Source organism: Panthera onca, chromosome A1 (assembly GCF_046562875.1).
Source record: "Panthera onca isolate mPanOnc1 chromosome A1, mPanOnc1 haplotype 2, whole genome shotgun sequence".
NCBI classification, from domain to species: domain Eukaryota; kingdom Metazoa; phylum Chordata; class Mammalia; order Carnivora; family Felidae; genus Panthera; species Panthera onca.
The window spans coordinates 50689003-50833181 of NC_138339.1; the positions used below are offsets into that span (position 1 = coordinate 50689003).

General features: G+C 43.3%; 1 protein-coding gene and 2 long non-coding RNA genes across 11 annotated transcripts; 2 read left to right on the plus strand and 1 right to left on the minus strand.

Annotated features, from left to right (window-relative positions):
* Positions 1-4389: 4389 nt before the first annotated feature.
* On the minus strand, positions 4390-21285 carry IL12B (interleukin 12B). 5 transcript variants are annotated; one of them, XM_060634872.3, is made up of 9 exons: positions 21081-21157; positions 20005-20512; positions 15338-15425; positions 11672-11947; positions 11048-11165; positions 9365-9582; positions 7536-7693; positions 6038-6169; positions 4390-5518 (listed from the first exon to the last, which is right to left on the minus strand). In XM_060634872.3, the coding sequence occupies exons 3-8, from the start codon at positions 15423-15425 to the stop codon at positions 6038-6040; spliced, it is 990 nt and encodes a 329-aa protein (XP_060490855.1). In that variant the 5' UTR covers positions 20005-20512; positions 21081-21157; the 3' UTR covers positions 4390-5518. The 5 variants fall into 5 exon arrangements, with proteins under 5 accessions (XP_060490855.1, XP_060490852.1, XP_060490856.1 ...); XM_060634869.3 differs by lacking the exon at positions 20005-20512 and having other exon boundaries at positions 21081-21285; XM_060634873.3 differs by lacking the exon at positions 21081-21157 and having other exon boundaries at positions 20347-21064.
* LOC144616234 (uncharacterized) lies at positions 21172-91200 on the plus strand. 4 transcript variants are annotated; one of them, XR_013555375.2, is made up of 8 exons: positions 21172-21553; positions 23946-24133; positions 73768-74339; positions 77117-77310; positions 80269-80760; positions 81186-81281; positions 81841-82230; positions 85639-91200. It is a non-coding gene; the product is annotated as an uncharacterized LOC144616234 (long non-coding RNA). The 4 variants fall into 4 exon arrangements; XR_013555377.2 differs by having other exon boundaries at positions 80269-80469; positions 80655-80760; positions 81186-82230; XR_013555374.2 differs by having other exon boundaries at positions 81186-82230.
* Position 91201: 1 nt separating this feature from the next.
* LOC144616248 (uncharacterized) lies at positions 91202-108364 on the plus strand. Of its 2 annotated transcripts, XR_013555379.2 has the most exons (6): positions 91202-95114; positions 96492-96589; positions 99171-99302; positions 101856-102135; positions 102341-102557; positions 106498-108364. It is a non-coding gene; the product is annotated as an uncharacterized LOC144616248 (long non-coding RNA). The 2 variants fall into 2 exon arrangements; XR_013555378.2 differs by having other exon boundaries at positions 96492-99302.
* Positions 108365-144179: the final 35815 nt, after the last annotated feature.

Consider the following 144179-nt stretch of genomic DNA (forward strand, 5'->3'; position numbering starts at 1 on the left):
TTCGTAAGGCAGAGCAGAAACCCATGCAGTAGTTGCTGGCATGGAGTACCGCTCTGTATGCTGTGATCCGGGGGAGATGTCACTGCTGTGTGCTGGCAGGAGAGGGCTGGTGGGTGGGAGGACACAGATTTCTGAGTCAGGACTGAAAGCTTATGTACATGTCCCAGACTGGCCCTCATCTACATGGGGAGGGAAGAAAAGGAGGAATTAGGACTGCTTCCCCTTTTGGGCTTGACTTTACGAAAACAGAAACTGCAACTGGCCTTGGAAGTATACTTGCTAGGTGCTGGGTGCCGTGGAACTGGTTTCCTTAAATTCTCACAACATCCCCAGGAGGTGATGGCACGGCCAGTGTACTTGTTTTAGAGGTGAGGAAACTGAGGCACAGAGAGATTAAGGAATTGTCCCAGAGCACAAAGCTGGTAAGTGGGGAGCAGGGATTTGAACCCAGGTCTTCTTGTTTCAGAGCCAGGTGCACACACACTCTGTGCCTTGGATCCTTCCAGGCAGTGGGGCCCCCACTCCACCAGTGTTTGGTGTGCGCCTGTTGGATGATGGTGTGGGAAGGAAGAAGCCCACTGGACACTATGATTTGTCCCCTAACTTTCCCTCTCCTCCAAACCCCAGGGTCACTGACACAACACTCAGCTCTCTGGAACCCCCCATGCTGGGGTTAGCAATGGTCCTTTTGCAAAGAGCCAGGGAAGACCCCTGGTCAGCTGGGGCGATGGGCAGGGGAGAGGCGGTTTGTGTTCCTTTCGAAAGGAGGCAGGGGAGATTAGCGAGCATCTGCAGAGCCCTGAAGCGGGTCACACACCGGCCTGCACTAGGCGGAGGGGCTGCGCACGACCGCGGAGGCCGGCTGCCAGGACGCCCCGCGCCTCGGAACCCAGGCCTGCGTGAAGGTAAATGCAAATCCGCTCCGCCAAGCGCGCTTCCTGCAGGAGGAGGGTGTTCAGTATGCGCGCCTGGTTTCCTCTGCCCTCAGCTAGAATGCTGATTTTATTTTTGCATTTTATGAGCTTGAGAGAGGGAATTCATTTCCTTGGTTATAATATGGCCCTCTGGAGAAAGTCTTGTCCAAATACAGTCTGCTCGCAAATGCTGTGTTAGAAGAGGGGCCATACTGAAATGAAAAGGAAAGAGATGATTAAAATCGGATTTATGGGTAAGGTGAATTGGCAGGTTTATGCCAAATTATTGCATCCAGGAAGGTTAAAGGGAATGAAAAGGATCTTCCCCGGAGCTGAAAACCTTTGTAAAAAGAAATATTTAGGGTTCGCATACCCTTAACCCAGCCTGGCTATATTTTAATATATGTACTCCCCATGTTTGCCCCTTTCAGACTATCCAATCCCTAGAGGCAGGAATTGGGTTCGGTGCATCTTGGTACCCCCCAGATGGGGATGTTCTTACAATTGTATTTATAAGAAAGGGTTTCTGCCCTGAGGAGCTTGACTGATCTCTTCATTGGCTCATTAATGCATCCTTCATCCTGACCCACTTCTAAGAAACATCACTACCTCCTAACAACAATCTCTCCATTTCCCTACGCCCACAAAGACATAGGGGCCCGAATTATTCTTTTTTTAGGGTATAGGTAATATAATAAGAATATTAACAATCAGCTTTTATTGAGTACTTATTATGGATCTGGTATTTTTATAAGCACTTTCTAAGTATTATTCCATTAATCCTAACAACCACCCTGTCAAGTGGGTACTCTTATTATCCCATTCTACAGATGAGAAAAGTGAGGCTTGAGGAGGTGAAGTAACTTGCCCAAGATCACAGAGCTATTGGGTAGAAATAGCTACCATTTATTGAGTGCTTACTGTGGGCCAGGTACTGTGCTAACCCCATTAAACTGATCATCTCATTTTATAGAGCTCTTAACCCTCAAGAGGGAGGTGACCTTCGGTGATTAGAATTTCAAGCATTTCATCCTTTGGAGACTGGAAACAGTGAGAGAGCAAGGTCTTGTTTAGCCTTGTATCCAGAAAGTTGACGATGGTGCCAGGGACAGAGCAGTAACTGTTGAGTGAATGAAGGAACAGCAGAGGTGTCTCTCCCATGGAAGCTGCTTGCCAACCCCTCCCCCGCCCCCCCCCCCCCCCCCCCCCCCGCCCGGTTCATCCTGCTCAGGCTCCGGCTGCCCTTGGAACAAGCTTCCTGACCCTGGTTATTTCTCTTCAGGCAGACAGGGCATCACCAGGACCCCACTTGACATCATTGGATGTGGCTCCAGGGTGTCCCTAGGGTCATGCCAGCTGTGAGGGGCAGACCTGGTGTTCTGACCCATTTCCTCCCAGTAGTTGATGCCAGTGAATTGGACACCAAAAGATGGTTATAATGGTACATTTTATCTTATGTGTATTTTACCATGGTTAAAAAATACACACACATATGGGTCTATGTTTCTAACACAAGAAGTCTGGGGTAAGTGGTTAGAGGGGTTGGTTCAGCTTTTTGATTTTGCTAGAGTCCCAAAGTCTATGTAGCTTTACAGTCCCATCATGGTGGCTTCCATTCTGGTTGCAGGGTTTTCTCTGAGACTTCTTTAAAAAAAATTTTTTTTTAAATGTTGATTTACATTTGAGAGAGACAGAGAGAGACAGAGTGCGAGTGGGGGAGGGACAGAGAGACGAGACAGAATCTGAAGCAGGCTCCAGGCTCTGAGCTGTCAGCACAGAGCCCGACGTGGGCCTGAACTCACGAGCCATGAGATCATGATCCGAGCCAAAGTCAGATGCTCAACTGAGCCACCCAGGTGCCCCATTCTCTGAAACTTCTTAAATGTCATCTGCTCAAGAGAGGAAGGAGGGCAAGAGTGATTGGCTATGGTTCTCTTTTCTCAGGAGAACACAGGCAGAATTTTCTCATATCTCATGAGCTGGAACAAGGTCTCATGGCTTTGCTGGGCAGCCAGGGTGACTAGAAAAGTGATTACTTAGCTTCCCAATCTTAGAGCTCAGGAAGGTCACTGGGAGGGAAAGAAGTTGAGAGTGACTACTAATGGGACAAGCAGCAGGTTGTGTCCAGTGTTCTGCTGAAGGTCACATGGTCATGTAGCAGGGCTGACCAGGCCCAGGGCCCAGTCTCCTGGTTCCCGGTCCTGAGCTCTTTAGGTAGAACATTTGATATGTTTGTAGTGGCTAGATTCCCCATAAAAAAGGATTGTCCTGGAGAATGTCCTTCAAAGATAAAAACTCTTCATTGAAATTCAACTTAATTGGATGCTAAGAGGTCATGTCAGGAAAGCACTGTGCATGCTGGGAGAGGGAACATCTGAGCTCTGCCCCAGGCTGGCCGGAAGTTTTGGGAAAGGCCTCCTGGTGTCTGTACTTGTAAGTATGATTAATTATTTTTTCTTGGTTAGTGTTGTTCATTAAATGCCCATTAAGTGTTTTGGTATCTCTAGATGAAAGACCCTGTAGGAGGACAAATAGTTATTAACCAACCACGTGCTATCCAGTATGGGCTCATAATTCAAGATGATAGGTTTCAAATGTTGGATGAGAATGATAGAATCTTTCCACCATTCCTCCAGGTCAGAAGCAGAGTAGAATAAGGGCTCCAGGAGACACTTAAAATAAGGACACTTAAAGCATCCCTATTATAATTACCTTGCCATTGCAAGGAAGCCCAGATATGTACATTTGGCTATTGAAGATAGTAGAGACTGTACTCCTTCTCTCTGATCCCACCACTTGCTCTTTCCATGGGAGGCACCAAAGAGAAACTGGTAGGCTCTGCCCTTTCTTTGACTTCCCCTTCTCTATTGAGCCTTCCTGGGTGACTCTAGGTTACACTGATTCTTCTCCTTTGTTCTTACCCCAGGGCACCATATATACTGAACATTTTAGCATTTAGTGCTATTGAAGTTAACTTTTCATCGCTGCCTTCTAAGCTGTGCCAGGAATGGGCACTGTTTGGGGAAGGCAACCCAAGGTTGTCTGGATCTCCTCAACCCAAGGTTTTAGCACACATCCAGACATGTGACAAATCCTCTGCAAACATCAGGTCTGGACCTATGGGCTGGGATGCTCATGACTCTACCAGGTTGGTGCTTTATTTCATGACAGTTTGGGAGCAAGTAGAGTTGATTCCAGGATAGAAGGCGAAAGAAGCAAGAACATCCAACCCCTAAAGAGGGCATAATGCAGTTCAGTGCCCTTGCAGAGTTCCCCATGGTCAGACCGCAGGGACATTCCCTGAGCTCAGCAAGACACTGACTTTGGGAGTCCTATAAAGGGAAAGGGCAACTCTGCAAAACTGGAAGTGAAATTGCTTCAAAGAAGGGCAATTCTTAAATGGCAGGGGAAAAGTAATGCAATCCTGGTAAATGCGGGAACAGGATACTTGAGTCAGCTGAGAAAGCCCAAAATATTATTGCAAAGAAGAATTATATTTTTATTAGTTCACTGTCAGAAATAAGTAAACAGAAAACAAATGAAATCACTTTACAGAAAGCACATTCATTACTTAAAAGTAGCACCTTAGTGATTGGCACTGTCCGGTCATATCCACCAGTCAGGTTCACTCATGCTGATGAGTAAGCAATTCTTGATTGTTTTCTTTGCAACTCTGTGTTTTCTTGCATGGCTATTAAAAAGCAGCTGGCAATTTTGACAATTTTGTTTGCTTGGCCGTACTATACTTGTTCTCCCTCTTGGATCCTAAGACCTTTTTACTTTCCAGATACTTACAATGTCTCTGGGTCACTCTCCGATGTCTTACAGGTAGATGGAGGTGGGGACTGCCAGGGTAGCTGAAGCTGAATTTCAATTTCAGTTATTTTTTTAGTCCTTTCTAAATTCAGGCATCCAACCGCCTCCCCCCCCAAAAAACCCACCACCAACAACAAAAATAAAACAACTGAACTTGCTTAGAAGTGCAGGTGGTCCTGAATTGCTTTAGCAACACCACCTCAAGGAAATCTTCATGGACACAGGAACTAACATCTCGGTCACCAGAACCTTTTCAAATGGATTCATGTCTCCGTGCTTCTGTTTAACTGTTTCTGTGTTCCCATCCATCACAAACATATTATTGGTGCTGGCATCAGAACACTGTGTTCTCACTGGTTGTCATAAAACTGATGCATTTGTAGTCTTGTTTGAAAAGTTGTCAGTATAAATAACACATAAATTCACATTTTGCATCATAGGGCCTATTCCTTACAGATCAGGTCCTGAGAGTATGAAACATACAATACATCTTGACACAGAAGTGTTCAATAACAATAAATTAATAAATACATAAATTACTTAAATATTTAAATAGCATTAAGGTCAGTGGCAACCTGCTAGCTAGAAAATCTATAAATAAAGTAGCTAATTGCTTCAGTGGGCATTTGGCATTTCAATGTAAAACTACTACAAAGACATTATAATGAACCTTTGCAAAAAGCAAATTAGGTAGAAAATAACTTTTGGGGCTTATTCCATTGTCTCTTTAAAAACTTCTGCATAATATCTTCCACTTTTCCTCCAAGGTTTCATCCTGGGATTGGAACCTGAAAAAGAATACCAACAGTCTATGTGAATTAGAAATGTGGCAGCAAACCCTTCTTACCTCGCACAACATATTATTGGGGCAATGGGGTTTTAGGGATTCCATGTTAGAAGGGCCCAGCCTGCCCTTATGTGGTCTAGGATATGGCTGCTTTCAGTGTCCCCCCAGGGTGCCTAGGAGAAGGTTCTAAGTCCTGAAAAGAGCTTGCAAGCCCCCAGGGTGCCTAGGAGAAGGTTCTAAGTCCTGAAAACAGCTTGCAAGCCATTTTTGCTGACCCTTAGAGCAACAGGACCTATGTATGTTTTCTTTACTGCAGTATCTCTGTACCCAGCACAGTGCCTGGAACAATATGGGCATCAAATAAATATCTGTTAATGAACAAATATATGTTTCTGACTCTAGTGACTATGTGCCGGGCACCCTGTCTCCCCTTTCTTCTCCTGCACTGCCCCCCACCAAAGCCCTGCACCTGGGTCCACTGAGTGTTCAGGTATGGGCTGGGCTTTGTGGGCCTGCTCACCTAACTGCAGGACACGGATGCCCAGTTGCTCCAGGATGAGCTATAGTAGCGGTCTCTGGCTTGCACGCGGATCTTGGCATCCTTGTGGCACACGACCTTGGCTGAGGTCTTGTCCACGGAGAGTCTATCTTTCTGCAAAGGAGAGGGATGTCTTTGGCAATGCAGTCACAAGATGGGCTGGGCCTATTTTTGCAACGCTTGGTCTCTCAAAACAAGTACACCTGGGTTTAAGGGCTTCACAGTTGCAATAAACAGTGGAGTTGTATAGAACTTGCGCCACCTACTGATAGAAGCTCTAAACACATTTTCTACCTCAGCCCAGAGGGAGGAATGGTTCCGTCCAGCTCACATCTTTTTAGCACAGCTACCTTGCCTGAAGGCCCAATGCACACTCAGTCTGTACTGGGCGATGGTGGGACTAGGGCAGATTTGCTATAGCTGCCCCCTGGATATTCCTAAATACTATATCCTGATCCTTTTATCAGAAAACGTGCTGAAATCCAGGCATTGTTTACTTTTATTTGTGTAATCACAGGAAAATGCTTTAGGCTCTGTGTCTGAGTTTCGTCATTTATAAAAGAGGGATAATAATCATTCCTACCTCAAGATGTGTAAAAGTTAAAGGTAATCATCATGTAAAACTCTTAGTGAAGACTTTCATCAGGTAGAAAGTATTCAGTAGATATTATCTATTAATGATATAAATCTTATGTAGGGAAGATACATATGAAGTTTTTAAATAATATTTAGGTAAATTCACCCAGAATAGCCCTTCCCTCCTACAAAACATAATGCTCAGGGAGTGACTAAATGACTGAATTCCTTCTAAATGCTAAATACTATCCTGAATAAGGCCTTTATCCAGTGATTTCTAAAACTGGGGTTGAAGCAGTGTTGGGCTTTATAAAAGTGAATCTTGGACCTGGGAATTATGATGCCAAGGCAAGAAGTTTGAAAGCCATTGTCATAGCCTGTGTGAACGCTAACATTCTGTTCAATAAGATAATTTCACCATATGTGGAACAGCTGGGAATTATCCATTTTGGGTGAGACATAGCATGAATGTTCTATCATTCATTACACTTGCTAAATTCAAGCAATAATTTTAGGCGCCTGGAGCCCAGATTTCCTATATGGGGATCAATTCTGAGTGCAAGAATTAATGACGAACCATATTGGAGGCAATAGTAGCGTGGTTCGGTGCAGGCCATTTGCGTCCCCTAGACTGAATTCCGTGGTTCTGATCCTTCCTCTTTCCTAGCTGAGTAACTTTGAGCAAGTCATTTAACCTCTCTGAGCTTCCATGACTCCACGAGTGAAGTGGTGATAATACTGCCTGGCTTTGCGGGGTTACCTTAAGGATTCAGTGAGATATGCATGTGAAACCCTCAGCGCAGTCTCAGGCACTTAGAAAGTGCTAGATAAATGTTAGTTACTGGTATCCTCATCCCCTGGATGTGCATAAAACTGAATACACGGAGCCTGGATCACATCTTACCTTTTCTCTGTTGTTCTTGCCCTGGACCTGTACGCCAAATGTTAAGGAGAAGTAGGAATGTGGGGTGCTCCAGGTGTCAGGGTATTCCCAGCTCACTTCCACATGCCGAGAATTTTTTAATGGCTTCAGTTGCAGGTTCTTGGGCGGGTCCGGTTTGACTGTGGAAGAATCCAAAGAAACACCCTTTATTTTCCTAATGGGGCTTTTTGGTGTATGGTGTATGGTGTTTGGCTTCTGAACCGACTTTCACCTTTGACCAGTTGTGAGTCCATAGGTAGTTACTTCACTTCTCTGGGCACCTGTTGGCAAACATGAGGCACCCCTGCTGCTGGTGCCTGTGGAAGGTGGCCACAGCCTCTGTGGCTGACCCCTAGAGAGGCTCAGAATCCTTCTCACCACTGCACAATCAGATGAGCCATAGCAGTGGAACCACCTCTGCATAGTGCTCAGAAGAAATTTTGTAGAGACAAGACTCATATCTGGGCTACGTGGTGAAGGACCACCCTCTCTGTGGTCAATATGCCTCTTTGCACTGAACTTGGAGCTGAGTGGAGCCCCTTGCTGGGGATAAGATGAGAGAATTTCCACTTAGTGCTCTTTCCGTTGTCTTTTCATGGCAGCTGGCACTGACTCGTCTTGCAGCAGTTATCAAATTGTCTCTATGCTCATTCATTCATTCAATAAATGATGACTGAGCACCCGTCACATGCCAGTCACTAACTACACTGTGCACAGAGGATACAGTAGCGAGTATCATGGAAGACTCTAGACCCTTGTCTAGACAAGGGCAGAGGAGACATTCTATGGGATGTCCAAATCCCAAAGACCATGGTTCCTGGTAGATGCTTTTCAAATATTCTTCTATTATTAACATAACTGACATTTTTCTTTTTTCCTTTAGAACTCAGCTAAATGTCACCTCCAAGAGACCTTCCCTGGCCATCCTATGTAAATGCAAACCTTTCCCTACCCACCAAGGGCAGTCTCTCCACAAATGCTAGAGTGAGTTCTGTGGTTTTATACATTTTACTTCATGATGAAAATTCAGTGGATAAATGGCAAAGGAAATGACAAATGGCAAAATCTCCATCTGCAAATTAAAAAAAATCGATGTTCATTTCGGAGGGTCTTATATTCCAATAAAGAAGACTCTTTTCCAGTGCTGGAGAAAGATTGGTTGGGAATAACCACAATTAGTATGGAAGCCTGGTATGGTATGGTATGCTTGAGGGGCTCCTCCTAGGTTCCCTGTGGAAGCTTCCTGGACAGCAGAATAGCAGAATACAAGTATAGCCAAGAGTCTACTTATTCTTTCCTTTTTTTATGTGTATTTATTTATTTAGTGTGTGTGTGTGTGTGAGAGAGAGAGAGAGAGAGAGAGAGAGAGAGAGAGGAGAGAGAGAGAGGAGAGAGAGAGAGGAGAGAGAAAGGAGAGAGAGAATCCCAAGCAGGCTCCACACTGTCAGCAGGGAGCCAGATGCAGGGCTCGAACTCATGAACTGTGAGATCATGACCTGAGCCGAAATCAATAGTCGGTTGCTTAACTGACTGAGCCACCCAGGTGCCCCAAGAGCCTACTTTTTTCTAGTGGGGCAGGACTGGGTCTGAATTGTTATCTGTGAGATCTGAGGCAACTTATTTAACCTGTGTAAGACTCAATTTTCTCTTCCTTAAAATGCAGACAATAGTATCTACATTGTACACTTTGGGGGGGGTTAGAATAAAAGAGATAATGCATGTAAACCCTTACCTCAGTGCATGGGGCATTGCGCACATGTGACAAATGGCATTTATATCCTTAGTAAGTACGTATAATCAAGCAAACTCACTGATGTCCCTGATGAAGAAGCTGCTGGTGTAGTTTTCGTACTTGAGCTTGTGAATAGCGTCCACCACGACTTCAATGGGTAGGCTCTCCTCGGCAGCCGGGCAGGCACTGCCTTCCTGACACTCCACTGTGTACTTCTTATAATCCCTGTTGTCCACTCTGACCTTCTCTGCTGAGAGTGTCGCTGCTCCACAAGTCACCCCTTGGGGGTCAGAGGAGCTGAAGTCAAAGACAGACATTACCCTGTGTCACACAATTGTGGGTGAGTTTCTAGGGGCTGGAGCCAGGCAGCTGTTTGAGGACACAATTTCTCCAACTGGTTTGATTTCTCCTAAGGGGGTAAGAATCTGCCCTCCCCATGAGAACAAGCTTTGCTTCAAGAGGTGGTACAAATATTTAGAGACAGCTCTGCATTTACATGCCTCTGGCCTAAATGAATCCAGAAATTTCTAGATCCAGAGCCCTGGGTTAAATCTCCTTATTAGAATTTTAAATTCGTTTTTCTCATTCTAATTACACAATCAACACATGCTAATGATAAAAAATTAAAAAGATAAAAATGTGTATAAATGAAACGTGTGTGCCTCTTTCAACCATAATCTCACTCCCCAAATAGAAATACTATTCATAGCTTGTGTCCCTCCAGACCTTAGTCTATGAATATTCAGACCAATCATATATCCATATGTATATATGCATTCACACATATTTTGTCTGTATACACAGACAATGCTTTTATTTTCCATTAAATAGGATCCTACTATACATATATATATGGTTTGTAACCATCTCTTCCCCCTCTGAACATATGGGGAGCGCTCCATGACAGACCACACAGATTGGGTTATCCATTTTGATGAATGCACGTTAAGCTGGGGGATAATGTACCACGCTTTATTTAGCTTTTCCCCTGCTGATTACCAAAAACATTACAATGAACACTGGCTTCCATGTCTCTGTGCCCTTGTATAAGCATCCTTTTAGTATGGATTTTCATCTTAAAGATGGAAAAGGAAGACTCCAGAGGTTAATTTGCTCAGTTAATCACCTGGGGTTTGCTCTGTTACCCTGCCTTGTTCAGGAACCTAGATGGTGAGTGAGGGAAGTCACACAGACCGGCTAACATAGGTTCGGTATCCATGGAAACTGGTTTCTTAGGGGAAGTCCAAGTGTATTGGACAAACAATGAACTTCAGATTAGTGACGTCAGCAGAGGGAAAAGGAGTTGAAATGGCCCTGAGAAAATTTCTGGAGGCCTCAGAGTTTTGGAGTCGGCTTCAGGGCTTTCAAGATCTGTGTCCGAGAGCTTTTGTTTCTCTTTTCATCTCAGGGTGCAATTTTGGCAAGTCATTTGTAGCTTCGATTTCCCCTTTTATGCCTCCCCATGGTGCCATGAGCCTTAATGAAGCATTGCCAGGCAATCTGGATGAGTGGGTTCAAACACAGCAGAGGCTATTCTCAGGCCCCAATAATGTCCTGTTCTAACCTACACATTTGTTCAGGTGATTAGCTTAAATCTCCATGTTCTTTTCCCAATTTAGGCAAGAGGGGGTGTTGAAAAAAATACAGGTTTGACTGTGTTTTCTCACTTATCATTAACTGATAGGCCATTGCTAGGTTGCCCTTATTTTCTTAATGCAATAGTTGTCACAAAATGCTAAGAGATCAGAGTGGTTTCACTTACCCTCTGCTGCTTTTGACAGTGAATTTCAAATCGGTACTGATTGCCGTCAGCCACCAGCAGGTGAAACGTCCAGAATAATTCTTTGCCTCACATCTTAGAAAGATCTTATTTTTGGATTCTGGATTTGAAAACAACAAAAATTCAATATTTAGAAGTTTTCTTTCAGGTAGATCTTAATTGTGATGAACCACAGGCCACCAAGCGGTACAAGAGTGAAGATCTTCCATTTATTTCCTTGGAAAATGATGCTGCTTCCCTGACAGGCAGTTTAGCGAGGACCGGGAATGTGTCAGTAGGATGCTGATTCTGCAGAGTATACGTTGCACCTGATATATCAGAGGGAGGGATTAAATTTGGCAAGGCTGCCATCCCAGAGCTGAGTTATGAACTATACACATTGGTTAATTTCCATTAACCATTTAAAAAGAACTTCAGGAAAACCAACCAGATTCACCACGAAAATCTCTGAACATGAGATTTGGATGGTTGATCACTCAAAGTGTCTAAGAAAGCAAAGAAAAACACAGGTGCTGGGTGGTTTCAGCAAGGGATTTACATTAAAATTTTTTTTTTTAATTTTTTATGGGGCAAAAGAGAAAGCACCATCTGAGGGAATGGGATTACCTTTCTGTTCCCTTAAGATATCAGTGGACCAAATTCCATCTTCCTTTTTGTGTATCAGGAGGAACAAATGGCTCAGAACCTCGCCTCCTTTATGACAGGTATACTGGCCAGCATCTGCAAATTCTTTGACTTGGATGGTCAGAGTTTTACCAGAGCCTAGGACTTCACTGCTCTGGTCAGAGGTCCAGGTGATGTCATCTTCTTCAGGAGTATTGCAGGTGAGGACCACCATTTCTCCGGGGGCATCAGGGTGCCAGTCCAACTCTACAACATAAACTGGAGAGCACAGGGAGTGGAGAACAGGACTGTGAGCAACGTGAACTTGGGACTGGGTTTTATGAACCACCTGAGCATTTGCACTGCAGAAAAGCACAGCCTTGCTTGTAACAGCAAATACTTGCTGAGATGATCTCAGGTCACTGGGCCCTACTTGGGCTCAAGGTCGTGAAGAGACAACAAAGAGTAGTTTAATTTTTATTTATTTTGACAGAGAGAGAGAGAGAGAGAGAGAGGATGAATGGGGGAGGGGCAGAGAGAGACAGAGAGAGACAGAGATTGAATCCCAAGCCTGCCAGTGCAGAGCCCAACGCGGGGCTCAAACTCACCAACTGTGAGATCATGACCTGAGCTGAAATCATGAGTCGGACCCTTAAACAACTGAGCCACCCAGGCGCCCTAAGACAAGCAAAGAGTTTTACAGCTGCCATCCTACTGACGGGCTGTCTTCAATAATTAACTTCTGATTAGCTGGCAGATGGGGAAGGCCTTGATACACCAAAAATGCAAAGAGCACAAAACTCTTTACCAAAGACCTGGTGGAGATAAGAACCTTCCAGCACAACTTTGGTTTCATAGGGAATAAGGCAGGGCACAGAAATGTCAAGAAAGACTGACCAGCACTGAAATCCTGTCCCCACGAATTGGCTAAGGGATTTGGAATGAGGTACTTAATCACCATGAGCCTCAGTTTCCTCAACTGTGAAATGACAATAATAACATCTATGTCGTAGGTTTGGCTATGAGGATTAAATAAAAAACAAACATATAAAGCACTTAGCGCTGTGCCTACCACAGTAAACTCAGTGTTGGTTATTGTTATTCAGAGACCAAAGGGTCAGATGAGTGCACAGAGAAACTGTCCTACAATTTTCCAAGGGCATTTAAGGATTTAGTCCCTACTGTGCAAAACTCACCAACAGAGATTTTCATTCCACTTTTTAAAACAATTTTACACCCTTATGAAGCAGTTCAGTAGATCCTGGTCTTCCCATTTCATGCCGAAACCAAGAGACCAAGCAAGGTTACATCAAGTTAGAAACACAAGAGCTGTAGCTCAGGCCTTCTATCTCGTTGACTTTGCACTGGATCTCAAATATGAGTATCCAAACTGGCACCTGAGGAATGGCTTAGTAGAGTATTTCAATGAGTGTGCCACATCACAGCTTCATTCATTCACTCATGCATCACTTATTCATTAACTAGAATCATTCAATGCACTGGTTCCCCAAACCTGATCATTCAGCCACCATTATCAGCAGCAGCACCGAGGAAACTGATAGATATCCAAATTCAGAGTTACCAAACCAGCCACTTTGGGATGGGCCTGGTGGTCTGTTATGCTCTCCAGATGATTTTGATGCCCTCTCTAATTGGAGAGCCACACAGGTGAAGAGCCTGGATTTTGGAGTCACATAGGTCTGAGTTTAGATTCAGCTCTGTATCTTATACTTGCCTGTGGCCTCAGGCGAGACATTCAATTACTCTAAGCTTGGGTGTCATCGTTTTTAAAATGAGCAAAATATTAGTGCTTGCTTCGGCAGGTTGAGACATGGATTATATAAGCCAATTCATACAACAGCTTAACGTAGTGCCCTTAAATGCTCTATAAATGGTGACTTTTATGGTTGGCGTCCAAATGTAAAGTATTGTGGGATATAAAGTTCTCATTTTAGATCCGAGGGATTTTTAACTACTGAATCGGTAACAAAACAAGAGGTAAAAAGTATTTGGGACCCAACTCTTTGGAAATGATTACCTATGCTGAAATAAAACCGTGTCTCACCTTTGGCTTTCTCTAGTTTTTCTTTGTTCTGCTGGAAATTGAACCACAGCAAGGCTATTTTTCTGTCACAGCTAAAACTCAGAAGGCCTAGAAGACCCTTACCTAAGAACAGGGGAAAACAACCACAAAGGGGAGCCTAATGAAGAGCATCTGGAACCTTGTGCCTGGCTTTATCATCTCATCTGGTCTCCAAAGTCCTATGCCCTCTGTTTCTCACATGGACTTCCTGGAATTTCTGTGGTTTACCAAATTAGAAGTAACTTAAGGGTTTACTATGCGAGGGCCAAGTTTCCTGAGCTCACTAGCTATACGAGGATTGATAGGAATCTGACATACTCATCTAGCTCAGGCTTTTGCCTTTCCTCAAGGCAGGGTCTAAAACTCAAACCCTCCTCAGGCGGAGAGGAGATGACTGAATTCTTGTCTTCCCGAAAAGATTAAGAATAGAAGAATAGTCCCACATTCCTTTCGGGTACCCATTTTCCAGTGTGGTACTTTCCTGACTATCGAAAGATTATTTCTGGTCATCAGTGGAAATGTCTTCACTTGTAACTTACGCCTATTTCCTCCTGTTCTCCAAGCACATAGGAAACCATTGCTCTATGTCCTTCTTGTAAGACCTTCTTCAAATATTTAAATGCACAGGCTTTGAAGTGAGACAGAATTGGAATCAAGTCCCTGTACTATCCTTACCAAGTATGTGAAATTGGGGAAGTTGCTTAATCTCTGTAGCCTCTATTTTCAACATCTCTAAAATGGGGTACAGACAGTCCCTATTTTATATGGATGTTGTGGGAATTAAACGAGAAACATTTGAGGTCTTTCAGGAACAACTAACAATCAGTTAATACATTACTTTGTGTGAGATAATAAAAGGATATAGTGAATTTCACTAAAACCTATTCTATTATTCTAGTAATTTTTATTGGTCATTGGGATTATAAACAGGTTCTTTTGAATCATCAGTGCCATCACTTTAAACAACCAAAACAATAGCAGCTAACATTGACTGTCACTGGACATTTGTTGTGCTGTCCCCTGAATTCACTGACATATTTAATCATCTGCATAATAGGCAACTCTTTGTGATCCCCAGGTCACAGTCGAGGAAACTCAGGCTTGGAGGTGACCCAGCTCAAGGTCACCTACCTGATAAGTGGCAGAATCAGCCTTTGAGCCCAAGTCAATGTGAGTCTAGTTAAGTGCATAGTCAGAGGTTAGTACTCTTGGTGCCAGCAGAGGGGGTGATATTGTGTGATGGAGCGGGGATGAGAGAACAGAGTTCTTATACTTTTCAAATCCTTCACTTTGGAATTTTAATTGAACGATACAGCCAGTTTTTAGTGATACTGGCAAAATCCATATATCTTTTCCCATCAGAGTCCACATAAAGCTCCTACTGTGGCATTTAATGTGAAGGCCAAACAACACAGACACCCTCAAAGGTGAAGGAAGGACAGACGGACCCACACTTTCCCAGGGATGGCACTCACTAGGAGGCCCCAAGGCTTGGTTGCCCCTTCTAGTCTGAGGTCCCCACACCACCTGCCTGACAGTCCTGGCTTGGAATTCAGGGCCTCCCCAGAGAAGGAGAGGCTGGTTACCGTTTTTCTCCAGTTCCCATATGGCCATGAGGAGAGGTGCCAGCAAAACCAGGGAAAACCAGGAGATGACCAGCTGCTGAGGATGCATCTGCAGGAGGCGGAGAAACAGAGGAGAAGAAGGAGAAAGAGAGAGAAGAGGAGGGAAAAGAGAAGAGACAATGTCAGCAGTTACTCAGTCATTTTGGAAACCATATTCATTCAATGTACCTTGGTTTTAATCTTGATTTTTCTCATCAGATTCATACCACGCGAATTGCAGGAACCCTGTGCCAGTCTCTGAGTAAGAACATCTCCAAAGAGAGAACCACAGACTATCTGGAGCTGAAGGAGAACTGAGGCCAGCCATCTGATAGAATACTCTTTTTTTTTTTTTAATATTTATTATTTGAGAGAGAGAGAGAGAGAGAGAGAGAGAGAGGAAGAAGGGGAGGGGCAGAGAGAGGGGGAGACACAGAATTGGAGGCTCTGAGCTGCCAGCACAGAGCCCAATGCGGGGCTCAAACCCACAGACCACGAGATCGTGACCTGAGCTGAAGTCAGCTGCCCAACCAACTGAGCCACCCAGGCATCCCAGAATCCTCTCATTTTTAAGCTGAGAAACCTAAGGTGCAGAGAAGGAACATGACTTGTCTGGATCAACATTCAACCGTTATTTACTTACTATGTACTTTCTATGTAAAGGGCATAGAGCTAGAGTGGTTAGGAGAGAAAAAAAAAAGGATTTTGGGCCTGGGTCCTGTCTTCTAGGAGCAAATACTTTCATTCAACAAATATTTATGATCCAAGTTATGGCAACCACCTGGCGGCCAGGTTTAGTTTCTCTCCTCGTTTAGATTGTAACTGCTCCAAACTCAAAGGTTACTTCCTCTCACATAACAAAACAAGTGATTCTCAAACTTGAGCACACATCAGAGTAACCTGGAAGCCTTGCTAAAACACAGATGGCTGAGTTCCACCTACAGAGTGTCTGATTCAGCAGGTAGGGGTCAAGGGGGATGGAAGGAGGAGAGGGACCTCAGAATCTGCATTTCTTAAAAGTTTCCTGGTGAAGCTGATGTTGCTGGTCCAGGGATCACACTTTGAGAACTACTGGGTTAACCCATGTTTAGCGTCCACAGCTCTGAAAAGCAAGATGTTCTTTGGAAGAAGGCCATGAAATATTGATATATCCACTCTGAAAAGTGAAATGTATAATTTTGTGCTAAATATCAGCTACCATCTTAGAGTAAAACTCAATCTAGATTGGGATCCAGGGTTTATGCAAATCTTCAGGACGTGAAGATTGTACCCTACTTCTGAATTAGGTAGAGATGGTGATTATTGAATTTCATTCTGAAACACCTCCATCCATCTCAGAGAGCACCAATGTTCTGCAGGAACATGTTTTCAGAAACCACTGAATAAATCCTACAAATAATAAGACCCAAAATTTTTGGTCAGGGGGCACCTGGGTGGCTCAGTCGGTTAAGCGTCCGACTTCGGCTCAGGTCATGATCTCATGGTTCATGGGTTCCAGCCTTTTATCAGGCTCTGTGCTGCCAGCTCAGAGCCTGGAGCCTGCTTCAGATTCTGTGTCTCCCTCTCTCTGCCCTTCCCCTGCTTGTGCTCTCTCTCTCTCTCTCTCTCTCAAAAATAAATAAAACATTAAAAAATTTTCAGCCAGATACTTTAAAAATGAACATCTTTTGGCTGGGGTTACTGAATATTGACAAATCACGGCTTTGTTAGAATTGCTGCTAATCCTAGGAGAACCTTGCCATGTGCTTTATTCAATCAGATTACAAAGGTTGAGAGTGGCAGATATGGGACTAGAAGTCAGGCCTTCCTGTACTGTCAGCACTTTGTCACTGCAGCATGGAGCTTTCACAGACATGCCCATTAATCATGTCCAAGTTATGACTGTAACAATGTACTAGTTGCCACAGGGTATCAGTTAGTACATTCACAGGCTTGGAGTCCAGCAGACGGGCTTGAATTCTGCTTCCTCCACTTATAGTTGTGTGATGTTGCCCAAATTATCTCTGAGCCTCAGTCTCCTCGTCTATAAAATGGACATTATACCCATTTCAGAGGGTTGTTGACAGAATGCAATGAGATGACATATCATATTATAGAAGGCAACCAATAACATGTTAGCTTGTACTTAGGTGAAGAGATAAAGGAAAAATGCGATATGTCTGTTTTGTATACAACAGCGGACAAAACCTTCCTGCTGGTTGTAGGGAAATGCCCTAGAGGTATTGTAATTACATAGGCCTGTAAAGCCCAGATGCCGGCACTCTGGGCAGGGAAATAACAGAGATTCCTGGCATCTCCTGGTGATTCTTTTGCACTATCTTAATGCTGGGATTTTCCCTTTGGCTATATTCCTGGCACTTCCTCTTGGGGCCTTAGATGTGTTTGAGAATTTCAGGTGAACTGCACTTCATGATCAAGGGAGCCTTGGTGATGATTCTAAGAAACAACTTGCATTTTAGTATCACCTACATTTTAAACCATGGAACACTGGCTGGATGGGGTGGGGCGGGGGGAAGTGGTGGTGGGTCACTCTCTTAATCCAACCCAGGGAAATCCAAAAAGGGGGCAGCATGTATTTGCCCTGTTGTTCTCCAGTTCAGCTGATATCAGAGAGCTATATTCCACAGCCCACATTTCCTTGGCATGTTACATTTGAGAGTCTTGAGGATTAAACATTTTTTTCCATGTAATTTTGTAGGTTTTCTAAATTCTTGAAATCTTTGTATAAGGAACACAGGGACCCCAGGTCCTGTGGTATGGTTATGCTCCCTAAAGCTAGTGCCAACATGGGCATGCCCAGGACACTTGGGTGGGCATCTCGTTTGCAAGCTTTATTTTGTTACTTTTTAATTTAGAAAGAATTATTATTGGGTGCCTGGGTGGCTCAGTCGGTTAAGCGTCTGACTTTGGCTTAGGTCATGATCTCACGGTTTGTGAGTTCGAGCCCCGTGTCAGGCTCTGTGCTGACAGCTCAGAGCCTGGAGCCTGCTTGGGACTCTGTGTGTCTCTCTCTCTGCCCCTCTGCTGCTAGCGTTCTGCCGTGCTCTCTCTCTCTCTCTCAAAAATAAACATTGAAAAAAATAAAAAATAAATAAATAATAAAAAGAATTATTATTTAAAAAATAAAAAGGCAAAATCACACAAAGCATGGGTAGCACCCCCAATTCTAGAGCCAGGCAGACCTGCATTGGCATCCCAGCCCTGCCACTTATTAGTTGTGTGACTCTAGGAAAGTCACTTGACTTATTTAAGTCTCACATTCAACCTGTAAAATGGGCATCCTACTGTGGTGAGGAGTTAATGAAATAATTCATGAAGGTATCCAGCAGGGTGCCCAAGGAAGTCAGGACTCCTGGCTGTTTGCTCTCCCTGAATCCCACTCATAGCACTTTTTCCTGTGATTGTGGTAATATAGTTCTCTATGTTTGTCTTCTCTGCCACACTGAGCTCTCTGAGGGCAGGGATCATGTCTTTCTGACTCCACACTGTACCTCCAGAGTCTAGCATAAACACTCTGGCCTCGAGGGATCTTATGAATTATTAGAGGAAAATGAATAAATGTACAGAAATCATCAGTTTTCAGATCCCAGTAAAATGAACCCCAAGAGGTTGTCCAAATTCTTTCCAATATCTTGAAGTTCCTTATCTGACGGAGTGGGCCATCAGCGGGGGTTTGGTAATCTCTTGGTTAAAATGATATTTTAACCTGATCGTTATTTTTTTTAACCTGAAAAACTGTTGCACACGATTTACCTGGGCAACCATAAGACACTAATAGAGTATAATCTTTTGTTTTCCTCCTCACAGATTTTAAAACCCTTCGGCAAATACTTTTAAACAATGCGGCTGCTTTTCATTTTTAAAGTAGCTCCGAAGTTAATCCAAAAAAATCTGGATAACCCGGCCTCCAGTCTGCTTGACTGTTCCAACTATCTATTAAGCCCAACACAAAGTTTGCTCTGCAACTTTCAATTATGAGGTGTAAGTATGAATTCAATTGTTTATTGAATTCATTATGGCTTAATGAACGAACAGCTTTAAAAAAGTTTACAGTCCTAACAGAGGCACACCTCACTTGATACAATTTAACTGGTGGGCATTAAAATTGAGGAACACTCTTTTATGTACACACTACTCTCAGACAAGACAAAACAAGCCCTTCTATCAAATGTGCATTCATTTGCAGACTGTCGTGTACAATTATTATTAGTTGACTTTTTTTTTTTTTTTCTTTTTAATTTATTTTTGGGACAGAGAGAGACAGAGCATGAACGGGGGAGGGGCAGAGAGAGGGAGACACAGAATCGGAAACAGGCTCCAGGCTCCAGGCTCCGAGCCATCAGCCCAGAGCCTGACGCGGGGCTCGAACTCACAGACCGCGAGATCGTGACCTGGCTGAAGTCGGACGCTTAACCGACTGCGCCACCCAGGCGCCCCTAGTTGACTTTTAAAATTAAGACCTGATACATCAGTCCCCAAAATACTGACTTTCCACTATTTTCCCGGCAGGTAAGTCTCCAGGAATGCCTCCAGGAATCCACACACTCCTTCCTGGTAGCTTGCCAGGGGTAGGGGTACCACTCAAACGGTGCTACCCCGGACAGCCTGCGGGCCTGTGGAAAGCTAGAAGGGGCCAAGGAAGTGCTTACCTTGCTTCTGGGCAGGCTGCAGAGTTTTCTGGGTCTGAAACTTGTCTCTTCTTCTTCTTCTGCTGCTGCTGCTGTTGCTGCTGTTGTTGCTACTGGGGCTTATATACCCTACTCCTACCAAGCTTTCTGATGGAAACTTAAACTAGAAACTGACTTGTTCAAGTTGCAACACTGAAAACAACTCTCAAAACCTTCTGGGGGAATTTCAAGAAGTTCCTTTTTTTTTTTTTTTCCCCATGTGTATCAATAATGCTGAGGGAACACAAGCATCAAAATCCCAGGTAATGAACTAAGAGGAAGTGACTTTTGGGTGGGGAAAAAGGAAGGAGATGGGATGCTCACTTCTTTCTGTTGACATCAGGGTCAATGGGCTTAAAGCCTGCCTGCAGCAGGCAGCCTCCACAGACAGGAGAAGGAAGGCCAAGGAGAGTTCACACAGGAGGCCAGGTTCAGGTCAGAATCAAGCAATCGTAAGCCAGAGGGTCCAAAAACAAACTCTATGGTTCTTCTGAAGTCAATGAAAATGAGATGAAGGGCAAAGGACTTAGTATATTTGAGGTTCCCCTCTTCCACATTATTCCTTCAACATCTGGATTTCAGAAACATCCCATTACCACCCATTGTGGCTTCATGCACCACACACACACCTGTACATTTATACAGGCACAGCCATGGGAAGATGATAAAAATGTGTATTACTAGTAAGACTCAAAAATGGAGGGATACAGCTCATGCTCATAGGTAATTGCTCACAGACAGGTGGGGACAGAAAGTGAAATATCCACAGTCAGGGATATAGACAACCTATGCCACACTCAAGGCACACACCGGACTATAACCTCACACTCCTATGCACACAAAACCATAGAGCCTTAGGAGCTCTATACCGATGCACAGAATTAGCAGAATTAGCTAGAAATTCCTAGAGGAATTTAACATTGTTAAGAGGAGTGAAAGGTGAACACGGTGTTAGACACCCACAACCATTCTGCACAAGAGCAGCAACAGAAACACTAGCTGGAACACCAACACCAAGTAGAAGCCCACAGATGCACGCCGATAGATACAGGCCGTACCCAGGGCCGCCGAGAGAGGGCGCTGCTGCGAGGCCGTGCCAGACCCGCGCCGGCGACCCGAGAGTTCACTCTCACCCGCGAGGTCTCCATTTCTGAGCACCGTCTCCAGTCCCCGCCGCCTGGGAAGTTCCTGGGCCCCGGCAGGGTTTCAGGTGGACGCAGCTTCCCATACTAACTTTCCTTGCAGTTTCTGCGCGGGGAAAACTGGAGACCGGGCAAGAGCAGCGGAGCTTCCCAACCGCACACTTCCTCCCTCCGTTTGACCCATCCGGGGAGGGCGGGGGCTGCTGAGCTGGCAGTCCCACTGTTTATCCGACCTGGTGCTCTGGCTTGGGCGGAGACAGTACCTCGAGCTCCGAGTGCCTTCTCCCACCTCCTCTGCCCTCTAGGCTTCAAGGGAAACAGAAGTTCTTCTCAAGTTAAACAACAAAGTGAAACGTCCTGTATCCAAGTCATATGTAGATATGAACAAAGTAAGTTGCATTGTATTGGGTTGTATGATACCGTGTGTGTGTGTGTGTGTGTGTGTGTGTGTGCTCACGCGTGAGCTCTCCTGCTTGTTACCATGGGCATCTCTGACGAATATAGCTGGACGGTGATGCGGAAGGGACCTTTCCAGTTTGATTTTTGTTGTTATATGAGGCACCTGTACACTCACACACACATACATACGTTAAAATATGTACCAATGGGGGGGTTTCTTTCTGTAAAAATGTGTTTACTACTCCCAACAAGTCATCAACGATTACTTAACAGAAAACTTAATATAAAGTTGGCAGAAATAGTTTCACCAGCTTGTTTACAGTGGCTGCATCACCATAGGGGAGCCCTTCTGTGGCCTTCCTTAAGTACATACATACATAAAATAAGACAAGTAAGACAAAGCCATTTTACCAATGTGTTCATAAAAGCAGCCTCAGAGTTAAAAAAAAGCTGATTTGAATATAAAATCTAAGTCAAAATAGTGTGCTAGTTTTGCAAAAGCAGGTTCAAGGTAAGCCTTGCTCCCCCCACCCCTGCCCCGGCTCAGATTGCAGCCCCAGGACCAGTCCTGTGTGAAAGGTGTGTGGGACCACCTGCACCAAGGACAAGTAGACCTGAATTCCGGCACCTGCTGTGCACATTACTTAACTTCTCTAAGCCTCAGTTCTCACATCTGTAAAATGGGGTTAATAATAGTACCCGATCTTAGGTATGTTGTGAGATTAAATGAGGTGAGATGCAATGCACTTAGCACAGCATCCTGGCTAAATGCTTAATAACTGGCTGATTTATCTGTCTATCTATATCTATCTATCTATCTATCTATCTATCTATCATCTATCTGTCTATCTATCTATCTATCCTGCCGTCCCAGGAAGACTTTTGGTAGCTTGCTAGGGGACATTGAAGCTAGAAGATGAGTGACAGAATTAATGGGAGGAGCCTGAGATAGAGCTCCTAATAGCCCTCATGCCATGAAACCCTGTGGCTGCAGCTAGCCACTCATTTGGCCCTGAGCATCCAGATAACCAGGATGAGAAGGAAGAACCTTTACTTGCCCCATCTCTGCCACAGGCCCGACTATTTTGACAAGTCCAGTTTGCCTATGAAGAAAGTACTTCTCACACTTTATCTGCAGATAATAAAGAATTCAGGTTCTCAGGCGCTGCCTTCAGAGATTGTTAATCAGTAGATCTGAGGTGGGGCTCAGGAATCTGCATTTTAATGAGCTTGCAGGTGACTCTGCTTGTGGGGATCTTGGCCTGCACTTTGAGACACTCTGAATAACCCCAGTGCGCCACTGTCCAGAGATAACATCTTTTGCCTTCCTTATCTCTGGACACTCACAAGGCCAGACGGCACTCTGGTAATGTCAGCCAAATGCCCATCATCCTGATTTCACAGAAGACGTTTATCACCTTGCCCCACATCACAGTCCAGACTCTGGCCCAAGTAAACTGAACCACAGCCTGTGATCTCCCTCAGGTTCTTCCTGTGGAAAAGTAAGGTCTGCGGGCAAACAGCAGGCAGGCTGAGCTGCAAGAAGGAGAGGATCCCCCTAGAAACTGAAAATAACTTGAAGAGTTTTCTGACCACAAAACTTTTTTTAAAAAATATTTACTTATGTTTGTTTATTTTTGAGAGAGAGAGAGAGAGAGAGAGAGACAGATCATGAGCAGGGGAGGGGCAGAGAGAAAGGGAGACACAGAATCTGAAGCAGGCTCCAGGCTCTGAGCTGTCAGCACAGAGCCTGATGCGGGGCTTGAACCCATGAACCATGAGATCATGACCTGAACCGAAGTCGGAAGTTCAATTGACTGAGCCACCCAGGCGCCCCAAAACTTTTTTTTAAAAGATGAATGCTCTGAGCTTTCTAATACAAATTTCAAATAAAGGGGAAGCCTTGCATACTCCTTAAAATTAAAATGCTAAAAAAATTACACAAGCAATACATGCAGGCATGCAACTGTAAAAACTTCAAACACTACAAATTCATGCAGAATAAAAAGTTGAAGCCCTGATTCACATGGTGGTTAGAGGTCACCATTGCCAACATTTTCATGTATATTCCTCCAGAGTCTACTCCTGACTTTTTTCTATGCGTTTATATCTATCTGGCTATATAAATAGGGTCATACTATACATATTCTTCTGTAAATTGCTGTTTTCTCACAATAGTCTGTTTTGTGTCTAGTGGTTACTTGTATCTTGCTGGAGGTCACCTAGAATATTCTGTCTGGATCAGTTAGGGCGCTTTGAGCTTTAATCTCCAGCTAGCTTCTCTCAGCCTCCCAAAATAGCTCTCTGGTTCTAGGCATTCATCCACACAGGACAGCATCTAGGATAATAAAGGACTGTTTTTTCCTTGTGTGTCTCTCTTAGGAGCAAAGAATTTGTCCTGGAAGTCCTCGTATTCTTCTCCTCATCTTCCTGGTCACCTATAAACTGATCATTGAGAAAGAGAATGGGCTCACAATGAAAGTCAGGTTTTACACTAGTCTGTTTTGCCCTGAGCTGTGGAGAGGATCAAGATCCCAGAGGAATGGATACTCCAACTGGGTGGGAACCAGGTAGGTGACTGAGAGTCAAATATAAGTGGTTAGGGCTGTCAGTGAAGTAAAGAAATATGACAATTAATTTCACACAAGACCAAGTGTTATTCCCTCATATGATTAGCTGCTTTTGAGGGGACACTTCTAGTTTAGGGGCATGGGAAGTAGCTCCCACTTGCATGGGGGATGTGTGCCTTTTTTCCGTCTTTATTATTATTTTTTTAAATTTATTTTTAAAATGTACATCCAAGTTAGTTAGCATATAGTGCAACAATAACTTCAGGAGTAGATTCCTTAGTGCCCCTTACCCATTTAGCCCATCCCCCCCCCACACCCCCTCCAGTAACGCTTTGTTTGTTCTCCATATTTAAGAGTCTCTTCTGTTTTGTCCCCCTCCCTGTTTTTATATTATTTTTGCTTCCCTTCCCTTATGTTCATCTGTTTTGTATCTTAAAGTCCTCATATGAATGAAGTCATATGATATTTGTCTGTCTCCGACTGACTAATTTCACTTAGCATAATACCATCTAGTTCCATCCACGTAGTTGCAAATGGAAAGATTTCATTCTTTTTGATTGCCGAGTAATGTTCCATTGTATATATATACCACATCTTCTTTACCCATTCATCTGTTGATAGACATTTGGGCCCTTTCCATACTTTGGCTATTATTGATAGTGCTGCTATAAATATTGAGGTGCATGTACCCGTTTGAAACAGCATACCTGTGGGATGTGTGCTTTTAAGAAAAAAGACTGGAGGTTCTATGGCCAAAAACTTAACAGTGAATAATCTGAGTGGTATGATTATAGATGATTTTTGTCTTCTTCTTTTTGATTTCCTTAATTTTCCAAAATGCCTATAATGAACATGTATTACTTCTCTAGTCAGAAAAAATGTCATTGAAAAAAGACGTGAATGAAGCACGCAAAAAAGGCAGAATACGTCGTGGTTAGGAATTTGCTTTCTAGAACCGGACAGTGCTAGGTTAGATCATGGTCCATATTTATGTCATGTAATTGAATGTGCTCTTGGGATGAGAATTGCTGTGTCACTGCTGAAGCGCTGGACTTTATGGGTGGCAGTGGAGACCCAGTGTCATGGGTGTGGTGTTTCCTGGAAGCAGAAGGCAGTCCAAAGTGATCTCATTCAAGTTTTCAAGTGTCATTCAGATATGTTTTTTGTTTTAATGCTTTATAAGAGATCCCTAAAGTCAGCTTCTTTTTTAAAGGGGCTGAGATGTCTTCACCTACCTCCTTCCCTTCAACAGTGAGTCCTGTCACATTTCTACAGTCATCCTTCCATCTGGGTCTGCTCTGAAGGCAGTGGGTGTCGGATGCCGTCACTGCAGAAGTCCGTTGCCCAAGTGGGCATCTCTGCCTGCTAGACTGGACGGACTGCACAGTAATACAAGTGTTCCACTTTGTCATTGATATCTTCATTTGCATATGGAAATCTTTTTCTCTTCCTTTCTAAGTGCAATTTTATGTTAATCCCAGTGAAAGGAATGGGTGTGCAGGCCGGAAGTGGGTGTGTCCTGGGCTGTAGGGTTGCAGAGGTATCTAAATGCTTATGTTAGAAAGCTGCAGGAACAGTTGGTCTGGTATTACTGTCACCTGAGACAGGTAGAACCAAGCAAGGTGGGACCAAGGTGGAGAGGGCACATTTCTGGGGTGAAGTGCTACCATCTACTGCGTCTTTCCACGTCAACTCAAACCAAAAGACAATTATTGCATATCAACTGGCCACCCCTGCATTTGTAGGGTAAATTGTTAAATCATCGTTCAATAAAGCATATTCCTACTGCTAGAATTTCTGGGAGCGTAGAATTCTCTAGACACGAAGTAGCTTGGACCAAAAATCAGGGCCTGAGATTTGGAGCATCTTCCACTGTGACTGTTGGTCTAGGACTCATATTTGAGCCTACGTTAATTTCTCTCTTTACTAGGCGTTTATATTCATCTGGGCTTTTTTTATTATATCTTGCTCTGGAAACCTGCCCTGGAAGGCAGCTATTGACCCTGGTCTCCTGCCCTGTCATTTTCTCTCCAATTTTTGGCTTTAAAAAATCCTTTCTATTTATCGATCTATCTTTATTTATTTTTGATGGTACTTTAAAAAAATAACTCATGCCCCTGGTTAAAAAAAAAAATCAAATAGTACAAAGGTTGTTAGATATGTCTGTCTTCTGTAGGTGCCTCCTGGATTCCCCAGTGTGAAAACTGTTTATACCACAGATCCAAGGCAGGCTGTTCAAACTTACCTGTCACATTTGGTAAAGACCTTCCAGTCATTTTATGTGAATATGTAACAACCTTTAGACCATGGGAGATAGAATGGTTTGATGTGGGCACTGCCGCCTACAGGATTTGCTCATGTTGGGGAGACCCGATGAGGCGTGAAAGTTAAATAATGCCAAGACAAATATGTGGCTTGGTACCAGGCGGTTAGTCACCAAACTGATTTACACCTAGGGCACTACCGTGTATGTGGCGTAAGCACCAATGATGATGAAATGCCACTCTGGAGTATTTGAGAGGCCAGAGAAATTTAGCAAAAGGGAAAAGCAGCATCCTCACTTCTATCAAAAAGCAGCGCAGCAAACAGACCCTGGAGTTGATCGGTGTTGAGTTTTGGTCTCTGCTCAGTTCTGCCACATGGATGACCTTGGACAAATCACTTCAACTTTCTGAGCCTCAGTGTCCTCATCTGAGGAAGATGGGACCTCTGATAGTGTACAGCTCTGAGAGTAGATACAAAAATCAAATTACATTCTATGTACAAGGTGGATCAACGGGGGCATCTGGGTGGCTCAGTCGGTTAAGCGTCAGATAATTAAGCGTCAGTCAGTTCAGGTCATGATCTTATCGTTTGTGGGTTTGAGCCCTGCGTTAGGCTCTGTGCTGACATTTCAGAGCCTGGAGCCTGCTTCGGATTCTGTGTCTCTCTCTCTCCTTCTCTCTCTCTGCCCCTCCCCTGCTCACACTCTTGTCTCTCTCTGTCTCTCAAAAATTAATAAATGTTTAAAAAAATTAAAAAAAGAAAAAAAGATGGGTCAATAGATGGTAACTCTTACTAAAATTAAATAATATAAAAAAGGAATGTGGTTCGTTGCCAGATGAGTTTCTGGTCTTATGATGGAGCAATTATTAGGTCATGTAATAGCAAAATTTTAATAATTATTTTGTCTTTAGTAGTTTGTTTCTTTAATTACTTTTCATTGGACTGCATGTTACTGAGCACTTACTTTATGCCAGATGCTATGGCAGTGTAGTAGAAATGCTGTCCCTGCAGTGATGCTCTCATGCATCCTAGGGGGCAACCAAAGAGCCAAGAGGCAATGACACTGGGGTGTGATACATCTTACGATGATGATCAGGGTAGGGTGCTTTACAAACATACTCGTCATTGGGGTGGTGGTCACAGAAGGCTTCCCAGGAGAGGTGATGTCTAAGCTGAGACTTGAAGAATGAGGAGTTGAGTTTGTATGAGAAACAATAAAAGCTAACATTTTTGAGTATGCTTCTGTCTGCCAGGTACCATGCTATGTTTCCTGGGTGTTTTCCCATCCAGGACTCAACAAAACTATGAGGCAGGTACTATCTTGCCCACTTTACAGACGAGAGAACTGAGGCTCATAGATGTGAAGTTAACTTGCCATAGAAAATGTAACTAGTAAGTCAAGAGGCTGAAATTGAAACATCACGTGTTCAAGTCCATCAGTACCATCTGTCACGCAAGGCCACCCTATGTTTATGAAGTGAGGGCAACTCAGGTTAGCAGGAAAGGCATTATCCTCAGCCAAGCCATATATAGGAGACCAAAGGAAGAATTGTTTTTCAGATATGTGGGCTATAGGAGGGGAGGAGAAGGATGTGATTCCAGTGGTTTTTGAAAATGATGCATCCAGATATGATTAGGTGAGGTGAGGAGAGACTGTGGGCAGAAGGCTCAGGAAAGAGAATGCAGCAGCAATCCGGCATGAATGGATGAAGACGGCACTCATGTGTCCTCCCTCTGCAAGGAGGGGAGCCACACGGCCGTATGATTAGAAGCTCCCAGGTACCACTGGACAGAAGCCTAGAAGATGGTTTAAAGGAAGCAAGCAGAGGGTTGAGAGGATCAAGCAAATACACTCAGTGTTTGGAGCCCTAGGGCAGGCCACATCTTGACAAATTAGCTGTAATTCAGTGAACACTCTCCATTTCTGGCATCCAACTGGATAGTCAGAATTCCATACAGATTATTTTTGGTTCCAATCATGAGTTGTGCAAGGGGAACCGACGGATCTGGGTATTAACTGCCCATGTATCACTGTTTGCAGTGATCCATGTAGTTTAAAATGAGCAAGAGTCATTTGGACCCATCAGTTTCTGAGGCAGAAACTTCCCCTAAGAATGATATGTGGGCATCAGTGGGGAGTCCTTGAATGCTGTCCTCATAATGGCAGCTGACTTTTATTTAGAGCATTTGTTTCTTGCCAGGCACCAGTGACCGCACCAATGACAGGTTGTTAATTCTCATAACAACCCTGTTATAGGCAAAGACCCTGGAGGTAGAGACAGAATGAATGTCAACCAGCAAGGAGGTGGCAGACCTGGGATTCATGATCTCAGATACCACCCTGGACCAGAGACCTCTGCCTGGGCTACTGATACAATTGGCCCATGTTTCTATGTGAAGGGCTGTTTTCCAGAAAAGCCTTTTGAATTCTTTGGGCTTGACAGGGCCAGAGTCAAAATGCGGGCATTGGTCTGCCTCACAGTTATTTATTGAATGACAATTATATCCTAGACACTGTGCTAAGTTTTTCAGACACAGCAGTGAGCAAATAGAGACTCTGCCCCCATGGAGGTAATTACGTGTATGCAGAGGGACAAAATACCATGAAGGAAATGAAAGGTGGAAGAGATGGAATAACAGAGACCTGGCTGCAATAGGTCGGGGGAGGCCTTCCTGACGAGGTAGCATTTAAGATGAAAGTGAACAGGATAAAAGCAAGTAAGAAGACCCCATAATGAGAGCGCTAGGTGTGTCTGAGGAGCGGAAAGAAGGCCAGTGTGAGTAGAGCAGAGGGCTGTGGGAAATGCCCCGCAAGGCTGGGCAGGCCCTGGGCTGCGTGCACTAGTTAGGATGGCCTGTGTCGTGGGTACCTTTGGCACTGAAAGGTGACAAAGTCACTGAGCTGAAGCAGCCACAATACCCAAACCAACACCTAAATATGCTTTGTAATCAGATCGGTACAAATGAGGTCCCTGGGAGCTGGAAAACATTACTGACCAGAGCAGAGGTTTCTAAACCTTCTCAGTTTACAGAACCCTGAGTGCCTCAGTGACTTTTTTCATGGCACCCTTAGGCCAAAAGAGACACCTAATGGTTTCATTTATGAAGTAGGTAGGTCCAGACAACTTGATAAGTCTTTATGTTCTGACAACTTTTTAGTAGTCATTTGAAAACAACAATACGCATAGATTGAAAGAAGAAAATAATATTTTTATTGCTTCTTAAGTCATGCAGTTACTAATGGGCTGTGTGTGGAGTCAGATTGGACACGGCCACCTTCATTTCCTGTTCCACATGGATTTCCTTATGGTACAGCATGGTAACTGCTGAAAACATAGCTTTGCAAAGATATGGTGTCATTGAAAGGAATGTGGCATGCTCTAGTATTGACACACTGAGCAGTCCTGAGTCAGTGAAGTGCTCAATAGATGTTGCGTATCCCGTGTTTCCTTTGGGGACTTTCAAATACCTCACGGCACTTCTGTGTATTTACATGGTACCCTGGGGGGATTTGGTATACAGGTTGGGGACCACAGAACTAGATATTTCAGATTATAGAACCAATATCATCCTTTGCTGCTAAATCCAAAGCCGTATTTGAGTACATAGTAGTATTTTCTGTGAAAATTCCAGGAAGCAAACTTGCTACTCTTTCTGAAATCTGTATCCTATTTGTCCTTAAACCTCTAGCGATACCCCAGAGTGCTAACACAGTCTGACTACTTTTGATAGGGGAGAGGAGGAAAAGCAGGAGAAACACGTATGGATCTTCAGCAATAGCATGAAAGCATGTGCTGGTGAAGAAAGAGGAAATGAGTATGTGATATGCAATAGCGATTTTGGAGCCCTTGATGAAGAAATGAATGCTCAGATTCTGAAGGGTTGGTGGTTGTCAGAACCTGCAGTTAAGATAGCTAAGCCTTGGGGCCTTGCGCTTTGTAATCAGGAACATCCTGCCAGAAGGCAGTTATAGAACATGCCAAGAAGAAATTTAACCCCCGGCTCCACCAGCACATTTCTTTGGTTGCTCTCATCTATTTCCTTAGCTGGATGCCATTCTTGGTGAGTGAGAGAAAGTGTGAGGATTAGTGAGCAGATGAGCAGACCTGTCTTTGGAATGCCCCAGAACCTTGCTGCAATATAAATACCATGTTGTCTCAAAGAATAGTAGTCAGTAGAACCAGTTGACTTTAAGGCAATTTAACTTTCTCTTTCTGCATGACACCACATATGTAAATTTTCCAGGTTGGTTGGGATACTGATGAAACCAGTTCCCATGGGAACTGAGAGATATCCTTACATCATTTTTGTGATGTAAGGATAATCAGCCAGAGAACACACAGTATCACTCAGAGATAAGATGTGTTCTCATTGGTCAACACATTAGGCATGAAAAAATACACTCTGAATGAAGAAGGGCTCCTAGGTTGACTTTAGGCTATCTCGTTCTATCTGGCAGTTGACCAGAGAGTCACTTCCTGGTGGGGAAATCCTAGCCTTGGAAATGTTGCATTTGTATCATCACCTTGAATGATCTGAGTTCTCTCTGCATGGTGTAGCCATGTGAGTTTCCTCCTGGATCCACTGACTTTCGTCATGGTATGCCACATGGAGAATGGGGCCAGTGGTTAAATTTATGCAGAAGAAGCATGACTTTATTGGGGGTTGAGATGGGAAGCAGTAATACATCCTTTTAAACTTGGATGACCTGAACTAGAGCCACCTTTTCTCTCTACATATTTCATTTAAAGTAAACTCATCCTACCTTTTGAGGTGGAGTATAAGACATAGTTAAATGTAACAGTCTCTAAGAGCCCAGATGCTTAAACACAGATTTATTTTCTATATGGCATTGGGAAAGGTACTCAATTTTTCTGCGCTGTACTTTTCTCATGTTAAAATGTGGATACCTTTCCTAGTGCTTACCACAAAGGGCTGTTGTGAAGATTGAGGTACATACTGTATATGGAGGACTCACAGGCTTTATGAACAGAACCTAGCTCACAGCAGGCACTCAGTACCTGGTAAGTTATTTTTATTATTTTAAGACTGTTATCCTCCAGGGCTATATACATAGATTATAAGGTTCTTCGTGTCAAGATGCCTCTTTCCCTTCTAAATCTTACAGTATTTAGAATACTATCAGGCAAAAATTGGTGCGGTTGATGAATAAATTATAAAAATATTTCCCAGTGGATACTCAGGCACTTCTGAAGGCAACAAGAACTCTCAACGTCCTTGGTCATAAAACTAACACAGTCAAACGGTCCTCAATTACAGTTCCAGATGCTCATACCTCATTTTCTTCTATATCCACTCAGAATTATTGCATTTGAAATGAACATATCTTTATTCAGATTCTCTCATTGTTCTATTGGAAAGTTTTAGAGCCAAGGCTTGAAGTAAAGGCCCCTTATTATGCTACACTTGTGGGATGATAAACTCTGGGGCTTTTAGGAGCCAGGTACGAAAAGTAAACAAAGGAAGGGTACCACGTGTGGATGGCATTGGAGACCTCAAAATACTAGGGTGGTCGTGTACCATCTAAATGAGTTCAAATTCCATTTTTAAAGGTTAAGACCTGGGGCACCTGGGTGGCTCAGTCGGTTGAGCATCTGACTTTGGCTCAGGTCTTGACCTCACAGCTCTCGAGTTCGAGCCCCACATCCAGCTTGCTGCTGTCAGCATGGAGCCTATTTCAGATCCCCTGTCCCCCTCCCCCCCCCCCCGTTTGCCCCTCCCTCACTTGCACTCTCTCAAAAATAAACATTAAAAAATATAAGACCTTTATTTTTTAGAGCAGTTTAAGGTTCACAGCAATATGGAGGGGAAGGTGCAAAGAATTCCCATATACCATCTGCCCCACCTTCACAGGTACAGCCTCACCATTATCAACATCCCCACCAGAGTGGTAAGTTTGTTTCAGTTGATGAACTTACACTGACATGACATTATCACCTAAAGTCCATAGTTTACATTATGATTCACTTTTCATGTTGTACATTCTGTGGGTTTGGACAAACGTATGATGACATACATCCATTATGATATATAGACTATTTTCACTGCCTTAAAAATCCTCTGCACCCACTTATTCATCCTTCTTCTCTCCATTCCTGGTAACCTCTGATCTTTTATTGTCTTCACAATTTTTCCTTTTCCAGAATGTCCTATGGTTGAAATTGTACAGTGTATAATCTTTTCAGATTGGCCTGTTTCACTTAGTAATGTTCTTTCGTGCCTTCTCGTGACTTAATACTCATTTCTTTTCAGTGCTAAATAATATTCCACTGCCTGGATGTACTGTAGTTTATTTATTAATTCACCTACTGTAAGACATCTTTGTTTCTTCCAAGTTTTTCCAGTTACACATAAACCTGCTATAAACATCCATATGCAGACTTCTGTGTGCACATAAGTTTTAAATTCCTTTGGGTAAATACCAAGGACAGTGATTGCTGGATTGGATGGTAAAAGTATGTTTAGTCTTGTAAAAGCTGTCAAGCTGTCTTTCAAAGTGACTATACCTCAAACTCAGTTCAAAAAACAATATTGTAATCACTACAACAAACATGTCTGTGGGTTGGATTTGACTGCACTGACTGATGGCAACTTCTGGAAAGGGTGTGTGTAAAACTTGCCAAGGTATAATAAAGCTCAGATTTCTGCACTAAGAATCAGAGCGAATATGAATTCTCTTGATATCTCCTTGGTCTAGGTGAAAAGTGATGAAATAACAGTTATCTTCTCTTCAAAGTGCTCAGGACAAAAGTGCTTTTAGTACAATGCAGGCACCAACACATCTAGGAAGACAGAGCCTCTCCAAGGAAGCATTGAAACAAGTGCATTCATTCTTTCATGCTTTCATCCATTCACTCATCCATTAAACTTATTGAATGCGTAGTGTCTCATTTAGTTGAGAGGGAATCCCTTTTCATGAGGAGTTTACAGTTTAGCAGGGGAAATAAGCCAAGTGCTCAGATGGCTGTTAAACAGGACAGGATGAGAGAAGTGCTCCAAGACCACTCGAAGTGCCAGGGGAACTTAAGAGGCAGAGAGAGCATGCCCACCCGGGAGGATGAAGGCAGATTACGTGAAACAGGAGACAGTCACAATAGATTTGAAGGAAGGGGCTACATTGTGATCAGGAGAAAAGGGATGGGGGAGGGGACAATGAGGTAAGAATATGCAGGGGCGAGTGTCCAAGAGATGCCAAATAGTTCCCTTGAGTTTAGTGTCCGCTGAAGAAAAAGTGGGCAAGGAAGCTGGAAAGATGACAGCAGGCAGATACACAAATAATTGACAAGAACGGTTGAGCACTGTGAGTAAAGCCCAGTTAATATCAGAGAGAAGAAAAATCCTGGCTCTTCACTGAATGTGGGCTGTTTACTCCAAACTCTCTGTGCTTTGGTTTCCTCTTCTGTAAAATGAGGATAATACTAATACATTAGTATTTACTTATTGTAAACTTCTTAGAAGAAATAGTACTACTTACTGAGCAAAAACTATGTGTCGGGTTCTATGCCACATGCTGTATATGCATTAACTTATTTTATTCTTACAATAACCTTATGAAGAAGGTATTTTATAAACCCCAGTGATGTCTAAGGAAAATGAAGCACAGAGAGAAAAAGTAATTCAACTAATGTCATAGAGTTAGAAAATGGCAGGGCAGAGATAATGAGATCCTATGTAATGTATGATTTGCCCGAGGTCATGCTTGTGAGCTCTTAGCTTAGTGCCTGCCTATAACAATCACTCAGTAAATGCTAGATATTATTATTAATTCTATTACCATTGTCATTTGACTGGAGGAATCACCTTAGTTTCATGGAGGAGGAGATATTTGCAATCAGCCTTGAGGGTGGGTAGGCTTTGGACAGGTAGGGATGGGGCGGAAGGACTTTCTAGGCCAGGGGCACAGCAGTAGCTGCCTAGCTTTGCACTGGAGACGAGGAAGGAGACTCCAACACTGGATCCATGGCTCCAAGGGAAGCAGGGGAAAAGGATTCAGCTGACAAGGCAGTAAAATGGCCTGGCTGTCTGGCAGTAGACAGTGTGTCAGCATTGGAGGTTTTAAATATAGGAAGTGTGGAGTTCAGAACTGTGCTTAACTTTCTGTTTAGCGAGCTAAACTGTCTCTTCTTGGGGCCATGCTGTCTGTCCTCCAGGGCAGCTCTTCAAACTTGAGTCCAGGCTGGCAGGTGCCCAGTACTGATGGTGATGCTCCAGGTTGGGAAAGGAAACAATGTCTTGGAGATAGGAATCTCCATTCAGTAGTCTAGCTTTCATTTTAGACTCCTCTCTCAATCGGCACAGGCTGTCTTTGGGTGCTTGTGAGTGCTTAGAGGTGAGGGGAGAAAGAGAAACCCAGTAGCAGAAGCGCTCCTGAAAATCATGTGGCTTTCTGCACCATCTCTCCCATTTCTCTCTTCCCTGGTGATACTTCCTTTTAAGATCCAAAAGAGCAAAAGCTGACTTAAGCCATCTCTAGGGCCAAACATTCCTGGGTGAAAATGTGGGGCTTCTCAAGAGGAAATGAAAGGACACAGAGATGTGGTGGCTTTAAGATTTTCTGCTGTGATCCACTGGACATATTCATGTTGAAATAGAAAGATAGGTCTGAGAGTGTGATGTAAACGCAGGTGTTTGGGGTTTCTCCTGGAGACACACAGAGGGAAAGAACTCTCCAGAGTCATCTTGGTGGAGTCTTTGGCTGGAAAGCAGACTGTTGGAGTAGAAAGGGCACAGAAATAGAAACCAGACCACCTGGGATCTTCTGGTTCAGTGTTTTCCAAAGGTCAAGTACCCTGTGAGGTGATTCTAGACTGCAAGAGAACAACTCACTATATAGTTACAAATCCCAAATGAGCACTTTGTTCCCCCATTGCAAATTTAATTTTCCATCCCTTAGATGCCATCAATGAGGAAGATTCAGTTTTGGGCTAGTGTGTCTTTAAGACCTTTCCATCACTTGTTGATGTCTCTTTTGATCAAGGAGCAAGCCTCAGACACATAGGCTGTAGCCCGCAATACCATCCATTCCAGAGGGTCTCATCCTTGGCTCACATTGCTATTTCCTGGGGAGAACTTTAGAAAACTACTTAGGGCTGGCATCCTTCATCCCCTAAAGAGTTCTAGTTTAATAGGTCTGGGATAAAGCCTGGGCGTTGGGACTTTTCAAAGCTCTTGAGGCAACAGTTTCTAATTAAAATCACTTTATATTGTATCTATTAGTCTATTCATGGCAAATTATATTGCTTTTATATTTAAGATAATGAAGTAAAATTTCCTTTCAATATCAGTTGACTTAAGTAAAAATAGTAAGTGCTCGTTAAGAAAAAACAAAACAAAACAAAACAAAATGGAATGGAATAGTTCAGGTGGTATTTAGATGTGGCAAAAACAAAATATGCATTGAGTGAACTTTGTCAAACTCTCTTTGGATCTTTACTTAGCTCTACAAATTCTGACTTCCTGTGGGTCCAGTCTTCTCAACAATAAAATGGGAACAGTTATCCCATGGCACCTTTTACTCAGTGGGTTTGCCTTGGGAATCAAATGATTGAACTTCAAGTTTGACCTGCTAGACAAATGTGATGAAGGAGATGAACCATGCTACAGGGAGGGGCTCATTGGCAGATTTATAGTGACCTGGATCTGGGGCATCTTGGATGAAAATATTTGAAACTACCGACTTCCAGGTAACATCTTCTCTCTCTCCCTGCCAAGATGATCCAGTGGTTCCCATGAAAGGTATCATAATTTCCATTGATGATTGATTTACTCCAGTGGTGGTAAACTAAAGAACAACTCAAAGTCCTACCAAGATCTCAAAGGGTTGCATATTTGAATGGAAGCCAGACGTTGAACGGAAGCAGAAAGAAGAAATAAAAAAGAGTTGAGTGGAAATAAATGAAATACAGACTAGAGAGACAATAGAAAAGATCAATGAATGTTTTTTTTTTTTTACAAGATAAACAAAATAGACAAACCATTAGCTAGTTTACTAGGAAAAACAGCGAGAGGACTCAAAATTAGAAATGAAAGAGGAGGCATTACAACTGATACCATAAGGAAAATATGATGAATGAACAATTATCTCCTCTTCAAAGTCTCACTTTATCTTCATTTCCTGAGACAGTAATATGATATTTATTTTTATCCTTTTAATGTCATAATTAACAGGTATAGATTTCTAAATGTTAACTCAGTCTTAAATTCCTATAATATACTACTTGGTTATAATATATTGTCCTTTATATATTGCTGGCTTTACTGCATCAGTGTTCATGTGTGATATTAGCCTGTAATTTTCCTTCCTCAGAATATTCTTGTCAATTTTTGATATCATGGTTATGGTGGCCCCCAAATCAGTTAGTGTTCCATTTTATTTATTGTAGAACCTGACATAATTTCTTCTTTAAATACTTGGTAAAACTCATCTGTAATGCTATCTGGGCCTGTGGTTTTCTTTGGGGAAATATTTTAAATTATGTATTCAATTTATTTAATGTTTACAGTATTGTTTCAATTTTCTATTTCTTCTTATGTCAGTTCTGGTAAGTTACATTGTTGTAGGAATTTGTCTATTTCCTCTAAAATTTGAAGTTTAGAAGTAGTTTTTAATATTATCCCTTATGATATTTTCAGTGTTTAAAATATCTATAACAATGCCCCTCTCCATTTCTGCTCTTGGTTATTTGTTCCTTCCTTTTGAACTTGATTTGTCTCAGTAAGGATTAATTTTTTATTTAATTACTTTCTGCTCTTACTGTTTTCTTTCTTCCACTTTATTTAGGTTTAGTTTATTTCATGCCTAACTTCTTGAGATAGAAGCATAAATCATTGTTTTTTTTCAGACTGTCCTCTTTTTTAATATGTGAGTTTTAAGATTGTAGGTTTTTCTATACACATGATCTTAGCTTGAGCTCCCAAATTAATTATCATTGGTTACCCATTGTTACATCACTAGCTCCTATCAGAGTGCTCAGTCTCTCCTATGCTCAAAGTGTTCTAAAGCCTTCTTATTTCATTTAGGATAAAGCCCAAATCCTTACATTGGTACACTTGTCCCTCCACGATCTGCCCCAACTCCCTCATTGGTTTCATCTGCTGCTGCTCACTCCCATATCCAGCTTACTCCAGCCACATTTGCTCCCTTGCTGTTCCTTAGAAGCATCAGACAGACTCCTGTCTCTGGAAAGTTTATACTTTAGATAAACACATGACTTGCTCCCTCCCTTCGTTCAGGTCTCTGTGACATGTACCTTTTCATAAAAGCCTTCTATGACTACCCTACATAAAATAGCACTCTTAGCACACTCTATCCCCTTTGTCTTGATTTATTTTTCTTTATTATGTCTCTTTGCCAAATGACACAAAATAAATTTAAATTTGTTGGTTCCTCCCTTCTTCCTTATCTAGAATGTAAACTCCACGAGAGCAAGATTTTTTAAATTAATTAATTAATTCTAGAACAGTGTCTGGCATATAGTAAATAATCTACAAATATTCACTGAATGAATGGACCCTGTGCTTGGAGTTAGGAGATCTAGAGTAAATATTTCTGAACCTATCATTGATCAGCTATGTGACCTTAGGCAATTTTAACTTTCTAATACCCAATTCCTTTATTTGTATAATAGGAATAAGAATTGTTGCCCATCAGATAATGAATAAAAAGTTCTTTATGAAGTATAAAAAATTATGAGACATTTTTCATATTATGGTAAGAAAATGTCTGACCATCTCATGTCCCAAATTTCTTTCTCTTTGGACTTCCATGGTGTTAACACTCCTTTGGGATAAGATGCTTTGTTGTATTTGGCTCTAGTTAAAACATAGGTTTGTTTCCTGGAAAGAATAACATTTTCACACTTCTGTAGCCACTCGCAAGTCAGCATGAATTGATATAGAATTCGTTGTCACTGAAGGCATAGGATATAGGAGAGGTGTGTTTTGATGAAGAAAGCAGGAAGTAAAGATCTAGAGCACAGGGAAGAGGAAGTTCTGGAAGGGTAGTTTCAAGGGCACTGGGGAAAAAATTAAGAAATTCTTTATTACTCAGGGTAGGCTGTGTTATACTACAATAGAAAACTACCTCATATTTTCAGTAGCATAATCCAGGAAAGGTTAGTTTCTTACCCTTTTAGAATCTGCTGTGGGTCCGGGTCGGGGACGGGGGTAGTTGTGTTTTTATACATGTTTGTGTGTGGGATTTTGTAGGAAGTCTTAATTAAAAAATAGTAGCTTTAATAAAGTTTTATGGAAGTATTGCAGTCCTATGTGTTGACAGAAGATTTAACAGAGTTTATGTAGGAATATGCTTGAATATACTGTTGTGACTGTAGCCCTTTCTACATAGAATTTAGATATAATTGTTGCACTCTGCAACTGAAAGTTGTATCATGTGGTTTTATGAATACATGTGTTTATGGGGGAATGGGACATATTATTTGATTTAGAACTTTAACAAAATGCTACCATTTATTGAGTATTTCCTGTGTAACAGCTGTAAGGCTAAGGGCTTTAGACATCTTATTTAATCCTTGAAATAGCTCCCCAAAGTAGGTGCTACCCACTTTATAGTGAGGAAACTAATATTCATAGGTATGAAGAAATTTGACTTCAATCATATAACTAGGTAGCAGAACTTAGACCAAATTCAGGTCTGCTCAACTCCAGAGTTTGTGGTCTTATCAATGCAATGCTGCCCACCCTTCCCCATCTCCAAGTAATACATCCTAAATGCATAATTTCTGTAAGTCTATCAACAGACCAGAACTGATGACGATGATGATGAGGGGTCACATTTGATTTCATAGCACTTGGACTCTGGTTTGGGCTGCCAGAGATGTCCTGCTGTACAGGTTTAACATTCCCAACCTAGCTATCACTCCTTTGGGCTAAGACCTTGGTGGTGGTAGACCCTAGTTAAAATGCAAATATGTTTCTTGGGAGCAGTAATAAATTAACACCAATCATTATGACCACATCAGCTGATTTCTATCATCAGGGAACAATCAAGGGGAGGAGACAAAATTTAAAATAGTTTTTTAGGAAGCAATTTAATGTAGTATATACTCAAATGAGGAATTAAATATAATTGAGTGGGAGGTATGTTTCACATAAACATAATGGGTAGCTTAGTGAGGGAAGGGTTTCATAATTGGCAACAATTATGAGTAAAGGCTTCCTGGAGTAGGTAAAACTTGATAAGGGTCTTGAAGTCTTGATTGATTTGAAGAACATTTATTTGCCTAATAATCCAGATTTCCTAAAATCTTCTATAGTAATTATCTAGTGTTTTTTTCTGCCATAACTGTTACCTTTCTGCATCTTCTCTTTTTTTGGGAAATGCTTCTTTCTCTACTCCATGTGACTTGAGCGGGAGCTGCCATCTTTTTAAAGACCTCTCTCCCAGGTTGTATTAATTGCCATGAAATAGGCACTTGATCTGATCTGAGCCATTGAAAATAGCCAAATTTATGACCACAGTTGATGAGTTCAGTGATTGGTACCTGACCAAAGATTAGTTAAGCAGTTCCATTTGTTGGATTTTTGAGTTTGGTACTAGAGAAAACGAATCTTGGTTCCTCTGTGGGTTTGTGCTTTGTGAATTCTGAGATCCTGGAGCTATGGTGGTCATCTTCTTGGCTGGTCTTATTTTTTTATTTTATTTTATCTTATTTTATTTTATTTTATTTTATTTTATTTTATTTTATTTATATTTATTTTTGAGAGAGAGTGAGAGAGAGCGCACATGTGCACACAAGTGGGGGAGGGGCAGAGAGAGAGACACAGAATGGGAAGCAGGCTCCAGGTTCTGACCTGTCAGCGCAGAGCCCGATGTGGGGCTTGAACTCAGGAACTATGAGATCATGACCTGTGCTGAAGTCAGACGCTTAACTGCCTGACCCACCCAGGCACCCCCTGGCTGGTCTATTTAAAAAAAAGAATAAAGTAGACCTGTAAAATGAAACAGAAATGAGGGGTGCAAAGAGGGTCTTGGTGGCACTTAATTATCTGATTCCAGGGGTCTTTGACATCCATCTTTATGCACTGCTTTGGTTATTCAATCTTCATATGAATAACTTCTAATAATCTGCTGCCACCACTAGCTATCTTTTGCCCTTAGCTAGTTTGAGTTGAATTTTTGTCAAATGCAGCAAAGAGTCCTGATGAATATTTCATTGTGACTTCATGTTGAAATAGATAGAATAGGGATTATCTTTATTTTACAGAGAACAAAATGAGGCTCAGAAAAAAAAAATAATGTAACCAAGATTCTAAAAAAGATGAAGAGTTGACCTAAAATATACAGTCTTCTCTCCCTGGAGAAAACATTAGGAGGTTCAAAGAGATGTGGGCAGGAAAAGTCTGCTGTCTTGGGAGATTCATTATACTAACTATGAAGAGAATGGCTTCCCATTGCTGTGGTATTCTGAATGTTCTGACACCAAATTTTGGTATCATTTTAGCTTGGGGTTTTTTCTTTCCTTTGTCAGCAAACCTTGGCTTTTGAGGAAACAAAGGAAGCCCAATTCCACCACAGCACCCACTTTCCATTTTACTTTAGGTCTGTGGGGTTACCCAGGTCTGAAATCAGTCATAACTATCTGTTTGTGTCGTAATGATGTAACACTGAAAAGAATGGCTTTTGACAAGGACTGATTCCAAAATGATATGAAATAATTGATTGTCTCACGCTTATCAAAGCACACTGAAATTCCTATTAACCTAGGGACTCAGAAAGATGCAGAAAGAACAAACCCTTGAGTTTAAGGACAAATTTTGCTTATGCTATCTTCAAAAAAAGGAAGACAAGAAGAGAAACTTAGTACATTTAAAAATTTATAACTTCCATTACTTAAAAAGAAAAACGATTTAAGATGGCTTCAAAGGATATAAAAATATGGGAAGAGAGTAAGTTAAAAGTAGAAGAGATTAAAAATGACGATCAGGTAGAGCCATTATATAGAATTAGGAGTGAGGCCAGTAAAAAACAAATAGGTCACAATCCTATAGGTATTTGACAACTGGTTCTCAAGTTGAGCTTTAAGCTTTCTTGTTGTCAGTGCAAGCCAGAAAACCCAATCAACTACACAGTTTGCAATTCCATGAGATAAAACAAACCAAATCCGTAGGATAAGTACAATTGCATCTGATCCTATGACCAGAAATAATGTGACTTGGGTTCTTACAAAGAGAGCACTGTGTTGTATAATGTAAAGCCCTCAAGGGCCCCTGCCAAGAGACCCCAGGATGAGATTCACAGCCCTGGTTCTCATAGCTGAGAGTATTATTTCTCAAATTTTAATCATTTTTATGATTTCTACCATATCTACTTAATTACATTAAAAATTTATTAACCTAATATATTTTTGATGTAGTTTTTACTTGGACCCAATTTTAAACTTAATTTCATTTTAGCAAGGTAGATGGGCTAGTTCTATTTTTCTAATACCCTTTAAATTAAGTTTATAAGTATTGAAATTAAAAAGTCTATTATAGCCCAAAATTTTCTTATGTACCCCTAGTGATATGTGGGCTACACTTTGGGAAACAGTGGCTCAGGGAAAAAGAAGAACCCCGACATTTGAATAACCGTGACCTTATTGCATCTATCTCTCATGAAGTATTACCATCATCAGAGATGAGAAAACCAAGGTTAGGACTTGTGCAAGGTCCCGCAAAAGCCAAGCTGGGATGAAACTCGAGTTTTCTGATGAAAGTCAAGGTCTAGCTTCTAGCTGAATATGTGGAGGGCCTTTTCCCAAGCTGAAGTTCAAGCTCTTTATGACAGTTGGCCTTTTTGCTTCCTGCCAGAATGCCTCACCTACTGCTTGTGATGCCTACCTGTGGTTACTGGAACCCAGTCTGCTGGACCAAAGAAAGGAAGTCTGACAGGCAGATGTGGAATCCTAAAAAGGAACTTCATCCACTGCTATGGACAGCTCTACCTCTTCCTGCCCCCATGGATTTTTGGGGAAGTACTTTGGTGGCTTGCCAGTCTCTCATTAGGCAGGGCCACTTGTCCTGGGTTGACCTAATCCACTGGTGGAAAGTACAGCTGGGAGATTTAGAATGGTTGCAGTTTGACATTGATTCTTCGCAGCTCACTGTCGCCGTGAGCTTTTTTGGTAAGATGTTGAACTAAAGTTTGTTGTAGAGGATCATAGGATTCCTCCTAATACTGGGGGACATTTGGAGTCATAACTGACACTGGGTTTCTGATGACAACTTGTGCAAGCTCAGAGGAGAAGCCATCTCTCTCTCACAGGAATATGACTTTGGGTAAATCACCTTGAACGCTGGACCCATAGGTGTGGTCTGTACTCCCACTGAGCCCTGATTTGTAGCATAAGCCTTTTTTCTCTTCCTCCTCCTCCTTCTACTACTTCTTTTATGAATAGAAGTAATGTTTCATGCTTCATCTTTCTCTTAAAGAGATTTTTAAAATCTCATAGTTAAAAATATTATTTAAAACCTTTTTATTTTGAGGTAAGTATAGATTCACATGCATTTGGATAAAATGCTACGGGAAAATCCTGTGTAACTTTTACCCAGTTTTCCCTAATGGTAATTTTCTTAAAGAAATTTTAGAATTACTGAAATACAATTTGTCCATAATAAAACTCGTTCTTTTAAAGTATACAATTTGATGAGCTTTGACTAATATGTACAACTGAGTAACTCCCATCGCAATCAAAATACAGAACATCTCCATCATCCCCAAAAGTTCCTTCATGCCCCTTTGCAGTTAATCATTCTCCCCATTCCTGGCCCCTAGAAACTGCTAATCTGTTCTCTGTCCCTATATTTTTGTCTTTCCTAGACTGTCTTTTAAATGGAATCATATGGTATGTAGTCTTTTGTGTCTTTTTTTTTCACTTAGTGTAATGCTTTTGAGATTCATCCATGTTTCTGAATGTATCACTAGTTTGTCTTTTTTAAATTGCTGAGTAGTTTTCTTTATATACCACAATTCATTTATACACTCACCAAGTGATGGAAATTTGCACCATTTACAGTTTTTGGCTACTAGGAATAAATATACTATAAACTTTCTTATATAAATCTTTGGGAGGACATTTCTCTTGGGTAAATTCTTAGAGTAGGATTTCTAGGTTGTATGGTAAAAGTATGTTTAACTTTATACGAAACTACCAAATTATTTTCCAAAGTGATTGTACAATTTTGCATTTCCAATAGCAATATATAAAAATTTCAGTTCCTGCATATCCTGCTCCACACTTGGTATTGTCAGTTATTTTGAAAATTTTAGTCATTCTAGTGGTATCTTACTTATGTACTTTTTTTTCCTTTTTCTTCTTTCTTTCTTTCTTTCTTTCTTTTCTCTTTCTTTCTTTCTTTCTTTCTCTTTCTTTCTTTCTTTCTTTTTCTTTCTTTCTGTTTTTTCTTTCTTTCTTTCATTTTCTTTCTTTCTTTCTTTCTTTCTTTCTTTCTTTCTTTCTGCCATTTGAATATCTCCTTTGGTAGATGTCTGTTTGAATATTTTGCCTATTTTTTGATTGAGTCATTTGTCCTCAAATTAATGAATTGAAAGCAGTTTTCATATTTTCTAGCTATAAGTCTTACACTAGATATGTGATTTAAAAATATTTTCTCCCAGAGCACCTGGGTGGCTCAGTTGCTTAAGCATCTGACTTCAGTTTAGGTGATGATTTCACAGTTTATGAGTTTGAGGTCTGCTTCAGGTAAGCCCTGCTTCTCTCTCTCTCTTCCTCTCTCTCTCTGCCCTTCACTCACTTGTGCCCTCTCTCTCTCTCTCAAAAAAAAAAAAAAAAAATGTTTTCTCCCAGTCTGTAATCTGTCTTTTCATTAAAAAAACAACCACAGTGTATTTCAAAGACAATATATTTTTCATTTTATGAAGTCCAATTTTTCAGTTTTTAAATTTTGTGGTTTGTGTTTTTATGTCCTAACACATTTTCTGCTTAATGCAGTCACAAAGATTTTCCTCATGTTTTCTTTTAGAAGTTTTTTAAAAAAATTATTAAATGTTTATTTTTGAGAGAGAGAGAGTGCTAGCAGGGGAGGGGCAGAGAGAGAGGGAGACACGGAATCTGAAACAGGCTCCAGGATCTGAGCTGTCAGCACAGAGCCTGATGTGGGACTCAAACTCATGGACTGTAAGATCATGACCTGAGCTGACGTCAGACGCTTAACCAACTGAACTACCCAGGTACCCCTAGAAGTTTTAATTTTAGTTATTATTTTTATATCTGGAATCCATTTTGAATTAATTTTTGTATATGGTGTGAGATAAGAACTGTGGTTTGTAATTTTTGCATTTGAGTACCCAATTATAATACTGCCATTTGGTGAAGAGACTATTTCTTCCCATTAAATTATTTTGGCACTCTTGTCTAAAATCAATTGATACAACATACATATGGATCTATTTTTGAACTCTATTCTGATATGGTTTTTTTATCTTCCAATTTTGTTCAAATTCAAGTTAATTAACATAAAGTGTAGTACTGGTTTCAGGAGTAGAATTTAGTGATACATCACTTACATATACATATACATATACATATAACATCCAGTGGTCATCACAAGTGCCCTCCTTAATGCCCATCACCCATCGCCTCCCCTCTATCAGCCCCTCAGTTTGTTCTGTATAGCTAAGACTGTCTTATGGTTTGCCTCTCTCTGTTTTTATCTCATTTTATTTTTCCTTCCCTTTCCTTATTATTCATTTGTTTTGTTTCTTAAATTCCACTCATATGATATTTGTCTTTCTCTGACTGACTTATTTCGCTTAGCATAATACACCCTAGTTCCACTGTGTGTGTGTGTGTGTGTGTGTGTGTGTGTATGTGCGCAGGCACATGCGTGCATGTGGTTTGGGTTGGTGTATCTATATATCTCTATCTCTATCTCTCTCATCTTCTTTATCCATTCATCAGTGGATGGATATTTGGCCTCTTTCCTTAATTTGACTATTGTTAATAGTACTGCTATAAACATTGGGGTGCATGTGCCCCTTCAAATCAGTATTTTTGTATCCTTTGGGTGAATACCTAGTAGTGCAATTGCTGGGTCATAGGGTAGTTCTATTTTTAACTTTTGAGGAACCTCCATACTGTTTTCCAGAGTGGCTGCACCAGTTTGCATTTCTACAAGCAGTGTAAGAAGGTTCACTTTCTCCACATCCTTGCCAACATCTGTTATTTCTTGAGATGTCAATTTTAGTCATTCTGACAGATGTGAGGTGATATCTCATTGTGGTTTTGATTGTATTACCCTGATGATGAGTGATGTCGAGCATCTTTTCACGTCTGTTTTTCTACATGTCTCTGTCCAGTTTTCCCAACACCATTTGTTGAAGAGACTTTTTTCCATTGGATATTCTTCCCTACTTTGTAGAAGATTAGTTGACCATATAGTGATGGGTCCATTTTTGGGTTCTCCATTCTGTTCCATTGCTCCATGTGTCAGTTTTTATGCCACTACCATACTGTCTTGATGATTACAGCTTTGTACTATAGCTTAAAACATGAAATTGTAATGCCTCCCACTTTGCTTTTCTTTTTCAACATTACTTTGGCTATTTGGGGTCTTTTTCTGGTTCCAGACAAATTTTAGGATTATTTGTTCTAGCTCTGTGAAGAATGCTGGTGTTATTTTGATACAGATTGCATTGAATGTGTAGATTGCTTTGGGTATGATAGACATTTTAACAATATTTGTTCTTCCTATCCGGGAGCATGGAATCTTTTTCCATTTCTTTGTCTCTTCTTCAATTTCTTTCATAAGTGTTCTATAATTTTCAGAGTACAGATCTTTTGCCTCTTTGGTTAGCTTTATTCCTAGGTATCTCATGGTTTTGGTGCCGTTGTAAATGGGATCGATCCCTTGATATCTCGTTGTGTTGTTTCATTATTGGTGTATAGAAATGCAACAGATTTCTGTATATTGATTTTATATCAGCAGCTTTGCTGAATTCATGTATCAGTTCTAGCAATTTTTTGGTGGAGTCTTTCGGGTTTTCCACGTAGAGTGTCATGTCATCTGTGAAGAGTGAAAGGTTGACTCTTCCTTGACAATTTGGATACCTTTCATTTCTTTTTGGTGTCTGATTGCTGATTCTAGGACTTCCTCTACTATGTACTATGTTGGACAGCAGTGGTGAGAGTTGACATTTCTGTCATGTTCCTGACCTTATGAAAAAAGCTCTCAGTTTTTCCCCACTGAGGATGATATTAGCTGTGGGTCTTTCATATATGGTCTTTATGATGTTGAGGTATGTTCCTACGATCCCTACTTTCTTGAGGGTTTTTATCAAGAAAGGATGCTGTATTTTGTCAAATGTTTTTTCTGTATCCATGATCTGAGAAGGTCATATAGTTCTTATCCTTTCTTTTATTAATGTGATGTATCACATTGATTGATCTATGGATATTGAAACACCCCTGCAGCCCAGGAATAAATCCCACTTGAACATGGTGAATAATTCTTTTAATGTACTGGTGGATTCAGTTTGCTAGTATCTTGTTCAGAATTTTTGCATCCATGTTCATCAAGGAAATTGGTCTGTAATTCTCCTTTTTAGTGAGGTCTTTATCTGGCTTTAGAATCAAGGTGATGCTTGTGGCATGGAATGAGTTTGGAAGTTTTCCTTCCATTTTTATTTTTTTGAAATATTTTCAGAAGAATAAGTATTAGTTCTTCTTTAAATGTTTGGTAGATTTCCCCAGGGAAGCCATCTGGCCTTGGACTCTCGTTTGTTGGGAGATTTTTGATTACTAATTCAATTTCTTTTCTGGTTATGGGTCTGTTCAAATTTTCTCTTTCTCCTCTTTCAGTTTTGGTAGTTTATATGTTTCTAGGAATTTATCCATTCTTCCATATTGCCCAATTTGTTGGTATATAATTCCTCATAATGTTCTCTTATAATTGTTTGTAGTTCTGTGTTTCGGGTTGTGATCTCTCTTCTTTCATTCATGATTTTATTTATTTGGATCCTTTCTCTTTTCTTTTTGATAAGTCTGGCTAGGGGGTTACCAATTTTATTAATTCTTTCAAAGAACCAGCTCCTAGTTTTGATGATCTGTACTACTTTTTAAAAAATTTTCTATATCATTTATTTCTGTTCTAATCTTTATTATTTTCCTTCTTCTGCTGTTTTTGAGCTTTATTTGCTGCTCCTTTTCTAGCTCCCTTAGGTGTAAGGTTAGGTTGTATATTTGTATTTTCTTGCTTCTTGAGGAAGGTCTGGATTGCTATATATTTCTCTCTTATGACCACCTTTGCTGCATCCTAAAGGGTTTGGACTGTTATGTTTCATTTTAATTTGCTTTTAAATTTCTTCTTTAACTTCCTGATTAACCCATTCATTCTTTAGTAGGATGTTCTTTAACCTCCATGTATTTGTGGTCTTTACAGATTTTTTCTTGTGGTTGACTTCAAGTTTCATAGCGTTGTGGTCTGAAAATATGCATGGTGTGATCTCAATCTTTTTGTGCTGGTTGAAGGCTGATTTGTGACCCAGTGTGTGATCTATTCTGGAGAATGTTCCATGTGCACGCGAAAAGAATGTGTATTCTTCTGTTTTAGGATAAAATGCTCTGAATATATCTGTTAAGTCTATCTGGTCCAGTGTGTCATTCAAAGCCATTGTTTCTTTGTTGATCTTCTGCTTAGATGATCTGTCTGTTCCTGTAAGTGGGGTGTTAAAGTCCCCTACTATTATTGTATTATTATCAATGTGTTTCTTTAAGTTTGTTATTAATTGATTTATATATTTGGCTTTCTACAAGTTGGGGGCATAAATACTTAACAATTGTTAGATCTTGTTGGCTGGACCCCTTTATTATGATATAGTGCCCTTCTTCGTCTCTTATTACAGTATTTGCTTCAAAATCTAGTTTATCGGATATAAGTATAGCTGCTCCAGCTTTATTTTGATGTTCATTAACATGATATATGGTTCTCCACCCCCTCACTTTCAATTTGGAGGTGTTTTGGGGTCAAAAATGAGTCTCTTGGAAGCAGCATATCAATGGGTCATGTTTTTTAACCCATTCTGATACCCTATGTCTTTTGTTTGGAACATTTAGTCCATTTACATTCAGAGTAATTACTGATAGATATGAATTTAGTGCCATTGTATTACCTGTAAAGTCACTGTTCCTATAGATTGTCTCTGTTCCTTTCTAGTCTTTGTTGCTTCTGGTCTCTCTTTCCTGTTCAGAAGGCCCCCCCTTAATAATGCTTGCAGAGTTGGTTTCGTGTTCACGAACTCCTTTAGTTTTTGTTTGTCTTGGAAACTCTTAATCTCTCCTTCTATTCTGAATGACAGCCTTGCTGGATAAAGTATTCTTGGCTGAATATTTTCCCCAGTTAGCACATTGAATATATCATGCCACTCCGTTCTGCCCTGCCAAGTTTCTGTGGACAGGTCTGCTTCTAACCTTATTTGTCTACTCTTGTAGGTTAAGGACCTCTTGTCCCCAGCTGCTTTCAGGTTTCTCTCTTTATCTTTATATTTTGCAAGTTTCACTATGCTATATTTTGGTGTTGACCTGTTTTGGTTGATTTTGAAGGGAGTTCTCTGTGCCTTTTGGATTTGAATGCCTGTTTCCTTCCCCAGATTAGGGACATTTTCAGCTATAATTTTTTCAAATAAACCTTCTGCCCCTTTTTCCTGCTCTTCTTCTTGGACTCCTAGGATATGGATATTATTGTGCTTTGTGGAATTGCTAAGTTCTCTAAGTCTGTATTTGTGATCTAATAATTTTCTTCCCCTCTTTTCAGCTTCATTATTTTCCATAATTTTATCTTCTATATCATCTATTCATTCCTCTGCTTCTTGTATCCTCATTGTTATTACATCAGTTGTTTTTGCATCTCAGTTATATCATTTTTTTATTTTGGCCTAATTTTTAGGTCTTTTATCTCTGCAGCAAAGGTTTCTCTGGGGATCTTCTAAGCTTTTTCCAAGCTCAGCTAGTATTGTTATAACTGTTGTTCTAAATTCTTGTTCAGATATATCGCTTATATTTGTTTTGAGCAAATCCTTGTCTGTGGCTTCTTTTTTTTTTTTTTTTTTAAGTTTATTTATTTATTTTGAGAGACAGAGTGAGTGGGGGAGGGGCAGAAAGAGAGGGAGAGAGAGAGAGAATCCAAGCAGACTTTGAGCATGAGCATGAAGCATGAAGTCCAATGTGGGGCTCAAACTCATGAACCATGAGATCATGACCTGAACCAAAATCAAGAGTCGAATGCTCAAACGACTGAGCCACCCAGGCACCCCCTGGCTGTGGTTTCTTATTGATATTTCTTTTGGGGAGGGTTCCTCCATCTTGTCATTTTGTCTAGGTTTGTGTCTTTTGCATGTTATGAAAGCTTGTTATGTTTCCTGCTCCTGAGAATAGTGCCATATTAAGAAGGGGTCAGACACTGTCCAGAGCCTGGCACGGCAGGAAGTGTTTCTAGGTGTATGCTGTGTGCACTCTGCTGTTGTCATTTCACTGCTCTTTCCCCCAGATCAGTCCTCTGCAGAGTTCCTTCTTGCTTGCAGTGGAGAATGTTTCAACCTTTAACTAGGTGTGCTTTGATTTGTTTATTAAAGTAAGCATGATTAGGAGCACCTGGGTGGCTCAGTCAGTTAAGCATCTCTTGATTTCGGCTCAGGTCATGGTCTTATGGTTTGTGGGATCAAACCTCGTGTTGGGCTCTGTGCTGACAGTGCAAGGCCTGCTTGGGATTCTCTCTCTTCTCCCTCTCCCTCTCTGCCCATCCCCTGCTCATGCTGTCTCTGCCTCTCTCTAAATAAATAAATAAACTTAAACAAACAAACAAAGCCTGATTAAAAAAACAAAAGTGGGAATGCAAGCTGGTGCAGCCACTCTGGAAAACAGTATGGAGGTTCCTCAAAAAACTAAAAATAGAACTAGCCTACAACCCAGCAATTGCACTACTAGGCATTTATCCATGAGATACAGGTGTGCTGTTTTGAAGGGACACATGCACCCCCATGTTTATAGCAGCACTCTCAACAATAACCAAAGTATGGAAAGAGCCCAAATGTCCATCGATGGATGAAGGGATAAAGAAGATGTGGTATATATATACAATGGAGTATTACTCGGCAATCAAAAAGAATGAAATCTTGCCATTTGCAACTACGTGGATGGAACTGGAGGGTATTATGCTAAGTGAAATTAGTCAGTCAGAGAAAGACAAACATCATATGACTTCACTCATATGAAGACTTTAAGAGACAAAACAGATGAACATAAGGGAAGGGAAACAGAAATAATATAAAAACAGGGAGGGAGACAAAACAGACGAGACTCATAAATAATGGAGAACAAACTGAGGGTTGCTGGAGGGGTTGGGGGAGGGGGGATGGGCTAAATGGGTTAAGGGGCACTAAGGAATCCACTCCTGAAATCATTGTTGCACTATACACTAACTAATTTGGATGTAAATTTTAAAAGATAAAAAAAAAGAACAACAACAACAACAACAACAAAACCAACTCCACCCCTGCATCCTGGCATCCAGAAAAAGAGAAAAGGAAACAAAAAAACAAATGAACAAAAACCTCTAATCCTGATTCCAAAGGAAAAAAAAAGAAAAGAAAAGAAACCCTGGTCCTATTTCCATCAGAACCGAAGCTGATGCTTTGGAGCACTGTATGATCAGTTGACTTGGTGCATGCGGCAGAGGCCTGTGTTAGTCCTCTGGGAGAGAGGCCAGCTCTGGTGCCTGACAGTCACACCCGCCCTAGTAAAGATGCCCCTGTAGGGCATGAAGGGGTAGGCTTTGATGTAAGTGGCTCCAGCCTCAACTGGGGGTGCTGTGTTGCTCACTGAAGTCCCACCATGCTGGTGGGCGTGGTAGGGGGGGAGATGGTGTCACTGGTTACCCTGCTCTCTCATCCCCAGGGAGGGGAGCTTCCTCCTGCTCTTCAGGAAACTCTCAGAGCCGAAAGAATAATCTTCTCTCCTGTGGCCCAGGCTTCTGTCAGATCCCTGCCCTCAACCCTTCTGTGCCCAAGGCCATCAGCTCTCCTGGTGCCACAGCTGTCCCGTGTTTTATCTTTGGGGCATGGCTGGGATTCAAGACTCCAAATCTTAAAGGATCCAGCAGGGCATGGAATGCTCCCTTCCTCCTAAAGAGAACCTCCCAGTACTGCACCTGGTACCGTCCTGTCCCAGAAAAGCAGTTGCATGGCTGTGCAGATGCCTGGAGTTTATGGTGAAACACTGTGGAAAGCTGTGACCAGGTTATCTGCCCTCTGTGAGTGCCTCTGTCCCATGCTGTTGAATGGACACTCACAGGTGGCAGCTGGGTGTTTTGTCCTCGGAGAGGCAATTTACCCTCTTCCAAATGCACTCCAGGAAGGGGAATGTTCTTTCCCAGTGTGACTCAGGAGATCCCCACATCACGCTGTCCACTGCCTGCTCCTGGAACCTCTGCCCTCCTTTTCTACAGGAGTACCGCTGCCCACTGCCCCCCCCCTCCCCGCCGCCCCAGTTTGTGCACCAGCCAATGGTACACACTTCCAAAACCTCAGAATTTGAGCCCCAGTGTTTGCAAAAATTTTCAATAGTCAGTGCCTCCTGATTCCCCCGTCAGTGGTTTTGAGGGAGTGTGTTTTTTGTGAGAACCAGAGGCATTGCTCTTTCTCTCCCCTTCTCTCCTCCTTTCTGTGAAAAGGGCTCCCTCCCCTCTGATACTGTGCCTTTTGTCTCCCCCAGTTCACATCTCTGCACCTCATACCTGCCACATTTTCTCCCTCAAGTTATACAGATTGCTCTCTTAATCCTCCATAAGTTTCCTAGGTGTTCAAGATGATTTGATGTTGATCTATCTGTGTTGGAGGAAGGAGGCAAGCCCAAGGTCCCCTTACTAGTCTGCCATCTTAACTCCTCCCTCTCTGTTTTGATATGTTGAACTATATGTCTATCCGTCAGTACCACACTATCTTGATACCTGCAGCTTTATAGTAAGTTTTAAAATCATTTATAAGTTCTCTTTGATATTTATATGAAATAATTATTTTAGCTATTTAAATTCCTTTGTACTTAATATAAAATTTAAAGATGTTATATCAATTTATACAAAAAATAAGCCCACTGGGATTTTGATTCAGGTTGTATTAGACCTATATGTTAATGTGGAATTTGGGGAGAATTGACTTCTTAATAACATCGCATCTTCTGATCCATGAATATGGTTTGTCTCTCTATTTAGCTAAGTTCCTAAGCAGTATTTTGTAGTTTTCTGTATAAAAATCTTGCACATATTTTGTAATATTTATTAATTTGTATCTTGGTCCTGTACCTTGCAATCATGCTAAGCTTATTTAGAAGTTCTGACAGTCTTTGTTTTAGGTGTTATGTATGTATGTATGTATGTATGTATGTATGTATGTATTTATTTATGTAGATTCCTTAGGCTTTTGTTTGTAGACCATCATATCATCAGCAAATAATAGCAGTTCTTCCTTTGAATGTTGGTGTCTTTGTTTGTTTTATTTCTCTTAATACAGGAAATACTGGCTAAGACCTGTAATATAGTAGAGAATAGAAGTGGTGAAAGCAGATACCATTGCCTTGTTACCAACTTTAGGACAAAAGTGTTTAATCTTTTATCATTGAGTATGATGTTAGCTGTCGGACTTTTGTAGATACTCTTTATCAGATTGGGGAAGTTCCTTTGTCAACTGTATCCTTTAATCAGCTGTGAGTTTTTATCATGAATGGATGTTGACTTTGGTCAAATCTTTTTTCTGCATCTATTTTGACTTTCTTATGGCTTTTGTTTTTCAGTCTGTTGACATGATGAATTACACTGATCTATTTTCCAATGTTGAGCCAACATTGCATTCCTAGCGTAAACCCTACTTGGGCATAATGTAGTTTCTATTTTTCTGAACTCATTTTATTAATATTTTGTCAAGGATTTTTGAGTTTAGTTTCATGAGACATTTTGGTGTGGAGTATTTTTATCTTGCATTTCTTTTTTAATTTGATCTTAATGTTAGGGTAATGTTGATCTCATAAAATTAGTTGGGAAGTGTTTCTTCCTCTTTTATGTTCTGGAAGAGTTCATGTAGAATTGATATTGTACTGTTGGTGGGGGGCAAGAATTCCTCTCTTCTTCAAGATCCTTCTATGACTCAAATTGACATGAGTCACATTAACAGGAGAAAGTCAAATTTAATAATGTATGTATGGGGAGTCCATATAGACATGGAAATTTCAAAGACAATCAAGCAAAATGAGACACATGTCATCCTTAACCAAGGAAATGGGGTTAGGGGTCTGTGATTTCAAAAGAAAGGAATGCAATTCACAGGGTAATAAGGAGAAGAACAGCTGTTTGGTAATTAGATGTTTGTCCTGCCATATAGATTGGTTACTCAGATAAACATGTATCTCTGGTAATAACCCTTATTCTGGCAAGACCCTCCAATTAAGATTCTTCTTCTTTTTTAACTTCTTTTTTAAAATTTATTTTATTTTTTTATTTTTTTAAGTTTATTTATTTATTTTGAGAGAGAGGGAGAAAGGGAGAGAATATAAGCAAGGGAGGGCCAGAAAGAGAGAGAGGGAGAGAGAATTCCAAGCAAGCTCCATACTGACAATGTGGAGCCTGATGTGGGGCTCAAAATCACAAACCATGAGATCGTGACCTGAGCTGAAACTGAGTCAGACTCTTAACCGACTGAGTCACCCAGGCACTTCTTCTTCTTCTTCTTCTTCTTCTTCTTCTTCTTCTTCTCCTTCTCCTTCTCCTTCTCCTTCTCCTTCTCCTTCTCCTTCTCCTCCTCCTCCTCCTCCTCCTTCTCCTTCCTCTCCTTCTCCTTCTTCAATATTTTATTTTTAAGTAATCCCTACACTGATGTGGGGCTGGAACTCCTGATGCTGAGATCAAGAGTCTCACTCTCCACTGACTGAGCCAGCCAGGCACCCCTTAATTGGGATTATTATATGTAGTTAAGGTGGTGGGGCGGTGGGTAGAGAGGTAAAAGTTTCTCTTGAGCCTTCAGGGTCTTCAATGCCTTCAGCTCAAAATAATCCACATACCAAAGCAGTAGCATATTCTGGGGGTCCTGTTCTGAACCCCTTCAATATCTTCTTTAAATGTTTGGTAAAATTCCCTGGGAAAGTCATTTGGACCTATAGTTTCTTTGTGGGAAGGATTTTAACTATGAATATAATTTCTCTAATAGATTAAAAAATTTTAATGTTTATTTTTATTTTTTAAATTTACATTTATTTATTTTTGAGAGACAGAGAGAGATAGAGTACAAGTGGGGGAGGGGCAGAGAAAGAAGGAGACACAGAATCCAAACCAGGCTGCAGGCTCGGAGCTGTCAGCACAGAGCCCGCCGAGGGGTTTGAATTCACAAGCTGTGAGATCATGACCTGAGCCAAAGTTGGACGCTCAACAGACTGAGCCACCCAGGCGCCGTTTATTTATTTTTGAGAGACAGAGAGAGACAGAGCACAAGCAGAAGACGGGCAGAGAGAGAGGGAAACACAGAATCGGAAGCAGGCTCCAGGCTCTGAGCTGTCAGCACAGAGCCTGACGCGGGGCTTGAACTCACGAGCCATGAGATCATGATCTGAGCTGAAGTCAGATGCTTAACCGACTGAGCCACTCAGGCTCCCCGTTTTAATAGATTTAAGACCATCCAATTTTTCCCTTTCCTGAGTGAGTGTTAGCAAGGAATTTGTCTATTTCATTTAAGTTGTCAAATATATTGTCAGAAAGTTGTTCTTAATATTACATTATTCCTTTTAATGGCTGATAGATCTGCAGTGATAATCCCTCTTTCATTCATAACGTTGGTAATTTGGGTCTCCGTCGTTTTTCTTGGTTAGTATGCCTAACCAATTTCATTGGTCTTTCCAAAGCACCAGCTTTTGGTCTTGTTGATTTTGCTTACTATATTTGCTTTCTCTTTTAATTTTTTTTGCCCTTATCTTTATTGTTTCCTTCCTTTTATTTACTTTGTGTTTCATTTGCATTTAATTTTCTAATATTATGAAGTGGAAACTTAAATATTCGATTTTAGACCTTTCTTTTCTAACATCAGTATTTAATACTGTCAGTTTCCCTTTAAGTACTTAAAGATCCCTTTAACTGGATCCTACAAATTTCTAAAGTTTCTTATCATTTTAATTTAGTTTAAAATATTTTCTAATTCCCCTTGTTATTTCTTCTTTGGCCTGTGGGTTATTTACAAATGTGCTGTTTATTACCCAAATAGTTGAGGATTTTCTTGGTGTCATTCTATTGCTATTGTCATTCATATTTCTTGCTTCCTGGCCCTTTTTATTTGAGGCATCTGTGTGCTGCTTCTGATGCATTGGTGCCCTGGGAGAATTCACTTGCTGTTGCCCCAAGCCCTCAGGATGCTATGCTACATTTATTCATTAATTCAGAAAATACTTATTGAGGGCCCTCTATTGCCAAGTTCTATTCCAGGCATTGGAGAATTATCAACTGTGAACACAGTAGAGAAGGGCCTTTCATTATAGTGCACAAGCCTGACAGCGATCATGAAAACAAATACAGGAGCCAAACATTCCCAAATGCTTACTACAGTGAAGAAAAAGAAAATGGTGATGTGGTAGAGAATGAATAGATGGGTACTTAAGATTGGGTGTACAAGAAAGGCCACTCTGAGAGGGTGTCATTTGACCTGAGGTTTGAATGACAAAAAAAAAGTATCTTCTCATTGAAAAATCTGGGGGAAGATTGTTTCAAGCTAAGGGAACAGAGAGCGCAAAGGCACTGAAGCAGGTGTGAGTTTGGCTTAACCGGGAACCAAGCAAAAGATCAGAGTGGGTGGAGTACAGAGAATAAGGGAATAAGAGAAGGAATGTGGTCACTGGAGTTAGAGATGACACCCCGTAGACTTGGGAGACCAAGGCAAAGATTTTGGTTATAGTTTAAGTCCTACCTAGATGGGAGGTTTGAATAGGGGAGTGACAAGACCTGATTTATGTTTTAAATGGATCACTTTTGCTGCAGCATGGAGCATGGACTGGAGGGAAAGAGGAGGGAAAGCAGAAAGACCATCAGCCCCACTGTGGACCACTGTGGAATAGGTAGGGGAGGCAGGGAGAATGGCTCTCTCCCCAACTCTCTATTCACTCATTCATTCAGTAGCTCTTTCCTGAGTATCTGTTGGGTGTCAGCAATATGTTAGGCACTGGGTCTACACTGATATATTGTCTTGAGCTGCGCTGCCGCTAAACTTTTAGTTAAATGTCCCTTTCGGTTTCCTGGGTCCTCAAGCAGCGCTGGCTGTGCACGTTGTCTTTCGTGAACATTAATCCTATAGGAGCTCACCTGAACCCCACGCACTTTCGTGTGGGCTCACCACTGGGACAAGAAACCATGTAGGATATCTCCTCCCGAGGCACCTTCCTTGGAGCTTCTTACCTCCCTCCTCAAAACACAAGGAATACAAACATGGGGTGCAAAATGGATACAAGGGGAGAAGGAGGCCTTTGACTTTACCTGCCACTAGCCTGGAACCTCACTGAAGGCTGTACATATATTTGTGAGCAACGGGTTCCAGAGGCCTTTCCCACCAGGGGATCACTGAAGGAATTAAACGTTATAAAGATGACCTCTGTTCCTGGTCTGTTTTCAGTAAGGTCAGGCTTTTTATTTTTTAAGATAAACATTTTTTAAGGTAGTGAAACAGCCTCGTTTAGTATAGACAACACTTTTTCAGATTCAATTTGCAACCACAGGGTCTTGTGTGAAATTCTGGGTGTAACCACATTCTCAAATGGTACAGAATGTGGGCAGTCAGCTTTCTTCAAATGAAACCAAGCACCTAATATACTGTCCTTCACTATCTAACAGTCAGAAGCCTGAGAACAAACTTCCAGTACAGACCTGACTGGCTGGTCAAACTCCTCTAAATCTTCATTGCAGAATACAAAATATCAGGTATGCTTTTTAGTGGAGAGAAAGAGGCTTCAAGTTGTAGGGAAGCAACAGGCAATAGAACAGCAATCTAGTAGGTTCTATGTGTCAGGGACCTACTCATTTGGAGTGAACAAAAATAGGAGAATTCTGGCAAAAGTACAGGTGAAAAGTCACTTAAAACCAGAAAATTTTCAGAAAATTTTTCCATGAAAATTTTTCCAGAAAATTTTTTTCATGGCCATGAGATCCTTATTTCAGAATGTTATTCAGAGACCCAATATACAAAAGAGAGAAAATGGAATCTGTTTTGAAAAGGAGGAGGATAAGTAAGCTTGCCCTGTGCCTTCCCATCCCTGGCAAGTCTTGGAGACAGTCCTTCAAGAAACCCAGTTTAAAGCCTGTTGATTTAAACTTGATAGAGAACAAAGATTATGTTAATACCTTCCCCCTCACCAAGTTAAACCTTATTTATGGTATATCATATGCTAGACACTTTGCAAACAAAATAATTTACGCACACAGCATTATGCTTGATCCCATGAAATGAGTATTGGTTCATCTGTTGTCAAGATGAGGCAACTGAGGTTCAGAGTGGCTAGATCATGTGTCCAAAGTCATTTAGTTGCTAAGTGGCAAATTCTTGGCTTCAAACTCAGAGCTGACACCAAAGCTTCTGCTTTTAACCAGTAAACTCTACTGTTTCTCCCTTCTCCCTTCTTCACTTCTTATCAAGAGCAGAAGCATTTCAAGGAATGGTTACAGAAAGGAGATCGGAAAGAGGAAAGGAGGAAGAAAGTAATGTGGAGGAGGCAGAGGGAAGAGTTGAGACTTAGGCTAGCGATAAAGAGGAAATTAGTGTAAAATGATAAAAACCCAAGGAACCAGCTGCTAAGAAAGGAAACTCCATGGAAAATCCAAAGAAAGATAATATCATGAGGAGAGAATGAAAGAAGAGAGGGGCTCAGATGTAAGGTCACTGGTTACTAGTGACAGAAATGCCAAGATTTCAGTCAGGACCAGACCCTTGGTTTCTATTGCAATTTGATTACTTAGTCATTTAAAACTGGGTTAATGTTAACCATGGTAGATCAGCACAGGAGCCTGGCCCCAGACACAGGAGTCTTGCAGGCGGACTAGCCAACGGAGCTGGGCAGTCTTTTTGGGCACATAGCTCATGAGGCTGTATGGTGACCAGCCCCTGGATGGTGGCTTTCCATGACTTCAAACAATCAGTTTGCCTCCATTGACTGATGTTTTAGCTCGGTTGCCGAGATGGTTAGCTGGGTTAGAGTCCTTGGGCCGACTGTGAACTAACCCACGGGACAACCCAGAAGCCAAGAATCTGGCTATGGGATGTATTGTTCTCCAAAAGAATAAAGCAGGGAAAAGAAACCAGTGAGGAAGCTCTTGGCTTGCTTGAGGTGACTGGTCTCTGCCATTGTTTGACCCACTTGTGTGGAATCCGTTGCCAATACCAGCAGGATCAACACCATGCAGTACCCAGCTCTTTTGTAGAGTTGGTGACATAGCTCCCACTGCTGATGTTGACTGGACAAGTGGGTGACAGCTGTAGTGGAAGCACCTGTCCCAAGTGCAAGGTTTGGGGACAGAGAACTTCCTAATTCTGTGCCTCAATTTACCTCTCTGAAAGTCCCTAATTATAGTTGACTTCTTCCATACTTCTTCAGGTAAGGGATGTGAAGTCACAAGGCACGAGTGTTGAGAAGCATCTTAAATCTCTGAATAGGAAAGGAAAGAAATCCCCATTGAAGATCTTCTGTATCCCAGGCAATTCATTTGCCTTCTCAGATCAGATTTCCCCCAAACAGTACAATAGGCAGTATTAGCTCCAATATAAGAGATACTTAGAGGTTTCTGAGATTCAGAGAGATTGTTCTGTCCAATTTTTTTCTAATCCTTTTTGTATCCCTTTCTCGTTGAGGTGCCCTGCATCTCTTGTGGGCATCTAGTGTTGTAATCCTTTTAGATGCTTAGCCCCAACCAAAGGGCCCTAGGATAGGTATCGAAAGGCAGGACCCTGGCCTTGGCTGGGCCCACTTCATGGGCCAAGAAGATAACATGGCTATGGAAGGCAGGTAGGAAAAGAATAACAGGCAGAAGTGGGTAATTCAATGAAAAGTGCATATGAAGACCTTCAGCTGCAAGAAAAACACACTGCAACAATAAAAAAGGATAAATAAAGCCAGAGCTTTTGGATTTGCAGCCTCCTGACTAGATCATCTCTTAGGTCCTTTTGAGCTCCAATATTTAAATGTTTTGCCTCCCATCAGAACTAGCACACCCTTCATCTATTCTCTTCAGGTTCTGCTTTCTGTTGGTTGGAGTGGGTGGTGGCAATGAGCTAATCAGATAAGCTAACCTCTGCTAATGGGTACATTAGCTAATGGGCAACTCCTCCCATGACTTAATGCCATCGTTGGGTTAAATTATATCCCTTCTGATCTTGCCCTGGGGGATTGACAAATAGTGGGGATTCACGTTTCCATGCCCAGTATCCCTGCAACTACACCCTAAGGGCAGCACCAGCATGAGGCTGGACAGGAATGGGCACATGACCCAGGCTCCAACCACAGTATCAGTAAGATGTCCAGAGCCTAATGACCAGACTAAAACCTCTGGGTTTTGTATCATGTGGCGGCCCCACAGTGGGTGGGGGGTCGCGAGGCATGGGGGACAGGGAGGAGAACCATGACAATCTTAAAGCCGTTTAAATATTTTTGTTGATCACATTTTAAACTCCTAATAAACATATAAATATTTTTTAAGTTAAAAAAGTACATTTGTGGTAAAAAAAAATACCTAGAAAGGTATAAAGAGTGAAAGTTTCTGCCCCTCAAACTTAGTCCTTCTCCCTAAAGGAACTAACTACTGTTAATTTCCTTTTTTAAAAAATTATTTGTTTAGTTTATTTATTTATTTTGAGAGAGAGAGAGAGAGAGAGAGAGGACAAGTAGATGGGGACAGAGAGAAGGAAAGACAGAATCTTAAGCAGGTTCTGTGTCATTAGCCCAAGGCCTGATATGGGGCTTGAACTCATGAACCGTGAGAACACGATCGGAGCCAAGATCAAGGGTCAGATGCTTAACTGACTGAGCCACCCAGGCACCCCTGTTAATTTCTTATAAATATCTAAACCTATAAGCTTGACTATTCTATCCTCAGAGAACCAGCCAATCAAGCAACCAACCTCATCTTCTTTGGCTTTTGCCACCCCCTGGGCTACAAATTGCAAAAGTGTGGTCTTGTTCGTATATATTTTGTCTTCCATACTCTTTACTTTTTCTCTCCACTCCTGTAAAACCCCTACCTTATTTTCACTTTTTCCATTTCAGAAAAGCCTTTTATCAGTGGCTTACATGTAAGTGTAGAGAAGATTGTAACAAATATAAAATGTGGGATCTAAACAGCCATTTTTCATAATTGTGGAAGCTAAGGCCCCAGAAAAAAATGAATGCATGCACTGTCTTGGGTTTGTATAATATTTTACTGTTTATAAGGGTTTCTTATTCATTGTTGTATTCGACCATCTCACCAGCTCCCCTAGGGAAATAGGCAGTGTTTTTTCCACTGTACCAATGAAGAAATCGAGGCTTCCAGAGTTTGGTATTGGGGTACCAACAGCCAGTGCAGCCACTGTCCTCGGGGCATGGGTGTGGCGAGCCATACATCTCACTGGCATCACCAGCCTTATGGCAGGGTTCCGTGTGTGGTAAGGAGAGGGTGGAGATGTAATTCTTCAGCTTGCAATACTTGGGAGTCTGGCTGTCTTGCATAAGTTGACAGCCAGCTCTGGCTCGGGTGCTCCGCTGACTTCACTTTCCATGTTTAATTTGGCTCCTGGCCCTGGGTTTCCCAGGCGTGGATATGGCAACACCACTGTGCAAAGCAGAGGAGCAGCGGAGCTCCTGGCACTCAGCCAGCATTGCCCTCCCAGACGCGGGCAAGTTGGATGCTGGGCTGATCCCTACCAGTGCCTGCGCCTCACATGCTGTGGCCAGCTCTGTGCTGTCACCAGGACTGCAGCGTCTTTCTTTTTTTCTGCTCCACCTTTTTTTCTTAGGATTGCTTGGTCAGAAAGTGGTTATTGGAGAGCCAGACTTCATATCTCAGGCAGGAAGATGGAGAGAAGGGAAAATACAAGTGGGTGCATGTTGACTGAGTATATACTCTTTGAATCACTTTCCTGGAAGCTTGTCACTAAGGTATTGACTTATGCTTCATCACCCATCCTATCTGCAAAGGTGGCTGGGAGGTGTTGTTTGTTTAGTTGTTTCTTTTCTTAAAAGGGCCCAGCGCTACCTCCACCGATATAGTCTTAGTTATTATGAAAGAGGGGGAGAAGGGGTATTGGGTAGATTACTAACAGCCTCAGCTAATCTGGGCAATTTTAGCACATGGTCATGCATTCTACTGAATGTGTGGATTAGCTAAATAATTAAACCACTCTGTGCCTTGATTTTTCTCACCTTGCAAATGGACTTAATAATAACACCTCCCTTGCAGTGACTCAGTTTTATAGGACTGTTATGAATATTCAATGAGAAAATGTATGTGAAGGCTCAGCTGTAGGAGGCACACTGTTGGCACCTGTACATGTTAGTCGTGATGGTGAGCACAACAGATAGTGAGGATCCAGATCCTGAAGTCAGACTGCCTGGGTTTGTATCCTGCCTCCAGCACTTTCTGCTCAGTCATGGGCCTGTGTACTTCAGTGGTAAAATAGGATGATAGAATCTCTTTCTTTGACTTGCTATCAGATTGAGAGGATCCACGTAGCATGCTTAATAGAGTGTGTGGTGTATCAGAAATGCTCAAAGAATGTTATTCATTATGATTACGGAAGCACAGAGAAGGGGCATGTAACACAGACTCAGGCAGGGAGGGCTTCCGCGGTGGGTGGTATCTGGGTTGTATTGTAGCAGGTGTAAAGGAGAAAGCCCAGTGAAGAAGGTGGGGAGCATGGCACAAGCAGAGTGGGCAGCGAGGCGGTGTGAAGGTTCCTGTGTGCCTGGGCTCCAAGGTCAAGTGGGAAGTAGGATGAGTTGAGATGGAGAGGATGGCTGTGTTTAGGACGTGGAAAGCTTGAATGCTGTCATGAGGAACTGAGAGGCCTGGGGGGAACCTGGCCTCCTGCCCCATCTCCTGGAGGTGGTTTCTGAATGTGGACAAGATCATACTCACAGATGAGGAATTAGCTGATTTGAACTGCGCGTGGTTTATTGGCATCTGTAAACCGCTACCTGTTAACCAAAGGCTCAAGCCCTGGCCAGGCTCCTCTGGGAAGGGGCCACTAATCACCTAATGATTTCCACTTTGGCAGAGAAGGAAATGCTAATAGCTGGAGGCTGATCTTATGACTGGAAGAGAGCAAGGCTGCTGTAAGTTCTCACAGGCATATAAAAACAAGTTGACTCTAGGTTTCCAACAGAGCTTGATTACCCATTAGCTGATGAGAACAGATTTGTTTATCAGATTCCCCAAGAAATTAAGTTGTGGGCCAGAGAGGTAGATTCTGAAGTGGGAGGAGAAGGAGGAGTTGCCGGGGATACAGGGGCGCATTGTAGTTCAGGGACCATCGGGACAGTAAAGGGGCGGCTGGCTCCTTCGCTGTGAGGTTGAGTAGAAAGAGCCCTTGGCAGGAGTCCACAGACATGGGGGGCGGTCTCATCTCTGTCCCTGGGTTTCCAGAAACAATGCATAGTATTCTGTACAACACGGATAATAACACTTCTTGGACTGGCTTTACTAGGCTGTTTGAGGATCACATGAGAAAATGTATGCCTGCGAAGACACTGTGTAAGGTGCACCTAGAATAAACCACAGTCTCTGCCCCAATCTTCGGGGCCTTCTGACGGATTATAGAATACACTGGTTTCTTTCCCACCTTTGTCTATTGACATGTGCTCATTTTCTGCTTAGAACATTCTACCAGGTTTTCTAGGGCTTGTTCTGCCTCACCTCAGCTTATAAACCGCTTCTTCAGAAACACAAGAGCATTGAAAGCCTGCACTCCCCTCTGGGCCTTTACTGTCCAAGACAGCAAGTGGTTAAACCCAGGCTTCCAAGCAGGATTCTTGGGTTCAAATTCAACCCTGAAATATACCAGTTGTTTGACCTTGGGCAGTCACCTAACCTGTCTGTGCCTCACTTCCCACATCTATAAGATGAAATATTAATACGGGTATCCCCCCACTTTCAAAAGTTGAAGTTCACTTCACTTTTACAAAAGACCTATATTAGTACCTGTTTTCACCAACTAAAAGGAATCTCAAGAGGATTTTCACTGTTATAAAAAAAGCCATTAATGAACTAACAAAGGTCTTTTGTGAAAGCAAAGTGGTGTAATGCAAACTTTCAGAAAGGGGAGGATGCCCTTGACTTCATACCATTTCATAGGAATGTTCGACTTTCAGATAGTGTGGGAAACCTGTAATATCTATTTCACCAAGTGATGTGGACAAAGGATGACTTTAATAGATGTCAGCTATTATTTTACTGTTCATCAGAGAGCTCTATTTCCTTTCTAGAACTAACCATATCTATGATTAATTTATTGTAAGTATGTTTATTATCTGACACCCGTAATGGGATCTTTGTAAGAGCAGTGACCCAGTCTTTCTCATCCATTCTTTTTTTTTTTTTTTTAAGGTTATTTATATTTTGAGAGAAAGAGAGAGAGCACGAGGGAGGCAGAGAGAAAGGGAGAGACAGAATCCCAAGTAGGCTCCCTGCTTTCAGCGCAGAGCCTGACATGGGGCTCAAACTCAGGAACCATGAGATCGTGACCTGGGCCAAAATCAGGAGTTAGATGCTTAACCAGCTGAGCTACCTAGGGCCTTTCTCATCCATTCTTATGTACCATGTGCATAGCACAGTGCCTAGCACCTAGCACATGCTCAAGAAATAGTTGTTGGACAAGGAGTGTACTGAAGGAATACTTCCCAGAACTGAGCCCAGTGGGTGACTGAGACAGTCCTGGGACCGGCCACAGAGCTTGTCAGATGGCCCTGCTCTGTATTTCATTCTCCTTGTGCAGGGCTTTCGCTTATGTTATGAAACAGCAGTGAAACCCCACGACACCTGAGGGCTTCCCCTCCCGCTAGCCCAGTATCTGACCACAAAAAGGGGGAAGAAAAAATAAGAGGAAAAGAGCAGCTCCAAACCACATGCTTCTTGGGACAGAAGAGTGAGCTGTCTTTTTCCCAGAGTCACGTGAGTTTATTGCAGCAGACTGGGGGTATGTTTCGTCGTGCCTGAGAACAACCAACAGATGAAGCGTCAGATGCCCTGGCCTTGGTGTCAGCAGTCGAGATTTTTTCCAACTCTGCCCCCGAGTTGCTGTGCAACCTCCATCAGGTCACTTTACCTCTCTGGATCTCTTCAGTCCTCATCTACAAATGGAAGGGGTTGGAATAGATGATTAAAGGAGAGTAGCCATACAGTCCTGTCTTGGCCTATAGATCCGGTATAATTATTAATGATAACTTCTTTCGTTCTCTATGTGACCTAGACCACCTGATAAATTATAAGATCAGTTTGATTTGTCTCTTCCAGTTATAATATTTGCCTTCAAAAAAATTTGTTTTATTGCCTGCCCCTGCCTCTCCCCCACCCCCGGATTCATGCTCTGCCTCACTTCGTGATCCAAGACGCTGACCTCCAAGGACATTGTCACTTGGATGCCTCTGCTCCCTGGTTTCCAGTGAGGATTGGTAATGGGAGGTATCAGCAGATGGGCGTGTGGGAAAAGAGACATAGGGGCATGAATCCTCTGCTGCCCCCTTCACTGCAACCTTGGAAGTGACTGCTGCCTACACCCACATCTTTCCTGGGCCTGATCTCTGTGAACCTCACCCTTGCCTGGCTCCTTCAGGCCTAGGGATGAGGGGTGGTAAGGGCTTCCCTGGGTGTGTTGCCTTTCCCAGCTGCTTCCTTAACTCTGCCCACACCTCGGTAGATAGTCCATCATTGAATTCCTTCCAGCCAACTGTTTTGAGTGTGCTGCCTATTTCCTGCCTCACTTGAACAAATACAGATTCTTTAACACTCAGATCCAGTCTCCATCTGGGGCACGGAGGTCTTTAACACAGGGAAACCTAAATCCAAACGTGGGCAGCTACACTGATGGACCTTATTTTCTAGGATGCTAGGAGAGCTGTGGACTGACTTATACCTGATGAATGAATGAAGGGGAGGGGACATGATGATGGCCATTGACCCAAATGCCATTGAGGTGCCACTTTAGCAGCATAATGCATGCCTGACACATAACAGGCATTCGAGAAATGTGCATTGAATAAGATTTCCACCCCCCAATTTTATTAGGAACATTTTCAACAACACAGAAGATTGTACAACTTGCACAGTGAACACCTACATACTCACGTCTAGATGTTAGTATATTTGCTTTATCACACATCCATCCAACCATCTAATCCTCCATCCATCTATCAATCCATTCTGTCTTTTTTATATTTCAAAGTGAATTGTAAACACAGTATGCTTTTCTCCTAAACAGTTCAGCAAAATAGTCATTTTTTTTCATTGCAAAGGCAATTGAAGCTAATTGTAAAACTTTTTGACAATATAGGAGGTATGAAGTGAGAAGAAAATCTCTCTCTCTTCTATCTCCAGTCTTGTTTTTCAGGCATGACTGCTCATAAGTATAATTCCAAATATATAATTGGAACTATATATATATATATATATATATATATATATATATATATATACACACACACATATATATATATTTGATATTTTACCAAACAAGAATTATAGCATACTTATTGTTTTGCAGCTTGCTTGAAAAAATCAATCACACCTTGAAGTCATTCTCTCCCATCAGTAATTTCACTTTCTCTTAACTCTTTTCAATGGCTGTAGCATTTTCCATATTTTTTTACTTAACCATTTCATACTGATGGACATTCACACTGTTTCTACTTTTTTGATATGGTAAACAATGGTGCAGTGAAAGATTCTTATGCATTTCTTTATTCAATATAGTATTTATTAAGCACCAAGTACGTGTTAGGCATCGTTCTATGCTCTGGGGATAGTGGGGGTAATGAGACAGATAAGATCTCTGTGTGGAAATTACATTCTCGTGAGGGAGACAGATTATAAACTGGAAAACAACAATGAAATTTTAACTAGTTATGGAGAAAAACAGAACAATATGGTAGATGGGGATAGCAGGTACTACTCCACAAAGGGTGGTCTGGGAAGGCTTCTTTGAGAAAGTCACATTTAAAAATTTTTAAAAAATTTTTTTAATGTTTATTTATGTTTTGAGAGAGAGAGACAGAGCGTGAGCAGGAGAGGGGCAGAGAGAGAAAGTGGGAGACACAGAATCCAAAACAGGCTCCAGCTTCGAGCTGTCAGCACGGAGCCTGACGTGGGGCTCAAACTCTTGAACTGCGAGATCATCCCCTGAGCCCGCGTCAGACGCTCAACCAACTCAGCATCCCAGGCACTCCAAGGAAGTCACATCTGAGCTGAGACCTGAGTGATGAGGAGGTGCCCGTTATGCAAGTCCCAGGGTAAAGGCACAGCAAATGTAAAGTCCCTGAGGTGGGAACAAGCTTCCAGCTTGGTGTGTTTGAAGAATAGAAACAGCCAATACGACTGAAGTATAGCAAATGGTTGGAAATGCAGTTAGTACGGTAGGTAGGGGCCGGATCTTCTAGGGTCAAGAAGTTTGAGTTTAATCCTTAGTGCAGCACATCCGATTACATTTTAGTCACTGGGAAGTCATAAACTAAAACTAGCTTCGTCTGACCTGTGTAGAATGGAATGTGAGCAAACACGTTTCATGTATTCGGTTAGCTGCAGCATCGAAAGCCAGAGTTTCGCCCAGGCTGTGTGTGAAGCATCCTGGAAATAGAATGAATGTCAGGGTCTGACAGATGTGTGTTCAAACTCCGGATCCACTGGTACATATCCGAAGGTGAAAGTAGGGTCCCAAAGATATGTGTACACCCATGTTTATAGCACTATTATTCACAATAGTCAAAAAAAAGGAAGCAAACCAAGTGTTTATCAAGAAGCGTGGATGGGCAAAATGTGGTATATGCACACGATGGAGTATTATCCAGCCTTAAAAATAAAGGGGACTCGGACACATGCTACACTATGGGTGAGCCTTGAGGCTAATCTGGTAAGTGCAGTAAGCCAGGCACAAAAAAATACTGTATGGTTCCACCTTACATGGAGTATCTAGAATAGTGAAATTCATAGAAACAGAAAGTAGAGGGCAGTTGCAAAGGCTGGGGAGAGGGAGGCATGGGGAATTGTTTAATGGGTATGGAGTTTCACTTTTGCAAGATGAAAAGAATTCTGGAGATGAGTTGCACAATAATGTGAATGTACTTAATACTACTGAACAGTGTGTATGCTTTAAAATGGTAACTTTTATGTAATGTGTATTTTACGATTAAAATTTTAGCAAAAATTCCAGCTCCATCACTTAGGAGCATTGTGACTTGGCCAATTCGTCCCTCTGAGCCTCAGTTTTTGCATCGGTAAAAGGGAGGCAGTAATACCTCCTAGCTCTTGTGGAGACAGGCTCAAATGCTGTCTCATTCCAGTCTCCCTTTGCAGAATTTAGAAGGCTTCCCAGCCCCTCCCCAGGCAGCTGAAAGACCCTTTCAGTGCATTTCAACTGAGTTGCCCTTGTACTAATACTTGTGGATGCTCAGTGAATACTTGTTGACAGACTTGCTGACTGAATCCACTTGTGTAGACATGATCCGGAAGGACACATATGTGTCAGAAGCTGTGTCTGGTCCATAGTTGGCATCGCATAAATATTTATGGAACAGGTGAATGAACAAAGTGGATGATATGCTTGGCCGTGATTGTAAAACAATCTGCCTGTTCCAAAACATAAACAAGATTTTTTTTTTCTCATCTGTAACATCATCATTGCTTCAGAAAATAAAGTGACTGAGGGGCGCCTGGATGACTCAGTCGGTTAGGCGTCTGTCTTCGGCTCAGGTCATGATCTCATAGTTCGTGAGTTCGAGCCCCGTGTTGGGCTCTGTGCTGACAGCTCAGGGCCTGGAGCCTGCTTTGGATTCTGTGTCTCCTCTGTCTCTGCTCCTTCCCTGCTCATGCTCTGTCTCTCTCTGTCTCTTAAAAATGAATAAAAACGTTAAGAAATTTTTAAGAAAATAAACTGACTGAAAGCCCTGTTGACTGAGTCTCATCTTAGCATCTTATTAGTTTTCTATTGCTAGAAAATAACTCATTTCCACCAATATGAGTGGTTTAAACAACACACATCTATTACCTTACAGTTCTATGGGTCAGATTCCCAACATGGGTCTCGTTGGGCTAAAGTCAAGGTGTCAGTGGGGCTGCATTCATTACTGGAGGTTCTAGGAATGGATTGGCTTCCTTGGACATTTGAGTTGTTTGCAAAATCCAGTTCCTTGCGTCTGTAGGACTGAGATCCTGTTTCCTTTCTGGCTGTCACTGAGGGCAATTTCTAGCTTCTAGCGGCCACCCACATTCCTTGACTTGCGCCCACTTCCTCTGTCTTCAAAGTCCTCAACTCTTCTCCCCTCTCATCTCTCTGCCCTGGCAGAGAAAGGTTCTCCAAACTTTAAGGACCCAAGTACTTAGATTGGGTTTACCTGGATAATCCAGGATATCCTCCCCATCTCAGTGTCCTTAACCTTAATCCCACGTGCACATTCTCCTTTAAAGATGGAAAGATCCTGGGGATTAGGGCATGAATGTCTTTGGAAGGCTATTATTTTGCCTACCACTACATCTGTTATCACTTCAGAATGAATTGGTTTCTCAGGGCAGGTAGTTTGTCTCCCAGCAAAGAGCTCTGGGAAATGAGGCCAATAAAAGGGAAATTTGGATTAAGGGAAGAGAGGTGAGGCACTGGCAGTAAATATGCTGGCAGGCCTGTGAGTGATGCTACAGAGAGAGGTTCCTGGCTTTACCGTATCTAGGTCGCTAAAACAAGAGAGAAATACTCACAAATGCCAAGAAAGTTAAACTTTGTGTGGCTTACAATTTCCCTTCAAATCAGTTCTGCCGAGGATAAAACAACCTTCCCTGGCCATGAATAGTCATAATAGGTTTCCCCAAGATTTTCATGAGTTGATTGATGGGTTATTATGGGCTCATTGCTGCCAATAATTGAAGGGTGTTGTCTTTGCTGGCTCGGTGAAGCTTCCAGATGTTAACAGAGTAGGCATTACTTGACGCTCACCCCACACCTGGCATTGGCTCCTATAGTGGGTCCAGCCACTAATCGGGGACCTGGTGGTGTCCAAGGAAGACCTTTAGGTCACTTCCAGAGCTTTCTCTCTAGAGAGTGTACATTACATGGCTCAGATGCCATCTGTTTTGAATCTTTTTCTTTCCCTCTTTGCCATTTTCTTTCCTCCTTTCTCTCTCTTTCCTGCCCTCTCTTCTCTCCTCTCTAGTTTTCTGGTGTTTTAGGATCAAAATAATGAAAAAAAATAGACACAATTTCAGCTCAGGAAATAACCCAAAGGTATAAGCAAGTCTGTACAAAGTTCACTGCTTGACTCTTCCCCATGCTGATACAACAAGTTTAGAGCAAAGGAATCTTGTCTGGGGAAATGAGGCAATGAGAGGTTGAAGTATCACTGTGGGGTGAGGTGTGGCAGTCTGCTGCTTCTAGATGTCACGGAACCAAAGAGAGAGGGAGGGAATGGCCTCTTCTGAGGCCTCAGGGATTACAGGTTTCAGGTCAACCACAGTCGTAATTCTCCCATACATTGTCCCTATAAGAGGGATGGCAGGGAGACTCTGGGCCGTGGTTTGTCCTTGGAAAAGGAGTGTGTTGGGCTTGGGCTTTCTAGATGCCACCACAGTGGTATGGGAAGCCAGAGTCTCAGCCTGTGCTAATAGAGGTCACAGCTCTTGGGAACAGGGCTTGCAACACAGAGGAAACTCCCCCTCCCTGCCGGTGACCACACCCTTGCTTCTCTCACACTTGGGCTTCCCAGTCAGACAGCTCTGGGGACGACACTGGCGTGGGATCTTCGAGAAGACTGCTTGGGAAACCCAACAGGAAAAAGAGGTAGTTTGAGCCAAGAAAAGCCACCAGACTTTTCTTTTGGCTTGAGGCATTGTGTATACATTTGAATAATAAGAGCCAAATTAATGTTACAATTCTGATGTGACTGTTGAGCCACAGTGGTGTGCTAATCACAGTTTTCCAGGGATTATCTTCAGTCTTTATGCTAACTCTGCAAGGTAGGCTTAATCTACATTCTATAGGTGTTGAAATTGAGAACGAGAGAGGTTGCAAGGGTTGCCAAAGGCCACAGAGTATGTGTGGTAAGGCTGAGCTTCAAGGTCAGGTTCAATTGATTTTAAAGCCTGTTTTCTCTTTCCCTCCCTCCTTCTCTTCCTTCCTTCCTCCCTCCCTTCCTTCCTCTTCTATTTTCTTTCTGCCCTGTTTGCTTTGTGTCTTTTTAAAAAGAAATACATTGTCGCATATGCAGCAGGAATCCCTTTGTGTCCCTCCCCTGTCTCATTCTCCTCCCTTCCTCTCTGGAAGCAACCAGTCTCTCAATTGAGGTTATCCAGTGGGAATATCCTCCCCACCCTTCATTACCTGTTCACAGCCATAAGCCATCTATAGCCTGGTGTGTTTTAAATGTTTACATATATGAAAAAGGGCTAAAAGTATTCATTTACAGAGGAAAAAAATACAAATGGCTCTTAACAAAAAAAATTCACGGTCTCATTCATTAAAAGAGCAGCACAGATTAAGATCACCTTGAGATACTGTTTTTTAACCTCGTCAGATTGGCCAGTACTGAGAATTTGGTAACTCACTGTGTTTGACAGTCTGCATCAAAAATGCAAATGCCCCGGGGAGCCTCGGCGGCTCAGTTGGTTAAGTGTCAACTCTTGATTTTGGCTCAGGCCATGATCTCATGGATCGTGGGTTAAACCCCAGTATTGGGCTCTGTGCTGGCAGTGCGGAGCCTGCTTGGGATTCCCTCTCACCCTCTCTCTCTCAAAATAAATTTTGAAAAAATGTAAATGCACAAAATTACAAGAGAAATTTCATTTCCAGAAATCTGTCTATAGGTATATGTGTACATCTTCAAAAGCACATGTGTTCAAGGTGATTCTTTAAAGTGTTGCTTGTAATAAAAAGACCGGGAATAATCCACACACCCATCAATAAGGGACTGGTTGAATAAATTGTGGTACATCCCAACTAGAAAAAAGAATGAAGGTATTCTCTATGCCAAAGTGGAAATTTCTCCCACACATACTGACTAACAAAAAAACAAAAGTGCAGAACACTATGTATAGTATGCTACCTTTGTGCAGCAAAGAGGAAAATTAAGCTTATCTGTCCAGGAAGTTTACATATGAAAACTAGTAACAGTGTTGTATGTGGGAAGAAAGGAGGAGGATGAAGGAAGAAAGGAAGACTTTTAAATGTATTTTAAAATATTAATTTTTGAGCAACGTGGATGGACTGTGTTAACTATCCCCAAAATTAAATTAAAAAACTAGAGTGGCATTATACAGTGTAAGTCATTCTGCATAACATTTTCCAGTCTGGTTTATGTTATTGAGGCCTATCCATGTGGTCATGACCTTGATCTTTCCATGAATTATGCTGCCTTGAACTGTAGAGTCTTACCGTTGGAGGTCACCCAGCTCCCTACTTTCATGTTACTGGAAAGACACACGAAGGTGCAGGAATGGCAAATGGCTCCCCCAGGCCAGCCCGGCAGGTTGGTGCCAGAATTGGGGTTGGCCTCAGATCTTGCAACCCTGGCTGGGAGTCTGGGGCTGCCTTTCTTCCTCCACCCCCCAATGCCAAAACCACCTCCTGATTCTTACTAAGAGTTAGTAATATTGTGTGTTATCCTTTCCTAGGGATGTTTGCCTTTTAAAAACAAAACAAAGATAAACAACCACATCAAACACAAAACAGTGATCACCGTTTTATGCAATAGAGGTTATTTGGGGTGAGGGAAATGGAAGGGGGCACACGAATAGCCGTGGTGTTGTTAGCCAGGGTTGGAATAAATTTTATAGTATCTCTTTTCCCATTTCTTCTCTGTAAATAAATAAGCAAATAAATAAAAGAAAAGTAAAAGAGAAAGGCGAAAAAAACAGAACAACTAGGTCATCACTCTTTCACTTGTATGGTTGGTTCTGCCTTGAGCTCAGGAAGGAACTAATTTGTGGCTTGAACTGGCAATAACATTGTGGCAAATATTGTTAATGTAACAAAATGCTATTAGTCTTTTTGTTGCCATAGAAACAGTCAAGGCACTCATAAATCCCCTACAGTGAATGAGACCTCTGCAGGTCAAGTCCCCTGGTCCTGCCATCATGCAGGACCCCATTAACCATCCTGACAGGGGAGGACCTTTCAGGATTTACCTTGATAAATAACCCCATTCCTTAGTAAAGCACTAGGTCACGAGTGGTAAGGATACAAAAATTCAGGTGGTTTCACTTCAAATCTAATAACATAGATGGGTTTTTCCCAGAATTTTATACTAAAACATTTTAGCAGTGAAGGAGTGGGAATAATGTGGAGAGGTCCTACCTAAGCTTGGAATTTGGGTCACATTCGGGATTTTCAGTCACAATTTCATGCAAATGCTAGATTCCATTTTGTAAGATAAATGTGTTTGCTTTAAGGTACACATTTATATTTCATTAACCGTTTTTCCTCCTCCCCATTCTTCAAATTGATGCTGCAAGAAGATACACTGTGGTGATCTGTGGCTTTGGATATCTTCTGCCTGGATCTTGGCAGGGATCTTTGTACACAGAGATCAAGTTTGAGAAGCATGGATTGGCCAGAAGTTGGAAACTGATTTTGTAAAGAGCCAGACAGTACATTTTTAGGCTTTGTGGGCCACGCTGTTTCTGTTAACAACTATTCAACCCTGACATTGTAGTCTTTTAGTAAAAGCAGCCATAAACAATATGTAAATGAACTGGCATGGCTATGTCCCAATAAAACTTTATAAAAACAGACAGATTTGGCCCATGGCCTAAATCTGGCTTGCGGGTTATAGTTTATTAACGCCTTAGATGAGACAGTACATGCCCAGGGGTTTATAAAAAGGAAATATTTTCAGCTAGAACAAATAAGAAAGAAGAATGGGAGTAGAAATTCCATTGACCCTTGAAGGCCACCTGTTATTTCAAAGACCAGAGAGGAAATGATAACATTATAGGCAGGAGACCAGTGTAATCAAAGGCAAAATTTTTAGGTTTATGTATAGGTGGGGGACAGGGAAGACAGTAATTAGATCAGTTTGGCTGCAGGAAGGAATTCATGTCCAAGAGAAGCATGCTAAACCATTAGGCCTGGAAGAGACCTTTCTGATGATTTTCTTCTCATTTTACAGATGGGGAAATTGAGGTCAGGAGAGATCTCAGATCTGGAACAAGGCTGGAGAGCGGAGTGCCTTGAATACTAAGCTAAGGGATCTCAGCTCTGCAATGCGGACCAGTGATGTTTCAACATTTCCTCATTTGAATGCTTATTCATTGACCCACTTCCTACATGCCATGTGACCAGATGTCCCAAGAAGAGTTCCTTTGGGATGAAGTTAATTCTCATCCTTTGTATACCATTGTGAAATAGCACTGCTGAGATGGTGACAAGACACATCTGAAGCAATCACCTAGACGAGTGCCAAGGATCCAAAAGCTTTAGCTTCTCATCCTGCTGTTAACTTGTTCTGCTAGCCCAGACGGAATCCTGAGCTCTCCTATAGTTAAACAAGAAGCATTCATCCTCAGAACCAGTGGCTCTGGCCCCTTCTCCCACCATGAACTCGACGTAATAAGTAACCAGAGGATACTGGAGTAGGAGGTGCCACAACCTTGTGTGACTCAGATACTCGTTCATTGATTTTTCCCTACTAATTATTGAGCACTTCAGATGCCCTGGGTGTTGAGGATAAGCAATAAAGAGGTAAGCAGGCAGGCTTCTGCCCTCATGGGGCTCACATTCTAATGGTGTGAGGAAGGGAACATAAACAACACACAAGTAAACAAAAAAGCAAACAAAAGAATTTCAGTTGTAGATAAGTGCTTCCAGCAAAATTGAACAGGGTGTCACGTTAATGGCTGGAGGGACTATTTTTTTGAGGAGAGACCTGAAGGTTGAGAGGAGAGTAAGCACAGGGCACTCCAGGCAGGGGGCAGAGTAGGAAGAAAGACCCAGAGTGTGCTGTTGGAGGAACAGAAAGAAGGCCTGAGTGTCTCCAGGGTGGTGGGTGGGGAAAGAGGGATAGGAGACAAGGAAAAAGAGACAATGTAAAGAAATGGATGAATTTTAATCTGGTTGATTATGTGACTCAACTTGGTCTCTCTCTCTCTCTCTTTCTCTCTCTTTTTTAATGAATTCTCTTAAACCCATTGAGAGAAATGTGTGAAACAATATCTGCCCTTGTTTTTAAGAGGTGATTTCTGAATATATCGTTCTTGGCTGTCGCCTGACTTCCACCAGCTGCCATTGCCATCTCAGCTCTAATTGTCAGTCTTTTGTAGGTGACCTCTGCTTTCTCTGCCGCTTTGATAATATCACATCTTTGTTTTAGTGCTCCTTAGTTTATCTATAAATGTGCTCAGGTGTGGATTTAATCTTATTCATTCTATTTGGGGTTTGGTGGGGAATCCTCAGTCTGAAGCTTAGTTTCTTTCACCAATTTTGGAAAATGCAAACCTATTAACTCATTGAAAATTTCCTCTCTTCCACTCTTTCTATTCTTTTCTCCAGTACTTTAACAAGATGCATGTTAGTCCTTCTAAGTCTGTCATCCATTATTCTTGACATACCTTTCCTATTTTACCTCTTTTAGTCTAGTTACTCTGTGCTCAAGTTAGAATAATTTTGGATATATAGTCACATTTATCAATTCTCTTCAGCTGCACTTAACATTCTGGTTTCTATTTTTAAAAGAGCATCCAAGCTGTTACTTGGAGAATGATTTGGAGGGATTATGAGTAGAAGTAAGATAATTGACAAGCCCAGTCCAGGTGGGAAATAATGGTGGCCTCTATCAGACAGTAGCAGTGGTGACTGAGAGCAGTGACTAGATTCAGGATGTATTTTGGAAGCAGAAGAAACAGGACCCGTTGAGTGATTGGATGTGGGGGTTTGGATGGTGCTGCTGGTGCTATTGGCGAAGTGAAAAGCAGAAATCAAGGATAACTCATGGGGGTTGGCACTTGAACAACTAGTAAATGGTGGTAGTTTTTTGTTGTTGTTAAGATTGGAACAGCGGGGATGAATGGTTTGAGTGGGGAGTGTGGTCAGTCCATAGGTCCATCCTGGGTGTGCTGGAGTGGAAGATGCATTTGAGGCCTCCAGGAAGGGATATGCAGTTGGCAACTGGAGGTACACTAGTTCTGCGTCTCCAGTTAAAGGGTTGGCATTCTCTCTAACACCCAAATAACAATTGTTTATGACAATTTGCATGACCACACATTTTGTATCTCCTCCCCGGAATTTCTGGGGCTCTTTAAAGAAGATCTGTTAATTCCCTGGACCCATCCTGGTTTCTGCCACTAGGCATTCTGTTCCCATCTCTGCTCAACCTTGTGACACCATACGGCTTCTCTGCCCGAGACTGGACATGTTTAAGGGAACTGATACATGTTGTCAAATAGCTCTTCCCAGAGATTGTGCCACTTATATTCCCATCAATAGAGAAGGCGTGTCCATTTCCCCACATTCTCACTAGTATATATATATATATATATATATATATATATATATATATATGTTTTAAAGTTTATTCGTTTTATTTTGAGAGAGAGAGAGAGAGAGCAAGCACATGAGCGGGGAGGGGCAGAGAGAGAGGAAGAGAGAGAATCCCAAGCAGAATCCATGCTCTCAGCATGGAACCAGACGCGGGGCTCGATCCCACACACTGTGAGATCATGACCTGAGCTGAAATCAAGAGACGGATGCTAAACTGAGTGAGTCACCCAGGCACCCCACACTTTCCAACTTAATAGATGATGGAGGGTGACACATTTCAATTTGTATTGCAAACATATGCTTTAAACAATAATGTACGTCTATAGATTTCAACACTCCAAATCATTCAAGCACTCATAATCACACATAATCATGCAGGAATTTTAGGCTGCAGATAACAGTGCTAGCTGAGAAGTGCCACTCCACCCCAGGCTCTGCAGTTGTGGTACCTCTTTTATCCCCCATGGCATCCTGATGCAGTGTTATTATTATTTTTTTAAATTTTTTAATGTTTATTCATTTTTGAGACAGAGAGAGAGTGAGCATGAATGGGGGAGGGACTGAAGGAGGGAGACACAGAATCCAAAGCAGGCTCCAGGCTCTGAGCTGTCAGCACAGAGCCCGATACGGGGCTCGAACCCACAAACCGTCAGATCATGGCCTGAGCCATGTACGCTTAACCGACTGAGCCACCAGGCACCCCATGGTGTGTGTTATTATTATCCCTCATTTTCTACATAAGGAAACTGAGGCCAAGGGAATAAGTAACTTGTCCTAATGGTAGGGCTGGGATTGACATCTTAGGTCAGCGGGAATGCACAGCCCGAGCTCCTAAGCCTTGCCCTCCTCTCTTCTCCTGCCCTAGGAGGGATGCTCGCCCAGAACTGCTCCTTGCCCAGGACAACAGCATTAATCAAATTCCTTCTGGAAATTATTTTCATCTCTTAACCACCCCCTCTCTCCTTCCTGCTTTTTTCTCCCAGGTTTCTAGATCCTTCTGGGGTTGACATGTGGGCAGTATAATCTTCTGTGATCCTACCTCAGCGAAAACATCCCAGTCATCTGTGGGCAGAGGTAACAAAGGCCATGAAACTTCTGTAGGTTTAGGGGTGGAGAGGGACCTCCCTGCTGGGGGCCCATCTCCTCTGCCACCTCTTTCCTGTCATACAGCAGTGAGGTAAATTTTATTTTTTCCTGATAATAATAATGAGATAATATATATTCAGGGCCTACTATGTGCTTGTGTCCTATTGTAAGCACCATCATTCCCTGCAACTACCCAATGGCATACTTACCATTGTAAATGTTGTATGTGCTTATTATGTAAACTTTGAATAATAGAGCACCTAAGGACTGCCATGGCTAAGATCATGGTGTGTTCCTTTCTCATATTCTTTCTTGGCTTAAGTAGCAGTAAAGTTATACATGTTCAACTATACACTTTTGAGAGAGAAGAGGGAAGGAAACCAAAGAATTTTAGTGGATGTGCTGGAGTGAGCATGAGATGGGAACAGAGGGGGATTCTGCTGTTCCCTCCTTAGACCTCAGCTCCTGGGCCTCTCATCATGTGAGTGTCTCACCACATAGGCTGTGGGTCTAGGTTTATTAAAGAGATGTGTTGGGGTTCAACATGGCACCTCATTGGGACCACCTGCTTCCGCTGATGGTCACACTAGGAGTCAAAGATCCATTGAGCATTTAGGGAAGCACTGGCTGATGAAACGTACTGAGAAATGTGCATCTCCCATATGGTATCATGCTAAGGGGTTTCAAGGGTATATCAACTTTTGATATTTCTATGCAGAGAACAAACCTGACAGGCTAACAACCCCTGTACAAGATGCCACTTTTTGGAGCTGAGTCACCCTGTACTTTGAGGTTTAAATCAAAGTGACTTAAGCTCTTTATCCTATTTTCTTTAAACCTTATCCTACTTGCTGGGATGTCTAATGTCCTCCCCCAGATTTCTGTCATCTCTGAAGTTGACATTGTTTTGGTTCATGCTGGTTCTGGGTTTCTGCCTATGAGGAGCTCTGGGTTCACTTCTCCCATGAAGGGACCACACACTACCCTGCCCCCTGCATGGAGCCTGGCATGGAATTTGACTTCTACTTTTTGTTTTCACTGGCCCTTTTCCTGAGGAGTGTGTGCTTAGTAGACTTAAATCAAGGTGTGCAGATTTGGGAAGGATTTTTAAAATTCCTAATAACACCAACAGATTAAAATTATTTTTTCTTTCACAATTTCTGAGCCATGAACCAGCAGAGTACCTGATGCTGTTGAGGCCTGGAGAAGGAGGCAGGAGATTGGGGCCTGTAGCCTCTCAGGTGTGACAGGATGCGTCCGTTCCCCCCTGGGTTGACAGAACACCCTGGGAAGCAGGACTACACTTGCCATTATCCCTAAGTGGGTTCTGAGTGGATGAGATGATCATAGTAAAACGGGAGTGAGGGGTGGACTGTCTCTGATTGGGGAGAGAAAGGAGGGAAGCAGCTAGAGCCCAAGCTGGTGCTATATACCAACACCTATGTAGGGGGATGGCCCACACATGCAGGGGTGGCCTCACAACACTCCACAACGAAACCAATGTGTGTTCCCCATGAGACGAAGCCTCACAGAGAGAGCCAAAGGCCAGTCCATGTCATTCAAGGAAACAACAACCCATGTAATGAAGTGGACCAGTCCCTCACCAGAGGCAGCTAAGTAAGGGGACACCTCAGCCCTTCCATCCTTCTGTCCTGCTTCCACACCAGAGGACATGCGTGGAGGAGACAGGGTGGTGACAACAGACCCTACTCCCCTCCCTGCCAAGCTCCTTAGAGACACAGGTCCAGTGTTTGTGTATGTGTTTGGGGTTGGGGGCAAACACTGTCAGGGGACGATGGGAAGAAGAGAGTCATTGCTTGAAAATAAGTTCAAAATGTGAAGGAGTAACCCCTAATAACTGGAAATAAGTGGTATTGGACTAAGATGATGGTAAGCATTGCTAAAGAGAGTTTGAGAGCACATGGTGGCACTTTTGTGTTTGAAACTCTGTTCCTGTTCCTTAATAAACTGGATTCCATCGTAGTTATTGGGCAATGGCCTTTTAAAGATTCAATTTTCATAGCCAGTATGCCTTTCCCCAGCTGCTTGTATCTGCCCACTTCATGTGACAACTTTTTTCAGGCCTGGAGGGTGCCATCTCAATACATTGGCCATTGAAGGTGATGATCCAGGGGAGAGAAAGGAGGATGTCCCCAGAAAACCTTGCAGGCTCAGTAATTTGTATGGGAGTGAGCAAGAGGGTGTGATTGTCCCCTCTTACCTCTGGGGGTAGGAAAATGTTATGTTCAGATCGGGTGTGTAAGAATATCAGGCCTTTTTAACCCACATTTACTGCCAAATCCTTCCCTTCTGAGTCCGAGTCACCGTTCCAGCCACCTGCTCCTTGTGGCCACCTGGGAGTTCTAAAATCATGGATTTTAGTCTAGGATATCATCCTCACTCCCATCACTTAAGGCACAGTTGTGTCTGTAGAGCAGAATGAAGTAGAGAGAGAAAGTAATATTGAGGGCTGAGAGGGAGGAGGGACTCAGAAAGATGGGCTATTTGGAAATGAAAACTGCCTTGGATTCTATCATAGCCTCTGTTCTGAGAACAAGAAGAGGAAGAGAGGCTGACAGGGGAGGTTAGTTTTTAGCAACTGTTTTAAAATTGACAACAGAGGAAGAGAGACCAGAACCATAGACAAAGTTAACATTTTGCACTTCAGCATCGTTTGATCTTTCAAAAAGTCCCCAATCTTCAGAGGGGTTGTCCCTGGATAAGAGGTTCTGTTCTGAACTGGAGGAAGATTTCGGTGAAACAGGGATGGAGTTTATGGTCCCTTCCCCAAATCACTCCCTATCAGCATCCCATAATACTGGAAATCCCTGGGGTTAACTTTGCTTTCCTTCTGGCCACACTTATGAAGCTCATTTAATGCATTCCATAGTGGTGTCTCAATTTATAGATGAGCTAATTGAGGCTTGGATAAATTAAACAGTGGAAACTCATAGACCTGGTAAACCACACATCTCAAGATTGAAGCTCAGGCTTGTTTGATTCCAGACTCTGTCACACTAGTGGCCCCACTATATGTTCACTCTTATAGGATCGGGACCTGCTCTGTCAACTCTGTTACGTGGTTTACTGACCAAGGTAACCAGGAGATCAGCCTGTGGAGTTTGGGGGTCAGGAGGGCTTGAGTTTGAGTCTTGACTCCATCATTAATCAGTTGTGTGACTTTGGAAACTCAGTCTCTTCAGTTCACTCAAAAGGAGGCTGGGCTATGAGAAGTCCAACAAAGCACATGGTAAGCATTTTACTGGATTACTGTTAATTTTTTAAAGCTATATATTCTTTGGCCATGAACAAGCAATGAAAGAGAACAAACAATGATCAGAATGATAGCTAACATTTATTGAGTGCCTAGGATGGATTAGACACTGTTGAAAGATCTCTCCGTGTACTAAATTAATTCTCTTCACAATCAATGAGGTCTGTACAATTAACGTCAGTTAAGAAGCACATCCAGCCACAGGTAGAGGAGTCAGGATTTGAATCAAGGTGGCTGAACTTGAGCGCTTGCACTCACCAGCAGGAGGTAAGCTTCGTGTGGGCCTTCTTGGGAAGTTGGAAGCAGAGGGTGATGCTTAGGGAGGGTGAATAGGAGGCTTTGGTCCTGGGGGCAGCATGTGGGCTTTGGGCTTCGGGAAGAGGGCAAGACAGGATGACCATGGACATGGAGTTGGGTGTTTGAGACAGCTGTCACCTGTGGAATCTTGAAGACTGAATTCTAAGGTGAATCACACTGTCAGAGCTTCTGTTTCCTTAGAGATGGTCTAGACTCATCTCATGCTCTTTTAAACTGTGCCCTGTGGACCCTTAGAGTCCTCCAAGGAGTGGGTAGATGGGGTCTTAGGTGGGGGCTCAGCACATGGGTCTTTAAGACCCTCTTCCTTGTTCAACTAGAGCGATTTCACTTTGCTTTTCACTTTTTTTTTTTTTTTTTTTTTTTTTTTTTTTTAGGTACAACTTACATACAGCAAAGCGCACAAATCTCATGAGAAAGCTTGATGAGGTTTTATGTATGTATACATCCAGGTAGCCATTACCCAGATCAAGGTAAAGAACATTCTCTGCTCCCCGGGACAAGTTCTCTGCTGTCCCCTCCTAGTCAGTGCCCTCACCAAAGATAACCACCTTCTGATCTTTCCTGTTTTTGAACTTCATATAAATAGAATTATAAAGTTCATGCTCTTTTTGTGTCTGGCTTCTTTCACTCAAAATTATATGGAGACATTCATCCACGTTTTGGAGTGTAGCAATGGTCTTCGTTTTTTCATTGCCATGTAGTATTACATTGCACAACAATATTACAGTTTATTGATCTTTTGTACTACTATTGATGCACAGTTGGGTTGTTTCTGGGTTTTGGTATTATGAACATAGCTGTTATGAACATTCTTGCACAAGCCTTGTGATGGACAAATGAGTGCATTTCTGTTGAGTGTATACCCAGGGATGGTTTATAGAGCTCTGGTGGGTAGAATAGCTGTTTTTGAATAGACATTTCATAAAGCAGGGGTCCTCATAAGATTTCACTTGGGACGTGTGGCTGCTTAAGATTTCTTTTTAAAGGAAAAAGTTTAACTTCCACGAGTGCAATCCTCTGCATTTGCAGATGATCAGACAGAGATTCAGAGAAGACGGTGATTTGCTCAGACTTAAGCCACAGCAAAGCCATGCCTGGAACTCACTTACTAGATAGAAGTTTCTTATGAACTTCTGAGCTGTCTGAAATGGGTGCTATATATCACTCAACCTGGCTGCTGGTCAGATGTGGAAAGGAAAATCTGAGTCAGAAGCCCTGGGTTCAAGCCCCACAACTGTTACCAGTGTGTGATGCATGGCAAGGTACTTGCTGCTGTGAACTAACTGGAAAGTGGATACCCCTGCTTCCCAGCATTGCTGGATTAAAGGAGATCACGATGCAGAGACACTCCATTGGTTGAGAAGCACTTAACATCATTATTATCATTACCATCAAAATATATTCTAAGGGGATGCTTTGGTAAGCATACTGTTTCCTTGTAATATAATGCTTATAATAAGTCACTACTTCACATTTCATTTTTTTCAGCCTGACTTAATAGTTTTTAATGAGAGCTTTCCCCCCTTCATTAAAAAGCTAGTGTGACAGATAGTATTTCCCAAAGATGGCCACACCAAAGTATACCCCATCCTATGTGCTGCTCTCTGATGGAACATTTTTATGTGACACATCTCCATGGAAGTTAACAGGGTCAACGTTCTCTCCCCTCAAACCTGCGCGGACCTTTGTAACTACCTCAACTAATGGAACTTGGCAGAAATGAGGATACATGAGGACAAATCCAGAGTTAGAAAGGAGAGGTCTACATTTTGGGGTGTTTCCTAGAGAGAACAGAAACAACCCCAGGAGGAGACACTGCATTGGGTTTTGCTTTTCTGATTTCACACTGTGGTCCTTTTCATTTCTCATGTCTTCATTTAAACTTTCCATGCAAACACCCCCTTGAGTTAAACCTGAGATAAGAACTGAATTCTGAGTAGCTTCCAACTCAGATGGAATTGCAGTCGTTTGCAAGGAGCCTAATGACTCCCGGAGAAAGGCCTGGAGGCCACATCCTCCTCTTGTGGATTGGCGGATTGGCGGGGGTGGGGGGGAGTGGGGGGGTGGGTAGGGACAAGATTGTGGGCAAGAGCTCTCCTGGGAGGACAATAGCTCCCCTTAGCCTGAGAGGCAGATGGGCTCCTGGCACCCAAGCCCTAAAGGCAGAATGACACCTATGAGTATGGGTGGCTGGGAGTCACACAGAGAGAGCTTGCTTGTTGACTTGCCCCCTGAGAGGTCCAGATTTCTGTGAAAAAGGTCCTTCTGTCAAGACGGTTTGTATTACAAATGTAAAAATAGTACATTCTTCACATATGTAAATTGCTTCCCACATTGGAAAGCAGGTTCACATGCATTTCTTATTTGATTTTTCCAAAGGCCATGTAAAGAAGCTGGAGAATGTATCATCACCATCATCACCATCCTTCCTCCTCCTTCCTCTTCTCCTCTTCCTCCCCCTTCTTCTTCTTCCTGTCCTCCTTCTCCTCCTCCTGCTTCTCCTCCTTCCCCTCTTTCTCCTCCTTCTTCTCCTTCTGCCTCCTCCTCCTCTTTTTCTCTTTCTCCTCCTCCTTCTCCTCCCCCTTCTCCTTCTTCTTCTCCTTCTTCTTCCTCTTCTTCTTCTTCTTCTTCTTCTTCTTCTTCTTCTTCTTCTTCTTTTTCTTCTTCTTCTTCTTCTTCTTCTTCTTCTTCTTCTTCTTCTTCTTCATTTTATATTTAAAAGAACTGAAAGGGTAAGGGCTTTGCCCAAGATCACACAGCTAGCAAGCAGAAATGCCAGTGAAAGAATTGGGTCTTCTGGCTTCTGAGAAAATTTCCTTTACTGCATGGTAGATTTGATCCATGCGGGAGCAGGAGTTTTGGGCACCATAGCAGACCAATGGCAGAGCTAACTTGAGGCGGGGGTACTCTTCACCCCTTTGATTGCCCCAAAGCTCTTTTCTATATGCATAATACTGACTCTATGTGGGATAAAATGCCCCTGTGTCCCCTGATGACTTTCCTGCCTCTGTCAGAAAAGAACCACCATATCAGTCATTTACATTTTAGTGAGAATATAAGGACTTATGTTTCCTCTAACAGAGATATTTGTGTTTTACATCTTATCTTGCTGTGATGATTGACCCTTGGAAAAGGCATTCCCAGCATCAGTAAGAAGGTAGAAGAGTCATTTTCCCAGGGGCAAGGGGAGAAAGCTAGTGGGAGAGATTTTATAGACTCCCCCCAACCCCATAGCATCATGTCAGCAGATGCTAATTACTTCAGTCACAAAACTTCAGTTATCAAATATCTGAGTGGTGGGTGCTGGGGACACAATAATGAGTAGAGTGTGGTCCATGGAAAAAGTCACAGTCTGGTGGGGGAGACAGGCAAGGATGCAAGTAACTGTAATATATTGTAAGTGTTATCACAGATGTAAGTGTTTAGGGTGCTATCAAAGCATGAAGGAACCAGGGTAAGAAGCAGGACATATCAGAGCTTTTTGGGAAAGGTAACATCAGTTGGGCTGAGTCTGGTAACATCAGTTGGGTTGAGTCTGGACAGGCAAATGAAACTGCCATCTCTTGAATATCTTAGTCCGAGTTGTGTAGAAGAGCAAATCTGAGGGATTATATGCTGATACTAGGGAAGAGTGTAACCCTAGGGAAAGCAGGCATGAAGGAAAGGGTAGTGAGTGTGCAGAGTGGAGAGTAATATGATGGAGTGCATTATTGCATGGGCCACAGCTCTGTAGCAAGCCTGGATGATTGCTGCCTCTCACTAGACAGCCTCAGAGAGGCTGCATGGAAGGTGGTCGATGCGGTGTCCTGTCGGGGGTCAGGGGATGGAGAGGAAATGTATTTTCTGGTTCTCTCCCATTTCTGATCCCCCAGTGGCTCAAGCTCACCCCAGGGAGAGTTAACTCTCATGCATTTCCAGTTCAAGTCGCATGCCCTGTGGCTGGCAATTTATCTGAGTCCAAGTCTGGGAGTGTTGAGAGGTGCAAGAGGTCACTGGTGGCAGCTGTAGGGGCAAACTCTGTGGCCCGGGTGCTGACAGAGGAGATCTGAGGTAGCCTAGAGGGGGGAGCACGGGGGAGCTAGCAGGGCGTTTACACACACTGGATTGTCTAATCCTCACGATAACCCTGTGTGATGGGTTGCATTGTGTGCCCCCAAAAGACGTGTTGAAATCCTAATCCCTGTTACCTGTGAATGTGACCCTATTGGGAAATAAGGTCTTTGCAGATGTCATCAAGATATAAATGAAGAGGAGGTCAAAATGGAGAAGGGTGGCCCTTAACCCAATATGACTGTCGTCCTTAGAAGAAAAGGAGAGGCGTAGAGACAGCCACATACCGAGAGAAGGATGGCAGGTGCCGACCTAGACAGGCAGGGAGATGCCGTGTGACGAAGCAGGGAGGCATCCAGGAGCCAAAGAGCACCAGGAGTGCTGACAACACCAGAGGCAGAGAAAAAGGCACAGAACAGATTCTCCCCTCCAGGCTCTAGAGAGAGCGCAGTCCTGGGGTGCCTCGGTGGCTCAGTCAGTGAGCATCCGACTTCTGCTCAGGTCATGATCTCATGGTTTGTGAGTTTGAGCCCCACGTCAGGCTCTGTGCTGACAGCTCAGGGCCTAGAGCCTGTTTCGGATTCTGTGTTTCCCTCTCTCTCTGCCCTTCCCCATTCACATTCTGTCTGTCTCTCTCTCTCTCAAAATTAATAAACATTAAGAGAGAGAGCACAGTCCTGAAGACTGCTTGATCTTGGACTTGCAGCCTCCAGAAGAATGATGCAAGTGCATACATTTCTGTTGCTTTAAGCCACCTGTTCATGGTGCTTTTTACAGAAGCCCGAGATGTAAGGTCGAGCTGAACAGAGGCATGATGCGCAGATAACTGTGGCTCAAACCTGAAGAATGAAGCAGGGTGAGGCCCACGGTGTGGAGGCTGGCCAGAGCGGACAGTTACTGAGAACATTCTACGTGGTGAGCGGTGCTCTGAGTGCTCTTCCTCTATCCTCCCATTTAATCCTCACAAAACCCCGTGAGGAACAACCTGTATATGCCCATTTTCCAAAGAAGGACTTGAGGCACAGAGCACTTAAGCAACTCGCTTAATGTCACAGTCAATGGCATTGAAACCCTGGCACCCCCAAGCGTATGGTCTTTTCGTTCACCCTGCATTCATTCACCCAAGGCTGACACAGTGCCCCCTCTGTGCTAGGGGGCGGGGTGCAGAGCTGAACACTTTGGTTCCCCCAACCCCACAGCCCTCACCGTCTTTCTAATCCAATCCAGTTGGCACTCTCCCACACTTAACTCAAGAACTGCTCTGAAATGTGGCTGGTCTGAGCTCATGTGCTATATGTGTAGAATACACACCAGGTTTAGAAGACCTAATACAAAAAGAATGCAAAATATACCATTAATAATTTTTAATATTGACTGCATGTTGAAGTGACTGTGTTTTGGATATAAACTATATCATTAAGGTTTATTGTACCTTTAAGAAAAAAAAGTGGCCACCAGAAAACTAAAGTCATGTGGGCGTTCACATGCTATTTCTGTTGGATGGCGTTGCTCTAGAATGTGAAGTCCTTGAAGGCAGGGGCCGTCTCTGTATTGTTCACTGTGGGTCCCAGGAGACAGAACAGGGCCAGTACACAATGGTCCCTCAATAGAGTTGTTGGATAATTGAATAAATGACCAAATCCCACGCACCTTTGCCTGCTCATCTGTTCCCTGTGAACACAAGGTCAGACCTCACTTGTACCTTGCTTTGTCTCTCCGGGAAATCCCTCAGTTATTCTGAGGCTTAAACAGAAAACGGAGGCTGCTTCATGCCAAGAAATGGAGAGGCTGGATATGTGGTGGAATTTGGAAAATAAAAAGGGTCAGGGTATTTCCAGCCACAATGGCAGCTATCACTGACTGGATGCAAATTCTGTGCCTGGCATCATTCTCAACACTTCGTACGGAGTGAGCCATTTAATTCTAACGACCCTATGACATCCATCTCGCCATCAGCTCCATTTGATAGATGGGGGAAATTAAAGCTCAGATAGACTAAGTCACACCCCTGGGATTACAGGGCTGGATTTGTAACCAGGTCTGTTTGATAATGACACTTGTGTTCTCAACCACTCCCACAGAGCATAGGGAAAATGGGACTGGGATTCCCCCTCCCCCACAGAGTGACCCTTCACCAGGTCCCCTTTGTGCTGGGGCCCCAGAGCAGCCCTAGACAGCAGACGTCCTGGCTCTCCTGGGTTCTGGGGAACCTATCATCTGTGTGGTGTATTACCACATTTTCTGGGCATCTAGCCTCATTCTGCCAGTACATCCAGCCATATCTTGTCATGTATCTTCTTCACCAGATGGCTGGGCTGTTTGTGGGCTGGCTCCCCCACCTTCTGTACCTGTGACGTGGCCATGAGCCAGCAGGTGAGTGAGCATCTGGGGCAGGGGATAGCCCCCACCCATGCCTTCTGAAAAGCCATCCCTTCTTGTCCTTTGGGACCTTGGCTTCTACCGATTCCTGGAGAGCAGAAACTCGCAGAGAGGCCCCAAACCACTTGTTCCAGTGCCGCTGAAGAATGTGTGCTGATCTTCCATGTGTTTGTGTTAGTCCATTGTCCCTTCAGGTCAGGTGGTGGGCCTGCAGGTCATGAACCCAGGTGCTGGGATCAGGCACCGTGCCCTTCAGTTCAGAACATCACCTCTAGCCGTATTGTTGGAGAGCTCATTCTTTCTGTCTAAGGCTCAGCCTCCTCTTCAGTGAAATGAGGTCATTAAGAAACCACTTATGTTGCTATTGTTTCCTGTCAAGGCGTAGCTCAAAGTCTTGACCCCCTGTCCTCTAAACTCATACCGCAGTCCTGACTCCTGCATGGATTAACACCCATTCATTTGTAATGTCACCTGGTGGTGTGCATGCATCTGGCAGGTATGGTTCCCATGGTCTTCAAAGAGAAAATGCTTAGCACATGAGCTAGCACTACTGCCCGGTTCAGGTCCTGAGCCTGCTCCTTCTTACTCCCTATGTGGCCTTGGTGAGGTTACTCTACCTCTCTGAACCTCGGTTTCCTTATCTCTAAGGGCGATAGTAATACCCCTCTTGAAAGGTTGTGGTGGGGCCACGTGGAACAGTCCTGGAAAACGCATGTAAAATGCGGTCATGACTTCAAGAGGGGCGTGTTCATGTCCTTGTCCATCCACACTCTACCTGACACCTGCTCTTCCCATGATGACCAGCCCATCTCCATGAATGCAACTCAGCTTTCCCTTTGCTGAAGCCAAAAAACTTGGCATCATCGTTGACTCCGTTCTCTCTCAAACAGCTGTGAAATACTGTTGGCGGGTTGTCCCGCCTTCACCTGCTCCACCCCTCTGCTGACCCTGGTCAAAGTCGCCAGCATCTCCTATCTGCATCTCAACTCCTACCTGGTCTCCCTGTTTCCATCCTTGACTCCACAGCATGATCCTTTGGTGGGATTAGCTTGTTTGTAGATCGTTTTTATTTTTTTAAGCAAATACTTAAATGGTGCTCCCTAGGTGCCAGGCACAAGTCTGAGTGCTTTACAGATTTCAACTCACCTGGATCCTTACAACAGCCCCAGGAAGACAGTACTTAACTGAAGTCACCTATCTAGTCAGTGGCAGGGCTGGGGTGGCCATCTGGCTCCTGATTGGTGCTGCCAACAGTGATCCTCTTAAAACACATCAGATTGTGTCCCTGCTCTGCTCAGACCCTCCAGTGGCTTCTCGTGGGCTCGGAGTAAAAGCCAAATCCTCACCATTCTGCTCTAGCTACGTTGGCCTTAAACACCGCAAGCCCACTCCTGCCTCAGGGTCTCTATGCTTGCTGGTTTGCTTTCATGTCCTCAGCCCAACCAGCCCTGATTTTCTCAGGGCCATGAGCTCCGTTAATGTCCATGAGTTTGGACATTATCTGAAGGGAATGAGGAATCCACTAAGGAGCATGGAAAAAAAGTCACGTAATGTGATGTGCCGGAGCTTGTACTTGCTCACCAGGGCCAGTTGTTAAATTTTTAGGAGATTCGCAAGCTGAGTATTAAATCACGGTAGCTTGAAATTCAAAAACAGGTGAGAGAGAGCATTTACACCATGGAAGTTGGCAAGCACTACAAATCATGGCTCCCCTCCCACCCTGCCTCCCCAGAGAGCTGTTGTTAAGTATTTACCAGCACGCCAGTGGCTTTGACAAAGGTTTGTATGAAGTGCAAGTAAGGTGTTAACTTACTAAGTCAGGACAGGCTTCCCAGAAGACCTGGCATTTAAACTGGGTCCTGAGACATCAGTAGGCACTTGCCAAAGGTGAGAAGGCATCCCAGACTGAGCAAACCAAGTGAGGAAAAGCACAAAGGTATGAAATTTCCCTTTGGGGTTATTAAGTACTGCAGGGTGGCAATGGTGTGTGGAGGGGAGGAGGAGGGGGAAGGCACGTTGTATGGAAAGAGAACAGCAGAGACAGGCTGGAGGCAGATTGTGTGAGAACCTCAAGACCAGGTAAGGGGCTTGGACTCTCTCCTGGGGTCCTCGGGAGCCATGGCAGGTTGTGGAGCAGGGGTAGGTCAAGGCATTGCTGAACACTGCATGTTAGCAAGCCTATTCTGGTTGTCGTGTGGAGAATGCATCGGAGATGGGAGGTCAGGCACTGTTTGGAACCAGTTCACTTTGCATGCTTATGGTGAGGGTTAGGAGTAGATGATACAGACAGTGCCTGCCTATGGATATTCCCATACAGCTCTGTGGGAAGACTTGTCCCATGGAGGTCCCATGAGCCTCTTTTTGGGGGGTTAGTTCACTGCCAATTGCAAAGCTTTCTGGGAAACAAGAAAATTGCAGTGAGTCCTCCTTGTAAGGGAGCGTGTAAGGGGGTTGTCGTCCATCTGACCTTGGGACCTCCTTCCCTTGGGACCCAGGCTCCATGCACAGTCAGTCCCGGGAAGGCCATAGGAAGTGGGTGGAAATAATAGCAAGTGTGGGCACTTTCTAATTGTAGACTGTTCAAGGCTCTTTACGTGTGTTAATGCCTTTGATTCCCCAGCATGCCATTGGGGGAGGAACAGTTGTCATCCCCATCTTACAAATGAAACAGAGATTAGGCAACTTGTGCGAGGGCCAGCCAGTGCACAGAAGAGCTGGACTCCAACCCTAGAGACCATCCTCTTTACTGCCATCCTATGCTGCCTCTCTGTTTTCAGATACAATGGTTCTTATTTTTGCAATGGCCACAGCTCCTACTTTTATTTTCCATTTTGTACGTAGAGAAGCTGAGGTTCAAGGAGATTTCACGGTTGTCCCGGGCCAGTGAGCAGCAGAGCTGGCCCTCAAACCCTGCAGCCTGAGTCCCGCCTTCCAGGAAGGAGGGAGACAAGATGAGAGAAGGTAAAGATGAGCCCCAGAGGGCAAGAGTGCCCCAGCCTGTGAGGTTTGGGTCCGGTGCTTTCAAAAGGATGAGAATTTTTGTCTTCATAGTTTGGAAATCCCATAGGAGGACACAAACATCACCCACAATGGCTCTTTTCCCACCACACCCACCTCCTCTCTTGGCCAAGACTTTGGTTCTTCCAGGATGTGACAACAAAATCTTGCCTCAGAGTTGGAGGATGCAAATGTCAGGGCTTCCCTCTGGGTCTTAGAGGATAGGTGTTTCGGGGAGTGGTTTCACTGGGAGTGAAGAAAACTGCTGTCCAAACCCCATGTCACTTTGCATTTTGAAACTCTGCCCGTAGGCCTTGGTGTACATCCCTGATAGTTAACACACACCAAGTGGTGGAGCCTGGAGAGGTGCCCGGTGCCCATCACAACCTGGGGAAGCCCCAAGAAGCTGGCACATGATGAATTAGGAGTTAGCCGGTTTACTGAGCAGCATCAGCATCAACTTTGGGGGCCAACTTCGAGGAAATCCTAGGAGCCTTTAACAAGAACTCCCATTTATTGAGCACTCAATATGAACCAGGAACCAGGCTAAGCATCTCACTGACTACTCAAACAATGCTATGACCTAAGCCTTGGTTGAAAGATGGGAAACTGAGTTTAAGTGTCCTGCCCCAGGGCTGAGCTGACATTTGAATCCAGGTCAGACTCCATGTGTGCAAATTAAACACCTGCACCCTGACTGCTGTGGGGGAGCGAAGGCAGAAGCAGCAGGGCCAGTGAGGAGGTAGACACAATAATCCAGGTGGGAAAAAATGATAGCTCAGACTAAGGTGGTGTTGGAGAAGTGGTACGGGATGCTTGGATTCAAGGTGTATATTGAAGCCGTGTTGACGGTTGGATGTGAAACGTGAGAAAGATATTAATCAAAAGACAAGACCTAGATTTTTGATCTGAGCAACAAAGTGCAAGGAAGTGTCATTTGCTAAGATGGGGACCTCAAGGGCAGGGCAGCCCTCAACTAGGCTCATGGGACCTAGTTTCGAAGATCGAAAACTAACCTGGAGGGTCAATGCAACAACTGAATGGAAACACCATCAGGGGAGAGGTAGGGAGAAGGGGTGTACATTTGGTTGTCTTCAGTGTATAGATGCAGTTTAAAGTCCTGGGCTCGATGAGATCGTCAAGTAAAGGACTATAAATAAGAAAATGGCCAAGGGCGGAGCTTTAGAGAGTCTAGCAATTAAAGGGTGAGCTGTGTGTGTGTGGGGGGGGGGGGGGTAGCTAGCAGAGGAGACTGAGCAGGAAAAAGCAGTGGGTAGGAGGACACCCAGGTGAGGGTTAAAGAAAAACATGTTTTGGGGTGCTTGGGTGTTTCAATTGGTTAAGTGTACAACCCTTGATTTCGGCTTAGGTCATGGTCTCCCAGTTGGTCCTGAGATTCAGCTGGATTCTGTGATGGGTGTGGAGCCTGCTTAGGATTCTCTCTCTCTCCCTTGTCCTCTGTCCTTACCCTGTGCACACACACGTGTGCATACTCTCTCTTTCTCTCTGTCTCAAAAAATTAAAACTGAAAAAAGAAGAACATGTTTCAAGAAGGAGAGGTGATCATCAGGTTATTGCTGCTGAAGGTCAAATAAGATAAGGAGAGATTTGGCCATTGGCTTTGGCAAAGCGTAGCCCTTTATTGACCCTGATACCCTAGTGATGACAAACTCTTTAGACCTATCATGGTGGCTGCCCTTGAATTTCTGGGTAAGGATCCCAAGATTATGGAGCGTAGAGATGACAGAGCCACCATGTATTTAGACAGTCTTCTAAGTTTGGACCCTGGATCTGCCAGTAGCTGTGTGACCTTGGGTAAGTTGCTAACCCCCTCTGAACTTCACTTTCTTCATCTGTAGATGGGCAAAGATAATGCCTGTCTTATAAATTATGGTGAAGCATGGGTTACATGAAATCATATATACAAAACATCAAATGCCTAGTAGGTACTTATTATTATAATTATTATAATTATTATAATTATTGGCTTTATTAATATTGTCAGCTTCAGAGTGGTACCTATATTTCTGAGAAAATCAATGTCCTAATTTTGAACGGGGCTTCATTAATGCTAAAGAAGGTGATGGAAAGTTCTTTGCAGTTTCAGACATTCTTCTCCCTGTGCCACCCCAAATGCTCAGCAGAGAATTAGACCTAATCTGATTATATCAATCTCTGCTTTGAGCAGTTTGTTGTGCTCTCTGGGAAGAGACCAAGACTGCTTCCTGGACCCACAAGGCCTGAGTAGTCCAGGCCCCCCACCTTGTCTCACACCAGGTCACTTCTCCAACTCCTCATAGTTTCCTGAGAGTGCTGTTCTCTCTCCAGCAACAGGGCATTGCTCATGCTGTTCCCTCTTCCACAAATTCCTTCTCTTCCCTCTTCCCTGTGTTAAATTCTCATCTTTCTCCCCCCAGGCCAATGGTTACTCCCTTGGGAAGCCCTCCCTGAGCTCCTGGGCCGAGTCAATTTCTTTGCTAGAAGTTGCCAGAGCTCCTGTGCCTCCTTCATGGCCCTTACCCTATTTCTGACCCTCCATTCTTGGCATGAACCTTGGTGTAATACCTGACTTCACTGGACTCAAAGTGCATGAGGGCAAGGCCAGGCCTGCTCTGCTCACCAGTGCTTGTCTTGTGTCAAGCCCAGGGTCCAGCACACAGGGAAAATAAAATACAGAATTGTTGACTGAGTGAATGAGTACTTGTTTAACACAGTGAATACGTGAACAGATGGCTTTCCTTTTGCAGAGCAATGCAGGTGTCTCTGAAAGGTTGTTTGAAAGGCAAATATAAAACCAAATCTTATTCCATTTACTTTAATTACAATACTAAGGAGTGGGAATAAATCTTGCCCTTGAAATATAATAAAGCCATACATTAAAACCTGGACTGTCATTTCCACTCGTTTCCTTTCTACAATGATAATCTCCTGATAAGACATAAATAATGGCACTTAAAATAGGTTCCCGACTTGGCTCGGCCACTAACTAGCTGCTGATCATCGACAAGTCACTTAAGCTCTGCGAGTCACCATTTACCTCATAGGGTTCGTGTGAGGCTCTGGGTTGGTGGTGTGAAAGCTCTTTGCAAGCAAGGTCTTATTTATTATCCATTATTCTCAAGAATATGAATAACAAGCAGGACAGGCTGCGTGCCAGAGATGGTTGAGTAGGTTTGCGGGGCTGGGGGATGGCGGCCACAGAGAAACACGGAAAGGAATGAGCTTGGTTAGGAAATTTAAGATGGGGATAGAGGGGAGGGGGATCAGAGATCATGAAGGCTGGGGGGTTATGTCTACCAGGCTAAGCAAAAAAAGGGGGCGTGTTGGTGTCTAAAGCTGGGGAAGGTGACCTGAATAAAATCACCCTGGTGGCTGAATTCTTGGAAGCCACATGAAGGAAGGAAAGAATAACCCTCACCCTTAGGCTTGCCATGTGGTTGCACAGGAGACATGCCGGGTGTCCCCCAAGTGACCTTGGCCTCTTAGGGCCGTGACTCTGCGGACAGGTCTGGGAGGCTGTCCAGGCGAATTCTGCAGTGCAGAATGAGTTCAGTCCCCAGGAGCCGGCATGGAAGCCCCCAAGCCCTGGAGTGGGAGCTAAGCCAGCAAGGCAGGGAGAGGAGGGGTGAGCAATCCGAAGCCTCCAGGGCTGGGCAGGAAAGCAGCAAATGTGAGGAGTAGGCAGCCCCTGGAAACTCCCGGAGATCAGTGTCATTCATTCATTCATTCATTCACTCACTCATTCAACAAATAATATTAATTAAACATCTCTCTAGGTGTCACGCACTGCTTGGTGCTGAAGATAGAGCATTTACATTCCAGTGGGGGAGGCCGACTACGAGAAGTAAACAAACACAGAGTAAAGTGTCAGCTTGCGATGGGTGCTATGAATAAAGATAATGCAGGGAGAAGAGAGAGTGATGGAGGCAGTTATTTTAAGTTGGGGGACCAGGAGAGGCCTCTCTATCCTCCCTCCTCCCACACTCTCAGTGATTTAACCAGATTTCACAGGGTTTCCTGGCCTCGTTCATAGGTGCTAATGAGCAGCTAGGGGTTGGCGTGGCTACAGTGATAAAAAAGGGTTTCCCTGCATCCTCTGTATCCCTGGCCTCTGAAGTAGGCTCAGCCCCAGCCAAGGGTAGCAGGTGCAAGGCTCAAATCCTGATTAAGAATAAGTATTCCCATGTGTCTGCACAGCTGGAAACAGCTGGCCCTCTGAGTCAGCCGAGAAGGAGGCTGCAGGCTGCAGGCCAGTGGGTGGAGGGGGCGCAGGAGGGAAGCTGCAGGCTACAGTCATCTGTCTCCTGCTCCGACAGCCTTACTCAGAGGGGAATAGACAGACACATGGGATGCAGCAAGTCAGGGTAGGTCTCACTGCCCCAAATATGCACCTGCCCCACACCCAGTCTCTGACTGAAATCTTACCATGAGATAGTCACTTTTCTGGAAGGTACAAGGGCATCTCAAAATCTCTTTTTTTTTTTCTAAGACAGATAATGGCAGGGCATGTGATGACTTTCCATCTCAAAGAGAAAACTCTTACTGTGACCCACAAGGAACTACATGATATGCCGTGCCTGCTTTTGGGGGCTGGCTTTATAATTTGGGGGGGGGGGACCCAGTACAAAAGGGCAAATTGGCCCTGCTACATTATCGTGAGCTCTCTGAGGGTAGAGATTCTTATCTTTTGGTTTTGGTTTGATGGCCATTCTGTTGCCAACGCCTGGCACCCGACAGAAGCTCATTATGTATTATTGTTGAGTGAAGGTGTTTGAGTCATGATGTGGATGTGTTGGGAGGGCTTCTTTTAACTTTTAGGAAGTATTACTGCGCATTAAGCACTGGTCTACAGCAGCGGTTGTCAACCCTGGCTGCACGTGAGTATCACCGCAGGAATTCTCGAAAATCCCAATGCCAGACTCCCCGGGACCAGTTCTGTCAGAATCTAGTGGGGTGGGAATCAGAATTTTCAAAGATTCTAATGTCTGGCCAAGCTTGAGGGCCAGGGGGCTGCTGTGTCCCCCTTGCTGTCAAAGGCTGTTGGACATCCAAATCACCTGGCCACCTTGGTTACTGATCAGATACCTGGGACCGTTTTCAGAGATTTGGACGAGTAAGTTTGAGAAGGGGCTGTCCTGTTAACAAGATCCCCAGGGGATTTTGCTTACACCGAAGTCCGAGAACCTGAATTATCTTGGATTCTCTGATTGTGCCCATTTTATAGACAAGAAAGAATAGACTGAGAGAGGCTGTGTAGTTTGTCCATGGTAACTGGCAGAACAGGGATTCAAACCCAGGGCTTCTGAAACCATGATCTGAGCTTACCCACTAGCTCCCCTGCCTTTCCTCTGTCACAAAAACTAGGTGTGCTCCAAGAGTAGTGGGGTGATTTGGTTGTGAAAAACAAAGGTAAGATTAAATAAAGATAGGATGCATCTATTATTGTCTATTTTGAAGATGGACAAGTTGGTTACCAGCTCTGTGGTGATGAAACAAGTCTGGCGGGGAACTGACCTCCATCCCAAGGATCACTTGGGTTGGAAGAGCTAGGATTCCAACCCAGTTCTCGAGGCCTAGGATCTAGGCCATTTTCCTTAGACCCTCCCTCAAGTTCCACATTAGTAAGCAAATTGGTAAGCTCTTAGGGCATCCCAGAATCCTCGCTGCTTGTGCTTGGCACACAGTAGGCTCTCAAGCAATGATGGCCAGAGGTATGGCTGACTGGATGGATGGATAGATAGGGGAGGCTGTGAAAGGGTCTGAGTGGCACACATCTCTTTGGTGGGTTTACACTCTATTTTCAAGTAGAGTTGCGACCACTAGAGGGCGATATCGGACAAGAGAAACAAAAGAAATGCTTCACCGTTGTTTCTAGGACTGGAGAAAATAATACATTTGTGGCTGTGTATTTAAATCAAAAGGAGGCTCTAATTCACAGAGCAATTAAAGTGAGCATTGCTTTACCCTGAGTTTATAGGCTGATGGGAACCTTTCTCAAGCCACAGTAACACATGGGGCCATCCCTGACCTTTCTAGATTGAAAATCAACAGATTAAGAGGGGAGGAGGGGAAATCTTGGCCATCTTGGCCATCAAGGATGTTTATAGATAATAGCAGGTTAAAAAAAAAAAAGACATTTTATAGCTTCCCAGACTTTTACAACATTGATGGGAGTTAATGTTTCGAGAAATGGTATTATGATGAAGTTGTATGCTGAATTAATTTTCCATAAATAAAACCATACATTTTTACAGATTGTTTTTTCTTCCCTATCATGGAGGTGTGTGCTGTCCATGGATAAAAGTTCTCTCCCTTCTTTCTTCTGACCTCTCTCCTCTCCATGAGCCTCGGGGTAAGAGAGACCTGGGTTTGTATCTGAGCTGTGTTGCCACTGGTTGTGTGACCTTGGGTCCATCACTTTACTGCTTTGAGGTCAGAGTTGTCAACTAGAAAATAGCAGGGTGGGGGGGGCACTGAAGGTTTGTCATGAGGTCCAAAGAGAGAACTTGTGGAAAAGGGTCGCATGCGGAGCCCTCAACGCATGGTGGCCACCTTCCTTATTATGCCCCCTTTTACTTGGAAGATGCTCCTTCCAGCTTCTCCCTGCCCCTTCTCTTCTCTCCTTTTGCCTCAGGCACCAAAAGTTCTGTTGTCAAAAGAATAGCTAAGTCTTTAGGGAGAGTTCAGAGCCAATTGTTCCTCCCTGGGGCCACCACTACTGACCCAAGATCACAGTTGAGAAGAAACTGAACTGGAGAGAGACCCAGAGGAATGAATTCCAAATGGCAGCCTTTCAGACTCACGTCTACTTAGTGCTAACAATCGTTACAATTATAGTAACATTTCCTGGCATATATGATGTGATATGCTCTGTGCCCCATGTTTTGTACGCATTATCCCCTTTAATTCTTACCACAATCTTATAAGCTAGGTGTTTCAGCATGTTCTTTTTACGGGTGAGGAAACTGAGGATCTGTTGAGAAGGAGGCCAGGAATAAAACGTGTCCTTCATTCATGTGATTCCAAGGCGACTTCATAGAAGGGTGTATGTAAGCGTGTCAGCAAGGTTGAAAGGAAGGCAAGGGCACATGACAGAGAGACCTGGGAAAACATTATGGTGGAGGAGTCATTTGAACATGGCCTTCTGGATTAGTTCGGGTCTCAACAGGCAGAGATGAGGAGGGAAGAAAGCATTAGAGGCTGGAAGGAACCACCAGGAGCCATGGCAGAGAGGCATGGGGTTTGTTTTGGCGACACGGACTTGTCGGTAATGCATCACCGTATGAGGTAGGTGCTACCTATCATTATTTGCATTTTACAGAGGAGGAAAATGAGGTACAGAGAGGGTGATTAATTTGGCTGAGGTCACACAGCTAAGCGGTAGAGCTGGGATTTGAACTACCATCTGTCTGACTCCAGAGCCTTTTCAGGGTGGAGATCACATATGGGTCTCAAATCAGTCAGCAACTAAGGGAAGGCTTTAGTATTTGCAGCTTCTGGGAAGATTCTAGGCCCAGCAGCCACCCATGCCCAAAGCAGCATACCAGTGCTCCTCCCCCCACCCCCAAAATTTGTGGGGGCCAGGAGGGAGAGAATAGTGGGAACAGGACAATTTTCAGATTCTCAGATAACTGCAGTGAGGCTGTACATTTGCAGAGCACCTACATTTTTCCTCCCTCCTTCCTGGGATCAGGTTACTCTCTTGCATTCTTTTACATTTCATAATAATGGCTTGTTAACCACATGCTGGATCCTGAGATGACAATGAGGTCTGGAGTTGGTTTGGAAGCCTGCTGGAGGTCACGTAGCATCGAGTGGTGGATGGGGGTTTCAATCCCAGCCTGAGCCATTCACCATGGCTTTGCTGCACCACCACCCCCCCCCACACCCCCTCGCCATGCTTCTTTTGCTTCTCACAATGGCCCAAGACAGGTCTTTGGGCTCAGTAAATCTGACCTGCTTGCCATGACTTGAGGTTGGTCAGCTAGCCCAGAGGCCAGATCCTGACTCCTGGTCCAGTGCCCTCTCTGCTGCCCCCACCTCCCAAGTCTGTCCTGAGGCAGCAGGTGCTGATGGACCCCAAGTGTCCACTGTACCTCCACAGTCAAGGTCTTGGCCTCACATTTTTGTCCCCTGGGAGCTCTGCCCAGAGAGGGCAGGAAAACCAGGTCACTGGTGGATCTGTTCATGTGGGTTTTAGGATCAATGGAATCCTGGCTCATTTCACGTCTGTGAACAGAACCCACCTTGGCCCTGGAGGGACATTTGTAGAACTGGGGCAATATTCACAGATGGACCAGGGAATGATTTTAATGCACATATTGAAATCTCATTTAGAGGAAGGTAAGGTATGAGGGGCACCAGAGGGGATTCCCCCTGCGAATTTAGGGGGATTTCCAAGGTGGCAGTGAGAGTGGGGGGAGGACAGAAGGGAGTGTGTACATTCATTCCCTCATTCAGTTTTTCATCTCTTTGCTCAGCACACACACACCCTGAGCAAGCTGTGTTCTATTCTGTGCCAGGCTGTGTTCAAGGCATGAGAGGAACAGCAGGGAGGAAAACAGACAAAATGCTCGCCCTCACAGTGCCCTTATTCTATTGCTGATAGCGGTGCGGTGGGGTGGGGTGAGCAAATACAATGAATACATAGTAAATTAGGTGATGGTGACAGTGACTTAACAAATCAGGGAAGGGAGGAGGGGAGGGCTGGTGGAGTTGAATCTGTCTGCATACGGACCTTCATTCTAGTTCCAGGTGGAGTTAGAATCAGGTTGTTTTTGTTTTTGTTTTTGTTTTTCTAAACAAGCAGGTCATTATTCAGAAAACCCAGATTCACCCTATATGGGTAAAATGCAGGTAAGTCCAACACCTGGCAGGGGACTCTTAGAGCCAAGGAGGGACTTAAGGGTGAAATTATTCTCTGCTCCATACAGGGCCAGTTCACGCAGAGCCGGGGACCCCAGGCCCACCCTTGACTGGTGGGTAGGGAACAGCACTGACCCGGGTGGTCAAGACCAGTATGGATGTGTGTTCTGCTGCCACAGGCTGCCCTGAAGAGACAGAGGGTATGTATGTATTTATTAATAGGGAGAAAGAGAGGGCAGGAGAGGAGCAGAAAGACAGAGAGAGAATACTAAACAGGCTCTGTGCTGTCAGTGCAGAGCCTGATGCAGGGCTCGATCTCACAAACCGCGAGATCATGACCTGAGCCCAAACCAAGAGTCAGACACTTAACCGACCAAGCCACCCAGGTGCTCCATCTTGCTGGCCGTTATGGAGATGGCCGGGAATTCTGGGATGGGCTTTCCCCATCATGAGGCCATAAACCTGAAGTGAGATATAAGCTCATCATGTTACAAGTTAAACGTGGGTTCAGGAGCTGAACCAAATCTTCATCAGCACCTTCAGTTTAAGGTCCACAGACACCCCCTTCTTTTACAGACCATCTGGAGGCCCAAGAATCAGATTTATGAGACAATGGCTCTCTTTTGCTTGGAAACTTAGGTAGTCCAAAAGGAGCTGTGTTGGGATCTGTACTAAGATATTTATGAACTTTTTTGAATGCTAAAAGTAGTTTTGTATTTTTAAATTATTTTGAATTTTTTGTGACTTTTCATCCACTCATGAAGTGCCAGTCATTGAAAAGGATTTATAGAGCACCTTCTAGGGATCAGATGCTGTCCTAGATGTCGTGGTCTTTGTGCCCATGCTGCTAACAGTCTAGTGACACACACAGATAAATAAATCAGTGGTTGTAATATGGGGCTATGAGGGAGGAACTTGAGGGTTGTTTTGGGAGATACTTAAACATGGAGGTCAGGGATGGCTTCCTGGAGGAAATAATGCCAGAACTGGAAGGAGGTGACTGGATAAAGAGGCTTGGGAAGACCATTAGATCCTTAAGAAAGAGCAGGGCCAAGCCCGGAGTGGAGAGCAGGAATGTGTACAGCTGCAGCTGTATGGGGTGGGGGGGTGGTGAGGTAGAGGTGAGCGATGGTGCATTAGACAGCTAGGGTAACAAAGGACCAAACTGGGAGGCATCCACTGGGAGGCATCTTTTTTTTTTTTTTTTTTTTTTTTAAGTTTTCATTTATTGAGAGAGAGAATGGAGGAGGGGCAGAGAGAGAGGGAGAAAGAGAATTCCAAGCAGGCTCCACACTTTCAGTGCAGAGCGTGATGTGGGGCTCGAACTCACTAACTGTGAGGTCATGACCTAAGGCGAAACCAAGAGTTGGACACTCAACCGACTGAGCCACCCAGGAGCCCTGGGAAGCAACTTATAAGGACACTAGTCACATTGGATTCGAGTCTACTATAACGATGCCATTTTGACTTAATCACCTCTTTAAAGGCTCTGTGTCCAAATACAGTCCCATTCTAAGGTACTGGAGGTTGGGGCTTCAACATGTGAATTTGGGGGACACGATTCAGATCATAACACATGGGCAGTGCCTAGATCACACAAGGCCTGGGAACCGTGTTAAGGACTTTATCTGAAGACGAGGAGGAGTCACAGCAGAGACTGAGGCAGGGTGACAGTGCCCGTGTTTGCATTTTATAGATTCTTACAGCAGCAAGGGGAAAGAGTTGGAGAAGGATGGAGATGGGTTTGCAAGTGGTTGGGTGACCCTCTAAGAGAATCTGGCAGAAGAAGGAGAGACTCAGGAGGCAGAAACGATAGGATTTGTGATGGACCACCTGTGGGGGCAGGGCAGGGGAGTGTCAGGGTGAGCTGGATTTCTGGTTTGGGCCCCTGGGTGGGCCGTGGAAATCGTCACCGAGCATCCTGGAGGAGAGCCTGGTCCAGGTGAGGGGAAGGAGACAAGTCCAAGGTGGGGGGCAGGCTGGTTTGAGGGGCCTGTGGGACATCTGAGCGGAGGCAGGTTTCCAGCTCTGGAAAGACATCTGAAAGTCTGGTTTGGAGATGTGAATTTGGGACTCATTAGCTCTGGATGGTAATTGAAGCCATGGGAACGGATGAGGGAGGGGTGCTGAGCCATGAGTTTGAATATGCAGAAGCGAGGTGAAACTCCTCTTATTAAAGCTGGAGAGGTGTGTGTGTAGAATGACTAACCTCCCTGCTGATACAGAGACCCAGGTCATCGTCCTGCCCATGTTCTCCTATCTGAGAGCTACCGGGAGGGAGCCTGGGGTGAGGAGAGAATCTAGGGTCTCCTGGGTGTTAGCTCCCTTCCTGAGGCCTGAGGACATTTAATCAGCTTTTGACACTTAATGAGTCACTGGACACCCTCCCAGCTGAGTCAGCCCAGGTACCCCTCCCGGGAAGGACACGCTAGTAACTCTTACAGGCTGCACCACCTGCCTTGTTGATCAGAGGGGAGGGAGGGAGGGGGTGGAGTGTCTTTCCCGGCCAGCACACTGCAGCGTCCTGTCTACACAGGGATAGACAAGAATAATGACGCCAATGAACTAAATATGTTTGCCGGGCTTGAGGATGTGTGACACATGTTTTTGCTAATAGCAATAGATTTGTCCTTTTAAGATGTCTTTCCTGAGCCACTTTTAAAATAATAACAGCTGACATTTATAGAGTCCTCACTAGATTCCAGACAACATGTGGGGCCTTTGACCTGTGTCGTCTCGATTCGTCCTCACAGGTGGGCACTGTGGTGATTCCCGTTTTGCTGGTGAAGACAGCGAAGCTTGGAGAGGTGAAGAAGCTAGGTTGTGCAGTTTGTGAGCGGAGGGGCCTGGAAGGGAGCCCTAGCAGGCTGATGTCAAGCCCTCCCACAGCTAGTCATTGTGCCACATGGCTGCCATCAAGTGTGTTCCTTCGTGGAAGTGAGACCTTCATGAACCTCATGTGTTTCCCTGGCCTCATAGTCAAAACACCTGGGGGTCATCCCCAGCTCCTCCACACACTGGTGTGTGACTGGGGTAATTTGCTCACCTTTCTGTATCTCGGTCTTCTATCTCCCATAAGACGAAATAATAGTGCCTACTAGAACAGGATTTGGGGGTGAGTATAATGGCAATACATAATGGTTATGAAGCACTTATCTCCATACTGAGAACATAGCAAGTGCCTGTGGCACATGTATTGCCCAAAGCTGTCCATCTCAATATCAACACCATCCCACAGGCTCTTTTACCCGTGTGATGGCGACACTGCTTCACTGACCGTTAGGTTTAGAGTCCCTCCTTTTGGACCAGGATGCATCGTGGTAAATGCCTTGGCCAACAGAGTACAATGGAAGTAATACTATGTGACTTCTGAGACTAGATCATGAAAGTGTCCGCCTGCCTCTTTCACTCACTCTATCTTGAGTCATGTGCCCCGGGGAGCCTTGTGTCAACAGGTAAGTGGGCTGGTTAACCGGCTGCCATTGTGTTGGAGAGGGCATGTAGTAGGGAGACCCTCACAGAGACAGAGTGATACCTGGGAGCCCCAGCTCTTCCAGCTTCCCGCTGTGTGAGTCTTCTCTCCCTGGGCACCAGCCAGAGTGAATGAGGTGAAGGACCCCACCTCTGAGCCCAGTGCAGCTGATGCCGAGTAGAGCAGAGACGAACTGTCTCAACCAAGCCCTGCCCCGTTGCAGATTTGTGAGCAAAATAAATGTTTTTCTTTTAAGCCCCTATGTTTGGGGGTGGTTTCTTATGCAGATTAGATAATGAGAACAATGCCCAATAAATGGCTTTTGATGTTATTACTTCTGCCTGAATTAGTGCACTGTCACTATACATCAGAAAGATAATGTCCTGAGGTGGGGTAAATTTTGCTCCAAACTGTGTCAACTCCTATTGGCTGTTTGGGAGTTAATAAGTGGCTATAAAAGTTGATCGGATTGGAGCGCCTGGGTGGCTCGGTCGGTTGAGTGTCTGACTCTTGATGTCGGCTCAGGTCATGATCCCAAAGTTGTGGGATTGAGCCCCACATCGGACCCTATGCTTAGCGTTGTGGAATCTGCTTGAGGATCTCTCTCTCTCTCTCTCTCTCTCTCTCTCTCTCTCCCTGCCCCTCTCTCTCCCTCTGCTTCTCCCACCCCACTTGCTCTCTCTCTCTCTTTCAAAAAAAAAAAAAAAAGCTGATTGGATCATCTGAGATCCAAGGGTTTATACTATGCAAATGAAAGACAGCCAGGATGAAATCCCTGTATGTGGCAGTGCAGGGAGAGGGTTCTTCTCTGTAAGCCTCCATAAGCTAAGGCAATACATCCTTTGGCATATTCATATTAACCATTCTCTAATATTTTCCTGTCAACAATATCACTTCAGCCACAACATATACTTCCTAGTTGGTGTAGGACAGGGGTTCTTCACCCCACATTCCAGTTGGGCAAAATGAGACATAGTGAAGAGAGGTGACAAGATTCAAGGACATATGGCCAGTTAGGGGCAGAGCAAAGAAAGTATACTCTCCTTGCTGTTAGAGTCTAGCTCTTCAACCTGTTAGCTGTGTGACCTTAGGCAAGCTAATTAGCCTCTCTGTGCCTAAATTTTCTCATCTGTCAAATAAGGATAAAAATGGTACTCCTTCAGAGGGTTGTGGTGAGGATTAAATGAGATATGTCATGTGAAGTGTTTAGGATGCTCCTGGCGTATAAGAAATGGCTAGGAAGTGGCTGAATTGGGGTTTTAGATTAGGTGGTCTAATTCCAGACTCCAGACTGGTGAGCCCACATCCTGGTAATTCTCATCAATCCCCCCAAAAGCTAGACAGCAATATCCCAGGTATCCCACTGTTCCCCACAGAGCATGATTTGAGTTCTCCCTGGGCACTCTTCTGTGTGCACTGTGCCTTGAATACATGATGCCCTAAATTGAAGGAAGCACCATTCCCTCCTCTTTTATTAATGCAGCCCAAGATTACACTGCTATTTTGGCAGTCACATCATACTGTTGACTCATCCTGAGCCGACAGTCAAAATCCTAAGTGTTCCTTCCACCTGTACCAGCATCAAGCTGCATTCCTTCCCAGCTATGATCGGTGCAGTTGGAGAATTTAAAAATCTGACTACAGAATTGCGTAGCTTGTTAGCTTATGCTCAGCGCTGTAGCCAGTCTGAGAAAGAACCCAGGTGAGCTCCTCCTCCTTGGGTTCCTGGACACACCCCATACGTCTTGAATATACCCTCTCTTTTGTTCTTTAGTTAGTTTGAGTGCCTTGCTGTTACTTGCAGCGGGAAAAGCAAGTCACGGACTGGCTTCTGACTGGTCCCTGTGTAGGAAGACAGGAGGCATGGCCTGGGAGCTTGTGCCATGTGCTAGGTCCAAGGCCCAACTCTGATAAGTTGCCACCTGAATAGGACAGAGCTGAAGACAGAGGCTGTGTTCTGGGAGGACACTCACTGGCATAATGAATCAGGCTTCTAGCATATTGGTTGTTCAGATGGCTCCCAACCGCCCTCAATGTGCTGTCATCTAACCCATGTTTCTCCAGTGCCCACAAGGATGCAATGATATTTTCGTCTTGTCTCATTTCTGGCTGAACTACAAACTGGCCTAGTTTGGGCCAGGTGTCTGCCTGCCTGTGCTCTGATCGGCTGTTGCAAAGGGCAGACTCTTCAGTTCAAACCTGTCCTCAGAGAAGTGGCTGTGGAAGTTGGACAGGCACCCCAAAATGCTCGTGTATAGGGGGTTAATCACATTCATGTTAGGATATTTCTTTGGTAAATCCCCCCAATTTAACTTACAGTTAATTTAATTTGTACCATTTAAAATTCTGTATCAGTGAAGCTAAGGCTAGAATTACTTTAGCAGGACCAAGCTGGTAGTTCCTTTTGGGAGTAATGCTCTGCTGGGCATCTCGTGCATTATTGTCTGACATTCTTGCTTAAGATGGTCTAGATCAGCCTCAGCGTCCCTTCTTGGGAAACTTTACTTGAGCTCCCTATAGGAAACAGTGTTACCTTCACTCCAAGCTAACGGAGGGGACTTTTCCGAAGGTGTGGGCAGAATTAAAGGAATCCAGCCAAGGAAGGTGATGCCTTCCTGGAGCTAGCGAGAGCTGCAAGGCTTACCCCTGCTGGACTGGAATAGGCAGGGGAGGGCACAGTCCTTGAGGCCAGAAGGAAGTGGTCATAGTTGCAGGGATTGTAGGAAAGGGCACCTGGCAGGATCTGCCTTACATAGAGGGAGGCGGCCCACCGATAGTCACCCAGCAGGGAGGAGCTGAGAAAATAAATACCTCAACCTCATTTTCTCCTCTCCCTCAATCTCCTGCCAGTGTCTCAATTGGCTGAATCTAACTGGGAGCCAGAGGGGAAGAGATCCTGTGAAAACAGTCCTTACATGCTAGCCTACTGCAGGCACCAAGAAGGATGGAAATAGGTGGAAAGTGGATCTGGTGGCAGGGTGGAGCGTGGGGGTGGGGTGGAATGGAAAATATGCAGCTCATCCTAAAAGAGGTCCCTGCTCTTTGCTCCCCAGATCACCGCTGTTTCTAATTCACTGCAGTTACCAGGAGATTAGGTATGTGGTGAGGACTGCGTCTGAGTTGTTCATTGCTCTATTCCCAGTGCTCGACACTGGGCCTGGTTTGCTGTGGTGTGCAATAGAGCTTGGAAAATGACTGGGGGGATATACGTCTGGGGTCACCACATGGGCCATACATGACGGGGAGCAGTGAATCACCCAGAACCCTGCTTGCACATGAAAGGGACTGTTCGGGGGGTTGGGGGGATAAACAGGTGCACAACTGAGTGAACAGATGAATTATATGGGTGGAACACCTTCAAAATCCCATGCTGCCAAGTCTGTGTCACAATTTGACCCCAAATTCATTAAATTCAGCAAGACTTGTTCCTTCCTTAGAGGCACGGCAGCATATGCATCTGTCATTGTCTCTCGCCCTGTGCCCACACCATCCCGTTCTGATAGCTTCTCCTCCATTTCTTCTGAAGCAGACCAGGGATGGTCACCTTAGATCACCTGTTCAACCCTGGTCTAGGGGTGAGCTGTGATGGAGGCTGAGATGATCAGACTGTCCATGGGAATGGGAATTGGCTGCAAATCCCCCAATGTTGAATGATATGTTGCTTCTTATTTTTCCACTTTTTTTTGTTTTTGTTTTTGTTTTTGTTTTTTTGCTTAAGTGTCTCAGAGATAATTGTTGTTCATAGTCAAAGAACTGATGCACTCAGATACCCAGAGGAGAATTCCAGACTGACCAGGCTGTACCGTGATGAGGCCATAAACCGTCTTGGGCTTTACAGCTGCACTTTTGGGGTTTGAATCCCAGGGCTGTCACTTCTTAGCTGTGTGACCTTAGGCAAGTTACTTACCTTCTCTGTGTTTCAGTTTCATAATCCTCGAAATGGGAGGGTTAAAAGAGTTAAAGCATGCAAACACTTAACTCCAGCGCCTGCTACATGATGAACACTCATTAAATATCACCAGGATCCTGACCATCCAAGCAATTTGAGAAGGAAAAGAAAAATTGATGGAATTGCACTTTCTTAAATAGTGGAAAAAAGAAATTCACACTCATGGAATAAATTGGAATGAATTAGCTGTTTCTCAAGGGCCACTCATCTCTTCCTTTCCACTCTGATGCGGGGTGGGGATAGAGAAAAAAGGATCTGAAGCTGCGTCCAAAGGGGCCGTTCAAAAATGAGCTGGTGCTTTTATATTTTTCAAGAAAATCTAAAGACCAATGACTGTATCTGGTATTGTCTCTTCCTTTCTGAGAAAGTTCATGAGTTCTTCGCCCTGAATAAGCTTGGTTCTCTACGTCTTCCCACAAGGAAATTAAATTTTCAGGTCCTGCACAAAAGTTTAGTTATCACTAATATAATCATTGGTGCTGTCACTGTAGGGCTGTAGGAGCGGGAAGGGGGTGGAGGATGGATGTGACACTGATGAGGAAATATTCCTGGCTCCCTTTCTCAGACATGCAGACACGGGGTTACGCGCACGCACACACATATAATACACAATGTGAAACACTCCCTCAAGTACGTACCAGCACAACCACATGCATCTGTTCACAAAAAGATGCACTTTCTCATGAGCAGTTATTATCCTGAGTGTTTTTCAACAAACTCAACCCAACCCACATTTTGGTGGGGGTGTTTACTCAGCCGGAGCTAAGCATTGAGGGAGGCAGGGGGAAGGGCTTGCTACCAGCATGATTATGTCCTGGTCCTGCCTTCCAGGAGATTTCAAAGCAATGTACTGGGAGACAGAGACACTTCCCAGCAGCCGATAAAAGGTACACTGCGATAAGGGCTACACGAGAAACTAAGAAATTGCTAAAGATTGCTTCCTTTCTTTACCTTGTTTTTTAATGGGATTCTGGAGTTTCATACATTCTCAGTGCAGTTTTGGAGTCAACCAGCCTCGTTCTGCATTGGTCTGGATTTGAATGTTACATTTACTACTTCAAAGCAGTGACACTTTTGAACCTGGTTTCTTAGTCTGTCTACAGGGTATTAATATTACCTGTGTGTAAGATAGTGTTCTGCTGCAAAAACAGAGATCGAATGGTAGTGGCTTAACCAAGGAAGAGTGTGTTTTTCTCACGTTAACAAGCAGTTCAGGGGTGGGTAATCCTGTATTGGTGCCATTGTTCATGGGACTCATCAGGGACCCAGGCTCCCTCTGTCTTGCTACCCAAGCACCCAGGGCCACAAGGTGGCTAAGACATGAGCATGTTGCATTTGTCTCCCTTTGAAGAGCTTTCTGGAGAGTCCCACTAAGTGACTCCATCTTACGCCTCATTGGCCACAACTATGCCAGGATGACCAATGACACCTGCAAAGGAAGCTGGGATCCTGAGTATTTTAACTGAACACAGTGTTGCCTGAAACAAAACCGAGGTTCTGTGAAGAAGGAAGAAGGGGAGACCCCAGCAGTTTCTAACACACTGTCTCAGAGTTGTTAAGAAGATTCCCTGAGCTTATTCATGTCAAGCTCAGTCCAATGCCTGACATGTGGTAACTATTGTTATCAGTCGACGCTCTCCCCAATGTCTTCTCTGAGGATCCCCTGGTGAGGTGGCCAATGGACACTCAGTCTCCTCACTGTCCTAGTGCTCCCCCGACCATAGTGCTCATGCCTCATGACTCATGCAATCTCAGCTTCTCCAGAAAGTCTTCGCTCACCTCTTCTGATCACCTCTCAGATATCATCTGCTGTTTTGCAAACCTGTAGCACAAAATGATTGTATCACTCAGTTGTAATTTAACATAAATTTCCTGGTGTAACTAAGTCTGCATTTGTGTGTTTATTTTTTCCTCCCAACTTATAAGGCAGAAATTATATTTTATTCCTACATCACTGCCTCAAAGCTCTCATTACTGTTCTTACACATCGTAGGTGCCTACACTGAATAGATTATGGGGCGTTCTGAAGTAGCCAGCTTTGGTTCCAGTTGCTAGGAGGGCTGGGATGTGGTAGGCCAGGGATTATTGGATGTGTGCAATAATAAATCAAGCCCTTTTGGGCATTTGCTGTTCTGTCTATGTAGCTAAGATAGCCAGGTTGTGGTCTAGTAAATGTGCACTGTGGTCACTCTCTGAACAAGAAGCGGGGGGGGGGGGGGGGGGGGGGGGGGGGGGGAAGGTGAGGCTTTGAATGCTATCTGAAATCAAGAAACCATTCATTCCGTCAATTGAACCCCTGCTGTGTGCTAAGAATAGTGCTGAATAGGGACTGCTTGGTCCCATGTCATTTCCCCTAAGGTCTTTCTTTCTACCTTGAGGTAGGATGAGCTCGTTGTTCAGCAATACTCACTTTCTTCAGGTTTTGAATCAAGGGGACTTCCTGGAGCCTATCAATTTCAAAACCATTTCCTAAAGTAGACCTGTCCTCTTGCTTTCAGAGGGACTCTTGACAAATAATTAAGGAAGAAGTACAAGAAGGGACTATCATGGGTTGGAAAGCCCCAGAAGTACTGCCCTTAGCCAGCTCATGTCCTGGTTCCTGTGGGGTTCCCACATGAGCTACCCTCTCTCCCAATCCAGTGGAAAGGATAGGATTTGTCCTCAAGCCGGTTGCATTTTTTCCCTTAAAGTGAGTGAATTCAGCAAATACTTTCTGAGCCCTTGTTGTGTATAAGGTACTGTGTTGGCATGGATAACAAGAACACAGATATTAAATCAATTAAGTGACTGATTAAACAGTTGATTAGGCTGTGCTAGCTAATGGGGCTAGCTTTATCTTTTTAAGACTGATAGAGCACTTTCTGTGTCTATGCACTTACTGCTTTACGTATGTTTGCTCCTTGGATCCTCTGAGGGTTTATATCCACACTCTGAGACAGGTGGAAAGTAGAATAATTATTCTTTACTTCCCCCACCTCCTGCTTTGTGTTGAATCCACGAAGGAGGAGGGCAGGTTGGAGATCTAAAAACAGGATCCAATATTCTGGGACGAGACCACCTTTGGTTGAGGTGCCCCACGTCAGTATGGGGCGACTTCAATAGAGCAGAAGTGGCTGCATTTTTAGGTGGAGAGGGTCTTGTGCTGTCTTCCCCATGCTCTGCCTCTGAGTCTCCCTCAGGTCTAGCCAATGTGGATGAGATCTCAAAATGCCCCTACACCCTATTTGATTGGGGAGAGAAATGCAGTTAAGAAGTCAGAATCTAGTGCCTGCTATGGGGTCACTGGGATATGGCTTGAGGGGACATCCTGGCAGAGTCACTGGTAATGGGCCAAAGCTGGGGCTCAGAGAGGACAGTTCTCAGGATCCACAGACCCAAGAAGACACTCAGCCATTGGGAAAACAACTTGTATTTACTGTACCACTGTTACATCAGTGGTGGACACTTTGGAAGCGGGTGGGACAAGGGGAGAAGCCCACACCCAGTCCTAGAGGGATGGCATATACCTCAGTGAAGGCCAGCCTGGACATTGGGTGGTACCTAAACCTGCCAGGACGACAGACATATCTGGAACAGGGGACCCTCCCGTTAGTCTAGAAGGCTAAGAAAAAGCCTTCTGGGAATTTAGCTTCCCCCTAGAGGAGACAAGATGAAGGGGAAGAGAAAGAATTTTCAATTCAATTGAATAAATTACCCCAAAGAGATGGGCTTTCACCAGAGAAGTGATGCCATTATCTTGCTGTGGAAAGAGCTAAGAGTTTTTTTGCCCCTTGCAGGAACAGTGGTACCAGAATTGTGACAGTGAACTTTATACCCACAAGAGGGGTTTAGGTAAAAACATCCTCCAATATTTTCTTTTCTAGTCTTCTCTTGGCTTCCCCCTCAGAGAGCCTTCTCATAATCTGAAGTGCTTGCCAGGACCAAGGTAGATATTAAACCCATGAATAATGGCTGAGACTTCATCAGTAGACTTCACGGTTTCCCTGAGGGAATGCATATTCATTTTCCTCTTTTAATCAATGGAGAAACCAGAAGATGACTCACCCCTCAGAGCTGAGGGGGAAGTCATGATGCCCTTGACTAGAGTCCCTCCAGCTTCTGTTTTTTTTCTAGGTTGAGGTCAAGGCAGCCCTGTGAGGAAGGCAAGAGGGAAGAGAGGCAGGAGGTGCTGGGAAGAGAGGTGGTGGCTGTTTGGGACAAGGGGCTCTTCCTGTCAGAGGCTCTATCTCTACCCAGACCCAGACTTCAGTTCTGAAGTGCCGTTCCTGCCTCAAACACCCACTCTCAGATCCACACACTCACATGCGGAACTGTCCCTCACCACCATGGTGACAAGTGACCCTGCCCCAAGGCTGTTTCTTCTTCCACAGGCAGGATGAGGAAGGAATTATGGAAAACTAAAAACAAAAACAAAAATAAAACTGCTCTGTAGAGAGAAGGGACTGGGAGCAGCTTCGTGTCTCCCTTCCTTGGAGTATAAGCAATTCTACCTAATTTCTGTCTCACCACATGAGGTTGCCAAGGGAGCCGACGTGGAGTGACCCCCACAGTGTGGGTTCAACTTACAGAAACTCAAAATACTACCTCATAAACCAGATCAATTAAAAGGTGATTATTCACTTTACAGGCAACGGCTTTGCCTCTGCACAGGATTCCTTTAAGGAGTAGTTCCCTAGGGCATTTAAGAATTAGCTTGTAGGGGCGCCTGGGTGGCTTGGTCGGTTGAGCGTCCGACTTCGGCTCAGGTCATGATCTCACGGTCTGTGAGTTCGAGCCCCGCGTCGGGCTCTGTGCTGACAGCTCAGAGCCTGGAGCCTGTTTCGGATTCTGTGTCTCCCTCTCTCTCTGCCCCTCCCCTGTTCATGCTCTGTCTGTCTCAAAAATAAATAAACGTTAAAAAAAAATTAAAAAAAAAAAAAGAATTAGCTTGTAGATCATGAGTTTTTGATGGAAGGCATAGGGAGGCAGAAAAACAGGAGCTGTAGCCTGCTGGACATCCAGGAGGAATGAAGGAAAAAGACAAAGGATCTCTGACATTATGTAAATCAATGGGGAAAACAGGATGGATTTCCCAAACTAAATTTACATGCAACTTTGCATAACATTATAAAATATTAGCTTTTTGCAAAAACCTAACATTTACTACTATGTGCTGAACCAGTTTATTTACATGAATCCTCACGATAGCCGTAAAAATAGATGTTTTTATCCTTACCTGTAGATGAGTAGACTGAGGCTCAGGATGGGAAAACACTTGTCAAAGGTCACAGATGTTTCAAGTTCACATTACTCTGTAAGTCAATAGTCATAAATTCAACTCTGTGTGTGTGTGTGTGTGTGTGTGTGTGGTGGTGGTGGTGGTGGTTTTGGGTTTGTTTGTTTTTTTTTCTGTATGAAGCACAAGGGGTTAATCAATGTTCATTCCTCTATTTGAAAATGTTTTTTTTTTTTTTTTAAAGGAAACTATTTTGGGATAGAGTAAATTAAGGAGTAAACATGAGTCTCGCTGTTCGTTTATTTTCACTGAGTGCACACACTCCTCCAACGATAATTCATCCAGGATGTGAGCTGGAACGCATTAGAAGTCACCGGGCCTGGGGGAGAAGATAAAGCCACAGTTAAAGACATCTGAGCCTTTTAGGACAATTTGTTATCTTGGATTTCATTTTTAATAGGACACACTAATTCACACAAGGAGTCCCCAGGGCCAGCAAATGGTGCCCTGTAGTTGTTGTGGGTCCCTGGGGTGTCCAGGCATGAGCAGGCTCCTGCCACGCCTGGGGACCCTTGGAACCTTGATCAGCTTGGCATGGTTGGGGGACGATCTCTCACTGCTCCATGAAACAACATGGCTCCAAGTTGTCCCGTATGAGCTGCTATTTTTTTTTTTTTTTTTTTTTAAGATTTCTCCATTGATCCCAATGGATGGGTGAAGACTGGGCCCATGAGATCAGGTTCAAAGCAGTAGGGTAGGCAGAGAAGAGTGACTATTCTGAGTACCGGATTCTCCCTGATAGCTAAGTGGGTGATGATGATCCACAGTGGGCCTCAGGTCCCTGGTCTATAGAATGATGAGGTGATGACACAGTCTCTCAGGTCCTTTTCAAACCTGTGATAGAGTGAGAAGGGTGGAGTAGGAGAAAGACATCTGGAGCTCAGCTCCCTGCTCAGTCCCTTCCCAGGCTGGGATGCTGGAGTTACACTAACAGTGGCAGCACAAGAATGTTGATTATTTACTACGCAATGACATGATGTGAAATACTCTAAATTCTGGGGCAATCCTGAGAAACAGGTCTGTGGTTACCTCTATGTCACAGCAGAGGGGCCTGGAGCACAGAGGGAACATATCCCAAGTCACACAGACCCAGGCTGACTAACTGCAGGAGCTGTATTCCCAACTACTCCGGTCTTCATCTGTAAAATGGGAACAATGACAAGGCTTCTTCATAGGGTTAAAGTGAGGATGAAGTGATATGCTGAATTAAAGTGGTTAGCATCATTCCTGGCCCGTGGTAATGGCTAGTAAAATAAACTGTGTTTGTTTAGCTTACAGAAGCTAATGGGAATAAGAGACTTAATTATTGTCTTCAAATGTATGAAGGACTTTTTAGGATTCACTTATGTTTCATGAATATTGAGCCCCTATAGAGTCAGACTAAATGCTTTGTATTATTCTTAAGTCTGTGTCATCCAGGAAGAGAATTTAATTTAAACAGGAGAAATTTAATTAGACATTAAAATGACTTGACCTTCATAGTGGTTATAAAATCCCAGAATAAATGACTGCAATTAGCTATGAAGGTTGTATTTGTGGTATTTAAATAAAGAATTACTCTTTGAAGAGCTTCCAGGTACAATTGTGTAGGTTGTGTACTGCACAAAACCAGGGGCTGACATTTACACCATAATCCAAGTGAATAGCACTCTTTGGAGTCATGGCCATTTGTGGCAGTCCTGCCTATTTGTTCTGAAGTGTTTAGGTGGAAGCTGGTCCTGTTCCAGCTGTAGGAATCCATGGCTTTGAATATAAGTTGAGAGTTGAGGTGATTATCTAAGAAGGGTAAACATGTAGCTTGCACAATAAGAGTCACCAGTCAGGGTTCCATGGCAGTCATAGATAACACACCATGGCTTCAGAATCCCTCTCAACACAACACTCTGGGGAATTGCTATCAATACATCAGATCTGTCACTTCAGCTAAAACACAAAAGCTGTTTAGCACAGTAGCTTTCTTTGGAGTCAGAATGCCTGGGTTCAAGTCTGAGCTCTGCCACATATTATACTGGTGACCTTGGTCAGTCAGAAAAGAAGCTTTTGGCTGCAAATAACACAAACCAAACTAAAAGTGTTTTTTAACAATTTTTTTAAAGTAGGATCCACACCCAATGGGGGGCTTGGACTCATGATCAAGTGTGGCATGGTCTACTGACTGAGCCAACCAGGTGCCCCCAAACTAAAAGTGTTTTAATAGTAAGAGAAAGTTACTATTCTTCTTCTTTTTCTAATTTTTATTTAATTTTTGATTTTTTAAATGTTTGTTTATTTTTGAGAGAGACAGAGACACAGTGTGGGCTGGAGAGGGGCAGTTAGAGAGGGAGACATGGAATTTGAAGCAGGCTCCAGGCTCTGAGCTCTAGCACAGAGCCCGATGTGGGGCTCGAACTTATGAACTGCGAGATCATGACCTGAGCTAGAGTCAGACCTTAACCCACCGAGCCACTCAGGTGCCCCAATTCTTCTTCTTTTTTTAAACCTAAGATGTGTGTGTACGTACATGTGCACACACACACATTATATATTTTTAACGTCTCTCATATTGGGTAGGTCATGCAGTTGTTGGTGCTAAGCATTGCCTGTCCTCATGCAGCAACCCTGCAGAATGCTGATGGCTTCCTGGGAACACAGCCCAGAGATGACAGAAGGGCACCCTTTTGAGAAACACTACATCATCAAAGTTCTTGGTGGTACAGAGGACAATCATATATGGAAAAACTTGAGCACTGAGGACTCTGGATGGAAAAGTGTGCAGATTCTCAACGTAAAGCAGATTTAGGGGGGCACCTGGGTGGCTCATTCGGTTAAGCATCTGACTTCAGCTCAGGTCATGATCTCGCGGTTCGTGAGTTCGAGTCCCACATCAAGCTCTGCACTGACAGTGTATCTCCCTCTCTCTGTGCCCCTCACCCACTCATGTTCTTTCTCTCTCCCCCCACCCTCTCAAAAGTAAATAAGCATTTTTTTTTAAAAAGCAGATTTTGGAATACCTTGACCAATTTACTTCCCTTAATATTTTTATGAATGTACAAAAATGATATGTGGTATAAAAAAACTGGACATGATCTTTTGAACAAAAACTGAGGTTTTGCTAGCCAGGGAAAAACAAAGTCACGACTGTTGGTCAGTCAACCAGAAGTATCTGCCATGCTCAGCAAGTTGCTTAGATTTTCTTTGCCTCAGCGTCCCCGTGTGTAAAATGGTGATAATAAGAAACACCTCAAAGTCTGGCTTTGAAGATTAAATAATACATATAAATACTTTGAATAATGGCTGATATATGGTAAGGGCTCAGAAAGTGTTGGCATTTATTGATACTATTCTTATTCTTTGTTGTTATTATGATGATATTACAGTTGTTGTTATGACTACAATTATAATGTCACCTTGAATCTAGACAGACACTGAGGAGTTACGATCTGGTTGTAGAGGCAAGACTTACACTTGGAAAACAAGAAGAGAGTCCCTTGCTTCCTAGCCTTTGCACATACTCTTCCTTCTGTCTGAAACACAATTTATTATCACCTCTCCCAACCTCAGCCTGGAAAATTCCTATTCATTACACTATATCAGCTTAGTTGCTTCCCTGTCCCCATTCTTTATTTAATTATTTCTTTTATGTTTATTTATTTTTGAGAAGAGAGAGAGAGCATGCAGGGCAGGGGCAGAGAGAGAGGGAGACAAAGGATCTGAAGCAGGCTCTGCACTGACAGCAGAGAGCTTGACACGGGACTCAAACTCGTGAACTCTGAGATCATGGCCTGAGCTGAAGTTGGACACTTAACCAACTGAGCCACAGGTCACCCTGCCTGTCCCCATTCTTTAGATCACCTGTCTATGCTGAATACTTCCATAATCTTCATCATGATAGCAATATTATGTTGCAATTTCTAGTGCATAACACAAAGTAGGTGTGCAGTGGGAACTTGCTGAATAAAGAAGTGAAGGACTGTGTTTCACTTAGAACTCTTTCGGTTATAAGTGACAGAACCCCCCAATCTAACCAGGTTTAATCCAAAAAAGAAACTTACAGACCTCATAACTGAAAAGCCCAGAAGTTGGTTTGACTTCAGGTGTGGCTTGATCCAGGGGCTTAAATGATGGCTGTAATATTCAGTTTCTTTTCATCTCTCAGCTCTGCCTTCTTAAAAGTTGGCTCTGTTTTCAGGCATCCATTTCATTTTCAGGCTTTCTATGGCATTCCCGGGTACCTCCAGATTCTCATTTTTCCTATTAAGTTAGTGGCAAAGAACATGTTCTTCTTTCCCACTAGTTGCACTAATCGTTTCGCTGATTCTTACTGGGTCACATGTTTCTGAAAGAATTTGACAATAAATTTCATATAAAAAATAAAATAAAATAAAATAGTAAAAAAAACCCAATGAGGGTTGATGGGGGTGGGAGGGAGGGAAGAGTGGGTGATGGGCATTGAGGAGGGCATCTGTTGGGATGAGCACTGGGTGTTGTATGGAAACCAATTTGACAATAAATTTCATATTAAAAATAAAATAAAATAAAATAAAATAGTAAAAAGAACGACTATGGCCAGGAGTGGAGTTGGGTAGAGGTTTCCTGTCCTGGAGGTGGTGGACCAACAGTGACAGGCAGTGATTCCCAAGGGAAAATTTGGGATACTGTATTAGAAGTGGGGCAAAGGATACTGGACCACAAAACAATACATGTTCACTATAAAATGAATGAATGGAGTGGGTGAATAAAATGAATAAATTATACAGAGCCAAGTAATAAAATCAGGTATAGAGAAAAAAATGCCATGGAATTCGTGGTAGAGCAAGATAATCCCCCCCCACCCACCCTGAATGTCCACATTATAATTCCTGGAACCTATGAATATGTTACTTTACGTGACAAATAAGAATTTAGGTTGTGGATGGAATTAAGTGTGCTAACCACCTGACCTCAGAATAAGGAGATTATCCTGGATTATTTGGGAATGCCTAATGTAATCATGAGGTTTCTTGAAAGGGGAAGACAGAAGGGCAGAAGAGGAAGTCAGAGTGACGACATGTGAGAACAGCTCAACTCACTGTTGTGTTGCTGGCTTGAAGACAGAGGAAGGGGCTTTGCACTGTGGAACATAGACATCTTCTAGAAGCTGGAAATGGTAAGGAAGTAGATTCTCCTCTACAGCCACCAGAAAGGAACACAGCCATCCCAACACCTTGACTTTAGCCCACTGGCACTCATTTTGAACTTCTGACCTACGGAACTATAATAAATTTGTGTTATTTTAAGTCACTGAGTTTGTGGTTATTAGTCATGGCAGCAATAGAAAACTAATGGAGTTGAAACAGAATAACAGGTACTCTCTACAGAACACATGAATGAATGATACAGAACGATGTAATGAAATCAGAGAGAGAAAAGTGCTTAGAATTCAAAGGAGGGAGACATCTTTGCAGATGTAGTCGAGAAAGGGTTCTTGGGGAAGGCAGGATTGTGGTTGTATTTTACAAGCCTAACAAAAGGAGATTTCTGGCTGAGAAAAGTAGAATGTTCAAAGGCAGGAATGAATTGACATGTTGCAGTCACTGAAATTGCAAGGGTACAGTTGGAGGAGAGTATGAGGTGGGGTTAGGTAGGTAAGAAAGGGCAGCTGATGGAGATTCTACAAATCCGGGATAAGATGTTTCTATTTGTTCCAGTTACTCAAGAGAAGGCAGTGTAAGTTTTTGAGCAAAAACCTTTTCATGATGAAACAGTGGTGCCTGAGATGGATTAGGGACAACAGAGGCCAGAGGTGGGCCAGCCTGTCTGCAGGAGCAGTGGCTGTGATTCAGAAATTGCGGAGACATGAGGGAGGAAGCAGAGACCCCTGGAAGGCGGGGACTGTAGATGCAAAATTTGCGGTGTTTGTGAGTTTTCCTGAGGAGAAGGTTCACGTCATTTATCAGATTCTCAAAGGGCTCTGTGACTCCAGAGAGACAATATAACTGATGTCAATTTTTAATACACTTTATTGAAGAGTAAGTAATAAACATACATAGAATATATACATAAAGAAAAGTGTTCTTATTATAAATGTACAGCTTGCTGGATTTGCACAAACTGAATATCTCTAAGTTATCAGCGCCCAGATCAAAACCCAGAATCCTGCCAGTACTCCAGAAGCTGTCTCTCAAGCCCATCCCACCATGTTGCCTGTGCCTCCTGCCCACAGTGTCCACTACTTTGGTTTCTGACTGCTGAGATAGGAAGGTGGGCTGCCTCACATGGGCACATGGGAATTGAACCACAGTTTCCAGAAACAAGTACAGGGTAGAAAACCACACATTGGAGTTTTCCTCCAGGTGTGTTTGGAGAGAATTGGACAAGAGAGACACTTTAGAGCTCTCCAAACACCCCCATGTGGCTTTAGCTCAGGGCAGGACCCCTCCAAGCAGACCTCCTTCCCGGGTTCCTGACCATCGCACTTGTGGCCAAGCCCGAGCTGTCCCCCAGGGCCTGATATCTCCGTGCTTCCCTCCACCTGCGGCAGCTGTCACTGTAATCCTGGGGGCTGGGCCTTGGGAAGAACAAAATCTAATTTGTGCATTTCATTTTATGAGTTGATCGTTATTTGGTTTCTTTCCGGGTTTGCAATCAAGGGCCAAGAACACAGGCTCTTAAGTACACAGTTACCACGCCGTGTTTTCGAGCTGCAGCTAGTGGCTAGACCGCGTCCTGGGGTAAGAGGATTAGACTCAGAGCGGCAGCTGGTAAAATATTAATAGGAAGCCATCCCGTTGGGGTGACGGAGCACATTCCAGCAGACCCGAGGCTGGAGGGGACATCGATGGCACATAATAGGGTTCGGAGCCTATCTGTTTGCCTTTTAAAACCATAGCCACGTGAATAACGGTAACTGGATTTCAGTCGCCCTCTGCCAAAGCCCATAAAAGCAGGGAACCCAATCAAAAGAAAATGAGGTGAAGGTTTTCATGGCCTCACCAAGAAGAATGGATCCTGTCAGAGAAGAGAACCCAAAAAAGAAAATTAGATTTCCTCAGAGAAACACAGAGTGTGGGAGGGGATGAGCCGGCCATGCCTCCCTTGGCCTGGGTCCCGGGCCCCCCTCCTTCCCTCAGCCACACAGCCACACCAGCAGGTGGGAGCCCATCACAGCCCACTTCCAGGGGCTGCCCTGATTCCTGAGTTCTGTTGAGATTTTGTGGTATTGATTTCTATTGGGTTCGATGTCATCTGGGCTTCCGAACTCATTTTGTGTAGGAGAGAGTTTGACCGCGATGCTGTTTGTTCTGCTGGGTAGGGCCCGATCTAGGAAGGGCTGTGGGGGTGAAGCACCTGTTTGGGTCCCTCCTCACACTCTTTCTCCTCTCCAAGCCCCTCTTTCCTTTGCGGTTTCCTGCTGTGGCTGCTCCCACTCTTGCTCTTCCTTTCCTCTTTCTCCAACCTGAGTGGGCCGCACAGACCAGAAAACTTGAGCCCTTTCAGGGGCCTGGGCTGAGCTTTTTTGAAAAAAAGTTGTTATGGGCTGAGATGGTGCTTTCAGTGAACCCTCTGCTTGATTGCTTGTTTTTAGGGGAGGTTTGTTGTTTGTTTTTGTTTTTGAGAAAAAACATGGTCATAGCTAATAAGATTTCAGAAAAGCTCTTTAAAATGTTAATATTTTCCTAATTATAATACAGAATAAAAATATATTTATTTGGACATAAAACAAATAACACAAAAGCTGCTGAAACATAAAAATAAAGATGCCCTGAGAACAACCATTTAAATGTGACAGAATGGAGGCGCCTGGGGGGCTCAGTCCCTTGAGTGTCTGACTTTGGCTCAGGTCATGTAAGTTCAAGCCTCGCCTCGGGCTCTGTGCTGACAGCTCAGAGCCTGGGGCCTGCTTCAGATTCTGTGTCTGCCTCTCTCTCTGCCCCTCCCCCGCCTCTCGAAAATAAATAAAAATTTTAAAAAAGGCAGAGTGAACAGCTTTGTTAATCTGGATTTCTGCCCCAAAGTCAGCTAAAATGATACTAATTAAATGATGATGATAAAATCCATAAAAACAAAGGGAAAATGAGAGAAGTCAAGAGAATGGAAGATGAGAGGTAGGAGTGATAATAAGGGCCTTTTTCAAGAGTGAGGGCAGTTGCAACCCAAGAGCCTGTAAGCAGAAGAGCAAGTTGACTTAGCCCATGGAGCCCCCGGGGCTCAGGGATTGGAGCAGCGGGCTCTCTGGCAAGCCAGGGTGCAGGTGGGCCCAACACAGGGTAGGTTTTAAGTCTAATTAAGGAGCAGTTAGATCCTCAGGGCTCCTTCCCCAGGCAGAACATCTGGGCCATTCTGCCTTCCACATCCCAGCTGAGGATAGAATGTGTCTTCTCTGGAGAGGTTGAACCTGAGAGGTTCCGGGTTTGAGACACAGATGAGCACGGGGGTGGTGAGCCAGGGATTAAGAAAAAGGTTCTATGTCAAATGTGCGGGGCCCCTGCTTCTTTCCACCGCTCAGTTCCCAGAATGCAGCAGTCGGCCTCACACTTCTATACAGGTAGATTGGATGGTTGTTCTCAGGGGAACTGGATCAACACAAGAGAAAATCCTATAAGTACTGTGCTTTGGAAATCCCCAGAGGAGTGGGTGAGTCAGTCTTGGTGAGTGCTTCCCTTATAAGTGGGGGAATAGCCAAACCTATATCTTAGTCTGTTCTGGTCGGTATAACAAAATATCATAGACTGGGTGACTTATAAACAACAAATTTATTTTTATTATTTAATTAATTAATTGATGGATAGATTGATTTTATTTTTTTATTTTTTATTTTTTATTTTTATTTATTTTTTTTTTTTGAGACAGAGAGAGACAGAGCATGAGCAGGCGAAGGGCAGATAGAGAGGGAGACACAGAATCCAAAGCAGGCTCCAGGCTCTGAGCGGTCAGCACAGAGCCCGACGTGGGGCTCAAACTTACTGCCAGATCATGACCTGAGCTGAGGTTGGACGCTTAACCGACTGAGCCACCCAGGCGCCCCAAATGTTTATTTATTCTTGAGAGAGAGTGAGAGACTGGGGGAGGGCCAGAGAGAGAGAGGATCCAAAGCAGGCTCTGGCTGATAGCAGAGAGCCAGATGTGGGGCTCGAACTCACAAACCTCAAAGTCATGCCCTGAGCTGAAGCCAGATGCTCAACCAACTGAGCCACCCAGGTGCTCCTAACAAATTTATTTTTGAAGTTCTGGAGGCTGGGAATTCCAAGATCAAGGTTTTAGTATGGTTGGGTGAAGGCTGTCTTCTGGGTTCATTGCAGTGCCTTTTCTTTGTGTCCTCATATGGTGGAAGGAGCCAGGGAGTTCTGTGGGTCTCTTTCAGAAGAGCATTAACCTTATGCATGAGGCTCCACCTTCATGATCACCCTCCAAAGCCCCATCTCCTAATAGTATCACACCAGGCATTAGAGTTTCAACATATGAATTCTAAAGGGGATGCAAACATGCCATAAGAGCCTCCCCTCAGTATAGCTAAACACTGAAGATAGCTTCTAACTTGAAATAGATACCAAAGTAAATTAGCAAGGGAAACAAAAATGGAGGAAACAAAGACAGTGCAGTGGTAAAAAGGAAGGTTTAAAAAATAGATTAGTATTAGCTCCAGAGAACTAAGACATTATATCTAAGAGATAAGAACAGAACATTGTAAAAAAGCACTCATGGTTTTGATAGTTACAAATAGGGTAACAGGAATAAAAGTTTCAGTAAAAGACTCTGTTAAAATAGAGGAAATCGCCCTGCCAGTGGGTAGAAAGAAGAGAGAAAAGAGAGAAAGTAGAGAGAAAAATAGAAGATTTATCCAGGAGGTCCAACCTTCAGTTAATAGGAGTTCAGAAAAAGGGAATAAACTAAAGAAGAAGAGAATATCAAGGTAATAATACTTCCTGTAATTGAAGGACCCGAGTGTCTAGATGCAAAGTGACCACCCAAGTGCTCACAACAATGACATTAAAAGGACCCTCACAAAGCACATCATTGTTAAATTCCAGAATGCCAGAGACAAATCTGAAAGCTTCCAGGGAGAACAGGTCATATACAAAGAAGAGAAATCAGGGGCGCATGGATGGCTCAGTCCGTTAAGGGCCTGACTCTTGATTTCGGCTCACGTCATGATCCCAGGGTCATGGGATCAAGACCCAAGTCAGGCTCCACGCTTAGCCTACTTAAATTTTTCTCTCTCTTCCTCTGCCCTTCTCCCCCATTTGCTTTCTCTCTCTCTCTCTCTCTCTCTCTCTCTCCCTCAAATTAAAAAAGAAAAGAAAAGAAAAGAAAAGAAAAGAAAAGAAAACAAAACAAAGAAGGGAAATCAGAATGGCATGGGGCTCCTTAACAGCTACACTGGAAACCGGAAGTCAGTAAAGAAGTGCCTTTATGTTGCTGAAGGAAAATGAAATCCATTCTACATTTGGCTTCACAGACAAACTATGAACCAAGTGTGAGAATTTAAAAATGGCACTTTCAGATATATAAGATCTTGAGAATGTTATATCCCATAGTAATCATTTTTAGTTTGTGTTCTGCCATATTGAAAGAGTAAAACAAGAAAGAAAATTCATGATATAAGAAATAGAGGATCCAACACAGGAGAGGACTGAAGGGAATTCCCAGGCAGATGGTGGAAGACGTTTGCAAATGACAGCTGCTTAGCAGGTCTCAAGAGTATACAGTACAGGTTGGCACAAAAGGATGGAAGTCTCCGTGATGGATGTCCCTAAACAAAAATGTCGCTGAGAGATGGCTAATGGATGTGGGTATACTGAGAGAAATTCTTAGAGTTCCATGGGGACACTTGGGGATAAATTAGTGACAGGCACATAGAAAACTAAGACAATAATGTTAGTCACAACCATAATAAAAACAAGACAAGACAACTCCGGGAAGACCAAAGAGTTGTACAGGAAAGAAAATGATATGGTGTGGTCAGGGTGTGGCCACCTCTGTGAGCAACACCTACTCAGGTACAGTATTGTAAGTGCTAGATAATGATATAAATATGTTAGGAGAGCGGAGGGAGAGAAAGAGTATATGGGGAACTGTGCGAGAAGGTCAAGGCCACAGTGGGAAGTCAATAGATAATGTATAAAAAGGAACATTCAGGAAGTACTGGCTTATGAACATTATTTTAATATATCGAAGTAAATACCAGGAGAAACAGCCTGAAGAGCTGAAAGTCATTGGCCCCAGGGAGGCAATGAGGGCTACAAAGAGTGTGATAAAGAGAGTGCTTGTTTTCCTGGTATAAGCCCTGTGGAACTATTTGACTTTTAAATTTTTTATACAAATTATTCTGATAAAATTAAACTTAATTTAACAAAGGGAAAAAAAGGGCATTTTCATATTTCGCCTTCTGCATATTAATTGTAAATAGCTTGGTGAATATTCTTTTGGTCTTCATTTTCTATGTGTACTCTAACACAAATGTATATTTTTTATTTTCCCATGATTGGATAGTTATCTTCCCTTATGCAAATTGTCTTCCACTCTCTCTTTTTCACTTGTGTCTCGAATATTTTTTCCACATTAGAGAGGGTGTGGTGATACTTCTAAATGCATTTATGTTTTATTAGTCATAACTGCAACTCTGTATGAGAGAAACAGCATTACCTGTATGTGGGAGAGTGCGTGGGGTTCCACTGGCTCTGAGCTTTCTCTTCAGCTGGTTCACCATTGGCTATCATTTGTCCAGTCTCCTACTCAGTTATTGATAGATGAAGGCTTAATAAATTATGACTTCTCCCAGACATATTTGCAATTTAAGAGATGATTTCTGAAGATTAAATAGCAACAATGTAACATTAAGAGTGAGCTACTCCTGGGGTCCCTGGGTGACTCTGTTGGGTAAGCGACTGACTTGATTTTGGCTCAGGTCATGATCCCAGGGTGGTGGGGTCAGGCTCCATGTGGAACCTGCCTAAGATTCTCTCTCTCTCCCGCTGGCCCTCCCCCACTCATGCACGTGCACATGCACTTGTGCTCGCTCTTTCTCAAAAAAAAAAAAAAAAAAAAAAAAAGAATGAGCTACTCCTAGAAAAAGAGATTAGACATGTGGTTACCAGAGTAGGGGGTGAAGGGAGGGGAACAGGAGGAAGGGGGTCCAAAGGTACAAACTTCCAGTTATATGATAAATAAGTACTAGGGATACGATGTACTTGATGACTATAGTCGACCCTCCTCTATGGTGATAAGAATGTTGTTAAGAGAGTAGATCCTAAGAGTTTTCATCACAAGGAAAAAATGTCCGCCGCCCCCCCCCCCCCCCCCCCCCCGCCTTACTTTTTACTTTTAGGTGGAATGCAGGATGTTAACTAAACTGATTGTTGTTATTGTTTCACAATATATGCAAAGCCAAATCATTATGCTGTACACCTTAACTTATATAGTGCCACGGCAAAGATATCTCCATAAAACCAGGAAAAAAGAGAGTGAGATACTGATAGGAAAATTCACAGAAATTTCACAGAAAGTAGGTAGAAGGGTTTGTGTGTGTGTGTGTGTGTGTGTGTGTGTGTGTAGAGAGAGAATTTCTAATAGCTATATATATTATACAACATATATAATATATTAGACATTATATATATATATATATATATATATATATATATATATATATACACACACACACACACACACAATTTCTTAACTCTGCTTCCTATTTGACCAGAGGGAATTCCTCATTGTGTGCTCTGTCCTGCACTGTAGAACTTCTCCCTGTCTTGGGACCCACATTCTCAGATGTGCCTACAGGGAGAGGGAGACAGGCAGCAGAACCCAAGTTCATGGGCTTTTGCCCAACCAGAGACATGGGCAAGGATGGCAGGCTTGCCTTACCCATCCAGCCAGCGATGAGCCAGCGGGACCATTAGGGGTAACACTGTTAACAGTAAAAAGTCAACGGGTCATCAGTCATATTAACCTCTCCTCTTCCCATGTGGGGGGTGGGCAAGAGGTGGAGAGAGGGATAAAAGTATGTACTTCCAAGAAGAGAAAGGAAAAAGGATTCCCTACAATACCTAACAGACTGGCACTTGCAATTGCAAATGACACATCTGATAAAGGGTTAGTATCCAAAATATATAAAGAACTTATAAAACTCAACACCCCAAAAATGAATAATCCAAATAAAAATGGGCATAAGACATGAACAGATTTTTTTCCCCCAAAGATGACATATGATGGCCAATAGACCAAAGGAAAGATGTTCAACATTGCTGATCATCTGAGAAATACAGATCAAAACTACAATGAGATATCACTTCACACCTGTTAGAATGGTTAAAATCAACAACACAAGAAATAACAGGTGTTAGTGAGGATGTGGAGAAAGGGGAACGCTCTTGCACTGTCGGTGGGAATGCAAACTGATGCAGCCATTCTGGAAAACCGTATGGAGTTTCCCGAAAAAGTTAAAAATAGAACTACCTTATGATTCAGCAATTGCACTACTAGGTATTTACCCAGGGAATACAAAACTACTAATTCAAAGGGATACATGCACCTCCAATGTTTATAGCAACATTATTTACAATGGCCAAATTATGGAAAGAGTTGAAATGTCCATAAAATGATGAATGGATAAAGAAGATGTGGTATTTATACATGATGGAATATTACTCAGCCATCAAAAAGAATGAAATCATGGGGCACCTGGGTGGCTCAGTCAGTTAAGCATCGGACTTCAGGTCAGGTCATGACCTCACAGTCTGTGAGTTCGAGCCCCGTGTGGGGCTCTGTGCTGACAGCTCTGAGCTTGGAACCTGCTTCGGATTCTGTGTCTCCCTCTCTCTCTGCCTCTACCCCTGCTCATGCTCTGTCTCTCTCTGTCTCAAAAATAAATAAAAACACTAACAAAAGTTTAAAGAAAGAATGAAATATCGCCGTTTGCAATGACGTGGATGGAGCTAGAGAGCATAATGCTAAATGAATTAAGTCAGTCCAAGAAAAACAAATACCGTATGATTTTATTCATATGTGGACTTTCAGAAACAAACCAGAAAAAGGGTAAAAAGAGAGAGGGAAAATGAAGAATCAGACCCTTAACCATAGAGAACAAACTGATGGTTATAGAGGGGAGGTGGGTGTAGGAATGAATTAATCAGATGCCTAAAACTAATATAACATTGTATGTTAACTAACTGGAATCAAAATAAAAACTTAAAAAAAAAGAATGTCTGGTACTTGGTTGGTGTCTGGCCCTCAGTAAATGCTTATTAATGAGATGCAACAAATGATCAGAAGCTAATGAGAAGCTCAGAAGGAAGAGAAGCTCAGAGAATGCTTCACAGAGGACGGGGTTCTTAGAGCCACCTACCTCCATCTATGGCCTGGGTCCAGGGCAGAGCCCATCTGAGATTTGTAATTAAAACATTTCCTGACGTGGCTAACACACATGGCGTGGCACAGCCATGGAGCACAGTTACTGTCATCACTCTGGTTGCGTGTTGGCTGGAACTTTGGGATGAATTAGTAATTGTCATTGAAGTTGAATATAAATAAATGGTATGATTCAGAAGCCTTTCAGTTTCATTCCTTAACTAAAACTACCTCATAAAACGTGGGCCTTCTGAGGGATTACTGACAAAAGGAAAAAATAAATCTCAATAAAGCTTCCAGGTACACTTGAATAGCAACTGAATCATACCCAAAAGTCCTACACCAAATGGGGAGACCCTCAACCTACCATCCTTGTCAGTAAATCACCCTGCAGCCGGCCTGCACCCACGCATGGATTTTGGGTGCAGGTGGCACAATTGAAAAAACTCAGATGTCCCTAGAATCCGTGGGGGAAAGGAGGAAAGACACGGAGGTGTGGGAACTGTATTTGCAGAGAGCTGTGCTTGAGACGTTCGGGGGCAGTGAGCACACATTTTTTGGCTGATCAGTTAATGTCCTCATGAATCACGTTTCCTCTCTGTCAAAACTCGAGTATCCCAGAGAGACTGCCTTCTTAAGGGAAGGTTTATTGACAAGAATTTAGGGGTCCTGGGGCGCCTGGGTGGCGCAGTCGGTTAAGCGTCCGACTTCAGCCAGGTCACGATCTCGCGGTCCGTGAGTTTGAGCCCCGCGTCAGGCTCTGGGCTGACAGCTCGGAGCCTGGAGCCTCTTTCCGATTCTGTGTCTCCTTCTCTCTCTGCCCCTCCCCCGTTCATGCTCTGTCTCTCTCTGTCCCAAAAATAAATAAAAAAACGTTGAAAAAAAAAAAATTAAAAAAAAAAAAAAAAAAAAAAAAAAAGAATTTAGGGGTCCTTAGGGGATATTCCTAAAATTTGGGATGATCACATTTGTGAACTCCTAACAAGTGTGCCCTTGTGTACCTGTGAAAAACAAGGTTGGAGCTGACCCACTCACTCAGTCCAGGCCTCTGTTAAGAAGCCAGCCTTTCAAGCATTGAGTAGACCAGCTGGCTGTACCTCAGACCATCTGGTTAATAAACCTATATCAGTGACCCAGTTCTTTCTGAGAATGGTCATACCAGCCCCACTTTTGTTAGCGGGGTGAAGACGGGCTCTGGGTACTTTGGGATGAAGGAATCTTTAGATTCTTCTAAATGAAGAAAGGATTCTTCATGGGGTGCCTGGGTGGCGCAGTCAGTTAAGCATCCGACTCTTGGTTTCAGCTCAGGTCATGATCTCACATTCGTGAGTTCGAGCCCCACGTCGGGCTCTGCGCTTGACAGCTCGGAGCCTGCGAGAGATTTTCTCTCCCTCTCTCTCTGCTCCTCCCCTGCTCTCTCTCCCTGTCTCTCAAAATAAATAAATAAACTTAAAGAAAAATCTTAAAAAAATAAATGAAAGAATAAAAGATTCTTCTTTTAGAAGAATCAAAAGATTCTTTAGACTATTTCCCCTGCCCTTGCCCATACTAAATTCAGAGCCTCCGATTTGCCAGTAGGACCCACCCACTCTAGCCCCTCCATCTGTTTAGGAAGGCTTCCTTCTCTTCTGTTGTGGCTGATCTTCCACCCTGGGGCAGAAGGCAAAGGGGGCGTGGCCACAGTCAATCCAAGCTCATTGTAATCCCGCCTAGCCACCTTGGGAGGAAAGCAGAACCCTCCCAACCTATTTCAGAAGACTTAGGACTCTGGAAAAGACTGTGATCACTCTATCTTGGGTCCCTCGGTCAACTTGGAACCAATTTCTCTAGCCAGGGGACTGAGGATGGGCCATATACTAATTGTTTCAGAGGGATGGGCAGGCAACTGGAATTGGCAGTCCTACCACCCTCACATGAGAAGCATAATGAGGGACGTCAATGCCCTAGATGGAGGCTGTTATCCGGTGAACCAGAGGAGAGAGAGATACTAGATAAAGCAAAGTAGCAGATGTCCCCTACACTGGACAAATCAGAAAAAATGAGCAATAGGGTTTGGAGTGAAAAGAAGCAGAACTTGGAGAAACTCTGGAGAAAAATTTTTTAGAGTGCTGGGGGCTTTCGGTGTGGATGGAGAGGAAGCTGTTAAAGGCATTGGCCAGACCTTGACACTCCTGGAAAAATGACTGCAAGGGCCAGTCACATCTTTTCCTTTGTGGAGGTCAGCAGATGGTGCCTGGTTGGGGCGGGGCCAGGATACTGACCCTTGGTGGCCTCTTGCTTTAAACTTATTTTCTCTAACTAAAATAACAAAGATATCAGGACCTCTTCCTCATTGCTTTGGGAAGTTTCTCTCCCCTTGCTGGTGGTCATTGAACTGTCAGGAAGGCTGACAGTTTAGCTAAAGGAAATTTAGTGCTTTTGTTTAAGCTCTGGTGAAATTCATTGCATCCAGGCAGGTTGCATCATGGTACAGTGAGCTCTGATGGAACACCATGGATAGGAAGGGGGAGGATTGAATATTTAGAAACACAAAGTGAGTAAGAAACCACAGGGAAGATTGGGTCAGCTAAAAGGAAAATCTGCTAATTTCTTAGGAAGGGGAAGCTAATGAAAGTGGCATCCCCCCCCCCCCCCCCCCCCCCCCCCCGCCCCGCCGTTGTATCTCCAAGGCTGAATGATAGAGGCTGCTCAGAGTATTGTGTTAAGAAGGATTCTGAGGCAGTGATAGCACCCAGAAACAGTGGTACATCTGATACAGTGAAGCATTCCAGTGTCCTAGAAATGAAGCATGATGTATACACCCACTGCATTTGCCTTCTTCAGGGACTGAAGAATCTCACACTGAGGATTTATCCCAGGAAACAATTACAATGGGAGGAAAAAAAGTTACATGTCACACAAGTGTTTTCCTTGATCCTGTTTGCTAGCTCAGCAATTTATCCTACAGAAGGGGAATTGTCCCTTGTCAGAATTAAATTAAAAAAAAAATTTTTTTAATGTTTATTTTTGAGAGAGAGACAGAGTGTGAGTGGGGGAGGAGCAGAGACAGAGGGAGACACAGAATCAGAAACGGGCTCCAGGCTCTGAGCTGCCCACACAGAGCCCGATGTGGGGCTTGAACTCACAAACCATGAGATCATGGCCTGAGCTGAAGTCAGATGCTTACCGACTGAGCCACCCAGCCACCTCTGTCAGAATTAACTTTTTACCAAGAAGACCATGCAGAAACGTGGGAAAGTGTGAGACATAATAATGTGGAATCAAAAGAAAACATTTATATACGTGTAATGATTACAACGAGGTAAAAATAAAAGACAAGATACACAGACATTTGTGTGCATGTAGGCTATTTCTTTTATGTTCACTGACACGTGGAGCCCAGTTTGTATCACACAGTACGTATACAATAAATTCTTGTTGACTATTCTATTGCTAGCTTTATGTATGTTTACAATAAAAACAACTCTCAAAGACAGAACAGCAACAACAACAACAAAAAATCCAAGCTGCCAAAAATTACTGTTTGTTTTTTCCTCCCTGAGAAATAACAATTTGTTCTGCCTCCTCCAGTCCCATCACATAGGCTCATCCTAGGACGGCACTGAGCAAGTCCAAATGCCCAAACTTCCATTAAATTCCTACAGGTGGTCTCACCTACCAACAAAGACTTCTCTGCTCCTCCTTTTCTTCTGGATTCTCAGGCTCAGGCCTCTGAAATTCTGACAGTAGCCTTGTTTATTGTCCTTCCAGAGATGGTTGATTGGCCCCAAAGGAAGTTTTTCTTTCATTTTGTGTGGTCAGACAGGTAACTACAAGAATGGTCTCAATAGCGTCTCCGAGGCCATCTGAGAGCTTTTGATGGAATTCAAAATTCAGAGCTGACGTCTATGCATATGGTTACTGGAGTAATTGACAGATTGAGGCCAGGTCTCAAACAGACCTCAGATGTTGACAAAACCTCTGTTTTCTGGAGCAACTTCTAAATATGTGGACAAGTGACCAATTACTGTGTAACTTCACTAACTTCAGAAACTCTCCTCATATTCCCTAATTCCATCAAACAATAATTATTCTTTTTCTCTGAACCACACAAAGCATCAAAACCCTCAACTAGGAAATTAAAGTTATTTTCAATTTCCTTGGGCAAGGCAGAGGCAAGGGTAAATTAACAGTCTGTAGCTTGTCTGGAACTAGAAAAGCAGCGAAAATGTGGTGGGGAGTTACAATGTAGGAAAATCGGCCAAAGACAATGCAATATTTAGCTGATGGTAATCTCAGAAGATACACTCAGAGGACAGAAGCCGCTAGATAAACAGGCAATATCTCTGGGAGCAAAGTGACAATGGAGAGGGGAGGCAGTTATCACAGTGATTTAGACCAAGAAAAAGCCGTGGTTTATCTGTCTACACCAATCTAATACACTAGACAACACAACATCTGTCTGTTTCGCTGGGTCCAAAATAGTCAATTCACTGTCACATGTAATTTACTCATTAGAAAGTAATAGTTTTCTGTCTCTCTTTACTTCTCACCCGAATATCTTCTGTTTCTAGCCTTTAAAAAAAAAAAACACATCATTTTTCCTTATAACAATAATTCTTGCATGCATCTACTTGCGAATTTTATTGAATTTTTACCACGATCAGGCACCATGTGAGCATAAGGGATAGAAAGTAGGCAATAAAAAATGGTCAGGAAGACAGGTAGATTAAAGAGGCAATTACAATTCGGTGTTACGATACAAGGATGTATTACGCACTCTCAAAGCTCAAAGGAGGGGGCCTAAAGCACACTGGTGAAGTCTTTCTGGAGGAGGTGACAAGCCAGTTCTGAAGATAAAATAGCTTGGGTGGTTGAGGAAGCATCCTATATCACCTGTAATTTTTCTTCTCAGATAAAAGAACTGTTAGCATTTATGTGTATTTTCTTCCAGTATTTTTTCCCATACACATACAGAGAGGTAGATATATAAATATCATAATAATGATTATATAGATGTCTGTAGATTTATAGAACTGTGATCATAATGTCTATGTATCATTCAATGTTGGCCTTTCCATGCTTTTAAATATGTTTTGAAAACATGGATTTTGATAGATGAATAGTAATATATTGAAAAGATGTTTCATAATGTATTTGATCACTCTCCTTGTGTCTGGCACAGTTTTCGTTTCCAAGCCACAAAGCCAACCCTGGCTAAATTAAATGGAAGAAGAATTTACTGGAACAATACTTGGTAGCCATAGAATCTATGGAAGGGCTAGAAAAATAGGCTAAGAAAAAGGGCAGAAATCAAGATAGACTCAGCAGTGTGCACTCTATTTAGGATTGACCACGGAAACAATCTGTCCTTAGCATTTTTGTACTTACTTAGGTTTCAGGGTTCTGAGAAGAAGCCTCTTGTTGGCCAAGGCCAGGAAATGTGTCCCACCCTACCTACAAGGAGACACATTTTGTAGTGAGAAGTGGAGCCCTGACTCCATCAAGACTTACCTGCTGGGGCCTTCCCCCAAACAGGAAGGCCACTAGGATTTGGCTGGTAGAAAAGCCCCAGCAATATCCACTACCCTCCTATTATTAGATATGTATGTTCTTTCCTTTCCCCCCACCTTTTTTCTTTGTAATATAAAACTATTGAACTTTATTCTACAAAATCTCTGAGCTTCTCTCTGATTATCTTCATAAGAGAAATTCCCTAGAAATGGAATTTCCACTTGAAAGACCCTGAGCATTTTTAAGTCTCTTGATACATATTGCCGAATTACTTTTCTGAAAAGTTGGGTTAGTTTAAGACTACTCTTGGAGTATGTATGAGTGTGCCTGTTTTCAATGCCCCACATTGGGCTCTCTTGTTTTTATACATCTTTATGTCCGTTCCTGTCTAGTCTGGTCTCATTTGAACAGCCCGTATCTCCTTTAAATTACACTTCTTTGAAGTCAAAGCACCTAGTGGCAAAGTGAATAATTCAGTAAATAAGTTGTTTATTTCCTTGAGTTTATTTGTGATAATTACCTTTATTGATTTTCTTCCCCATTAATTTGATTAATTCAGGGGTTGCTTCTTTTATTATGCTGTAGAGAAGCTGTTTCTTTTTCCATTCTGGAAAAGAAGTATTTACAAAACAGTAAGTGGGTCTGAAATAACAGAGGCTGGAATTCTGGGAGTGAAGTCCTGAGAGGAGGCCTCACCCTCCTTCAGCATATGGCTCTTGCTGATGCTGTCTTGAGCGTCTCTCTCCCAGACCTCCCAGAAGCAGCGGCAGAGCGCATGTCCAGAAGCAGATCCTTTTGGAAAGCCGTAGCCGTGGTGCAAATCCAGTAACCTATCACCAGAGAGGTGATGAGATATTTCAGGACTCTTGTACTAACTTAGAAGAACATCTTTTTTTTAGCAAGAAATTGAAAGACGTGGAAAATGTTAGGACCTGGGCTTCCATCAAAAGAGTGTTGACTGGGGTCTGGGAAGGAGCACTTGACGAGGAGTCTGGGACCCAGAATGCTGGTCCTACTTTGTCATCAACTAGCCATGTGGCCTTGAAGAAGTCACTTCACCTTTTTGGATTTCAATGTGTGTGGGGGATAGCCCACAGGATCTTAAGGGGACTTCCCCTTCTGACAGTGAGCAGGATATCCTACGATTACTTAGGATTTTTCAACATTGTCTCAACTTCAAATGACACTTTCACTTTGTTGCCAGGTAGGAAATAACTGAATGAATACACACATCTTTCCCCTCACCCTAGGGCTCACAGACCTCTCTGGGGCTAGCTAGACCTAGACAAAAGACAGGCATAAGACAAGCTTAATTCTGTCAAAGAAAGCCATTTTTTTTTCTATTTGCATAATATGATTATAACGTTCCGCCCTTGTCAAGTTCTTTCCTCTTGTAGACATTTCCACAATGGGTTATAACTGTATTATTTTATTGTTGGTCATTAACCAGGGTGAGTCACCTTTTTAAATGAGTTTATGTGCCTTATTAAGTATTCCACTCACAAGGACCAGAGATAAGTCCTCATTTTGGAGCGCTGGTGTGAATAACCATCACTAGGTGTCTGTGCTTGGCAGGTAGCCAGGTTGGTGCCAAACTCGGATTGGTTGGATGCTCTCATTGGCCATGTGGCCCCAGGTCCAGGCGATGGTGTATATTCACGGGACAGTAGGCAGTGGTAACCTTCCTAGTTGTAAAGGAATGTCAAGCTCATTGAAAAGTTTATATAACACAGAATCGTTTTCAATTTTCCTTAAGTAAATATCTGGCAAGGCCCAGAATTGGATATAATCCAGTTGGATTATATCCAATTCTGCAGATAAAGTGCCCCCAAACACATTTCCTCTGGAGAAAGGCTGAAAATATATGCACATTTATATTCGTCTAATTTAAGCAAATCTCATTAATGTGAATGATGCAGAAAAATATACAGTGATGGAGTGGTTCATGTTCTCATGCTAGTCTGGAAGGGAGTTCATTATAGTCCACGGGAGGTTAGCATTTACTGAGGCTCTTTCTATATAAGACCTTTACAAATATAAGACCCTAGTCCAGGGATTGGAAATACATGGTACTTTTGCCTCAACTCCCCCTCCCAAGCCCGGAACAGATAGCACTAATGGAAGATGGCTTTCTTTCCTGCTGAGATGGCCAGTCAGAGACCCGAGGAAGGACTGAATCACTTCCTGCTGAAAGGTGACTACCAGCTTGTCTTTATGAGAAGTCACCTCTCCCACAAAAGATAAGAGATCCTATTACTTCTTAAATACAATTGATGGAATAAAATTGAATGCTTTTATTTATTTTTTTAAGTTTATTTATTTGAGAAAGAGAGAGAGTGCACAAGTAGGGGAGGGGGCAGAGGGAGAGAGAGAGAGAGAGAGAGAGAAAGAGAGAATCTCAAGCAGGTTCACTCTGAGCGGAGCCCAACGTGGGGTTTGATCCCATGATGCTGGGCTCATGACCTGAGCCAAATTCAAGGGTAGGGTGCTCAGCCAACTTTAGCCACACAGGTGCCCCTAAAGTTGAGTGCTTTTAAGCTTATAAACGAATGTACCAGGAGGTTATATTGACTTTCATTGTATTCTCAGAGGCTTAACTGAGTCCCCAGAGTTGAGGGCAATGAGTGATAAGTACCCATGGCTTCTGGGGGAGAAAAAGGTGCTAGACACCAGACCCATTCATGGAGAGCTACTGAGAGTCAGCAAAATGGTTCCCTCCTGCCTGCCATTTACCCCAGTGTCTGTAGGAGGAAGATCAGCAATTTAAGAACGTGGGATTTAATGAAGGGATGTCTTAGGAGTAGGAAGTACTAAAAACTCCCCCCAACAGCCTCTACTACTTCCAAGCATACAAGAGAACCCCAAGAATGAATATGTGGCAGTATTGGGGGTGCATATCCCTGCCCAGAAGACTCTGAAGGCCAAGGGCTGGCTGGAACTGCTCGTCACAGTGGTGCCAGGAGACACAGTAGCAGTGCGAGCAATGATCCTTGTGTCATTTGTGGGACAGGAGAAAAGTGTTTCCCATAAGCTGAGTAGTCACAGTGGAGGGTAGCCAGGACTTGGCCACTCTGCAAGGGCCCCCACCCAGAGGGTGTCAGCTCAATGTTACATTGAACTCAGTGTAACAGGTAAGCCTTCTCTGGCCAGCTAGACTAATCATGTGCCCCCTCCAGTCTTATTATACCACCTGGTCTAATTCTTTGATAGTACTTATAATGTGACTTATTTTGTTTTCATTTTTACTTTATTGCCTGGTGCATGTCAAAAAATTTTTTTGGTGGTGGCAGGTAAGTTAGGAGTGAAGTGAAGGTTTAGGAAAGACATCTCAAAAAGGCCACACTTTAAAGAGTAAAAAACTTATTAAATATATTCCAGGAAAGCAGGGACCTTATTCATCTTACTCATCACTATTCTCAGGACTCAGGACAGAACCTGGCACATAGTAGCTGCTAAGCCAAAATATACAGAACAGTAAATCTCTGCCAACCAAGAGCCCTAAGAGATAAATAGACATCAATTGGTTCTGAGAATCGCAATTTCTCAAGTCCACGGCCTACTTGTCAATGCCTGAGTTAAAAGGGTATAGAGGAAGAAAGGGGCAGGAGCTGTAGACTGGAATAAACTTTGGGAGCTCTCTGGGTTTCTATTGTTCCTATGCCTCACTGCCTGGATAACTGGGAAACAGCTCTTGAGTGAAGTTCTCTCCTTTCACCCTGGGCTCTCCTAAGCCACTATGTCTGCTGCCTCCTGGACAGTCATGTGGGCTCTCAGTCAGTTTTGATTGATTTGCTTGACCGTGATGAGGGCTCCTCAGCCTTGATATGCTTCCAGGCTTCAGGGAAAATTGAGCACCTGCTCAGATGTTTGGAGACAATCTGGAAAGGTGGAAATATACAAAGGCCATGCATTTGCTGGTATTGCTTGTGGCTTTCTACACGTCCTCCTGAGGGATGTGAAATGAAAATAATTTACCTTATGCAGGTTTGTATTTTCAGTGATAGGGACCCCAAATACACATTTATGAAAAGGCCATGGGAAAACTAGGGCATTTGAAAAGTCATTCATTTCCCTGCTTCTCATTAGAATCACAAATGAGATCTCTGACAACCTCAGTCATACCGTGATGAAGGAAATCACAGCCCATCCTCTCTGTAAGATGCTTTTTTTCCCCCCTGAAAAACAGAGATAAAAATGGCTTATATTTGAATAACACTTTACAGTTTACAAGCATTGCTACCTATGTTATATAATCTGATTGAAAAGAAGATAAACCATCTGGTAGATTTTAACTCCCTCATAAAAGCTGAAGAACCTTCTGGGTGTTCAGTAAATAAATGAATGCCTTTTTAAATGCAGTGTAGAGACAGAGCCATCGCTGCATGTTTCCTCCAGAGTTAGGATTATATGTCAGATTGACCTTGAATGACAGACCACATACAAAAACATCAGGTAAGGCTGTTTTGAGAACTAAAAGAGCCAACAGGATCCAATCAGGTCCACATCTAAGATCTGCGGGGCTCAAAGTAAGAGTAGTTACAAATGGAGACCCACTTACATATGTACGAATATTGAAAATATATAAACCAAGCCAGAAAACTATGAAATAAAATATATTCTGTCCTCCTACCTTAATAAATAGATCTTTATGATGTTCTGGAAGACCAGGTTTAGAGTCTCCCATAGACCACTGCAGGGCAGGGAGAGTCTGACCTGGCCACCCCTCCTTGTCTTCCAGTCTCAGCTCCATTTCACACAACGAGGGGCCTTGAGTGCAGGTGGGGGCACACCCAGCACCAGCCCCAAGCTCTATGTCTACCCTCTCAGAAGAGTAGGTTCCAGGGAAGAGAGCTGCATGGTCCCAGAAGTGAGCTCAGGGTCACGTAGAAAGGAAATCCTGGGCTGCTTGGTAGTTAGTGTGAAAGAGGTGACTGCAGGTGCTGGATAGGAGTCCTTGGCCCCCAGGAGCCCTCACTCCACGGAGAGAGGTGTAGTCGGAGAAGAGACCAGATGGGTCTTTCTGAAGTGTGGGTACCTGGGCAGGGGCCCTCTTGCCCGGGTCTAAAGGAGGTACCAAATCCAATGATAGTTGGAATTAAACTGGGTGCTGCTTGCTCTCAACTTGTGTCTTAAGTTACCCTTTACTCTAAATAAAATGTTTATAATTATTAGAGTATCTATGGCCAATTTAAAGTAAAGCTCAATTTAGTGTTGATTTTTAAAAATTATTTAGGTCATTTGGGACGGAGCAACCAATAGTTAGAACAAATGGGCCAAAATTAGAAAGAGAAAGTAGGAAGATAAAGCATGCTGTCTCTAGTCTAGACAGATGAAAAAGAGCAATAATCACAATAATAATGCTTTTAGTAGTCTAATTCTTTGTTTCCAAAGCTCTTTCACTTATATATATGTATCACTGAATTCTTATAAAAATAAGCACCAATTCTTTGAAGTCTGAAAGATGTCTCCTCCAGGCAAGTAAAAAGGAAACCTTAGTCGACACTTAAGGAGTACATTTATAAACCCCATTAGCCCAAGGGAACTATGTAGAAGGAAGAAGCAAAACCCTCAAACAGACTTCAACTTTGGGCCGGCTCTGCTCTGTCAATAGTGGCTGCCTGAAGTCCTTGATTCAGGAAATCTCAGGCCATGCCGGGCCTCGGTGGTTGGTAGTGATTGAGCCATGTCTGTCTTGGTCAAGGGAGGGGCTGTGATGGCAATTGTGCCATGAATGTGCCACCTCTGGGCTTGAAGAATGCATGTGACAGACAGTAAAGACAAGCAGGAGACCTAGGGTCACCCTTAATCTTTTGAAGTTTTTAACAAGGAGGAAGATCCATCCAAATTCTTAGCAATAATTCTCATCTTCAATATTTCTGTCTCCCCCAAGCCAAAATGATCTATTTCAGGTTTCTTTGAGAAAGATGCTGCTTTCAACTTGCTTTCCTGGTTATGGAAAAAGATTGGACAGACGCCTGCTAAGGTGTTAATTAATGATAACTGGATAAATATGAGACTTGGATTCGCTTCTCATCTCTGTCACTAACTAGCTGTGTGGCCTTGAGTAAATCCCTTAACCCGTCTGGACCTCGATTTTCTTATCTCCAAAATAGGAAGACTATCTTATTGATCTCTTGGCGTTTTCGGAGGCTTAAAGGAGATAGTGGCAAAGCCAGCACTTGAAATAGAAAACTTTTGTACAGATGTAAACCATTATAATTCCACTGAAAAATTTGCAAATTGTTCTAGGGTAACGTTTCCCAAAGTGCGCTCCTTAAAACACCAGTTCCGTGGGAGGTCAAGGGGCATTACACTAAAGACATCAAAATAAACATCAATTGTTCTGGTCAAATAAATTTAGAAACCTCTGGGTTGAAGAAACTTAAATGGGCATCTTCACCACTGGGATTATTTAGTCTTTAACATGCATTGTGAGTCATTAAAACTGGGAGATCGCACACAGAGGATTGCATACTTATTTGGACACAGACTCTTCTTTTCTCAAAATATTAGTCCCTCAGAATACAGTCCTTTGGAAATCACTGAATGGTCTACCTTCTAAATTCTGTTGCAGCAGGAGTGCCGTCTGATCCATTTATTTATTTGACGAATGTTCCTGGAGACCTGTTACCTACCAGGCACTGTTCACCGTACAAAACAGAGGAAACAAAGGCCTGCTTTCATGAGGCTTATATCTCAGTGGGATTTGATGTCATGCACCCAAAGATGACCCAAGATGTCATGCTTGCCCTCAGAGAAGCGACTGCTGTCCTTTAACACAAAGAAACAAAATGCTGAAGTAGAATTTTTAGAAACAGAGAAAGCCTGGTGGGGAAGAATAGTTTGTAGGCAAGTAGGGAAGACTGCTATTAATTCTGTCTTCTATAACCCAATCTCTGCATGGAGGTTAAACTGTGGGGGCACAAGATCTCATTCATCCATTCATCCATGCACGCATTCATTCAACAAATTCTCATGTGCATGATACACATTATATAGAGAAGTGCTTAAGATCTGATCTCTACCTTCAGAGCCAACTTCCAGGTGGGCAGGCAGTTAAAGATGTGAGGGATTGTAGCTCAGTGTGTTATAGGTGCTCTGGTGAGGAGTATAGGGTCATGTGGGAGTATATTAGCAGGGCACTAAACCCCGAACTTCAGAGACGGCATCTCAACGCAAGTACCATTTATTTAAAGGGAATTATCCAGAAGTTGAGTTTGTTTAGTAAACTGGCTGAGGGTGAGGAGGGGGAAATGGGCAGTAGAAACAGCTTTAGGTAGTGGAAATAGCATGTGCAAAGGCCTAGTGGCACCCCTGTTGTACAACCAGTGTAGAATGGGCAAGAAAAGATATATTTATAATATTAGGATTCTGTGTATGATTTTCTTTGAAAAGTGTTCTGTTGCTGAAAGAAAACTTGAAAATCATTGGGGACTTCTGAAAGGAGATTTCTGAGATTCCTGCCATCTTTATAAGGCCTAGATTCTGCCCATTATATCAGTCTCCTTCCCAAAAATATTTGCATTTTCATGGGGAATTTTGGCAGATTGAGAATTCTCTCTATTCTCAAACCCAAAGGAACATATTGTTACTGACAAATGTATTCATTAGAACTATTTTGGTGATAAATGACAGAAAACCCAACTCAAGACTTTAGCAAAATAAGGAATTATCTTACATAACAGAAAAAGCCAGAGAAAGGTTGATCTAGAGGCTTCAGACCCAGTCTCTCTCCATTTCTTAGTTCCTCTGGCTTCCAGGTAATCTTCATTCTCAGGCCAAACATTGTGGCAAGATGGCTGCAGCATCTCCATTTCTGTGTCCTCCACGTTGATGTCTAGTGGAAAAAGGGGTTGTCTTTCTGAAGCTACATGTCCCTGTATTCACTCTGATTGGGCCATCATATGCCTGAATCAATCACTGTAGCCTAGGGATAAAATTCCAGCAATTGAACAGGCCTGGGTCACATGGTCCAATATTGGGGTAAGAAGTAGAGATTCATCAGAACCACCTGACAGAATAGTGTCCTAGAGAAATTGGGGGGGATATTAGCAGAAGAAGAAGACTGAGAGAAAGAAAGAAAGAAAGAAAGAAAGAAAGAAAGAAAGGAGGGAGGGAGGGAAGAAGGAAGGGAGAAAGAAAGAAAGAAAGAAAGAAAGGAGGGAGGAAAGGAGGAAGGAAAGAAAGAAAGAAAGAAAGAAAGAAAGAGAAAGAGAGAAAGGAAGGAAGGAAGGAAGGAAGGAAGGAAAGATTAGGGAAGACAAGAAAAAGAGAGAAGAAAGGTCTTTTGTTTCCCTTTTACAAATATATAAAAAAATCTATGTCAAGAAGCACTTCTGGTCATTGGAAACTGAGGGGGAAGTAGGGAGCAGAGAGAGAGGGCTGTGAACATAACATTGGTTAGATGTGAATATTCCCCTGAATCTGTCATTCATCAGTCACATACCCATCAAATCTCTAGGTAGGAAAGAAATTTCCAGATCATCAATTCCGCAGTGATCACTGAATGCTTGAAACTCTGTCAACCACCTACCCAGCATAAAATCAACCAGTATCCTCGAATACCTTCCAGCAACAGGAAACTCATTCCTCCTGTAACTAACCATTTCATTGTTGATGGACTTCCATTATTAAGCTTATCAGTCCTTCCAGTGACCTGAAGTCTTCCTCCTAACTCTGTGATGGCTTCAGTTCTCTTTTATCCATAAAGAGAAAGCTTAATTCAGCAGAGGCAAAATGGTAGACTATAGCCATATCTGACCTGAGACAAGATCATTGCCCAACACGATGTTTTGAATAAAGTTGTGCGGGTGCTTCAGGTGATCAGGCAGGGTCTTTTTCCTGTGGTCCCCACCACTCCTGATATACTTCCTGGGAGCTTCCTATGTTTATGCTACCTGCCTGCACTGGGAAGCGTTTTGATTTTGCAATGCCTGGTCTGGTCTAATCTTTTCATGTGATAGTTGATTAGGTACTTGAAGACTGTACTGTGACAAATTAGGGGGGGAAAAAAAGGAAAGGAAGGGAAGGGGAAAAAAATGAACCTTGAACTTACATAGTCCAGTGAATTCTTCTCCTTCAAAGTCTCACCTTGGGGGTGATGTATACTCTCCTCAATGATACTGCTTTTTCTCAAAAGGATTTTCAGACTCCTCTTGGAATTGTTTTCAGAGCCTAAAGCAAATTCTTTGAACATCCTCACTGGTGGCAAATCCTCATTCTTTGAGAGTGGTTCTGATTTTGGAAGAAGCTAGAGTCCCTGAGTGCCAAGTGTTGATGAACAGGTTGGCTAGCATGACTGTCTGCCTCATCTTTTTTCTGTGTCCAGAGCAAAGTGCAATCATGAGACTGAGATCCTTGTAAGATCTTTTTAAATGTTTTGTCTTAGTTATCTGTTTCTACTTTCATTAATTTCATAACCAACACGTTCACATTGGTCAAATTTCAAAGATATATATAATTCAAATAAAATTCCAAATTTAATATATAATAATATGTAATATATATTATATAATAGGATAAATAGTTAAAAGCCCCTTTTGAATCCCCCATTCACCCAGTTTTCCTTCTGGAGAGTCTGGAGGGCCTTAAATGTTTTGAAGAAGGCTCAAAGAATCATCTGTTGGCCAACCGACACATGAAAAAATGCTCAACATCACTCATCATCAGGGAAATACAAATCAAAACCACAATGAGATACCACCTCACACCTGTCAGAATGGCTCACATTAACAACTTAGGCAACGACAGATGTTGGCGAGGATGAGGAGAAAGAGGATCTATTTTGCATTGTTGGTGGGAATGCAAGCTGGTGCAGCCACTCTGGAAAACAGTATGGAGGTTCCTCAAAAAACTAAAAACAGAACTACCCTATGACCCAGCAATTGCACTACTAGGCATTTATCCACGGGATACAGGTGTGCTGTTTCGAAGGGACACATGCACCCCCATGTTTATAGTGGCACTATCAACGATAGCCAAAGTACGGAAAGAGCCCAAATGTCCATCAATGGATGAATGGATAAAGAAGATGTGCCATATATATATATATATATATATATATATATATATATATATAATGGAGTATTACTTGGCAATCAAAAAGAATGAAATCTTGCCATTTGCAACTCTGTGGATGGAACTGGAGGGTATTATGCTGAGTGAAATCAGTCAGTCAGAGAAAGACAAAAATCATATGACTTCACTTATCTGAGGACTTTAAGAGATAAAATGGACATAAGGGAAGGGAAACAAAAATAATATAAAACAGGGAGGGGGACAAAACAGAAGAGACTCATAAATAATGGAGAACAAACTGAGGGTTACCGGAGGGGTTGTGGGAGGGGGGATGGGCTAAATGGGTAAGGGGCACTAAGGAATCTACTCCTGAAATCATTGTGGCACTATATGCTAACTAATTTGCATGTAAATTTTAAAAAATAAAATAAAAAAGGAATCATCTGTATATATTCAATCAATGCTTAAAATGCCTTTTAAGATCACTAGATTTTGTGCAAATTCTGGTATGTTTATGCTAAACACCAGTCTCATGACTTTATAGTTACCTGAATTTTAGGGATAAATTGCTGCCTTCCAGCCATAGAATTTGGACCTGGAGAAGTCTCTGTAGTGAGAGGCTGCCTCCTGGCTCAGCCACCTGAGCCACAGGAGAGACTGGAAAAGTTACTTTAGCTCTTTGAGCCTCAGTTTCCTCATCTGTAAAATGGGCATCATGTCAGCAGCCTCCTCATGGGTTATTGTGAAGATTAAGTGGGATGATGCATGAAAATGTCCCAAAGATGGTGTGATGGTTAATTTTCAACATGGCTAGACAGAAGCGCTTAATTATCTGGTCAAACACTAGCCTAGATGTTGCTGCAGTGAAGGTACTTTGTAGATGTGATTAACATTTATAATCAGGTGACTTTACATAAAGCAGACTACTTACTCTCCATAATGTAGTTGGGCCTCACATAATCCACCGAAGTTTTAAGAGCAAACACTGAAGTTTTCCAGAAAAGAAGGAATTCTGTCTCAAGACTGTAACACAGAGATCCTGTCCCAGTTTCCAAGCTGTACTGGGCTGCCTTGTGGTTTTCAGACTCAAGACTGCGACATCAACTCCTACCTGGATTTTTCAGCCTGCTGGCCTGCCCTGCAAATTTCAGACTTGCCAGCCCCCACAACTGTGTGAACTGTTCCTTAAAATAAATCTCTCTCTCTCACTGTATATATATCCTATTGCTTCTGTTTCTCTGCAGAGCTCTGACTGATGCAGAGGGGGCACACTCTGGATATTGGGGGGTAGAGAGTTGGGAGGGAGTGTTAAAAAAAAAACCCAGATCTTAGCCCTGGTTCTTCCATTCCCCAGCTGAGCAGCCCTGGGCAAAACTCTTAGGACCCCTGAGCTTGTTTCCTCCCCCTGCCTAACGCCTTGGAAGGTTGCTGGAAAGATAAATGTTATGAAAATGGTTTGTCAAGTATCATGTACAAGCAGATGAGAATTATCTGGGTCTGTCTCCCTTTGAATGCACATATATTCTTAGGGTCGCCCTTTGGAGGAGCCCAGACTTACACCTCTCTAGAAATGTCCCTTCCCCGGCCATTGATTTTTGTTTCTGTCTCTGGCTGCTGAGCCCATACCCAGGGAAGGCAATCTGGTCACTCAGCAGGTAATTCTTTGGCCCCCACCCCAGGCTTCCATGGGCTCTGTACCCCAGGCATGGGGAGGTGGAGGGAGGAGGGGAGGAGGAAGTGTAGGGAAGAAGTTGTGGGACTGGGAGCAGAGGAAGGGGGAGGATGAGACAGGAAGGGGCCAGTGTGCCAGCATGGGTTCCCAGGGGTCCAGGGCTGATTTGCTGGGGTGGTTGGGTCTGTGCTGCAGATTGCAGGCTGATTGTAGCAGATTAGTCGGGACTTAAAAGGGGCCTCATCAGAACACATGAATACAGCTCTGAGTGTTCTACTTCTCTCATCCTGGGGACAGAGCCAATCAAACCGGAGAGGGTCAGAGGGCAGAAGTACTATGAATAACCTGCCTCCTTTACCATCACAGTGCTTCAAAACACCACTCTGGCCCATTTCCATTTGTTTTTTCCTCTGCCAGAGATTCAAGGGCCGGCACTTGAGAGGGATGAAACTTTCTGTAGTGTCTGAGACGCCCCCATGTTGCTCCCCACCCCATCCTGGTGCTTTTTATCTCATCACAAAGCCCTTTCTTTCAGGCCACTTACCACAAACTGAAATTATTTGATAAATAATTATTTACCAAAAATGGCTCTCTCCCCTAGGATGTGCCGTGAGATCAGGAAGCTTACCTTACTTGCCCACTCCCGGGGTCCCAGCTCTTAGCAGAGTGATACAGAGTAATGCTAGTTATCCTCAAAAAATGTTAGGGACATGGGAGGGATGGATACCTTTTAGGAAGGGCCCTCAGTGTGCCAGGTGAGGAGCCCAGAGCTGTGCAGTCATTTCTTATCCTCAATTAATGATCATCCTGGGAAAGAAAGATGATAATCTTCATTTTGCTGAAAAGTAAGCTAAAGCTCAGACTGGTTAAATAACATGGTCATGGAGGTGCC

Bases quoted from the DNA above. Each gene is read 5' to 3' on its own strand.
- IL12B (XM_060634869.3), bottom strand. From the start codon at position 21,170: ATGGAGACCTCGCGGGTGAGAGTGAACTCTCGGGTCGCCGGCGCGGGT. The intron at 11,948-15,337 runs GTAACCAGCCTC...TGTGCTCTCCAG, and splicing joins ATGGGAACTGGAGAAAAACG to TTTATGTTGTAGAGTTGGAC. The intron at 9,583-11,047 runs GTAAGTGAAACC...CTTTGACTTCAG, and splicing joins ACTGTCAAAAGCAGCAGAGG to CTCCTCTGACCCCCAAGGGG.